At 42.3% G+C, this 144179-nt stretch overlaps 3 protein-coding genes and 1 long non-coding RNA gene across 11 annotated transcripts; 2 read left to right on the top strand and 2 right to left on the bottom strand.

Moving 5' to 3' along the window:
* Positions 1-13396: 13396 nt before the first annotated feature.
* SRP9 (signal recognition particle 9) lies at positions 13397-25894 on the top strand. Its single transcript, XM_048843342.2, has 3 exons — positions 13397-13556; positions 20080-20148; positions 24137-25894. The coding sequence occupies exons 1-3, from the start codon at positions 13485-13487 to the stop codon at positions 24254-24256; spliced, it is 261 nt and encodes an 86-aa protein (XP_048699299.2). The 5' UTR covers positions 13397-13484; the 3' UTR covers positions 24257-25894.
* Positions 25895-36213: 10319 nt separating this feature from the next.
* On the bottom strand, positions 36214-45603 carry LOC125633691 (uncharacterized). Its single transcript, XR_007355690.2, has 3 exons — positions 45348-45603; positions 39172-39645; positions 36214-37016 (listed from the first exon to the last, which is right to left on the bottom strand). It is a non-coding gene; the product is annotated as an uncharacterized LOC125633691 (long non-coding RNA).
* EPHX1 (epoxide hydrolase 1) lies at positions 45202-90870 on the top strand. Of its 3 annotated transcripts, XM_048843335.2 has the most exons (11): positions 45202-45343; positions 46735-46814; positions 49111-49185; positions 73071-73264; positions 76446-76626; positions 78662-78889; positions 80113-80242; positions 81061-81275; positions 85065-85173; positions 86517-86642; positions 90126-90870. In XM_048843335.2, exons 4-11 carry the CDS (start codon positions 73082-73084, stop codon positions 90349-90351), a joined length of 1398 nt encoding a protein of 465 aa, XP_048699292.1. In that variant the 5' UTR covers positions 45202-45343; positions 46735-46814; positions 49111-49185; positions 73071-73081; the 3' UTR covers positions 90352-90870. The 3 variants fall into 3 exon arrangements, with proteins under 3 accessions (XP_048699292.1, XP_048699291.1, XP_048699294.1); XM_048843334.2 differs by lacking the exon at positions 49111-49185; XM_048843337.2 differs by lacking the exons at positions 45202-45343; positions 46735-46814; positions 49111-49185; positions 80113-80242; positions 81061-81275.
* A 10295-nt stretch (positions 90871-101165) lies between these two features.
* TMEM63A (transmembrane protein 63A) lies at positions 101166-140063 on the bottom strand. Of its 6 annotated transcripts, none has more exons than XM_048843327.2 (24): positions 139945-140063; positions 135593-135871; positions 134577-134771; positions 129089-129168; positions 127665-127725; positions 126096-126133; positions 124535-124677; positions 122747-122798; positions 121263-121371; positions 120760-120830; positions 120190-120270; positions 118911-119034; positions 118413-118546; positions 116031-116168; positions 111995-112148; positions 110867-110973; positions 109334-109420; positions 108570-108632; positions 107468-107630; positions 106304-106409; positions 105016-105183; positions 103400-103515; positions 102938-102997; positions 101166-102254 (listed from the first exon to the last, which is right to left on the bottom strand). In XM_048843327.2, the coding sequence occupies exons 3-24, from the start codon at positions 134757-134759 to the stop codon at positions 102102-102104; spliced, it is 2391 nt and encodes a 796-aa protein (XP_048699284.2). In that variant the 5' UTR covers positions 134760-134771; positions 135593-135871; positions 139945-140063; the 3' UTR covers positions 101166-102101. The 6 variants fall into 6 exon arrangements, with proteins under 6 accessions (XP_048699284.2, XP_048699285.2, XP_074983154.1 ...); XM_048843328.2 differs by having other exon boundaries at positions 139941-140053; XM_075127053.1 differs by having other exon boundaries at positions 135593-135693; positions 139941-140053.
* Positions 140064-144179: the final 4116 nt, after the last annotated feature.

Here is a 144179-nt window from a genome sequence, read left to right as displayed (position 1 = left end):
AGGTTAGCATTGCCACTCTTGAGATAGGAGGTTGCTGTATCAATGCGGGAAAATTCTCCACCACATGTATAACCAGTGTGTATTCTCAACTTACTATAGTTATTTAAACAGCAAACTGCTACCACTTACTAATCACTTAATTCCCTCATGAGAGCAGGGCTCTTTGAGGGCCCACACAGAGCTCCCTGCACAATTATTCAGAGTAACTCCATCAAAGTCAATGGTGTCACAATATTGTGAAGCTAGCGAGAGCTCAGAATCAGACACTTCGACTCCCTTATACCAAACTACAAGTGTTTAACTGACACAGCACCTTCAAATTTGTCCCTCTGCATTTTCTCAGCTTAGAAGGCCAGACTGATGAGTATATGGTTAAATCTACAACTCCACATGTAGAAGAGGCTTAGTAGAAAATGTGCACCACACATGGGGAATTTCACAGCCTCCTGGAAGAGAAGCTACATAACGAGTCAGATACACAAGTTTATATTTTTGAAGCTTTCTTCAACTCTAAAGGAACAATAATAATAATAAAAAAATCAATACAGTGGCAGGCATCACCAGCAAACTACATAAACATTCTTGATCACCACCCATAAACCAGTGATTTGATTTAGTGGACCTGGAGGAGAGATAGTATGGTCCCTGCTGGCCTGCAGATATCTCCAGAGAAGTGCATACCATAGAGATTTCTGTCTGTGAAAAGCAAGACATCCAAGATTTGGAAGCCTCTGTGACCCTAAGAGCATCCTCATGCCAGAACGCAAAGGACTCCCTGCTATCTAGCAGCGAGTTTCAGCTGGTCTGACCAGCTCAGTGTAGCTCAACTCACTACTGTTATCTGTATCTAAAAAGATGTCATGTACATCACTGGAAAACTAATAACTCGCTGATCACTAATATTCTTGCATGATTTATGTACAGTCAACTCACAAAGGATTATGAAAATGTGCTGAAATTATAACTAAAATGTATTTAAACCAGGCATGTCTGGGACAATTGATAAAGAGTTTTTTTCCAGACAAAGGAAGAGGCCAGCATTGCAATCCAGGTTGCAATTCAATCTGCTATTCATATGTATTGGAGACTGTAGGAAGAGAGAATTTGCATTGTAAAAATCCCTAGTAGAGAAGACAGCATGGAGTCTACACAGACAGCATGACCTCCACATCCCGCAGGGAAAAGGAACTCTGTCCAGGGATACATTTCAGAAGAATTAATCTGAAAGGTTTACTGAGCTATAAAGAGAAGGGGGAAGAAACCTTAAGTTATCCTTCACCTGAGGTGACAAGGAATACCAGCACCTTGGATTCTATGGGGATCCTGACTAAAAGCTAGTCAGCCATTGCTCGAAAAGGAAGATTGCTGAGGAAACTACCTTGAACAAAGACTATTGCTTGTTACATCAGGTCTTAGCCATTAAAAAGTGTATTTTTGTTTGTACCCCGTTCTACCTGTCCCTTATACTTGAACTCACTTAAAAAGTAAAACAATTAAAAAGAGATTTTATCTGAACAAACCCACTGCTTTGATTGAAGTGAAGTGACTGAACTCCAGTCAAGGTAACAAGCTGCTGTTTCTGTCTCTTTAAAGGAGCAACCAAATTAATAACTTTCTGTGAGTGTTCCAGGAGAGAGCTGGACACGGCAGGGAGACCGTGTGGGGGCAATTTTGGACTGGGGGGTGGGTGCTGGTGTCACTAACAGTAAATGGGCAGTGGAAGCCATGGTGTGACCTGCATGCCTGTAGGCCTGGTGTTAGCGTCTAGGCTGTTAGCCACAGCAGCATAGCATTTAAGGTACCCAGATTTGCAGGACAGCTGGTGATAAAACACCTGTACTGATCTTTGTTTAATCTGGCCGTGACAGCCTCACAATCTTTCGCACCTCTGTAGGGAATTTATTTAGTTCAAAGCAACTGTGTGTACGTTTTTGCACAGCGAATGCTATGTTTGCCAATCTTACTTTCATGATCATTGTTTTAAAACAACAAAAGTAAACTGTACAGAAGGAAAGTTAACGTTACAACAACACAGACTTACCCTGTTTCTAAAGAAAAATGGAGAATATGGTAGGAGATGAACAACTGGTTTGTACAGGCAAATGATCAGCCTTGCTCCAACCTCTTTGTGCTGCTCAGGTGGCACAAGAAGTAGAGACTGGCTGCATCCCCATTGCTGGGAATTCCTCTGGATGGGGGAGTCCCTTGGAAGCATAAAGCCAGCACAGCTAGCTCCTACACTACTCTCCCAGGGGCAGGAAGTATATTGGGGCCAGGAGGAGGTATGGCCTGAGTGAACTGAGCTCTGGTTATGTTCAGCTGCTAGATGGTCAAGCAGGGACATGAGGAAACTCAGGGAGCCACAATCAGCTTCCTGATGGCCCCTCGTCTCTCCTGTGCCCACAGAGAATCTAGCTTGTAGATTTTTGTTTATAAATTCACATCCTTCATGTATATACTTTTGACATGACTTGATCTGATACAGTCAGGACACAATCCCACTCCTGTAAAGGTCACTGGGAGTTTTGCCATTAACTCTTGTGGGAGCAAGATTAGGCTCATAATCTGCTTTGTATTTACTAACAAACAGGTCAGCAATACTTGCTAATATAACAGGCAAATACTTCAATCACTTAGGATGAGATTATCTGGATGTGTATTTCAAATCTTGGCAGAGCTTATCCCCTTCCATATAAAGTTACAGTACAAATCCTTGCATGGAATTAATGCAGACTCCTACACACATTTCCCGCCCCGGCCTCCTTATTTTTGAAACTATTTTAAATCTTATAAAAGTTGCCAGATTGGTAGCTTTGAAAATATAATTCCTTTGCAACAACAAACTAAGCCTATCAAAGGCCCAGATCAACACAGTGACCTCTGTGTCAAGGTGCATAATGGAAATTCTGCAAGCTGGGTGTGGGGAAACAATTCAAGGCAAGGATCTTGGCTTTCAGACATGTCTCTACTGGGCCTCTTAATCAGCATGATGCCCTACAGCTACTCCCAGTCTGGGTAATACATGCTTTATATATGTAATATTTCAGGGTTTACAATATTGTAGTACTAGAACAACAAAGTTGAGTGTTTCATGCCATTCCAGGAATGGGGAGGGGGATAAAAACATTCATTCATCTCCTTTAAAACCTTCCTTTTAAATGTAAATCTAAACTCTACCTGCACCAGCATTCTATGAAATACAAATACCCCTTCAGTGTTCCAATCTGCTATAAGAAAATAGGGTGATAAATAATAGTCAACAGAATGTCAAGAACAAATAATGCCAAACCAACCTGATTTTCCTCTTTGACAGGGTATCTGGCCTAGTGGATTAGGAAGAAGCAGCAGACATGAAATATCCGGACTTTTGTAAGACTTTTGACAAAGTCTCACATGACAGTCTCATGAGCAAACTAGGGAAATATGTGCTAGATAAAATTATAAGGTATGTGAACAACTGTTTGAAAAATATTTTCATTAACAACTTGGATAATGAAGTAGAGTACACTTATAAAATTTTCAGATGACACTAAAGTGGGAGGGGTTATAAGAACTTTGGAGGACAGGATCAGAATTTAAAATGACCTTGATAAATTTGGGAATTGGTCTGAAATCAACAAGCTGAAATTCAATAGAGACAAGCACAAAGTATTACACTTGGAAGAAAAAATCATATGCACAAATACAAAATGGGGAATAACTAGGTGGGCAGCAATTCTGCAGATAAGGATTTAGGGGTTATTGTTGACTCATTGAATTTGTGACCCACAATGTGGTGCTGTTGTGAAAAGGGGAAATATTATGGGATGTATTAACAAAACAGGAATGTCATATACAGCAGTGGTTCTCAAAGCCGGTCCACCACTTGTTCAGGGAAAGCCCCTGGCGAGCAGGACCGGTTTGTTTACCTGCCACGTCCGCAGGTTCGGCTGATCGCGGCTCCCACTGGCCACGGTTCGCTGCTCCAGGCCAGTGGGGGCTGCGGGAAGGGCAGCCAGCATGTCCCTTGGCCCGCACTGCTTTCCGCAACAAGTGGCAGATCGGCTTTGAGAACCACTGATATATAGGACATGGGAGGTAATTGTCCCACTCTACTCAGCACTAGCGAGGCCTCAGCTGGAGTACTGTGTTCCATTCTGGGCACCACACTTTAAGAAAGATAAGGACAACCTGGATAAGAGGTTTAGAAAACTTGACCTATGAGAAAAGATTGAGAGAACTGGGCATGTTTAGTCCTGAGAAAAGAAGACTGAAGAAGGACCTGACAATAGTCTTCAAATATGTAAAAAGTTGCTTTAGAGAGGACAGTGATCAATTGTTCTCCATGACCACTAAGTGTAGGACGGGAAGTTTGCAGCTAGGGAGATTTAGGTTAGATATCATCATAAGGCAATCTTTTCCTCAGGCACCCTCTTGCAGCAGGCACTGATATGACCAGTGTGCCTGCCTCAATTTCCCATTTCTATAGCCCATGCAAAGGAACAGTCTCTCAGCGTCCAATACAAAAAATACATCTGGGAATAATTTATTCACATACACTGTGACACTGTATGGATTCTGGGGGACATTTAGGATATTATGAATACCAATATTGTGAAATTGCAGTGAGTTATGCCAGATATAACATTTTGCAGATACCTTACGTGACATAATTTGCCAGGTATGATAATCTCGTGAATGTGTTTATCACCTTTGTACTGTAAGTTATATGTATGGTACATCTGTAGTTCCACACTTATGCTGTGCATCTGGGTGACACCCCCAGACAGATTGGCATTAGCACTGCCTAGCCTTCTTGCAACCCCATCAAGGGACATCAGCTATACAACTGACCCACTGAGAGAAGGCAAGGGATACACCTTATGACTCAGCAAGGCATGCAGGGACATGCCTATTGACAGAACTCTAAGGCTTCCAGGCCATGTGCTGGGCAGCTTGTGTTTGGAACAAAGGAAATCAAGCTGCATGGTAAAAGGCTATAAATGGCAGCTCCATCATCTCCATTTTGTCTTCAGGCCTGCTTCTTACCTGTGGAGTAACCTTTCTACAAACAAAGCTCTGAACAGAGGACTGAATGACCCATTCAAGCTGTGGATGTGTTCCAGAGGGACTTTCAAGCCAGCAAGCTCACCAATACTGATATATTGGACTTTGAAATCTTTGTTTTTATGTGATTGTTTAGCATTTAACAACTTCTTGTTCTTACTTTTTCCTTTATAATAAACCTTTAGTATTAGACACTAAAGGATTGGCTGGCAGCATGGTATTTTGGGTAAAATGCAAACCTATACTGACCTGGTAACGTAGCTGACCCTTTGGGGTCAGACGAACATTTTGTATATGTGAGTAGAGTTTTTTAAATAACTTCTCATGGTACTGGACGTGTGTGCTGACTGAGAGCCAGATGTCTGGAATGGAATAAAGGGGGCTGTGTGATTTCTTTTTTGCTTCTTGATAACCAGCATGGGAGATCAGAAGCACAGTTTGTGACTGGTTGGGGAGTTTAAATTCAGTGTTATCCACCAGTCTTGGGAGTATCTGCTCTCCCTTTTGCAGCCTGCCCTGACCTTGGCATTTCCAGTGAGGGCTACCCCAGGCACCCTGGGTTACGTACACAAGTGCAGCAATTCCCTCAAAACTTTGTAGTAAAACTATTTTCCAATTTCCACGCTAAACAATCAGCAAGTTTTTCCTCATTCCCTCTCTCAGGAATATCACCAGCAAGTCACCCACCCAAGAGTCAATAGCAGTATTTTGTTCTCAGTTTCTTTAGCCCCCAGTCCAGGGCCACACTGCCTGAGTGAATAGGCTTCCCTCAGCCCTTCACTCATGCCTTCACCCTGAGGGCTCCCCCTCTGGCAGTATTCCACTCTTCCAGGCCTACCTGCCCAAGGGTCCTGCTGCTGCTCAGGGGATCCCATCCTCCCACAACCACCCTCTTGTCTCTAGGGTCAGCTTCCCCGACCACGCTGGATCTTCTCCATTTTGCTAGAGGCCACTGCCCAAGCCTTCTGCTCATCAGAGGTCGCCCAGCTATGGTCAGTTCTCACCAATAGCTTTCCTCCAAGCTCTTCATGAGCTCAATTACTGCCCTCCTTCTAATCAACCCCTGCAGCTCTTACCGGATGTTTTTCTCTCTCTTAGATCTCAGGCAACTAGACAACTAGACCTATTGAGAGAAGTTTAGGGACCCAGTCTATCATATTAATTGAGGCCTCACACCCTCACATTTCATTTTATTTACACAGACATTACAAACATTTTAGGGGCCCCCAGTACAATTGTCCCCCATTTCACCCCTCTCATTAGCCCTGCAGGCAGCTCTCACCAGGCCATTCCTGACTCTCCCTCAGGCTCTAGTCAACCAAGTCTCGGATTTGGTCAATTTCCTCCCTTGTGGGGGCTAGATGCCCTCTTTTAAGCCCAGCTGGGGTCAGCTGACAAGTCACAGGTGCACTAGCTTCTTTCCTTTTAAACAACCAATGCCACTCCGAGACAGATAGTTAAGCACTGGAACAGGTAGTGGAATCCCCACCATGGGAGGTTTTTAAAAACAGATTAGATAAACACCAGTCAGGAGTGGTCTAGGCATACTTGGTCCTGCTTCAGCACAGGGAGAAGGACAACATAACCTCTTGAGGTCCCTTCCAGCCCTACTTTTCTACAGCAGCATGCAAGGAGCCTGTAACAATTCTATTACACTATGTCCTTTATGTAAGAGATGGTCTATGCCAGAGGTCCCCAATCTGTGGGGCATGCCCCTCTACGAGGGCATGGAGAAATGTTCAGGGGGGCATGGCTGGGGCCTGGGCCAGCCCCCACAGGGGGTGGGGAGGGAGTGCCCCCCAGCTCCAACTGCCAGCCTCGGCCCCTTTACTCCTATCCGCGTCCCCCTTCTCCTGGAGCCATGGTCCCGCTCCTGGCCCCAGCTCTGGGTGTGTGTGTGTGGTGGGAGGGCATGGACCGGGGTAAGGAGGGGTGCACAAGGTAAAAAGTTTGGGGGACAGGGATCTATGCACTATGAATATGCCTACACTGGAACTGGAAAATGTGAATTCCAGCTCAAGGGGAAATACCTGCACCAGCGCTTATCGTGCTGTCACACTAAGAACAGCAGTGTAGCCGTAGTGGTGAGAGCAGCAGGAGCAGCTAGCATCCCTGAGTACTATCGCAGCTGAGACCACAGCTATGTACTGGGGCAGCTATTCTCTCTTGCCAGTCATGTCATGGCAGATACACCTCTATTTTTAGCATGCTAGCTTGATCAGAGCTAGTGCTGGTATGTCTCCTCAAGCTGGAATTTACTCCTTCCAGCTTCAGTGTACACATACCTTATAAAGTGAAACAACCCCTTGAGTGGACACAGTTATACCTGTATAAAGTAACTTATGCTACACCCACATAAGCATTTTTTTACTGGTATAACAGTGTCCACGCCTGGGGGGGCTGTGCCGCTTTACTACATCAGTTTCTAGTTTAATATAGCTCTAGTGGTACAAAGGTGTAGACCAGCCCTAAGTCACTACTGTCAAGTAAAAGCCTCTCTTCTATTTATGGAGTAATGTCAGAGATCAATGCATCTCCCGTTTACGCAAGCTGATGATCTGGCCTATCCTCTGTAAGCTCAGAAATTCCACTGAATGGTGATATGAAATCTACAAGTAGTTAATACTAACGATATTGGACTGCTTGCAAAGCGGCACAATTGCTGCTTCATGAGCTGGCAGCCAGATGCTGTTCTTTTCCCTGCAGACCAATTCTAGGACTGCTATAACACTTTCAGTCTCCATGGCCAGAGTAGTGACAATATAGATTCTGCTCCCGACCATATGTCTCCTGTATGACAGCACATTACTTTGAATAAATTATTACGCTGATGGGATTAAACTGAGCACTATCATCACTTAACAGAAAAGGACATATCTCCCTAACAGATAAACATTCAGAGTAGCATGAAAATTTTCAGAGCAGTGCCCAGAAAGTGAAAGAGCAACTTCTGTTAACGGCAGGCTGAAATGCATTTGTGGTAATACATCCCTTGATATTTTAACGGCTATTCAAATATGTGCCTACAAATCCTTGCAATTATATTATGCAAAATCACCTCATTAAATAACAATGGTCTAGTGGTTAGAGCAAAAGGCTGGCAATCAAATCTTCGGAATTCTATTCCTTGCTCTACAGTTAACTTATTGTGTGACCTTGGGAAAGCCACTTAACCGCGCTGTGTTTTATTTTCAGCATCTGTAAAATGGCTATAGCAATACTTAATTATCTTGTAAGACCATTATGATTATTGGTGTAAAGTCCTTAGAGATCCTCAGATGAAAGGTGCTACAGAAGTGAAAATCAGTCATTTATTTATTTAATAATATAATTAATAAATGTCTCTATTTAGTAATTGCTCAGACTAAGACTGTGATTCAAGGACACAGCCACAGAAAGGCGCAGCACATACCTGTGTTCCTTCAGGAGCAGTGCAATAAAGGAATTACGGCTTGGTTGTCCATGTTATAAACCACCACAGAGCTTGGGTTGCTTGTGATTGTGGGCCAGATTTTCAAAGGTATTTAGGTGCCTAAAAGTTCATAGATGTCTTTTGAGATTTTCAAAAGTGTCTAAGCAGGTTAGCCACCTAACATGCTTAGACACTTCAAAAATCCCAGTAGGTGCTCAGCTGCATCTTTAGGCACCTAAATACCTTGAAAATCTTGCCTTGCCAGACTGATATTTAGATCAGTTCAAGCCCATGGTGCATTACAGTATACACAAATGAACAGAAGGGATGGTCACTGGCTGCTATGACAGAGATCTCACCAAGCCCAATTTGCTCTCATTGAAATTAACAGGAGTTTTGCCATTAACTTCAATGGGAGCAGGACTGGACCTCCTATGAACAAAAGTTAAAATGTCAACTTTAAACATGAACTAGTTTCTAGGCTGTAATAATCATCTTATTCTAACTTCCTTAGTAGCGCCTCATTCTACTATAGGTGTCCCAAGTCACTGGGCCTGATTCTAGTCTCTCTGCTCTTTTATACCCAGATAACTTCAGGGACTTCACGTTACTCCTGATGTGAGATCAACCATGCTAGACCAAATTCTGCTCTAAGTTACAACATTATATGCACAAAATAGCGACTGTATTTACAACAGTGTCACTAAGAGCAGAGTTTGTCCTATTGTTTCTATTCACATCCATAATTTAACAACATAGCATACAATGAAGAGCCTGCTTGGCCTAGCAGCAGTCTTTTTGCAATGACAGAAAAGAGCATTAAGTTCTACCCCAAAGCTCTAGAAATTAAGCATGTGGACTCTATCCAGGAATGAAAAATATATTTGCACATGGAATCATGGTACCTGCTTCTTAGTCTAGACAAAAGCATAAAATATGAAAAACAGGAAAACAAATGCCTTATCCTGAGAGATGCTGAGTATCTGTAACTCCCATTAAAGTCAGTAGGGGCTGTGGGAGCTCAGCATCTCTGAGACTCAAACCCTAAAATGTGATGATATAAGGTTTTTTTCTACTCTTTTTTCAACATTTTACTTATGACAAGGAAGGTGGTAGACATAAAACAAAGAATGCACCATGTGGAATTCAGATACAGAAATATAACTATACAGAGCCGAACTTGCAGCGGCAATGCATGTAGAAGCTTGCTCTAAGAGACATTGTTAATCATGCACATGCAGGTTAGATGAAAGGAGAAGGCCTGAGGGAAAAGCACATGTGAGATCCACTCCGCTATACCAATGCTTATGTTATTTCTTCACAGTTTCTTATGGCACAAAATCCCAGGAAGGAAAGGCATTATCTGAGGTGGTATAGGAGACTATAGCTAGAATACATTAAATGAGACTGAGAAAAGAAAGCCGAGGCTGCATATTATATACAACTTCCTAACTGTGATGGAAGAGTCATAGTCAGCAGAATAAGTTCTCAAATGGAAAGTACACGAGAACACAATTCAAGAAAGGAGCCCAAAAAAGAAAAGGAAGAAGTTCAATACCTTTGTTTTATGTTTAAAAAGAGCTGCTTTTTTATTCCCAAGTACTCAAATATTATTGGCTCAACAGACATGAATGTTCAGTATACATAACTTTCACTAGACAGACAGCCTACTGAAAAATTTCTAGGATTCATATCTATCACTATACTCACTGGAGATTACTTGGGGAGTTTTGGACATATTCAAAAATATAATTTATAAATAAATAACTATCAAGCTCAAAGTTATGACTATGTTTCAAACACAGCAAGAAAATAGTCCGGCCTCCAAACAAGTTTAAAACAACACTGTGAAGTGGCAGATTACATACCTGGAACAGGTCATTCACTAAGGCTCAATTTTTTAAAAATAACCTCTGATTTTAGGTACCAAATAATTGAGCCTGATTTTCAGAGGAACTGAGCACTTAGAGGTTCCGTTGACTTCACCTCAGAAAATTAGACCTAAAGTGATGCACACCGGGCACCCAAAAATTGAGGTTCACAGAATCAAGGGCCACTTTTGAAACTTTTGGCCTAAATCTGGTGGGCAGTTAAACTGCAGAATGTTACATATTTTTGGCCTTATTTTCTACTGCCTTACACCTTGTGTAAAGATTACCACCTCTTTCAGTGGGCATAAAACACTACCAAATCAAAATGGTAGCATTTTTACACCCACTTTGCAGAGCTGTCAAGGACTATACAAGATGCAAGATAGTAGAGAATCAGACCATCTGGGCTGGACTGTCTAGTCTGCTGAGGCCACTCTTAGGCCCCAGCAATGTACCCACTGTATTCAATTAAGAGTTGAGGTGGTCAGGACCTCGGAGAGTCAGACCCAAGGTGTCTGAAGTTGAGTACCTGAAAAATGAGGCAAAAGTCTGGCCACCTTTAAAAAATTAGGCTGAAGATTCTGCTGTCACTCACTGCTGCATACTCCCTCTCTCCCCCCTTTCCACCAGGATTGTTGATACTATATATAATATTCACAGTAGCAATTTATTAACTTGTGGCAGCACAACTACTGAAGGCTCTTCCACAGTTGAGCTCCACAGTAACAACCAGCTACTCTGATTTAGAGGGGTAGCTGTGTTAGTCTGGATCTGTAAAAGCGGCAAAGAGTCCAACGGCACCTTATAGAGTAACAGACATATTGGAGCATAAGCTTTCGTGGGTGAATACCCACTTCATCAGATGCAAGTCTGTTAGTCTATAAAGTGCCACAGGACTCTTTGTAGCTTTTAATCTGGTTTACTGACTCAGAGAAATATATACCTCCTTAGTCTTCACTTCTTCCTCTCCTGCCAAGTCTCCCACTCTTTCCCTTGCAAGCCCCCTCCTCCCATTCCTTTTTTGGTCAGCAAAACCATAGCTAGCATTTCCTCCTTTTATTAGTAGAGTCTGGAGCTGCTCTGCTTAATTTTTGGCTTCTCATATTGTAGACCCGCATTGCTAGCTGCTTTTCTGGTTGTTTATATGGCCACGCCATTGAGGTTTGTTCATTTCAATATAAGTAATCTGAAACAACAGCTTCCATTGTGATTCAGATCTGGAAGTTTTGGGTTTTAAGTATATCTCCCTAAGGCAGATAATAGAACGCTGCTATTTTTGCTTGTTTGTTATAAAAGGGCAATTAGATGAGCTTTATAACATGGGCAGGACTAAGGGAGCAATCTGATTGGCCATGGACTCTACCTCTGCAATTATGGGTAACAATCACAGATCAGTAAGCCCAAGCAAAAATAAATTTTAAAACAATTAAACAGGGAAAAACATGCATGAGTGTTCCTGCTTTTCTTTTTTAAATTAAAATTAATCAGTGTTAAATTAATTTAGAAAAAAACAGGAGTCCCTAGGAGCACTATAATTCTATAACCTGTAGTCTCTTGCTGAAATCAGTAGCTTTAATTTCAGTTTAAGCCTGAGACACAGTGTCTGTTGTGGCTGATGTGTTTCCGAGCTAAACAGAGAAACCAGTGATTTTTTTTCTTTTCCTAAAGATGTTTCTATTCTGCACATAGCCAAGTTCCAGCTTAATGAGAGGTCTTCCAACTTGGGAAAACTTCAAATACTTTCAACTTTAAAAGAAATCCATTTCCCTTTCACAGGGTTTACATAACTTTTGTGATCATGTTTGCTAGTTACTACAAGTTTAAATCCAGATTTGGCTCTCTTGTGGCCCCATGTTCTCAATAGACCTTTCTCTCTCACAGCCCTTCATCCTCCCACTGGGGAGCTGGGAATGGGCGATTACCTGGATGATTACCTGTTCTGTTCATTCCCTCTGGTGCACCTGGCACTGTCCACTGTGGCCGAAGACAGGATACTGGGCTACATGGACCTTTGATCTGAGCCAGTATGGCTGTTCTTATGTTCACTCCCCACAAGCCCACGCTCCCTCACCCCCTCTGCATCGTTTCATTTCCATGCAGCCTTGCTCCTTCACTATCTTTCTGCAAGGCCTCTCTCCTTTGAGGCTATATCTTTTTTTAATATCATCCCCTCAGGGATTTCCTCCCTGTTTACCCCATGTTATCATTCACCCAGAGCAGAACCTAGCTTCTTTAAGGCCAGGGTTCAAATCTGAGCCAGAAACCTGAGGCAATGGGCTTTTAAGCTGATATAGAGTCCAAAGACATATGAACTTGCATAGCAGCCCAGTATTGCCAACACCAGTAAATGTTTCAAAATTATGATCCAAGCATCCCCCCAAAACAAAACAAAACTTGGTCTGTTTCTGAGCCCTCGGGCTGCAGTGGCTTCACATTTTCAAGATTTTTTTTCCGCAGGAAGGCGGACAGAAAAGACAGTTTGATGTGATCTAGGGCAGATTCTCACATAGTCTCCTGACCACTGGGGCAGCCACAGAGGCAGCCACGACTACAAAGTTCCCCAAGGGCAGGGACTTGAAGCCACTCGCCCTGGGCCTGAGCCCCACCCCGCAGCTGACCCCTGCTCAGCCACTCACCCAGGCTGGGGCCCGCAAGAATACAGCCGCCTGGAGGCCTGGCTGAGGGATACACACCTGAGCCCCGCAGCGGGATCCAGCCTGAGATTAGAACTAGCGACTCCGGGAGCCGCCTTCACGCCTCAGGGTTACAACCATCGGCAGCCTGGGCGGAGCAGTAGCCAATGAGTGCGCTCGCCTCCCGACAGGCGGCAAAGCGGGAGGGGCTCTTTGGGCGGAGGAGGCTGCCCGGGTAGTTCTATCCCGCCAGGCCTGCAAGTGGCGCTGTGACACGGCTGCCTGGAGCAGCTACTCTCCACAAGCCCGATAGACCCTCCCCGTGCCCGCACTTCTGCTGTCGGGGGAGGGGACCTCTCAATAATGTGCTTTGCGATTGGACAGTCTGTTTTGCCACCCATTAGAGAGGCGCGATACAGAGCATCGCTCCACCCCCCGCGCCATCTTGCTGCGTGTGCGCTAGGGAGGGAGTGCTGAGCTGTGAGAGCGAGTCCGAGCCGGCCGGGAGGATCTGTTCCCGCCATGCCGCACTACCAGACCTGGGAGGAGTTCAGCCGTGCCGCCGAGAAGCTCTACCTCGCCGACCCCATGAAGGTACGGGGGGCGGGCGGAGAGCGCCTAGGGGGCGGTACCCGTCCCCTTTAGACACCGGTCAGGGCGGGCGAGGCCCCTGCCTTGCGGGTCCTGGAGGAGCGAGTTCCCCTGGGAGTGGCCGGAGGCTGGGCTGACGGGGAGCCCAGCGATTCTGGAGACCCGTTCGGGTGACTGCGTGGGGCGCCTCCCCCAGCTAGCCGCCTGCTGCGTTCCCGAGCAGAGCACGGAGCCGGCTAGGGTGACCAGACAGCAAGCGTGAAAAATAGGAGCCTATATAAGAAAAAGCCTCAAATGTCGGGATTGTCCCGATTTTATAGGGACAGTCCCGACAATCTGGTCACCCTCGAGCCAGCCGATGCCCGGGGTCTCCCAACACAATTGCCTGCTGCTGGGAAGAGCCTGAGTCGCTGCAGGTGGCATGGCAGGAATAGCCCACCCCCAGGGTAGCCTGGCACCCGCGTAGTATCCATGAGACGTGAATCTGCCTGGGACGCCGATATGCCACGAAGCCGTCGGTGCAGTCTGCTCTTTGCGCTTCATACTGGTTCTTCTGGTCGGTCTTATTCCTCCAAACACACACGCTCTTAAAGGCCTAGATCTGGTGTGTCTGCCTTCCTCCCACTCTGAGGTGAGGTGGCATTGGTTCTTCCGATATTGGAGTCACCAGTCTTGCTTCTGTTGAGCGCACAGTGCTTCATAACAATGACTCACCCCTATCTCACTATCTGGAAGTTTTCTTTCAGAATCATCTTAATGCTCTTGTTTTAGTTTTACTCCATTACTACTTGTTCTATGACCTTAGACTTAACGCTGAGAAGGGAGAAATTATTTGTACTTTCAAATACTCTTGAATGGTTATCAGGAGCCACCTTACACCCTGATCCTTTAATGGGGCTGTTCATAGGCAGACCTTATTGACTTTAGTGGGATTCTGTGTCAGCCCAATGCGCTGCCTATATGGAGGATCAGGGTATTAATGATCACTGTCAAGCTGTATATGTTTAGCTCTTAGGATATATGTCACAATATTTAAGGACTAATATTAAGAGAACTTTATCTTAAAGCAAAATCTAATTTTGTAACAAACTGTAAAATGAAATGATAAAGTATTCTCTTAACTAAAACTTACTTTAATAACATTTTTACTTTAACAACACATTTAATCCATCTGATGGCAAAAGGGGCTATATAGCACGCTTGGGCCTCTTAAATGTCATAGCTGTAGTCATATTTGATGTTTTGGTAACTGGTCTGACAGCTGTATTTGAACATAGCATGTTGAGGATCAGTGCCATGCTATTTATGTGTTAAAGCTTTAAATACAGAATGTATGTATTGTTACTTTTGTTAGAAGCTTGTGTGAATTTCAATATGGCAGCTCCATATTTTGGCCCATTTATTCCTTCATAGTAATGCAGAGGATGCCATTATTGTGTGCAGCATAATTAGGTTATGTAACTTTTTCAGGAAAATTAAGTGACTTCAGGAAGGAGTACTAAACTCAACAGTTTCCTAGTCAGTGCCTGCTGTGTTAGAATAGTGTGGGTCTCCCACAGCTTAATTATTGGAATAATTCCTTCTGGTGATATATTGCTCACTCAACCTTGAGCAGTTGAGAATCCTTCTCTAATTCTTGAAAAGAGAAATTTTAATGTTGAGGTCCAATAACTCTGTATATCTGCTCTTTGTATTTGAAATCTGGCATTAGTACTTCAAAAAGGAAATTGTTACATTAAACTTCTTGCTATTGCCTTCTAGGAATAGGATATTTTTATTTTCTTGAGATAAGATTGATATTGTAAAGTTTTTTAATAGCAGCTGTTGCATAGGCAAGTCCTGTGCAATACTATAACCAGTTCAATAGCTTCATTTTCCACTGAAGTAATGTTCATTTTTAGGTTGGCTGCATTACAGCAAATCCAGTCTATAGTTGTCTGTCACTTGACAATGACACTGCAGCAGCCTCCAATGGAGTTTTGAATAGGTGATTTGTGGAGCAGAGTGGAATCTGTGTACTGTTACTACTGTTCATTTATAAGGGAAGTGTTTCTCCATTTGGGTTACATGGAAATCTTAGTGGGAATGTCCACCTACAGTGACACTATAACTGACACAATGCAGCATTAACCATTTTAATATGACTGAATGTCACTCTGACCAGAGTTTTTCTGGTGACTGTTATGTTTTATCTAGTATGCCCCAAGAAGAAGGGAGGCAAAGCGTGCAGTACTGTTTCTGCTATTGCCCTTTTACTTGTTAATTTAGAGCGTAGAAAAATTTACTTGAAACCTGTTAGCCAGAGTGAACAATATATATGCTGCCTTGCTCCTGTGGCTATGGCCTCCAAAGCCATATGCCCTGATGTGTATATTACAACTGGTTACATTTAAAAATGAAATATATATTTAAATGCCCTTTCTTGCTTTTGTCATATTTTGACATCATTCCAAGCTTTTTTCCTTGTTCCTTTTATGGGTTTTTTTTTGCTCTTCCTGATCTTTCCCTAGATTGTGTTCTCTCTTCCCCATAGTTTCTTCTTTCTTCTGACAAATCTTTCTATTTCCTTGCATTTAAGTTCACCACAGTACTCTTCCACTCATCCAAATAATACATTTGTCCCTATCCCTAAACACCTGGATTGTAATTTTGCTGGACACCAGTCTGGAGGACTAAAGGCTAGTTATACCCTGGTGACAATGGGGTTAGGGAGGAAAAGGGCTACTGTCCAGGAACAGTGCTCCAGTACTCTGCTTCCCTGCCCCGCCCGGTCAGGAGGAGTTCAGCAAATCTACTACACACCCCTCCTTGGCCTAACCTGTTTGGGTTGCTGGAAAGGAGCATTCTTCTGAGGCCTTTTCCTCTGCACTCCATCCCCTCCAGAGCTGTCTTTCGCTGTGAAAGTGGGTAAGGTCTGTCCTGCTCTACCCCTTCCTCAAGCTCTTTGCTTATGTAATGGAGGAATGATCTCTATCTTACACGATTCCTCAGTTTTTTAGCTCCCAGGGGCACATCAGCCCACTACTTTGCTTCTTGTCAAGTTTCTGCTTGACTGCTTCCTCAGTGTCTGCCTCTGCTCAGCTTTGCTGAGCTACAGCAGTATGAAATTGACCTGATACTTGTCAGTTAAACTGTTTCCCAAAGAGTTCTGAATAGCAACTGCAAAGGTGATCCCTCTTAGCTTTCCCAGAGCAGCAGAGTGAAACTGTGAGCAACATGATGGGTATTGGAACTATTTTCTGCAGATATAGGAAAATAGCATTGCATTGTCTTGCATTTAGTTATCATTTGGAAGGTTCTCTAAAACTATAAGAATTAGAAATAAATATATAATTTTTTTTTTAAATGAAAGGTTAGATTCTGTGGAAGTTGATGGCACTTGCCAGGAAAGCTTCCTATTTGCTATGGATGAGTGGATTTTTCAAGGTCTCTGCTAATATTCTTTGGGAAGGGGGTTCAATGGCAGGGAGGAAAGAAAGGAGTCTAAAAAAAAACCCCCCAAAAAAATCTTTAAGGTATCAGTTACCAATTAGCATAAAAGCATAATGCTTTTCAGTAAGCAGGCATTTAAGATTTGATTTGGCAAATGCTGAAAGTGGTTTGTGGGAAACATTTCAAAAGTTATTTGAGCATAAGCTTTCGTGAGCTACAGCTCACTTCATCTCTTCTTTCCCCTCCTCTCCTCCCCCGTGGGTATACTAAGGCCAGTATAGCTCCAGTTTATTAGATTCCTTCTCTTGAAAGGAAAAGGAGGATAGTAATTGCTAGGTTCCATTATATGCAACTGTCTTCTTGCACTAATATTGCATACTGGGTTAAATCTGTTTAAAGGATATCTTCATAAACAAGAAACTAGCTACCTTGGGTACTTGGATTATACCTATCTGTTTTTTAAGATTATTTCAATGTTGATAGTCGGGATTTACAAAATTTACTGAACACCTACCAGGCCAGAGGCTGAGGTGGAAGTTCATGGTGGAGGAAAACCAGTTAGGTCCTGGTAAAAATCTGTTTATACTAGTACTTGTGAAGGAGAGGGTGCTGGAGTTCTTCTGAGATGCCATTCCTGAACCTTGCTCAGGAGTCTTTCTGTCACTGACTAGTAAGTGTCTGTCTGATAAGTTTATTTAAAACTACCCTCCTACCCACCCAGCTGTCCTTTTGGCTTCTGTAAAGAAGCAGCTGTCTTCTCCCATATATCCTAGAACCACCTGACTTCTGCAAGGATATGGGGTTTTCACTGCTTTGCTGTGTGGGGGGTGTCCTCCTCTGGCTGTTCTAATAATCTCTGCTATTCTACCCTTCCATCTCATCTAAGTAATCACATGAGACACGTCCTGTAGAATCAGAGAGCCTCAAAAGTATTTAGAAATATGATCTTTCCTTTTCCCCTCTTGTTCCAGTGGAATGTAGCTGTCCTAGTCAAGGGAGAGGCAATCTCTTGAGTAACTAAGGCTAGTCCTGTGAGGAGGAACTAAGAAGACAAGGACCTTGATCTGCTTTTTTTATTTAATGGGGTACCATTGAAGAGAGTGAAGCACCAGGGCTGCGTGTTAATAATGACCAGATTGCTGTGTCCTGTACCATTTGGAACTTTTTCAAGGTGTATATGGCTTCATTTCTAGAAATAAGTTGAAATCAAATTTGGAGGTCCCAAATGCATGGATCACCATGGGCAGTCCTACATTCAGTAGGATGGAGTACAGTCTTCTGGCCAGATGTAGATGGAAGTGGACTTCTTTTGTCAAAATGGTTTTGGGGTATTGAATACATTGAGGAATCCAAAAGGATCCAAGCCTGCAGACAGGCTTAATCAGAGGGCAGATGCCTTCAATAGCTGGGGATATCATAGAAGGCAATTTCTTCAAAGTGCTTCCCTCTTTTCCAAGAAGCAGCCGGGTGAAATTGAGAATTCTTTCTGGTTTCATTGTTGTCCATAGGGTTCTGATTTTAGCAGATTTGAAACTGATAGCCTTATCAGTTTCTGGTTGGGAAAACTATTAACAGCAGAGGCATTGGAATAATCTGCCCACCGACTCATTAAACTCAAATAACTTCCTTGGTTGGTGTTTGGAAGGATTTCTTTACCACAGTGGCTAAAACCTTTTTTAATATTAAGGTTTAGATACTGCAGAAATTAATAGCATAATGTTGAGCTGACCCCTTCCACATTTACCACAGCGAGTAGCAAAAATGAATTTTTTCAATTCATTCCAATGTGAGAATCGCTATGAAAATTTGAGTGGAACATTTTAAGTTAAGCATAGTTTTCTTTAGTATACGTCCCCACTAACATGGCTGTGGGGGTGGGGAGACAAGGGATGTCTCAACAGTTTTAATTGGTCTCCTCTAAAATTATTTCGCCTTTATGAAGTCCTCCTTCTTCCCTGAAGATATGACTAAGTGTATTGCAGATGCCATGGATTATGTGGGTTGCAACAAGGACCATTTGATGTTAAAACTGGTGTAGAAAGTAGTTGACCATACGAGTCTCTTATTACACTACCTATCTAGTCGTCTTGACCTCAGACCACTTGGAGACTTCAAAGTGGGGGAGCCTGGCAGCTTTCCTTGTATGTTAGTGACAGTGTATGAGACAAATCCTGACTTAGAAGAAATGTTTACCCTTAAGCATGTGGTGATCATAGCATTTCTGGTCCCTTTTCTGAGCCAGTCCCGTAATCCCCATTCCACAAACCAAATGGGTAGCTAGATGATTCCCAGTTGTAATTAATCCTCCCCCATCCTACCTATATCTCTTGGGGGAATGTCTGCACAGCAAAAAAAAAAAAAAAAAAAAACCCTATGGCTAGCCTATGCCAGCCGTCTCAGGCTGCGGAGCTGTGTCCTTGCTGTGTAGGCTTCCGGGCTTGGGCTGGAGCCTGGGCTATGGGTCCTGCGGGATGGGAGGGTCCCATAACCCAGAAGCCTACACAGCAAGGAAACCGCCTGAGCCAGCTGGCACAGACTAGCCACAGATTTTTCTTTGCTGTGTAGACATATCCTTGGTATCAAACCTGTAACATTCCTTTCCCCCATGGCCTCTCTTATACCAGACCCAAAGCACTCCTTGACTCAGTGTTGGACACCTGGGGAGCGATGTTGTAAATAAAAAGATATTTTCCCCCAGTCGGACTTGGATCTAACCATGCTGATCTTCTACAGTAGAACCTCAGTTATGAACACCAAAGTTATGAAATAACCAGTCAACCACACAAATAAAAAGCAAGTACAGTACAGTGTTAAATGTAAACTACTTTAAAAAAAAGGCGCGGGGGGGGAGGAACCCCCCCTTTTTGTTGAAACAAAAACTTTCCTGAGCATTGAGGAATCAAACAGTAAACATTTTGGTAATGCATGGGTTCTAAGTGAAATGGATCACGAATTGACAAGTAGTTTTCTTGATCAAACCAAATTAAATGTAAAATAACACCTTTTAAATATTAAGTTGTTCTATGCTAGAAAATCTTTGTGTGATGTGAAAACCTTGTCTATCAGTAATTCCTAAAATGTTTTCTCATTTCAGGTGCGTGTGGTTCTTAAATACCGACACTGTGATGGGAATCTGTGTATCAAAGTAACAGATGATGTAGTTGTAAGTAAAGAATGTTGTGACCGTAAAGCTTGATTCTGCAAGCTTGTATTTTAAGACCGTCTATCATTTAATTTGAGTGTAAAAATTGCTATGAGAACTTCATATATAGATGGTTCTGTAAGCTAACTTTCTCAAACCACCAAGCTTCTTGTACTCGGAGTATGTGTTTGAGAGCCTCTGATGCTAGCTTGGTACCCTATTCTGCACCCACTGAGTCTGAGACAAAGTTCCTAATGATTTCAAGGAGAATAGGATTGGGTCCTTATTTCCCTTTAAGGGAACTTACTGGGTTTCTTTTGAGGGATATAACTGAAAATGCTGCTATTCTTATTTTGCTTGTATAAAAGTCTTGCAGTTAAAGGTAACTCCTTTCTTTAGTTTGTGTGGTAATGAGAAAAACAAAAAACCACTACCAGAGAGAGGGGAAATGAATAAGGCTAGGTCTAACTAGAAACGGTTTGCCGGTATAGCTATTCTCGCAAACCCTCCTAGTGTAGAGACCCCTTATACCACCATAAAAGGGCTTTTGGCAGTATAACTTACACTGCTTTGAGTAAAATAAGCTCTACTGGCAAAAGCACTTTTTTATGGTGTGTTAACTCCATCTGCAGTAGGGCTTTTGCCAGCACAGAAATGCCCCCCCCCCCAAAAAAAAACAAACAAACAAACAAACCCCATATCCCTTCCTAATGTTGTATTGGCAAACATTTCTGGTGTTGAACTGTCCTGAAAGTCTAAAACTTTTAAATATTTAATGTACACGTTTGTTTGTTGGCATAAAATGTAAATAAGGGAGACTTTCAGTGGAGCATGTTTTATAACGCAATCAAGAAACTTCACTGAAGTGAGGAAAAGACAAACTGCAAACAAACACAAAATTCTAGATATTGATCCTCTCACCCAACACCCCACAGAAGCTTGGAGAAATAACCTGGTATCTGGCTACTCCACTTTTCATAGGGGTCTCTATGAATGCAGTATTGCCAACTCTAATTATTTTATCATGACTCTTGTGATTTTTTTTTTTGGGGTGTTTTAAGTCATCTGAAAACATGATGAAAGGCTGCCAACTCACAAAATTTCCCTTTATACAAAGTGGCCCCATCTCCTGTTACTTTCAGTGGGACTGAAGCTAGCAAGATAGACAGGGAAATGGTAGCCCATATGCATGTGGAAAAGCTGCCCTTAATATAGTTGGCTGCCACTTCCCACTGTTTTCAGTTAAACTACAGCTATGCCTACAGGTAAAATGGCTGTCACTCTGGTTTAGGGGCTAGACAGGACACAGGGATTGAAGAGCAGCAGACACATTAAAAGGTGGATGGAAAGAATGCAGTAGGAGCTGGACTCGAGAGCTGCAGGGGATATTGCAGAGGTCTGGAGCAATGGGAGGCAGGGGAGAAGTTGGGGGTAGAAAGTGTTGTCCAGTCTCAAGCTGCTCTCTAAGGAGGGGTCAATAGTTCTTTCAAATTTAAGCCTACTTCTCTCTTACTCAAATGTCCTGTATAACCCCAGTAAATCAGACTGAATTCAAAAGTTGATGTTAGAGCCTGCATCTTTTATGACAATACCATATGATCAGCTATATGTTCAGTGGCATCTCTTGGGAGTATTTCTCACACATTCTTGTAACCTTTCCTCCCCTGAATTAGAATGCAGCAGGGCTTTTTTTTTTTAAATGGCTTTAGTATTTAGTGTCTCCTCTAGCTGACTTCTGTCCAAACACGCTGGACAGATGTTTAGGAAAGGGAGGAGTGTAGGAGCAAGAGGAAAGGGCAACACACAGAACAATAAAGAAGGGCGAACAGCACGTGTAATAGTTCATATTGCTAGTAGTTTGCCTTTTAAGATACTGTTTCTTCAGGGTTGAGGCAAACTAAATCCATCTAGTCTGTGCAGGCTCCTCCTAGAAGAGTTGATCAGTGTCACAGAGACCAGACTGTGGAGGAGAAATAGTCAGGCATCTGTGGATGGCTAATTACAGTACAAGGGATGGGCTCTGAAGGCTAGAGGGATGTTGAATTAGGGACATTCTTAATTGAAAAGACAGATTTGTTAGGAGAAATCCCACAAAGTAGGAAATTTGGGGTAAGTTGAATCCTGAGCTTAATGTAGTTTAAAACAGCCCCACTTTACTCTCATCTGCTTGTCACCAAATCAGTGGTCAACTTTACTGACAAAGGCAAGTTTTACTGCTACTCTGCAGAGGCAGTATAGCTGTGGAAAGACTGAAGTAGGTTCTGTACTGCATGCCTTAGTTTAAAGAAGTTTTAATGTGAATTTAATGCGAGTAAAGCTGCTGTATTGACAGCCCTGGAGACTGAAGCTTTCTATTTTTATTCCTTTGCTAAATCAATCTGGACAGCTGGGTTGTTGTTGTATTCATGCTATACAGACAGAGGGAACTAATCATTCTTGACAGAAATGTTGGCTATATTCCAAGTCACCTGCTGTTTCAACTGGTATCCCCAAATCCATGAGCTGCCTCTTAGGCAAACAAAAGTATTTGTGGCCTCTAGCTGCAGTAAATTTAAAATTCCAGTTTGCCAAGCATCAGTACGAGTGTCTAGTATGTAATTATGATCAGACAGTGGCATCTTATTTCTGTTTATAATGTGCAATGGGGAGGGAAAACCTCACATGAAGAGAACTTCTCCTTATCTTAATCAGCCAGGTGGTTCTCTGATTCTTCAAAGCTTCTCTATAGGGAAATACCTCTTGATCATAGAGACAATGCATTATCGCCAAAGACGAAAAAATCTTGAATTTTGTTCACTTCTAAGCAATGCTTAATCTGTCACTGCTAGTGACAAAATAAGTATATCCCTAAAAGTATGAAGATCTAAGCTGGGGAAATGCAAGGAAAGAATAATTTCTAGTTCAAAAAATCCGCTTTGGTGATTACAGAACACCGAAAGGAAAGAATCTGTTTCATGTGTTACCACAACAATTTCTTCCATCACAGGGCAGCTTTTGGCCTGCTGCTGAGATTGTGTGGTTTTTGTTGTTGTTGAGAACTCCTCTCATTATGAAAAGAGACCTTAGCCTTTGCAGAAAAGTTTAGGCAAAAGAGAATAAATATAAACCCCCTTTAGTGTTAAAATACACCATTTCTCTGAATCAAACTTCAATCTTTTCTATCCTGCTTAAGTTTTTCATTGAACAATTAGACTGTAGTTCACGGGTTTTTGTGCTAACCACCTGGCTGTGGTCCTTTGTAGAAGATACTTGAAAGCTCAGTAGTGCTTGTGTAATCATGAGACAAGTTAGACTGAGGGAAGCAAGCTCATTAAACTTGATCTGACCGCTAGAATATTCACACTTCAAATAGAATGTAAACATGTACAGCACATTGCTAAAGGGGAAAGACAAAACTATTAATATGAGTTTAGAGTGGATGTAAACTACAGCTGTTTAATATTATCCAGAAAGTTATGCATAGTGCTCTAAGGAATGTCAGTACTAAAAAGATGTTAAGTAGGCATATATTAATTTATTCCAGATTGTTTTCTCTTAGTGTTACACAGATTTTTATCTGTATACAACATTGAATATAATGCACTGTATTCAATGCTAGCCTTACGGCACCCAAGATTTTTGCAAGTTACAGTGAGGCTTTAGAACAGTGGAGTTCTAAGTGCAAACTGCATGCTTGATTTTTTTCAAAACAGAAAGCAGTCCCTAGCATTGAGTTTGCAGTGTTAATGCAGACACTTTATATGGGGGACCCAAGGAAGATTGATTTATTTTATATATTAAATAATTGAGTAATTTGTCATAGAGTTGGAAGTTAAGGGTAGCTCTATGTTGCCCCTTCACGTGTGGGACACAGTACAGATGGCATTGATCAGAGTCCTTGAAGTCTTTCACTTTGTAGTGTAATCTTTCTGGTGTCAGAAATATGTGAAATTAATATTGAAACTATAAATCATCACAGATATGAATAGCTTGAAATAAAACCTGATATTCACTAACTTTCTTTTGACAGTGTCTGCTATATAGAACAGACCAGGCTCAAGATGTAAAGAAGATTGAGAAATTCCACAGTCAGCTAATGCGACTCATGGTAGCTAAGGAATCCCGCAGTGCTGCCATGGAAACAGACTGAATTGCTGAAAATAAAATGAAAGCTCCAGTCATATTTCACGGGAAGAAAATATCACTTGGATTTGAGCAAACATTTGGGACAGGAGATGTTTTATGTAACGAAGTGGACTATGAAAAGTCTGAAGCATTTTTTTCCTCGTCCTAGACTCCACTTCAGATAACTAGGAAAATAAATGCTTTCAGTGGAAAGCCTCTATTTATTTTTGAAAATTAAGCAAGAAAAATATATCCTCCATGGAAAATATTCTTACTAGTCTTGCTTAACATACCTTTAACCTGTAAATATTTTCTTTTGTAAATCTACAATACTCTAATTTGAAAATGAAAGGAAACAAGTGTATCCCTCTGGAAAGTGAGAGCATGTCTTGATCTTATTTGCATTCATACACCTGTGCTCGTGTATTTTCACAAATGAGAAAATGTATATTAATCTGACCCGCTAATACGATAACTGTAAAACTGGATCTAATAACCTTTTACATCTAATGATATATTATAACAATTTAGAAATAGAACAGACATCTTCTAAATTAAAATTGCCAAAAATTTTGTGTAATATTGTGCAACTAGCAAGTTTTTACGTAAAAGGTTTCTAGCTTTTAATATTATGGCCATAAGGTGTATAACACTTCTAAAAGCCTGTGCATAATGGTTCCACAGAACACATTCTAGATTGCTGGTTCAAATACAAAGTTGTCATTATCAGATCCTCACCATCTGAAAACTGTTCAGTAGCCTATGTGAAGCTGGAAGGTCCCAATCCAGTTATCAAGCAAGTGTTCATATAAAAAGAATCAAGGTCATATTTAAAAGTAGTTGGCAGAGAGGTAGAGGTTTGACTCCCAGGGCAGAGTTGAGGCATGCTAGAGAGGACACTATGGAAGCTTCCACATGTGACCTGTTCTGTAGATAAATTACTTCAGTGTCCAAGTCTTAGTACTTGCCAATGTTACATTCACTTTAATTTAAAAAAAAAAAGTAGACTGTCGACTTGAATTCACAAGTGCTAACATGTTTACCAAACTTATACCTTAAACATCAAAGCAAAAGAATGTAGTCAGTCTTGACATGCATGTGGCTTAAGAAGCAATGTTTCTTATTGCTACCTTTGTTTAATGGTAGAAGATTCTGTTTACTCTTCTCTTGAACGCTTCCTGCTTGAAGACCAAAATGTTGGAGTTGGACACTTGCTTTGAATAGATACTGTATACTGTTGTGAACTGAACTCCATTTGGTTAAATGCCAAACTGACTTCCTGTATATAACCATTCTACTACTGTAACTGAGTTTTCTCCTACGCTAATATTTTGGTCAACTCCAAACCTTTAAAAGAAAAGAGCTTGCAAACTGAGTGTAAATGCTGTACTTAACTACTAGTTATTTGCTCTATTTTTTAATAGAAACAATTGAGTTCTCAAACTTAACTGGTAATGTTGCTACTTAGAAGGAATGGAATTCCCAGTTTTTTGCCAAAGGTTTCATAAATACCCACAAAGTTAGTTTATTCCATTAAATTATTCTTTCAGTAGAATGTTACATATTATTGGAAGATATTTTAGCATGTCGAACTGCCGTTTGCCATCTTGAGTTCTGGCCTGTAAGGTTTGACGTCAGCAAAATACATTCAAACCAAGACAAAGGCTCTAATGAAGTCTTATTGCTTGGATATTTTGTCATGTCAACAAGACTGAGTTTGTTTTTGTGTCCTCCCCCTGCCTTCCGTCCTGTTCCCCACAAAAGCACTGGTTTCTATTTCAACTTTACTTCCTCATCCTGTTTAATGAGTGTGATGTTGAGGATGGGTGTGCATGGAGGTCTTAGATTGTGTACATATTTCTGAAGTAAAGCAAGTGTAATACTCTTACAAAACTAAGGATAGTGGCATATAAAATGTAAAAGTCCTAAATCTGGACAAAAACTGACCTATACCTGCCACCATAATGCTGAGGATTTTTTTAATAGGTACTTCAAATGATCTTAAAGTTTACAAGTATTAGAACAACATAGTGTTTTTAGAGTAGTTTGTGTTAAACCTACTGCACCTTTCTTAAGCATTCTTGTGCACTAAAGCACAAGGCTATCCTTTCCTAGAGCAGCAGTTCTCAAACTGTGGGTCGGGACCCCAAAGTGGGTCATGACCCTGTTTTAATGGGGTCACCAGGGCTGGCATTAGCCTTCCTGGGGCTGAGGCATAAGCTTAAATCCAAGCCCCGCCGCCCAGGGCTGAAGCTCGAGGGCTTCAGGTTGTAGGCCCCCTGCCTGGTACTGAAGCCATTGAGGTTCAGCTTTGATACCACACCCTGCCCAGGGCAGTGGGGCTTTGGCTCCCCCCCTCTTCCCCCGGGTCAGCGAGGCTTGGGTGGGCTTAGGCTTTCGTCCCCCCTCCTGGGGTCATGTTGTAATTTTTGTTGTCAGAAGGGGGTCATGGTACAATGAAGTTTGAGAAGCCCTGTCCTATAGGGTTATTTGCATACAGGAAAAGCATACAGTACAGAACTAAGGACAGATTTAAATATGCTCTCTGCAAGCAAAATGGATACAGGGGACAAATGAAGTACGCTAATAGTTTTCTCCAGATGTTGTTCCTGGAAGGCGTTATGTAGACAGGCAACATGTCAGAAGGTGTATTCTCAATCTGCCTTTCAGTACTAAATTTAACAGTAGTGTTCTACTGTGGACATGATCATTAGGATGGAGTTTTACTGTAGCTTAAGATCCCACCGTTTCTTCTAAATATGATCTTCTTTAAAGTTAGACTAAATTAGAAATGCATTTAGTCCTTGGGAGAAAAGTCCAGAGCATAATAGTCAATTTGGCAAACTAGCCATGAAATGCCAGTAACACCGCAATCTGCTATCCCCCTGGTTCATTTGACTTGTGGAGACTTCCAGCAAGGGTACATACTACAGAGATGTTGGTAACAAGGCTTTTTACTGTTCATGGATTTCAATCAGTGAGTTGATCTGTGTCCTACTGCCAGTCACCTGTGTCATCCAACTTTTGTGGTCCATATTTTTCATTAAGCTGTGTTGGCCATATAGCATAGATCTTCATGGAGATTTTAATTGGACTCCGTGTGGGACTCAGTCTGTCCTTTGTTTTAGTGTTGTAATTCTCTTGATTGTTTTTTTTTTTCATTAGACTATCTTCTCTTGATCCTCAAAGGAAGAGGTGAAACCCTTACTCCCACTGGTTTGGGATGTGTTTATTCTTATGTGAAGCTATGTCCTTTCTACTTTCCTGTGGAAGTTCAAACTCTAGCTGGTGTGTGTATATCAATCAACAATTTTTATAAAAGTTAGACCCTTGAATGCAGGAAGGTACTTAACTGAGCTAGAAAAGTGGGAGTTTAGTCACAAATTTAATTTTATTCTTTTAAAGCTTCTAGTGGAAGAAGCCAAGTGCCTAAGTCACTTCTGCAAATGGAATTTAGCATTCTAGGGGCTTCAGGACCATTTTGAAAATGTTACTGCTGTTTTAAAAAAAAAAAAGTCTTAGTAATTTACTCCATATTATATAAAAGCATGCAGAATACTCAACACATTTTAGTTTTAGTTGACCAGGAAGGAGACAATCTCTTGGTTTCTGGGTGAGACACCTGGGAGCACTCTCAATTTTAAGTAGAGGATTTTCAAGATTCAGAGAGTCTGATCTTTATAGGAAGACTAAGTTGTCATAAGGTTCAGTTACTCCTACAATATGAAAAAATAAGACCACCATCCTTATCAAGCAAAGTGACAACTGAGGTGAAGGAGAGATTTGCTTCAGTAAGGTCTGTAACACAACTGTGTTGTCTCGTAGTATTCCTTCCCTCCAGTTTTCTGGTCAGTTCTATTTTGCTAAAGATTTTTACCTGTTTTGTTTTGTTTTTTTTTAAATGAGCCCATTGATTCTCATCTCAAGTCTTGTTTCTTTACAGAACTGCATTTTCTGTCTCAGCCCTTCTAAGTCTTTAAGAAGCAGTGGGTGACTTTAGAGGAAGAGAACTTAGCTAAGACCTCTGAACTCTTGTTTAGGTATTGTACTTTTGAAAATGCTTTATGTGAAGGAACCTTTTAAAAACTTTCTCTACCTTCATGGTGAAGCTATATCACTTTCCTCCTGATTAATCAAAGATGTGTCTTGTGCAGGAATGGTTAAGGTGTTTGTCATTCATGCTTTTTTGAGGCTGGTGGTGCCCGCAGGGACACTTCCTTGGCATTGTCCAACAATCTTAAATCCCACTTCAAAAAACTTTAGAAGTGCAATTGCTTATATACCAGTTTTTGCTCAAGCTATTGCTCAGGATGATCTAGCTGGAAAAAGCACAGAAGCATCTGTAAATGGTAAAAAGTCTCTTCACCCTCAAACAGGTTCATGCTTGTCAGTTCAAAGAAACAATGTTATGTGACTCATTCAAACAACCAAATTGTTTAAGAACTTCATAAAAAAAAAAAAAGCCTTAAAATATTCAAGTGTTAGCAGGTCTAATATACAGGTAGTGCTAGGACTAGATTCTTCTTTGAGTGGTGGTCCTTGTGTACTCCCACATGGATATGCATGTGCCTGAGCCCAGGATTTTATAAGTGGTGTCTGTTGGCCCCCATACCTTTCCTCATGCTCCAAAACGAGGGCATAAAGGGTGGCGTGGGCTAAGCCCTCTCCAGTTCCTTCTTACTGTGGCATAATCCAAGTCAGAATCTTTGTTGTCCTGAGATCCTTTCTACTGTATCATTGCTCTAAATATACTGGCTGGGAGCGGCAAACCGCAGCCACTGGGAGCTGCAGGGGGCCGTGCCTGCAGACGATCAACATAAACAAAATGTCTCGTGGTCCGCCAGCAGATTACCCTGATGGGCCATGTGCCAAAGGTTGCCGAACCCAGTGTATAATTTCATTTTTATAGTATATTCTAGCATAGTGTAGTTAGTTTCCTCCCTTTCCTGGAGAATTTTTCTGCTTCAGAAGTCTGGGATTATTCCTAGGGTCCTAGCATTCCAAAACTGTTTTCTGCAAGCAACAACCATCAACGCTGACTCTGCTGCTTGGGTGAGGTTCACATCTGCAGCAACTGCATTTCTTTTCTGCCCAGAACTTGAGGGTCAGTAACTAAAACTTAGAAAATATCTGATGGAGAAGGTAGCGAGACCCCAATCAAGTTTGGCTTGGGAACCTCCTCCCCTGACCTGTACATCAGTCTCAGGAAGCAGGCTGCTCCTCTCCAAGCATGACTTCAGGAAAGGAAGCTAAAACTGCCAAGACTAAGGAGAAGGCTTCACATTAGAGTAAGGGGCACTTTCATAGATACAAGGAAAAGTCATCTTTGTCAAAAACTGTCATGAAGAGAGAGGATCCCTCCCTGATTCTGGCAAAGTCGTGAGAGACTGTGCATGGGTGCTGTAGGATGATAAAAATTAGAGTTATCTTAAGTTTGGTTAAGAAAAAAAATTCACTTTACAGTTCATGGCCAGTAGAAAGATGGCTCCAATCAGCAAGTAAATGAAGGCCATGAGAATAGTAAGTAGTGTTACTTTAATGGGGGAAGGATATACGGTTCCTAAAATAAAAGCTACAGTAACATGATAAACACAAATTGTCTCAAAAGAAACAAACCCAAATCATCCCACTGTTCTGCTGGTAAGCAAGGCTGGGAAGGGGCAGGAAAAAAAGAGGCGGCCTTGGAAAAAGGAAAGAAGCTCAGATAAACTGCTTCAAACTAAGCTTTTGCTAAAGCTAGTTAGCTGAAGGGTATAAAGAGAGCCATGAATCCAAAGGTTTTGTCAGACCCTACCTGATCGTGCTGGACCATACCAGAATGAGATGGGCATCCCTAGGTCTGGCCTAGTTGTAAGTCTACGGATCACCTGCTTATAAATATTATTACTGTATTGGATGTAGTGACTGCTTATTTTTAGGATGTTATACATGTTTAGAGCAACTGCATAAAGTACCATTTGGCCTTCAATTTAATTTAATTAAGGAATTCATGGTTAAATTGGTGTTTTGGTAAGTTCCCATAACATTAACAATATTTGAAATTATTAATAATTCCAACAGACACTAAGGACTACGACCAAAGTAAATCTCTGCAGGAAATGGTGGTGAGCAAGGGTAGGGATCTGACAGTTCTGATAGCAAAGACTCAGGTTAAATAGCTTGCAGTGCTCTTATCCAGTTTTAGAGCCGATGTACCCATATCAGCACGGTCCCATGTGGCTCGACTTCCAGTGTGACTGGGGAAGCTCCAGTTCAGACAGTTTCTGCAGGTGGACCTTCCTCATACTCCAGCGTGGTCTGAGAGCTTTGATCTGACCTGGCCACATTCACCCCTCCTATCAGGATCTTCTTTATTCCAGGACATTGTTACACCAGGGGAAGAGACTATCCTGATGATTGAGTTGTTCTCCCTACCCACCTGTCAGTCTCAAGGCACAGCCATTGATTGGTACCATCAATTCTGCTGGTAGTCCAGGGTCTAGCCTCTTCTTCTGCTGAGTTGGATGCTCCGCAGGAGTTTCTGCAGCTCTGAGGAGAGATGGCCTGGACAGAAGCCATAGAAGATCAGGGTTCTGGCCTCTGCCCAGACACAGTTGGCCATGAGATAGGTGGTAACCTATGCCCTGGGGGGGTCCTCCACTGACAATACTGGAGACCATGGGAGCCCCACCCTAGACATCCAGGATCGATGCATGAGCCCCATTTGTTATCACCTAGCCATCTATAACTTGCTCCATGGGAGTATTTGGAGGAAGGTGAGCCAGTTCTAATGGTTCCAGGAAAAATGTCGTCATCTTCACTGGCTGAGACGGTTTCTTCATCTTCTCTGTCTCCACCAGATGATTTTAAACAATATCAATAGCTCATTCACAGGATAGTGGCAGAACTACAGAGTCAGTTTAAGGAAGTCCAGGAGCCTCAGCACAGAGTACTGGACATTCAGCAACCTTTGATCTCAGTCGAATGTCCCCCTCACCCCACTGAGGCCATTATGGACACAGAAAAGATGGTTTGGCACATTCTTGCTACTACTACCCCTAAGACTACTTAGGTGGACTACTACCCCTAAGGGTATGTCTACACTACAAAATTAGATCGAATGTATAGAAGTCGATTTTTTTAGAAATCGATTTTATGCAGTTGTGTGTGTCCCCCCAATTAAGACCATTAAGTCGGCAGAGTGCATCCACAGTACCAAGGCTAGCATTGACTTCCAGGGCATTGCACTGTGGGTAGGTTTCCCACAGTCTCTGCTGCCCATTGGAATTCTGGGTTGAGATTCCAATGCCTTATGGGGTAAAAATATTGTCGCGGGTGGTTCTGGGTACATGTCATCAGGCCCCGCTCTCCCCCGTGAAAGCAACGGCAGACAATCATTTCACGTCTCTTTTTCCTGGGTTACCCGTGTAGATGTCATACCATGGCAAGCATGAAGCCCGCTCAGCTCACTGTCACCATACGTGTCCTGGGTGCTGGCAGACACGGTACTGCATCGCTACACAGCAGCAGCTCATTGCGTTGTGGCAGCAGACAGTGCAGTACAACTGATAGCCGTTATCGTCTCCTGGGTGCTCTTGGCCAACTTTGGTGAGGTCGGTCGGGGGCGCCTGGGCAGACATAGGTGCTCCTGTCAGACCTCGGTGAGGTCTATCGGGCTGCCTGGACATAAATGGGAGTGATTCCAGGTCATTCTCTTCTTAAGTTTCGTCTCATGGAGATTCAGTCTGCCTGGAAACCATGATGGCTACAGTCGTACTACACCGTCTGCTGGCGAGCACCCAGGAGACTATGATGGCTAGCAGTCGTACTGCAGCATCCGCTGCCAGCTTACCCCTTGCTTCCCCCCTCCCTCCCTCCTTCCCTCTGTGAAAGCAACGGCCCACAATAGTTTTGCGCCTTTTTCCATACGGGCGCCATATTGCTGTCAGCATAGTCATCCACCTGCCGCTTCCGCTGCCACTCTGCTCTCCTGCAGATGCCATACCACGGCAAGCATGGAGCCTGCTTAGATCACAGTGGCAGTTATGAGCATTGTAAACATCACGCGCGTTATCCAGCAGTATATACAGAACCAGAACCCGCAAAAGCAGGCGAGGAGGTGATGGCAGTGCGGTGACGAGAGTGATGAGAACATGGACACAGACTTCTCTCAAAGTACGGGTCCCGACAATTTGGACATCATGGTGGTAACAGGGCAGGTTCATGCTGTTGAACATGGATTCTGGGCTCGGGAAACAAACACAAACTGGTGGGACCGCATAGTGTTGCAGGTCTGGGATGATTCTCAGTGGCTGCAAATCTTTCCCATGCATAAGGGCGCTTTCATGGAACTTTGTGACTTGCTTTCCCCTGCCTTGAAGTGCAAGAATACCAAGATGAGAGCAGCTCTCGCAGTTCACAAGCAAGTGGCGAGAGCCCTCTGGAAGACTGCAATGCCAGACAGCTACCGGTCAGTCGGGAATCAATTTGGAGTGGGCAAAGAATGTGGGGGCTGCTGTGATCTAAGTAGCCAACACAGTCGCTGAACTGCTTCTATCAAGGGTAGTGACTCTGGGAAATGTGCAGGTTATAGTGGATGGCTTTGCTGCAATAGGATTCCCTAACTGTGGTAGCGATAGATGGAATGCATATCCCTATCTTGGGACCGGACCACCAAGGCATCCAGTACATAAACCGCAAAGGGTACTTTTCAATGTTGCTGCAAGCATTGGTGGATCACAAGGGATGTTTCACCAACATCCTGGGATGGCCGGGAAAGGTACATGATGCTCGCATCTTCAGGAACTCTGGTATGTTTCAACAGCTGCAGCAAGGGACTTTCTTCCCAGACCAGAAAATAACCATTGAGGATGTTGAAATACCTATAGTTGGGGACCCAGCCTACCTCTTGCTCCCATGACTCATGAAGCCATATACAGGCAGCCTGGATAGTAGTCAGGAGCTGTTCAACTATAGGCTGAGCAAGTGCAGAATGGTGGTAAAGTGTGCATTTGGACGTTTGAAAGCACGCTGGCAGTTTACTGACTCGGTTAGACCTCAGCAAAAACAATATTCCCATTTTGACAGGTTTCAGAGTAGCAGCCGTGTTAGGCTGTATCTGCAAAAAGAAAAGGAGTACTTGTGGCACCTTAGAGACTAACAAATTTATTTGAGCGTAAGCTTTTGTGATTCCCAGCATTATTACTGCTTGCTGTGCGCTCCACAATATCTGTGAGAGTAAGGGGGAGATGTTTATGGCGGGGTGGGAGGTTGAGGCAAATTGCCTGGCCGCTGATTACATGCAGCCAGACACCAGAGTGGTTAGAAGAGTACAGGAGGGCGCGGTGCACATCAGAGAAGCTTTGAAAACCAGTTTTATGACTGGCCAGGCTAAGGTGTGAAAGTTCTGTTTGTTTCTCCTTGATGAAAACCCGCCCCCCTGGTTCACACTACTTCCCTGTAAGCCAACCGCCCTTCGATCACCGCTTGCAAAGGCAATAAAGTCATTGTTGTTTCAAAATCATGCATTCTTTATTAATTCTTCACACAAATAGGGGGATAACTGCCAAGGTAGCCCAGGAGGGAAGCGTGGGGTGGGGTGGGGTGGGGGAGGAGGGAAGGACAAGGCCACACTGCACTTCAAAACTTATTGAATACCAGCTTTCTGTTGCTTGGGCAGTCCTTGGCGTGGAGTGCTGGGGGGCCTGGAGGCACCCCCACCCCCTGCATTCTTGGGCGTCTGGGTGAGGAGGCTATGGAACTTGGGGAGGAGGGTGGTTAGTTACACAGGGGCTGTAGCGGCGGTCTGTGCTCCTGCCTTTTCTGCAGCTCAACTGTACACCAGAGCATATCAGTTTGATCCTCCCGTAGCCTCAGCATTGCCTCCTGCCTTCTGTCAGCAAGAGGACACCACCTATCATCTTCAACCTGCCACCTGTCCTCATATTCATATTGTGCTTTCCTGGACTCTGACATTGCTTACCTCCACACATTCTGCTGGGATCTTTCAATGTGGGAGGACTGCATGGGCTCAGAACACTTCTTTGTGAGTGTGTTTGGTTTTTTTCGCCTTTTAATTTTCACTAGCCTCTGGGATGGAGATCGGATGGAGAACTATTTTCATCTGTGGGAGGGGGGAAAAAAGGGAGAGTACTCGGCCTTTTGGCTAAGAACGGGGTAAAGCCTTCGAACTGACCTGCAAATGGGATGCCAGCAACCACTTCCTCGCTGGGGGGCGGCTTCACCTGTTTCGCCGACTGGCAGTTCATCCACCGAGCCCGGCTCAACTGCGTCCCACTCAACAGAGCCGTCCACCACAGGAACCGAGACAAGCGTTGCAGGAAGTGCGACTACTCCAACGAGACCCTGCCCCACGTCCTGTGCAGCTGCAAGCCCCACTCCAGAGCCTAGCAGCTGCGCCACAACGCCATCCAGAACCGTCTAATGAAAGCCATCACACCGCGTCTGGGGGAGGTCGCCGTGAACTGCGCCATCCCTGGTACTGACAGGCAGTTGCGACCTGACATGGTAGTCACCGACGAGGCCCAGAAAAAGATCATCCTCGTCGACGTCATGGTCTCCTTTGAGAACAAGACCCCGGCCTTCCGCGAATCCCGAGCTCATAAGCTGGAAAAACATGCCCCCCTGGCCGACACCCTGAGAGCGAAGGGCTTCAAGGTGCAGATGGATGCCCTGATGGTCGGAGCCCTGGGCGCTTGGGACCCCTGCGACGAGCGTGTGCTGTGGACCTGTGGGATTGGTCGACGCTACACACAGTTCATGTGGCACCTCATGGTCTCAGACACCTTCCGATGGTCCAGGGACATACATCGAACACATCACCGGCCACCGAGAGTACCAGGAGGTGTGAGCCAGTATGACCTCGTGCATCAACTATGGGAAAGGGACTGAGAGACTTTTTTCCATTGGACCATATGAACTGGAACCATAAACTCACTGAACATTAAATCCCACCAAATGAGGGTAGATCCATCCTCATCATCGTATCCGCTCATTATACTCCACACCTGAATATAGCCGTTATATGGACAACATACCCCCATATCTCAATGTCTGTACTTTGACCAGTTAAACTTTTTACCCCCAATCAGGGAGATTGCAGATTATGTATTCCTTACGCCACCCGTTCCTAAACCGAATTTCACACCCCTTGATAATCTGTACCTTTTTCCCTGATAACCAGAAACTTCTATGCTTGAACTCTGTACCATTTTCTTTTTACTTCAACATTATCTTAATAAAATTATTAAATTTGGTCTTTTGGCCTCGAGATGAAAACCTTGTCTGTCTGTCTCTTGGACTGTGAAGTAAAAATATTATCTAAATTAAAAAGTCCCATTTTAGAGAACAATGGGTAGACTCTTTCACGGTGAACCTTGCTGTTAACATTACATAGCACGTGTGCTTTCGGTACAAGGTCACATTTTGCCTCTTATGGTGAGGGTCTGTCGGTTTGGTGTAAGAGATAACACCCACGGCAGGGCCGGACAACATAATTCGGCTTTCAGGCAGCCATGGTAAGCCACAGTCTTTTGGCTTCTTTAACCTTCATAACATTTGGGAATGGTTTCAAACAGCAGCACCCTCGTTTCCCATACCAAGCAGCCGTTGGGTTGGCCATTTAAAATGGGTTAGCAATTTAAAAGAAGAGACTGCAGTTTTTGGGTTAATGTGCAGCACAAACCCAACTAAACCCCCCCACGCACCCAATTCTCTGGGATGATCACTTCACCCCTCCCTGCACTGCGTGGATAGCAGCAGGGAATATTTCTTTTCAGCCACAGCCACCTCTGAATGTCCCCTTAATAAAATTACCCTATTTCAACCAGGTGACCATGAGGAGTGACCATCCAGGAGAGATTTATGGAGATGTCCCTGGAGGATTTCCGCTCCATCCCCAGATATGTTAACAGACTTTTCCAGTAGCTGTACTGGCCACGAATGCATCCTAAGTCTTCAGGGCAAATTAATCATTAAACACGCTTGCTTTTAAACTATGTATTATATTCACAAAGGTACACTCACCAGAGGTCCCTTCTCCACCTGGCAGATCCGGGAGCCCGCTTTGGGTGGGTTCAGGGGGTACTGGCTCCAGGTCCAGGGTGAGAAACAGTTCCTGGCTCTCAGGGAAAACGGTTTCTCTGCTTGCTTGCTGTGCGCTATCTTCAACCACCTCCTCCTCTTCCTCATCCCCAAAATGCACTTCCCTGTTGCGTGATAGTCCATTGACGGAGTCAAAGCACAGGGGTGGGGTAGTGGTGGCTGCATTCCCTAGAATGGCATGCACCTCATCATAGAGGCAGCATGTCTGGGGCTTTGACCCCAAGCAGCCGTTTGCCTCTTTTTTTGGTAGGCTTGCCTCAGCTGCTTAAGTTTCACGCAGCACTGTTGCGGGTTCCTGTTCTAGCCTTTGTCCTTCATGCCCTTGGAGATTTTTTTAAATGTTTGGGCATTTTGTCTTTTGGAATGGAGTTCTGATGGCACGGATTTGTCTCCCCATACAACGATCAGATCCCGTACCTCCCATTCAGTCCATGCTGGAGCTCTTTTGCGATTCTGGGACTCCATGATGGTCATCTCTGCTGATGAGATCTGCACTCACCTGCATCCCCCTACCCCACAACCACTGGAAGGGGTAAGGGCTCATTACATCAGAGGGCAAGCAGCCCCTGCTATGTCTCTGAGAGACCTTCCCCTACTAGAGAGATGTAGGGGAGCTACTTGGAGCTCTTTCCATATCTTCACCAGACATTATGCTCTGGTCCAGGTTTCCACTGCACATACACCTGTTGGGACAGCAGTATAACAGTCAGCTATCACTTCTGCGTCCTTGCACCCACCTCCTGTTTTGATTGCTGTTTATTAATCTCCCACATGTGGAATACACAGGGGGACTATCACTTGAAAAAGAAATGGGAGGTTACTTCCCTGTAATTGGAGGTTCTTTGAGATGTGGGGTCCCTATCTGTATTCCACTACCCGCCGTCCATCCCCTCTGCTGCAGATTTAGACTTCAGTAAGAATAGGAACTGGAAAATCGTCGGCCCACACCAACCTTTATGCCCTTGCTTTGGAGCATGAGAAAAGTTATGGTGTATGTGCAGGCCAACAGACACTGCTTGCGAAAAAAATTCCAGACTCAATTGCATGGTGCGCATGCATACCCACATGTGGAATACAGATAGGGACCACACATCTCAAAGAATCTCCAGTTACACATAAATAACCTCCATTATTTCTTGTTGCTGGAGGCACCAGAGAAAATATCTGCCTCTTCCATGTCTCTCACTTGTACAATAAACTCTCTCTCCACCCTAATGTTGTTCTGCTTTTAGTGAATATCTGTTCTCTGCATTAGTGTGGTCTGGGGGGGGGGGGACGACGACTTGTTCTCCTAGTAAGGCTGCATTATTTTCCCAATAAGGAGAATACCATGAGTTTTTAAAAAGTGGAGTAGTTATTTAGCAGAGTAACCAACATCAAGAGTTCACCATCCCTTGTTTATTATATACACTTCATAGCTCTCATCCCTGTGGTATTTAATGTCTTGCATTGTAATGGCCTTGTTGCTGTTCGAATGTGCATTTAAATTAGATTATCTGAAGTTAGTCTGGTGGGAGTAAAGCCAAAAACAAAGTGTAGTCACTAAATGTTTCTAGGGTTTGTTACTATGATACAAGTACAGACCCCATTGTTGCAGACATAACCATAGTCTATGCCAGAAACAAGGATTATTTTAATTTTGTGCGCTAAAATTCATTTGTTGCTTGAGCAGCATGATGATAATATATTTGCTTTTTCCCACTGTAAAAGTGTCTTGGAACTATTAAAGAAAGGTCAACTGAAAAGGCACTGAGACATGCATCTAATAGAGATACCTGGTTTCTTATATCCATATTTTTTTGCCTCTAACAGAGATTGGATTTGTGCCCAGAAGTTGTGAATTTGGGATATAGCCATGATATTTGGGCACAAATTCCTCCCTTACTGCATTTTCTCTATTACAAACCTGAAACAGCTATGTTCATTTTTATTCTGTACTGTTGTATTTATAAAAGATAACTAGTATTTTCTATTGAAATTCAAGGCAGCCTTGAAGATGCTGTGCATTGTATGTACTACATCTGCCTGACACCTTTGATCTTGTGCTCATGTTTCCTTTTTTGAGCTGATGCTATGGTATTTTGTTCACTAGAATTTAAACAATAGTAGTAGTGACAAGTGTCTCCCTCGGGTGTGTTATCTTTTGAAGATCTAGGGCACAGTGAGTACATCTTGTGTCTAAGAGGAGCCTACAGTCAGAAGGGGACTTGTTTGTAAAGCACTGCCTACGCAAGGAGCAAGATTCCCCAGATCAGTGTGGGATGGATTTTTTTTCTTGAAGATTACTATATCGATACAAACACTGCACAGATAGTAGTTTGGCTAATATAGGCCGGGGGGCAGGGAGAGGGAAGAATTCCCTCCCCACACTGGTTAGGGAAAACATTACCTAACCCACTTCGTTTCTCTAATATCCTGGGACTGATATAGCTACAACAGCACAGCATGCACCAAGGTTTACCAATGGCATCTCTACAGCTATCATTACAACCTTGGATCACATAGAGCCAGGGTTTGTGGAAAGGAAACTCATTCTTCCTGACTTCAACAAGAGCAGTCTGAAAGTTCTTCAAGGAACTGAACATTGAAAACATATATATTCAAAATCGTCGCTGGAGACTTGTTAGAATCCTGCAATCTATTTTTGTCTGCCCTGAGGTCCCTCCTCTTTGATGCTTTTACATGTTACGTTTGCTGATTAATCTATAAATTGCTTCTCACTATGATTAGATATTGGCAGGTCTATAGCCATTTCTATCACAGACATCTGGTTTTAGTTTTAGTTTTGTTTTATAAACCACTCTCACAATTCCCACAAGATAAAAGCAACTCTCTAACCATGTTTATAATTCCATTTCGTCAGTGAATTTTTTTTCTTCTGCTCTGGTTCATCAGAATCCTATGTGCTTTCACAGACAGCTCTGTTAAAGTCTCTGCTGTGGCTATATCCTCTTTCTCTGGATCTATCTCGTGTTAACACCACTCCCTGCTTAAAGTCCCTTTTTCTGACATGTAGCATCTTTTCCAGGGAGGCTGGTGTGTTTTACTACATAATCCACACAGTTTTCCCTCCTTTGTTTCCTGTCCCCAAAGTCTTCCGTTGTAGTTGCTCATGTTTTCTGCTTTCTTTCGTTAGCTTTTATTCCACTGACATTTGCATGGTCATATTTCCTAGTGAACTGCATGCGCCTTCACTTTCGTGCACATTTCTTCTGTTCTGGAATTATCTGATGTTATCTGTCTGATGTTATCTGCCTCATCTCTCGTGACGTATGAGAATTTACTCTGTACTCATTGCTCTTGACTGTCTATCTGTAAATAGATATGTTAAAGTATTAATATAACAGCCCTAATAATAGCACAACATTGAGACACTGTAGGGCATAAAAAACCTGTAGTTTTTCTCAACCGTTTTATGTGGGCAACATGGGTGATGAGTTGTATAGTCTAGGGGAGGGTCTGCCTCCCCAAACAGCCAGGCATGACCTCACCCCCTGCTGTGACCACTTCCTGCATGTGGCTCCAGTCCTCCAGCTCCAGCCCCCGCAGTGCCCTGGGCAGTGGGGGCTGAAACATGCAAATTAGCTTTGCAGGGCCTCAGGCAATTGCCCTGCTTCCTACTCCCTAAGGCGAGCCCTGTTTGTAACCCCCCTAAACCTGTCCCATGGCCCCTAGGTTGAGAAACACTGCTTTATAAGTTCTTACATCACTTTACAAACAATGTACTAAACCTCACAACACCCCATTTTACAGATGGAGAAACTGAGCCACAGCAAGGTAAAGTGACTTATCCAAGGCCACACAATGACAGCATTTACTGCTGTGGTCCTGATTCCAAGATCCCTCAACTTGAGTTCATGCTTCCTGTTGATCACTCTGTTGCTGTAGGTCTGTTGGGTTAAGGAAGTGTCCTGAGACATGAGTTCAAGTCCCTGCTCTGCCACAAGCTTCCTGTGTCCTTATCAAGTCAGTCAGCAGTTCTTTGTGCCTTCGCCAGCTGTGACATGGAAATAGTAATACTTCCCTCCCTCAGGTTTCAGAGTAACAGCCATGTTAGTCTGTCTTTGCAAAAAGAAAAGGAGTACTTGTGGCACCTTAGAGACTAACCAATTTATTTGAGCATGAGCTTTCGTGAGCTACAGCTCACTTCATCGGATGCATACCGTGGAAACTGCAGTAGACATTATATACACACAGAGACCATGAAACAATACCCCCTCCCACCCCACTGTCCTGCTGGTAATAGCTTATCTAAAGTGATCATCAAGTTGGGCCATTTCCAGCACAAATCCAGGTTTTCTCACCCCCCACCCCACAAAAACTCACTCTCCTGCTGGTAATAGCCCATCCAAAGTGACCACTCTCTTCACAATGTGTATGATAATCAAGGTGGGCCATTTCCAGCACAAATCCAGGTTCTCTCATCCCCTCACCCCCCTCCAAAAACCACACACACAAACTCAATCTCCTGCTGGTAATAGCTTATCCAAAGTGACCACTCTCCCTACAATGTGCGTGATAATCAAGGTGGGTCATTTCCAGCATAAATCCAGGTTTTCTCACCCCCCCACCCCCATACACACACAAACTCACTCTCCTGCTGGTAATAGCTCATCCAAAGTGACCACTCTCCCTACAATGTGCATGGTAATCAAGGTGGGTCATTTCCAGCACAGATCCAGGCTTTCTCACCCCCCCCCCCCCGCGGGAACACACACACACACATAAACTCACTCTCCTGCTGGCAATAGCTCATCCAAACTGACCACTCTCCAAGTTTAAATCCAAGTTTAACCAGAACGTCTGGGGGGGGGGTAGGAAAAAGCAAGGGGAAATAGGCTACCTTGCATAATGACTTAGCCACTCCCAGTCTCTATTTAAGCCTAAATTAATAGTATCCAATTTGCAAATAAATTCCAATTCAGCAGTTTCTCGCTGGAGTCTGGATTTGAAGTTTTTTTGTTGTAAGATAGTGACCTTCATGTTGGTGATTGCGTGACCAGAGAGATTGAAGTGTTCTCCAACTGGTTTATGAATGTTATAATTCTTGACATCTGATTTGTGTCCATTTATTCTTTTACGTAGAGACTGTCCAGTTTGACCAATGTAAATGGCAGAGGGGCATTGCTGGCACATGATGGCATATATCACATTGGTGGATGTGCAGGTGAACGAGCCTCTGATAGTGTGGCTGATGTTATTAGGCCCTGTGATGGTGTCCCCTGAATAGATATGTGGGCACAGTTGGCAACGGGCTTTGTTGCAAGGATAGGTTCCTGGGCTACTGGTTCTGTTGTGTGGTATGTGGTTGTCGGTGAGTATTTGCTTCAGGTTGCGGGGCTGTCTGTAGGCAACGACTGGCCTGTCTCCCAAGATTTGTGAGAGTGTTGGGTCATCCTTCAGGATAGGTTGTAGATCCTTAATAATGCGTTGGAGGGGTTTTAGTTGGGGGCTGAAGGTGACGGCTAGTGGCGTTCTGTTATTTTCTTTGTTAGGCCTGTCCTGTAGTAGGTGACTTCTGGGAACTCTTCTGGCTCTATCAATCTGTTTCTTCACTTCCGCAGGTGGGTATTGTAGTTGTAAGAATGCTTGATAGAGATCTTGTAGGTGTTTGTCTCTGTCTGAGGGGTTGGAGCAAATGCGGTTGTATCGCAGAGCTTGGCTATAGATGATGGATCGTGTGGTGTGGTCAGGGTGAAAGCTGGAGGCATGTAGGTAGGAATAGCGGTCAGTAGGTTTCCGGTATAGGGTGGTGTTTATGTGACCATTGTTTATTAGCACTGTAGTGTCCAGGAAGTGGATCTCTTGTGTGGACTGGACCAGGCTGAGGTTGATGGTGGGATGGAAATTGTTGAAATCATGGTGGAATTCCTCAAGGGCTTCTTTTCCATGGGTCCAGATGATGAAGATGTCATCAATATAGCGCAAGTAGAGTAGGGGCTTTAGGGGACAAGAGCTGAGGAAGCGTTGTTCTAAATCAGCCATAAAAATGTTGGCATACTGTGGGGCCATGCGGGTACCCATAGCAGTGCCGCTGATCTGAAGGTATACATTGTTCCCAAATGTAAAATAGTTATGGGTAAGGACAAAGTCACAAAGTTCAGCCACCAGGTTTGCCGTGACATTATCGGGGATAGTGTTCTTGACGGCTTGTAGTCCATCTTTGTGTGGAATGTTGGTGTAGAGGGCTTCTACATCCATAGTGGCCAGCATGGTGTTTTCTGGAAGATCACCGATGGATTGTAGGTTCCTCAGGAAGTCAGTGGTGTCTCAAAGGTAGCTGGGAGTGCTGGTAGAGTAGGGCCTGAGGAGGGAGTCTTCATAGCCAGACAATCCTGCTGTCAGGGTGCCAATGCCTGAGATGATGGGGTGCCCAGGATTTCCAGGTTTATGGATCTTGGGTAGTAGATAGAATATCCCAGGTCGGGGTTCCAGGGGTGTGTCTGTGTGGATTTGATCTTGTGCTTTTTCAGGAAGTTTCTTGAGCAAATGCTGTAGTTGCTTTTGGTAACTCTCAGTGGGATCATAGGGTAATGTCTTGTAGAAAGTGGTGTTGGAGAGCTGCTGAGCAGCCTCTTGTTCATATTCCGACCTATTCATGATGACAACAGCACCTCCTTTGTCAGCCTTTTTGATTATGATGTCAGAGTTGTTTCTGAGGCTGTGGATGGCATTGTGTTCCGCACGGCTCAGGTTATGGGGTAAGTGATGCTGCTTTTCCACAATTTCAGCCCGTGCACGTCAGCGGAAGCACTCTATGTAGAAGTCCAGTCTGCTGTTTCGACCTTCATGAGGACTCCACCTAGAATCTTTCTTTTTGTAGTGTTGGTAGGGAGGCCTCTGTGGATTAGTATGTTGTTCAGAGTTGTTCCAATATTTTGGAAATATTCCTTGAGTCGGAGACGTCGAAAATAGGATTCTAGGTCACCACAGAACTGTACCATGTTGGAGGGGCAGAAGGAGAGGCCGCGAGATAGGACAGCTGCTTCTGCTGGGCTGAGAGTATAGTTGGATAGATTAACAATATTGCTGGGTGGGCTGAAGGAACCATTGCTGTGGCCCCTTGTAGCATGTAGTAGTTTAGAAAGTTTAGTGTCCTTTTTCTTTTGTAGAGAAGCAAAGTGTGCATGGTAAATTGCTTGTCTAGTTTTAGTAAAATCCAGCCACGAGGAAGTTTGTGTGGAAGGTTGGTTTTTTATGAGAGTATCAATTTTTGAGAGCTCATTCTTAATCTTTCCCTGTTTGCTATAGAGGATGTTGATCAGGTGATTCCGCAGTTTCTTTGAGACCCATGCACATTGTAGGGAGAGTGGTCACTTTGGATGAGCTATTACCAGCAGGAGAGTGAGTTTGTGTGTGTATAGTAGTGGGGGGGTGAGAAAACCTGGATTTATGCTGGAAATGGCCCACCTTGATTATCATGCACACTGTAGGGAGAGTGGTCACTTTGGATAAGCTATTACCAGCAGGAGATTGAGTTTGTGTGTGTGGTTTTTGGAGGGGGGTGAGAGAACCTGGATTTGTGCAGGAAATGGCCCACCTTGATTATCATACACATTGTGAAGAGAGTGGTCACTTTGGATGGGCTATTACCAGCAGGAGAGTGAGTTGGGGGGGGGGGGTGAGAAAACCTGGATTTGTGCTGGAAATGGCCCAACTTAATGATCGCTTTAGATAAGCTATTACCAGCAGGAGAGTGAGTTTGTGTGTGTATGGGGGTGGGGGGTGAGAAAACCTGGATTTGTGCTGGAAATGGCCCACCTTGATTATCATGCACATTGTAGGGAGAGTGGTCACTTTTGATAAGCTATTACCAGCAGGAGAGTGAGTTTGTGTGTGTGGTTTTTTGGAGGGGGGTGAGGGAGTGAGAGAACCTGGATTTGTGCTGGAAATGACCCACCTTGATTATCATACCCATTGTGAAGAGAGTGGTCACTTTGGATGGGCTATTACCAGCAGGAGAGTGAGTTTGTGTGTGTATGGGGGTGGGGGGTGAGAAAACCTGGATTTGTGCTGGAAATGGCCCAACTTGATGATCACTTTAGATAAGCTATTACCAGCAGGAGAGTGAGTTTGTGTGTGTATGGGGGTGGGGGGTGAGAAAACCTGGATTTGTGCTGGAAATGGCCCAACTTGATGATCACTTTAGATAAGCTATTACCAGCAGGACAGTGGGGTGGGAGGGGGTATTGTTTCATGGTCTCTGTGTGTATATAATGTCTACTGCAGTTTCCACGGTATGCATCCGATGAAGTGAGCTGTAGCTCACGAAAGCTCATGCTCAAATAAATTGGTTAGTCTCTAAGGTGCCACAAGTACTCCTTTTGTTTTTCCCCTCCCTCAGTGCTGGGAGGATGAATGCACTGCTGTGAAGAGCTTTAAGCTCTGCTGTTGAAAAGCCTTAGGTAAGAACCGGGGGCTATTGCAATGAGGGCTGGAGTCCCTGTTTTCGGGCCCAGGCCTGACCAGCAATCCCACTGGAGAAAACAAACTGCTCTTCCCTGGAGCCTTGCAGGGGCTTGTTTTGGACTTGGCGTTGTTGTTATTTACATTTCTAAGGGGTCTGTCCTTGCAGCATGTGGGGGCTCACTCCCCTCCACTCAACCCCCACCCCGGGCACTGGGAGCTTCTCCCCCACGCGCCGTGTCCTCCCTCCCATCACTCCGGGTCCGACTCCCGCGAGGCACGGCAGGCCCAGGAGGGGCGGGCTCTGCTCCCAGGGGCAGGTGCTGTGGCGGGCACGGACCCCAGGGGGGCCTCCACTCCCAGCCTGTCGGCGGGGGGCAGGGCCAGGCCGCTGAGGCGGGGAAGCCGGTTCCCTTCGCCCCCTAAGGGCGGCTGCTCTGGGTGCCCCGACTCCCCCCGCCTCCGGGGCACATGACCCGCCCTCTCCTCTCCTCTCCTCTCCCCAGCGAGCGGGTCACATGTCCCCGGCGGAGCGGCGCACAGCTCGCAGGCCCAGGCCCGCGCGACGGAGGCAGGAGCGGATCCGCCCCCGCCAGGCCCGCAGGTACCTGCAGCCTCTGGGGTCGCTTTAGCGGGAGGTCGATTCCCGCCGCGAGGCTCCTGCCCCTGCTGGCACGAGGACGGCGAGCCCTTAGCCCCGGCGCGCTGAGCGGGGGTGTCCTGCCTCGCCCCCGCGGGAGAGAGCTGCCGGCCCAGCGCTCCGACCCGGGGCGAGCTCGCCTCCCCGCGCCGCGAGGGGAGCGGGCCGGGGCTGGGACCTGCTGCTGCGCTCGGCTGGGAATCCGGGCACACGCGCGCTCTGACTTCAGCCTGCGGCGCGTCTCGAAGTGCCCTGTGGGTGGTTATTGCGGGGGGGGGGGGGGTTTAGGAGGTAAAAAATACTGTAATACCATTAAAATAAAAACATGACTCTTCAAAGCTGTTACCAGTAACTCTGTCTTACGGGGGTGTGAGTGTCAGTGTCCGTTTCGTGTTAAAACGGGCAAAGTCAAAAATGGCGAGTCAAAAATGAAACGGGATTTTCCCCCCCCCCCCAAAATTGTATTGATTTCTACATATTTTTTTTAAAAAAACATTTTGAATACGACTTTTAAAATGTAGAAATGTCCCATTTCGATGTTTTTGGAACAAAAACCAGTTTTGATGTTTTTGTTTTGAAATGACACTTTGTTTAGAAATTTACTTTATGTAAAAATTACAAAGGGTTGAAGCTGAAACAACATTTCAGATTTGTCAGAACGAAATGTTTAGACTGACATTAAAATGTTGGCCTTTTAATTATGTGAAATTTTTTTGAAACTTCGCCTTTTTGTCCTGATTCGTGATGGGTTTGAGTTTTTTTGAATTTTTTTGTGGGGTGGAAAATCTGTTTTCCAATGAGCTCTGAGCATAATGGTTATCAAGCTGCACTCTGCTCTTGCTACTTACAGTCATTAAAACAAATAGTTTTAAACATTTAGTTTACTTCTTCCCTATTTTGTCAGTTTGGACACTGAAAAAAGAGGGATCGCTCTCACTTTTGTTTATTCTATTTTCTAGTCAACAGCACTTCCATGTTTTTATGCATTTAGCACAACATTCAGTGTTTTGGTTGTGAATACCGCAGAGGAATGCGTTAAACTGTTTCCACTGAAGACTGATATCTAGAGAAAGATCTGATGATGATGTTTATGTTAGTCTCAAGTTTTGTAAACATTTTCTTTTTTCTTTTCTTTTTTTTTTAAGAGTGACATCTTGTAATCGTACTCCCATTCATGGGTATTAAAGACCAATTTTAGCTCTCAGATATATGCATGTGTGAGCAGCTTCATTGGAAACTTCCAGGGTTTAAGATTTGGTACTTCACTACCACTAGCCACCCTCCTCACAATGGAAAAACAAATGGTTTTCCAGATTTTCTTTTACTTTCTCTTCTGTTCTGTTTTTTGTTTTGAGGGTGACAAAGAAAAAGATCCAAGCTGAATCCAGTTTCTTCTAGCCCTTGATGAGAATTACTTGAGCACACTGAGAGAGCAGTAAGTAGCAAAGTACAGTATTTTAATTGAGATTAATCCTATTTCTTTTGTGTATTATGTGTAGATTAAGTTACAAAAGGGCCTTGCTTAGTATTACTGGAGGTTTGCCACTTGAATATGAGCCTCCCAAAAAGCTTGGTTAACTTTTTTCTTCACTATTTACTAGCCCTTTAGTAAGTGAGAGTGGAGTCTTAAGATTCTGTTGCTGTCTCTGTGCAGAAAAGGGCTCTGGATCCAAACAGGAGAACAGAGAAATCAGAGCTTGGTAATGACTTTAGCAGAATGGTTACCCTGAATTAGTTTTATTAGCGGTCCACAGTCCCAAGTCATCCAACACTAGGAATAGGAATCTAAAATATTTTAAAACATTTTTGTTATGTGTGATTTAATCCTCTTTAGCCTAGGATGAAGAACCTCCCAGAAAAGTTCACCCTAGGTATGAAGGAAAAGCATTGTTTTCAGCCTTGATTTGAATTATAAATTAATTATATAGAGAGGGAAGGACCAGATGTGGTGGTTTGTTGTTCCACCTCCAGCCCCCACTACAGTGCTAAACTTTTGCTACTACACTAGTCCCACTATCTCCATTCCTCCCCCCCGCCCCCGCCCCGCAAAAGAGTCAAAATAGAGGGTGTGCAGTTTAAGTCAAGCTAGGCGGCCTTAAGATCTGCTTGCCATTTGGGGGGAGGGGTGCACTTTTTTTCAATTGCCAGTGAAGATGATGATAATGTAAATGGTTGAGGTAGAGATTGTTTGAGGCTATGTCTAAGCTACATAGTTAAGTCGACATAAATTACACCAATGATCATAACCTGCTATAATGACATTGCTTGTGCATGTTGACACAACACTCATTGTGTTGGCAGAGCTCATCCACAGTTTGTGCTCTAGCACTGACAGAGAGAGCAGTGCATTGTTGGTAGCTATCCCACTGTGCAACTTGCCACCTTCTGCAGCTAGGAGTTGTGAGAATGGGGAGTGGATTGCAGTGCATCATGGGTGTGGGCTCAACATCCCATAGCGCAGTTTTTTCTGTCCCATCATTCCATGGATTTCCGACTATGTTTTGCGCTGTTTATTAACAGCCCCTGTAAACTGTGTGCCCTCCATCTCTGCCTGAAAGCATGGATCCTCCTGCACTGCTCTCTAGTTTTGTGATCAATGTTATGAACACACCGTGGCGGATCATACAGTATTTAATGAGCTTCGAATTTGAACAGGAATCCATGGTGCCTTTCCTGCTGTGTGCCATGGAAAGAAACAATTCCAGATTAAATTTGGCATTCATGGAGTAATTGCAGATGGTGGACCATCGCTTTTGGGCTCACGAAACAAGCACAGGGTAGTGGGATCACATTGTTAGCAGATTTGGGATGATGAGCAGTGGCTGCAGAACTTTTGGAAATGCATAGCCACCTTCCTGGAACTGTGTGCTGAGCTCTCCCCGCCCTGCCCTGTTGCGCAAGGACACCAGAATGAGAGCTGCCCTCTCAGTGGAGAAGTGCATGGCAGTAGGTGTGTGGAAGTTAGTAATTCCAGACTGCTTCTGGTCAGTTGCGAATCAGTTTGAAGTTGGAAAGTCCAGTGTGGGGGTTGTGTTCACACAAGTGTTCAAGGCCATTAATTGCATCCTTCTATGAAGGACTGTGAAATGTACGTGAAATAGTGGGTGGCTTTGTGGCAATGAGATTCCTTAACTGCAGCAAGGTGATAGATGATAACCATATCCCAATTTTGGACCTGGACCATCTTGCGATAGAGAACATAAGTAGAAAGAGGTACTTCTCTATGGTATTGCAGGTGCTTGTGGATCACCAAAGTCATTTCACTGATATCAATGTGGGGTGGTCAGGGATAGTGCATGGTGCATGCATCTTCAGGAACACTGGCCTATACAGAAAGCTGCAAGCAGGAATTTTCTTTCCAGACCAGAAGATTCCAATGGGGGATTATCATAAATATAAAGGGAAGGGTAAACACTTTTAAAATCCCTCCTGGCCAGAGGAAAAACCCTTTCATCTGTAAAGGGTTAAGAAGCTAGGATAACCTCGCTGGCACCTGACCAAAATGACCAATGAGGAGACAAGATACTTTCAAAGTTGAAGGGCGGGGAAAACAAAGGTTCTCTCTATCTGTGTGATGCTTTTGCCGGGAACAGAAAAGGAATGGAGTCTTAGAACTTAGTAAGTAATCTAGTTAGATATGCGTTAGATTCTGTTTTGTTTAAATGACTGAGAAAATAAGCTGTGCTGAATGGAATGTATATTCCTGTTTTTGTGTCTTTTTGTAACTTAAGGTTTTGCCTAGAGGGATTCTCTGTGTTTTGCATCTGCTTACCCTGTAAGGTATTTACCATCCTGATTTTACAGAGGTGATTCTTTTATTTTTTCTTCAATTAAAATTCTTCTTTTAAGAACCTGATTGCTTTTTCATTGTTCTTAAGATCCAAGGGTTTGGGTCTGTGTTCGCCTATGTAAATTGGTGAGGATTTTTATCAAGCCTTCCCCAGGAAAGGGGGTGTAGGGCTTGGGAGGATTTTGGGGGGAAAGACGTTTCCAAGCGGGCTCTTTCCCTGTTATATATTTGTTAGACGCTTGGTGGTGGCAGCAATAAAGTCCAAGGGCAGTAAGGTAAAATAGTTTGTACCTTGGGGAAGTTTAACCTAAACTGGTAAAAATAAGCTTAGGGGGTTTTTCATGCAGGTTCCCACATCTGTATCCTAGAGTTCAGAGTGGGGAAGGAACCTTGACAGGGATGTTGACATGCCTAAAGTGATCTTGGAAGACCCAGCATATCCCTTACTGCCATAGCTGATGAAGCCTTACATGGGAGACCTGGACAGCAGCAAGGAGCGCTTCAACAATAGGCTGAGCAGGTGCAGAATGACCATTGAATGTGTGTTTGGCAGATTAAAAGCTCGCTGGCGCTGCCTTTATGGCAGGAGGATCGCAATGAGAAAAATATTCCCATGGTTGTAGCAGCCTGGTGTGCACTGCATAATATTTGTGAGGCTACGGGTGAAAAGTTTCCCCAGGGGTGGAGTGAGGAGGCGGATTGCTTGGTGGCTGATTTTGAGCAGCCAGAAAGAAGGGCTATTAGAGGGCACAAGGGGGGCTATGAGGCACCATTCTGATAATGAGCACCAGTAACGTGTTTTCCTATAAAGCATTTTGCAGTGCTTTGTTAACTTGCCACCTTGAATTAAAATTTTGATGATTGCTTCCTGAACGTGATTTGTTGTCTGCAAATGTGCAAATTGCCACTGTGTATGAATTCCAGCAGCAACCACCATGTGTAGGAGATAAAGATTTATTTTCTTTCAGAGAGTACATTTTTATTAATTAGCAATAACCAATACACAAAAAAACGCTTTCTTGATAGGGACATAACAGTAAGAGGAGCACTCTCTTGTTGGAGGCTCTCATAGCTGTGTCTAAGGGTATGGCTACACTTGCAGATGTAGAGCGCGTTGAGTTAAACCAGTCTTCACAGAGCGCAGTAGAGAAAGCGCTGCAACCTGTCCACACTGACAGCTTCAAGCACACTGGTGTGGCCACATTTGCAGCACTTGCAGTGGCATTGGGAGCTATGCATTATGGGCAGCAATCCCAGCATGCAATTGACTGCAACGTGCTTTTCAAATGGGGTGGGGTGGAGTGACAGGGAGTGTGTTGTGTATATGTGGGGGGAGAGAGAGTGGGTTTTTGGGGGGGCTGAAAGCATGTCAGCGTGCTGTCTTGTAAGTTCAGACAGCAGCAGACCTCTCCCTCCTCCCCGTCTTTCTCTCACACACACAGCATTCCACAGTAATGGCTTGCTTTGTCTCAGAGCCGGCTGTCAGAAACAGAGCTTTCAGAGGGCATATCTGCATTCCTAAGCGAGTTCAAAACAATGAAAAGAGTGGCCATTTGACTTAAGGGGATTATGGGACGTTTCCAGAGGCTGATCAGAGTGCAGTAAGGCAACACCTCGTTCACACTGATGTCCGGGCGTTTCAGCCACTACGCAACAAGCGTTAATCTTCTCGATGAGGTGGAGTACCCGGAGCGCTCTAGCCATGGAGTCAGAGCATTCTATGTGCCTTGCCAGTGTGGACGGGGAGTGAGCTAGGGTCCCCGGGGCTGCTTTAATGCGCTCTAACTCGCAAGTGTAGCCAAGCCCTAAGTCCAGCTATCAGTGGGGAACCTGTCCAAAGAAGTGGAGTGAATGGGGAATACGACAATCTGGGAAGATGCAAGGAATGTGTGGGTGGAGTTTGGGGAGGACATAGCTAGCAGTTCTGTATGGGCTGCAGGAGGGAGTGAGCTCACATATATTCTGCCTGCAGGACGATTAGGGGCTTCAGTATCTCTGTTTGCTCTCCATCACTTTTATCATCCACTCCTGGTCCTCTAAAATTCTCTCCTCACCCTGCTTCCTCTCTTGGCTATCTGTTTTTAATTTTTCATTGATTGTGTCTCTCCATGCCCTGTGTTCTTGTTCTGCAGCGTCAAAGGATTGGAGCACCTCTCAAAACATTTGCTCCCCCATAAGGTCATTTCCTTATCTGGCAGAGGCACTCCACCAGTGTCTAGGGGGTTCTTCTCAAGGCCACATCTGCAGAAACAAAAGAAACAATAAACAGAGGCATGATAGTGAACTCACAGCATTGAATCATAATAGTAAAATACCTCTTTCTCACTGTCCCTTGGCAAGCACATAGCTCAGCGAATGCCTTAAACATGGTGAGTTTGGCTTGGGCGTGAGGGAAGTGGAGTGTAAGAGGGCGTTCAAAATGAGGCAAAGGATCAAGGTGGTTTTTTAAGGGGATCACTGCAAGTGACTAGGGACAATATTGTGACTGCCACCATTTTCCATAGACGGGGGTCATTGAAGCCGATATCTGAATACTTGCTTACCCTCAGAAGTGAAAGATGCATTTCCTGCATACATGCGACTTCAGACTGGGTCCCTCTGCTGCTCTCCTATGTGCTGCTTTGGTCCTTGCACCAGTGATTGCTGATTGACATGGGAAAGTTTCCTACAGCGGGGGAAGGAACAAAGCAGCTCTGCCAAGAAACCTTCCACAGAGGATTGTTGAGTATCTCCATGAAAGTTTCCTAGAGATCTCTCTGGAGGATTCCTGTGAAATCTCGGTGTGCATTAACACACTTTTCCACAGGGCCCCACTGTTTAGTTTCATAGGGAAAGTGAAGCAGAGGCAAACACAGCTAATCTTGTACATTTCTATCTCTTAACCCACTTCTAGCATATAACAAAGCAAAGGACAGCTCTACCTCGTATAACCAAGCAGTATCAACTCAAAATGAGCACTAACCAGAGCTCCCCTCCCCTGCATCATGCACGCCACAGGTGGAGAGCTGTGACTGGCTTGAATGCTCCGGGGTTGAGAAGAGGTCCTGGCTCGTCGTGGTACTGGACTACCCTGTCACCTGTCCCATCTTGTTCACTACTTCATCCTTGGGGTTCAGTCCACTGGCCCCTGTCTCCAGGCCTCCCCGCTTGAAATATCCATGGGGCTCGTGGAGGTGGGGTCACCGCCGAGGATGGCATCCAGCTCCTTATAGAAATGTCAGGTCTTTTGGTTTGACTCCCTTGCCTCTTGGTATGCCTGCCTCAGCTCCTTGATCTTCACACCGCATTGATGTGTGTCCCATTGATAGCCCTTATCCAACATGCCACGAGAAATCCGACCATAGATATCGAAATTCCTATGCCTGGAGTGGAGCTGGAACTGCACAGCCTCTTCTCCCCACAGAGCCAGCAGATCCAACAACTCCGATGTACTCCACACAGGAAATTGTTTAGTGCATGGAGCCACCATGGTCAGCTGGAAAGATGCCATGTGAGCAGTCCATGCCAAGCAAACCAGAAGTGCAATTTCAAAAATTTTTGGTCCTTTAAAGGGAGAGGGCAGAGGCCTGTGAACCTGGGTGCAGGGCAGGGAAGTTCAAATGGCTGACCAAAGCAGTCAGGATGGGCATTGTGGGACACCTCGTGGAGGCCATTTATGGTGACATAACCAAGCACAGTGTGTACATTGACACTGCATCAATCTAACTTTGCTGCAAAAAGCTCTATGCCTCTTGTCAAAGTGGTTTTTATTTTGTTTGCGTAGCAGGAGAGTTAAATCAGTGGGAGGAGCATTGTTGTGTGTATACCTCCACTGTTTTATTGACGAAAGCAGACTTTTGTCGACAAAACTGTGTAGTGTAGATGAGGCCTTAGTGTGGTCTCAGGTAGCAGGAACAGGAAGTTTCCCCTAAGCAGATGGAATGGGAACTACAGTTCCCAGGCAGTCTTTCTAAGTATGATCTCACTTGCCTAATTGCATGTTCCACCCAAGCTATGTGTATTCCTGATAGCATTTTATTATTGCTTGTTTGTTTTATTTGTAACAGTTATTTGGCATCCACTAAAGTTTTGTCCACATTTTTTGGTTCAGACAGAATAAAAAAGCTAGAATCCTTTGCAGGGTGCTTCACAACACATAGTCTCTGAAGTGGGGGATGGCAGAGTGGTTGTTTTTTTAAATAGACTCTAAATGGGGATATGATGTTGAACTTTTTGTCTCATGGGCCACTTGCCAATGCTGAAATCTGTGATGGGTACCCATTCAAACAAAATATCCCTTGCTGAGCAAGCATATCGGGGTGAGGGAAGAAAATCTTTTAAGGTCTAATGACCATATTTTATCGCATAACTGAACAAACTGAAAAGGATAAGACAGAGTCCTCAAGTCTGGCTAAGTTTATTGGAACTCAGCTTTCATTTTGACCCTGCTGCTGTTGGCATCCAATTAAAACATAATCCTAATCAGGGATGTTGTTTTGTTTAGTGGTTGTGAAATAGGCCATTCTTTCCTCCCATACTTTCATGCAGTTGAGCCTATGAAACGAGATCACTCTTCATGGGATACTTTCTGGAATTATACTCTGTTTGGCTACAAAGGCAGTGTTAATGTATGCAGCCATATTTTGATTTGCATACCTCCCTTCCCTAACAAACATTATTCAGGCCCAAAATAGGAATAATTTGTGTGTGAGGCGGTTGTGTAGGTATTTATGCTGGGTCAGGAAGTATTCATCTACAGACATGTAAACCAAGCCCTTTAAACTATAAGCCTCTTTTCAATAACACCACTCCCTTCCTTGGAGTGGATTTTCGGGTGTAGGGTAGAACTGGTAAAGGCAGCTTCTGTCCCATGCTGCTCCTGAACATTCAAAAAGCAAATCACTGTATTTTTTTCTTAGTGTGTAATAGTTTGTCTAAATTAAGTTGTTGTGGGTTAACTTGAACTATTTTGTGATAAAGTGCTTTGCGTCCACACGCACACAATTTTTTGTTGCAAATCATTTGATGTTTTAAGCCATATTAATACACTCCCTTTGGAAGTGTGTATACTGAGGTGTAGGATGAGTTTACCCAGAACAAAGTAGGTGTGGCTGTGTTCCCATCCTGAAACAACTGTTTTATATTTGGCAGTCCTGTTAGTATCCCATGCTGCTTTGCTGGCTACCTGGGTCAGCTTATCTATTTACCTGTGTGCCCTCTACTGTTCTGGAATCATCTTGACGTGACTGTCACCTCCCTGTTTAAACGGTGGCATGCAGCCATGTGTGGCTGTTCATGGTTCCAGCTCATGGAAATGATTATTTAGCAGCCATGCCTCTTGCTTCTGTTTGGTCTGGGCTGAGGTCCTGGACTTCATTGTCCAAGGTTCTGGACTTCGTTGTCCTCTGGGAGAGGTGCGAATCCCAGCCTATCTAAGAGCAGTCTCCATAATGCACATGTCTGCAAGTGTCTATCAGAACAAACAAAGGAGAGGGGGCACTTCGAGAACCTGATCTGATGCTGCCACAAGGGAAAGGAGCTCTAGCTGTGATTTAATAATGTCAGGGTCAATAATAAGGGGCCTGGTTGAACTCGTATGGTTTGGCAGCTATTGTGATGAACTGGATCATATTGCTTTGCACTGGACTTTTAACTTTGCATCATGTTATGTTTGTTCAATAAAGTTTTTTTCTTTTGCTATTCACAATGTTTAACCTGATGTATTTTTTTTATTAATCATTAATTGAAAATATCATGACATTCTTTGTTTGAAAATTTCATAAGAGCCTTATGTGATTCAATAAAATCCCCACCTGCAGTGTACTAAACTCCATCTACCAGTAGATATAAGTGTTAAGACACGTGTACTCATCATGATAAAAGCCTTACTCAAAGGTATATACATTGTTCACAAGTTTGTCTTGGCCTCAGAGTAGGAACATAATGCATCCCTGGCTCTGAGTCCCTGACCAGTTGCAGCATTTGGTAGATGCTGCCTTTCTGGTGTTCAGAAACTTCAGGAATTCTGCTCATGACCTCCTTCTATTCCTCAGCAAAGCTATCTCCTTTGATCTCGCGTAGGTTGTGCAAAACACAGCAAGCATCTATCAATATCTGATGATGCAGATATTGCTCATCAGCTTTCAGCTTGGACATTAGGTACCTCCATCTACCCGTCAGTCTTCCAAATGTATGTTGCACTATCATTCTGCAGCCACTTGGGATTTAGTTAAACAGGTCCTTTATCCAATCCAAGTATCCAGTAAGAGGCTTCGTAATCCAGGGAGACAGAGGGTAATCATAGGAGGAATGCCAGTACCATCAGGGTCCAGAGTGGTTCACAGAAACAAAAGTTCATTGCAGAAAACAAGCCAGAGTTTCTAAAGATCCCAGCATCATGAACCTTTGCAGACCACCCCACATTCATATTGGTGAACCTCCCATAATGTTCAGCCAGCCCTGCAGCACCATGAAGAAATATGCCTTTCTGTTGATGAACCCTGAGGCTTGATGTTGGGGGCAAAGGAGAGGCACAGGGATACCATCAATGGCTCCAATATAATTCAGGGGCTCAAATAGTAAATCCGTGAATAACATCCTGTGTATTGCCTAGCTTTATGACCAGAGGGAACAGCACCTTCTTGATAACCGCACACACCTCCATTACAACAACCCTGAGAGGTGATCTAACAATACCAAAATGAGCCGCTACTGACTGGTAGCAATCGTGTTGATGAGCTTCCAGATAGGTGTGTTCTGCAGATTTCTAGGAAGGTGGCCTTTGACATCCTGAAGTTCTGCTTCCAATGCTGGACGTCCCAGGTCTGCATTCCAATCATGTTCCATCAGTCAGTGCTAGTACTGGAAATAAGGTGCAAAATTTTAACTGTGAGAGTAATTAACCATTGGAACAAATTACCAAGGGTCATGGTAGATTCTCCATCACTAACAATTTTTAAATCAAGATTGGATGTTTTTCTAAAAGCTGTAGGAATTGTTTTGGGGAAGTTCTATGGCCTGTGCTATACAGGAGGTCAGACTACATGGTCACATTGGTCCCTTCTGGCCTTGGAAACTATTAATCTAGTTGGCTGAGCTCAAAAGTGGTGGCTAACTCGCTGAAGCCACTGCAGGAAAAGATTAAGCACTAGTATCTTCTTGATTCCATCTTCCTCAGGGGCCTGTATCTACTTGTCTTTGAAATCATTGCACAATATGAAGCATATTTGCAGTATCTTGTTTGAATTAATCACTGTGATGATCACAATGCTCAGCAATGTTTCCTCCATGCTACCTGACAGTGCTTTAAAAATAGCGCTGGCTCGTTACAAGATGGATGATGGAATGAAATGTGAGGAATCGTGGGAATTATTTATTTTGATCCCAAGTCCCAGAATTCAAGTGCCTTTTGGTAATTATCTCACAGTCATAGAACCATAGAAATGTGGGTCTGGAATGGACCTCAAGAGGTCATCTACTCCATCCCTGCATACTGAGACAAGACCAAGTACACCTAGATAATAGATCATATCTGATGGGTGTTTGTCTAACCTGTTCTTAAAAATCTCCAAGGATGGGGATTCTATAACCTCCCTTTGGAATTTATTCCAGTATTTAACTGTGTGCCGCAAAAACAGTCCCAGAATGCGTAGAGTTTAGTGGGGAAGCAGTGTACCAGGGGCTGTCTGCCCAGAATGCTGACTCCTTGTTTTGAAACAGTGCAACACTGTGTGCATGCAGCGATCCCAAAGGGTGCTTAGTTGGGGATTACAATGTGGTGTTGACCGACTGCTTGTGCAGCCATTGTTCTGGATCACTTAATGCAGATACGCAAAACCTGCAACAGCTTTCAAGTGCAGACAAGCTTAGTACAGAACTCTGACGCTTTAAAAGGTAAATGTAATGGAGACTTGGATCCAGTTGGAACAGATTCACCCTTGCTAAATGTACGATCCAGTCTTGATGTAGCTGGTGAACAGATATCTGTTGTTTTAAAAACAGCATGGGAGGCCCACAATACTGCCTTTTTATAATATTTGTATATATTTCATGTTTTTGGGAATATTATATTAGGAAGAAGAGATGAAATAATCAGAACTATAGTGAGACAGAAATGATACTGAAACGTTTTTCTTTATAGACCATATGGATTCATATTTCAAGTTATAAAGGTAAGTATTTTGCTACATTGGTCAGGATTAGTGCAGTATATTCCAATTTAGATTTTTTTAATTTTTAATTTAGAAATTAGTTGGCTAGCAGGAATCATGCACACAAAGCTTGTTGTGGGGATACTACCCTGGTACAGAATCATAGAAATGTAGGGCTGAAAGGGGCCTCAAAAAGTCATCAAGCCAGCTTCTCTGTGCTGAAGCAGGACCATGTAAACCTAGACCAGCATGTCCTCCTTTGGAAGCCTATTCCAGTGCTTAACTACTCTTATAATTAGGAAGTTTTTCCTAATATCTATCCTAAATCTCCCTTGCTGCAGATGAAGCTCATTACTTTTTGTCCGATCTTCAGTGGACATGTTGAGCAACTGATCGCCAATCCTCTTTATAACAGCCCTTAACATACTGGAAGACTGTTATCAGGTCCCCCCTCACTCTTCTTTTCTCAAGACTAAACAGGCCTAATTTTTTTAACCTATCCTCATAGGTCAGGTTTTCTAAACCTTTTATCATTTTTGTTGCTCTCCTGTGGACTCTCCAATTTTTCCACATCTTTCCTGAATTGTGGTGCCCAAAATTGGACATAGTGCTCCAACTGGGGCCTCACTAGTGCTGAGTAGAGCGGGACAGTTACCTCCTGCGTCTTACATACAACACTCCTGTTAATACACCTCAGAATCATATGAGCCTTTTTTGCAACTGTATCACATTGACAACGCATATTCTGTTTGTGGTCCACTATAATCCCCAGATCCTTTTAAGCAAAAAGACCACATAGGCAGTTTTTCCCCATTTTGTAACTCTGTTTGATTTTTCCTTCCTAAGTGAAGTACTTTGCACTTGTCTTATATGAATTTTATCTTGTTGAATTCAGACCAATTCGCCAATTTGTCAAGGTCATTTTGAATTTTAAACCTGTTCTCCAAAGTGCTTGCAACCTCTCCCTTGGTGTCGTCTGCAGATTTTATAAACGTACTCTCTACTCCATTATCCAAGTCACTAATGTAACTATTGAATAGTACCAGATCCAGGACTGACCCCTACGGGATCCCACTAGATACGCCCTCCCAATTTCAGAGCAAACCATTGAGGCAAACCATTGAGGCATAACGTTTTCTCTGCTTCAGACCAGTGTAATGGAACACTTTTTTTTTTTCCCCCAGAGTCCTGAGGGGCCAAGATAATGCTGCAATTTCAACTTACATAAAAATCATTATCACAGTACATGATCTGATACAAAGGTCTTGGAAGGTAATAGTAGAAAGCAAATGGTATAAGGGAACAAAAAAAAGCTTATTTTTACACAGTCTGAAAGCTTTGTAAGGGCATTTTTGTTTAACCTATGAAATTGCATTTGGTTTGTAATTAAAACCATTTGCTTTAGTACTACATTTAGGTAGCAATTCTGCTATATTTACATTTTGTACAGTGAATGTATGAGTAAACCAGACCTTTCTATTTTAATCTCATTGATTGTTTTACAGTCATCTTCATGTGAGATAATTTGGAGATCTTAAATATATCATAAATGCCTTGCCTGGTTTATTACTATACTAGAATACCTTTGTCTGACAGTTAAATTGCGTCTTTAGATATAAATACTTGGGGATTGAACCTGGTCTCGCAAGGCTGTGCTATCAGAATCATGCCCTTATTTTCTCCTTACTTGGCTACAGTAACAATACTCTTCATTTTCAAAGCATTCTCTGAACATTGACTAACCCTCACAAAACCTGTCAAAGAAGACCAGTGTTGTATATTATTTACCGATGGGGAAACTGAGGAAGAGAGGCTAAATGAGGAGATTTTCAAAGGCACAAAGAGCAATTAGGCACCTAACATATCAAAAATCAATGGAAGTTAGATGCCTAACTGCCATTTGTGCCTTTGACAATCAGTCTGTGAGTAAATAGCCCCTAGGACACAGATGAAATCTAAGTCTGAGCAGGTATTACTAAAGTTTTCTAAAGTTTCTGGCTGTAGCGTTGGGCTCATACATCTTGACTAGATGTTTTACCCAAGTAAATTTCATCAGTGTAAATTTGTGTACCTCAACTTGTTTAAACCGTGGGTTTTTTAAATCAATTTGTTCTGAATTCATTAGTTTCTTCTAGCTTGGGGAGGATATGGTGCTGCAGTCAAAATCCCCTACAGATATCATATAGTCAGGGAAGTGTAGGTAGAAAAGTTAAGTCCTCCTAAATAGCCAAAATCCAACATAACCTTTACCTATATTAGATGCAAAAAATGTTTTTTGCCATAATTAGAATTTAGAATGCATGCATATGATATCATCCAAGAATTTCCTCTAATTATAATCCTTTCTTAAAAGTATATGCTGTAGTATAATCTTTTCATTGTTATTATACATGTATAAAGAAATTACTTTTCGCAAAGCCCATAGACATGTAATTATCCTTTTAAGTAGCTTTGTAGCCACAAAAACTTAGTGTGAGAAGGACTGTGAAGCAAGTTATAACTCCACAGTAAAACACAAACAGTCATTACATCATAGTTAATTGCAGTTGGTAAGTATACATACTTTAAGAAAGGTTGGTCTAATTAACTTCTAAAAACCAGAGTTCTCAGGAAATTTTGCCTTAGGGTAATGGTATTGTTCAGTAAGGTGCAGTTTTTGGCTCAAAAGGTAATACAATGAAATGTGGGGTAGAGGAAACTTAATGTTTCGTTGTAGGCAAAATTAATGGATTATCTCATACACATACTTCATTAGGGATTTCTTATGTTACAGATGGACATTAGAATTCCATTGTCAGGCAGACAGAAAGTAAAACCTTATCCTTACAGTTGAGGCTAAGTAGCTTGTGTCCCCGAGAGCTTGTGAGAAAGCTTTTCTCTAACAACACACAGAGAAATCCAGAACAAGGACAATCTCCTTTAACTTGCATACTCAGAACACAGCAAATAGAGTTCCAATTACTGTCAGTGCCCCCAGAGAAAAGTCACTTGGAAAATAGAGTCCCATGCCACTTTCTGAAGAGCTTTTGTCTGCTCATGATTAATACTGAAGATACTTCCCTTTCTGAATACTTGTACTGAATAATTCCTGAATTCTTTTTCTCTGAATAAATTAATTAAAAGCACCATGATGTATGTGAATGGGATGTTTGCATAAATAATAGTGTGATTTATTTGTTCTATCTCTTATAACTACAAGTAATTTTTCCTTAATTTTGTTCTAGTCTGCAGCAGACTTGATTTTTTTTTTCATTTGAACTTGGTGTGAAGAAACTTAAATGAGACTTCTCATTTTTCTTTATGCAGCAAGGCTGCCATTGCATCTGTGTTCTGAACACATCCCACGAAACTGATGTGAGACAGAGCTTGCTCTCAAACGGTTCATTACTATAAGGACGTGCCAAAATAAACTCTAATTGAGAACACTGTTTCCTCTCTACTTCTTCTCATCTCTTAGTGGTAATTACTCTGATGTTGTTGTGGATACTGATATGACATTTATAAATGCAGCTTTTAAATCTAGCATAACGTAAGCGCTTCAGTTGTTGCTAACCAAAAAGATGAAATAGCAAGGAGATATGTGCCTGTTACATATTTACTTTGGCACATCCTTCTGGTGCTGCAGTGTCTAACAGAAAGTGACGATTACCATCTGTTCCCTCCGATGTTATCATCAAAGATTCCCTTCTTCACTGAGAATCAGCTCTTCATAGGGAGATTCTATCCCTTTCTTCATGGCACAATTCTTTTTTTTTCAACAAACATTCCTGCTTTTTACTCCCAGCTTTACACTGTTATTCTCTCTGTCCCTTTCTGCTTGGAACTATCCCATTACTTTAAATCCCCCAGGCACATCCTCATCTTCACCCTCCTGCAAATGTTTCCTTAAAGTAAACCAATGTCTTCCAGTAATCCTTTCCTTATTCTCACCAATAATTTCTCCACACCTTTCCTTTGCTGAACTGTTGTCCTATGTCTTGTCTTCTCCCTGCTAATCTTAGATTATAACTCCACATGGCATGAAAAGTTATTAATTCTGCAAAACACCCTGTACATTGCTACATATTCTGCTATATAAATGATTACTAATGGATGAGCAGGTTTTACTGACTTAGTTTGCTAATGGCGGTGGGCTAAGAAGAGGTTTATAGATTCAGTGAATGAGAAATACGTTCTCACTCTCTGATCTGCTTGGAATCATCATAAAGAATTAGCAAATGAATATCACACTGTATACAGAGGACGCATACATGCACGCAATCACAACTAATACCAATTTGCATAGAATCTATTGGGAAGCTTTGGAATTGATACTACCAACACAGGGGAGAAAGAATAAGATCCTGGAAGAATATGACCCGTATTAGACACAGGACTCTGGGTTTGGGAGACCTGGATTCTATTTTCAGCTTTTCCCTCAGATTTTCTGTTAATGTTTTGGGATCGCTTATTGACTTGAGTCTGAATTTTACTTTAATATCATGCAATAGTGTTGGGCTCTATGCCTCAGTTTTCCTACTTGTAGCAGGCAGATATTAATGTACTTCAGAGTGATGTTGAGGCAAACTTCGTTAGTCTTTGTAAAGTGCTTTGAGATTCTGATGGAAGGAGCTATGGCAGTGTGGATTATTAATATTTCTTTTCATATATTAAAACCTAACAGTTAAAGTAAGGATCAAGATGTGGTGGTCCTTTCTGGCCTTAAACTCTGACTTTAAAACAGTTCTTTGGGGAGTTTATTTTTGGTTTATGGGGTTTTCTAGGTGAATCTTGGTTGGGTTTTGTTGCTGATTTTTACATGCATATTGCATTCTTTTTTGTTTACTTGTAACTTTTGTTTTTAGTTATTACTGTTTAGGTGTCCAAAAGTGTCAGCCCTCGGCACTCACAGGCTACATCTTAGCAAAATTATTTCACATTGATTTTTGTGTACTGAATTGTATTGACTGAACTGTACTATTTTGTAAGGATCAGGGAATGTGTACGTTTAGCAATTAAAGGACCCAATCCTGCAAGCCTTCTGCATGGAACTCCCTGGAGCATCAGTGGAGGTCACATATGGGGGATTTGCAGTACTGAACCCAAGCTGACATAATTGTGTAAAGTTATATTCCTGAGTTGAGACCATATAATACATCTTGTTTACTTATATGGCTGGAATGTTGAAATTAGAGTTAAAGGTAGCTGTTTCAGAGTAACAGCCGTGTTAGTCTGTATTCCCAAAAAGAAAAGGAGTACTTGTGGCACCTTAGAGACTAACCAATTTATTTGAGCGTAAGCTTTCGTGAGCTACAGCTGTAGCTCACGAAAGCTCATGCTCAAATAAATTGGTTAGTCTCTAAGGTGCCACAAGTACTCCTTTTCTTTTTGCAAAGGTAGCTGTGTTAATTAAAAGCACCCATAACTGGATTACACTGAAGAGTATACGACAGCAATTTGTTATAAAGTTGTATAAAAGTAGCATGTGAAAGACAAGAAATTAATAATTGAATACTGGATGATCTACTGGAAAATGTTATACAATAGTGAATTTTCCTGGGAAATAGAGTAGGGGTAAAACTGTTGGAGATGACTCGTGAAACCCCTATTCCTGATTAAAAACCCTGGTGTGTGTATGTGCATGCACTCCTGTGTATATGTGGAGCCAGATTCTGTCCTTCGTGGAGTCTGTGGGGATTGCGAAAGTAATGTAACTGAGAGGAAACTTTTGTCTGTATTGTTTGCTAAATAAAGGGGGTGTCAATAGTATTTTGTGCCAGACTATTTTACTAGAGTAATTCCATAGAGGCGCTTTTCTATGTGGGTGTGAGAAACTGTATGCGTTTGCTCTTTTTGGGGTTACAGTCAGAAGTTTATTAGTGGGATAATGGAAATTAAAATCCTACTCGATCCAGCTCGTGTTGTTGGGTATAAAACTGATTACTGTAGAGTCATGACAAATTCCAAATAAATTTTCCACCCTGGTGGATTGTGCCAAAAACTGTTTGACTGAACTCTGGCACTGCAGAAATACTCCAGTAGCTGCTGTGTGTATGTTGTCCCAAATAGAAATGTTTGAAAATAGAGAAATGTATACATATTTCAAAGACAAGGCTTGATCTTGATCCCTGGATCACTGTTATACATGTGCAGAGATGATAGGTCAGATTTTGCCCTCTGACTCCATGTAGCCCCACAGACTTTTATTGGATTCAGTGGGGTTGCAGAGGTATAATCAAGGGCACAACCACAAGTACAGTGTTTTAAGCACAGATGCACAATGCCAACCAATGTTTGGATACAAATGTTTGAATTTGTAACTCTGCATTTGGAACACATCAATAATAACTTTTAAAATCACATGTGCTGTTGTTTTTTGGTTTTGGTTTTTACTTAAGACTGAAAAATACACCTGTAATTTTGTTGCTTTTATAATTAGAAGGTTGTCAGATAATAGTAATGTATTAAACTCAACCCTGCTCACTGATTTGTGGTTTGTTTTTTTCCCCCCACTTTTTCTCCTGGGTGGTCCTCTGAATTCCTGAGACCCAGGTATTGGAAAACCATTCCCAGAGAGTAGTTATCAGTGGTTCAGAGTCATGCTGGAAGAGCATAACAAGTGGGGTCCCATAGGGATCAGTCCTGGGTCTGGTTCTATTCAGTATCTTCATCAGTGATTTAGATAATGGCATACAGAGTACACTTATAAAGTATCAGGGGGTAGCCATGTTAGTCTGTAGCCACAAAAACAACGAGGAGTCTGGTGGCACCTTAAAGACTAACAGATTTATTTGGGCATAAGCTTTCGTGAGTAAAAAACCCACTTCTTCAGATGAATGGAGACTTATAAAGTTTATAAGCTTATAAAGTTTATAGACGATCCCAAGCTGGGATGGGTTGCAAGTGCTTTGGAGGATAGGTTCAAAATTCAAAATGATCTGGACAAACTGGAGAAATGGTCTGAAGTAAATAGGATGAAATTCAATAAGGACAACTGTAAAGTACTCCATTTAGGAAGGGACAATCAGTTGCACACATACAAAATGGGAAATGACTGCCTAGGAAGGAGTACTGCGGAAAGGGATCTGCGGGTCATAGTGGACCACAAGGTAACTATAGGTCAACAGTGTAACTCTGTTGCAAAAAAAGCAAACATCTTTCTGGGATGTATTAGCAGGAGTGTTGTAAGCAAGACACGAGAAGGATTTCTTCTGCTCTACTCCGCGCTGATTAGGCCTCAACTGGAGTATTGTGTCCAGTTCTGGGCACCACATTTCAGAAAGGATGTGGACAAATTGGAGAGAGTCCAGCGAAGAGCAACAAAAATGATTAAAGGTCTAAAAAACATGACCTGTGAGGAAGATTGAAAAAATTGGGTTTGTTTAGTTTGGAAAAGAGAAGACTGATAGAGGACATGATAATAGTTTTCAAGTATGTAAAAGGTTGTTACAAGGAGGAGAAAGGAAAAATTGTTTTTCTTAACCTCTGAGGATAGGACAAGAAGCAATGGGCTTAAATTGCAGCAAGGGAGGTTTAGGTTGGACATTAGGAAAAACTTCCTAACTGTCAGGGTGGTTAAGCACTGGAATAAATTGCCTAGAGAGGTTGTGGAATCTCCGTCATTGGGGATTGTTAAGAACAGGTGTCAAGGCTGATTTCCCCACTTTGGCACTTCGAGTGCAGAAGGTGGGGGCCTGCAAGGATTCTAAAAATTAATACTTGCCACTCCAGGCTTGTATTAAACTCCCAAAGTTACAGCTTTTCTCTGACCTTGGATTGGTAGATGCTGCCACCACCCAAGTGCAGAACCCCTTTGAGAGACCAGGAAGGCTCACTTGGGAATTCCTGTGGGGTACCCTCAAGTCCTTTCACCCCCGCTCCCTTCTGGAGAATAGCTGAGAAAAGAGGAAAAAAATAAATCAGCTGTTGCCACCAGCTAATTAAACAACATGTGCACAAACCTCTTAAGACACAAAAATCCAATTATGTTCTTAAATATGGTAAATTTTATTAATTAATAAAAATATACATCAGGGAACTTAGGCAAAAAAGCACTACAAGGATTAAGCATCAAGAATAGCTTTCTTTAAAGGTTACAAGTAAAACAAAAAGCACCTGGGATTAGCACAGAGGAATCCACCAGCCACAACGAAATAAAAGGAATAAACCTAATCGCATCTTCCTAGACATTTCCTGATCTACTTACATATCTGGGATTTTTAAATGAGTAGTTTCTAGGTATGATACTGATGATTTTTTCATACCTAGCCCAAGCTCTTACAGCATAGGTCTGTCCTGTCCGCTTCTCCCTGAAAAACAACCACAGACAGACAAAATGGGAGTCTTGTTTCAATTTTAAAAAGTTCTAGCCTTCCCACTGGCTCTCTTGGCCAGGTGCCCACTCACTTCCTTTTACCTATGAGACTTTTTAACCCTTTAAAGGTAGAGCAATTAGAGAACAGCTACTAAGAGGGATTTTATAGCTACTGGCTGGCTGTGTGTCTATAAAAGGGAGCTACTCCCCCCCTCCCCTCCTTTCATTTATCACAACAGGTTAGACAAATACCTGTCAGGAATGCACTTATTGCTCTTAGTCCTGCAATAAGTATAGGGGACTGGTCTAGATGACCTCTCGAAGTCCCAGTTCTATGATTCCCCTACTTTTCTGCTGCTTGTTCCTTCAAGGATCTACATTGTGACAAAACTAGTTCCAGTCAAATAGGGGCCCCTTCTGGAGCAAAAAAATAGCACTTCTGAATCAGGCAGCAGATTACAATTTAGCATCAGAAGAGCACACTGGAAAATAAGATACCTGCCCTGCTCCTGACTTGTTATAGCTGCAGAACATTGTCAAGCACTCCCAGCGATTTAGTTGAGCAAGTTCAAGCTGATGTATCCCTTTACGTTTTTAAACCCTGTAATAAGATTTTTGTCCCATTAGATATATTGGCAAAGAGCGATCTGTCTGGAGAGGTACTACTGTAAGGGCTTGTTGTAAATACCGGGACTGAATGAAAGTGTGTTATTAATAAAACATAAGGAGTGTTTATATAACAGCATGAAAATACATTGAAACTTAAATAACTTCCAAATTGAATTATTTTTCCAGCACAGCAGTTACAGACCAATCAATGCAACTTGCATTTAACAGAGTCATGATGCTATGTGTGCTTGCAGTAACCTCACAGTCTGCTGGTAAATAAAAACTAGTGACAACAAAACATATTAAATCAGTGTCGTCATCAATCTCAGATATCTGATTGAAAGTAGCGAGCTCTGTCTTAAGGCTAGTCTTAGCTCCATCCATATAGTAGTTTACATTCTTGGGCGAATGTGATGAACAGCACCTCTCAGAACCATATGTGTTGCATATTATATGTGCTGCAATATCTGGGCGAAGTAGGGTGAAGTAATCCTTTATATTTTTAGATTGGCGTTCTGTTGGGGGGGGGGAGAGCTTTAGCTCTGAGACTCACTAACATGAATTTTAAAGTCCTGCTGGTCACTTACCCATCCTGTTGTAAATTTTCTGCAAAGGCAGGTTGTTGCTAAGAATAGCAGTGTTACCTTTAGGAACCTCCATTTCAGTCCAGGCTTGACCAAGTCTATGGCAGTTTGAGGTGCAGCAGGGTACATTTCACTATGCTCTCAGAACTCTGCACCTTGGTGGGACAGGATCCCAGCAGTAAGCATTGGAAGTACAATGCATCATTCTGTCTTTCTTTCTCCAACTTAATCTAACTCTAAGAATTATTTTAACAATCTGAGATTCATCAGATAAAGAAAAATGACTTATTTCAAGGGTGCATATGGAGAAGACCATTTTGTTTTGTAATGTACCCAGGAAAGTTCAGCTCAGATGCAACATCTGGCTGTCAGCTTAGTTTCTAGCCCGCTTGATTGAAGCACAAAGAATTGAAATGATTTCTCCTTGGCTAACACAGTGAGACAATGGTTCAGTTAATATTATAAACCAAGACTTCCTTTGCTTCCTGATCTCTGCAAGGGCCACTAGAAACCATTTGGTTGTCTTAATCATGAATGCTTAATATTAATGCTTCCCACCATGCCCACTGAATGAAGAAAGAATTGGATAAGGATGGGTAGAGCAGAATGTGTCTAATTCATTGTTCGGATATGACTTGTAGGAACACTACCAAAACAAAAGCACCAAAAAAAAAAAAAAAAAAAGTTGTGGAACTAATATGATGTTTGTAACCATCACATTATTCTCTCTACTTGTGTGGTTGATCCCTTTCCTCTGTCCTTTGTCTGTTTAAATGTTCATTTCTTTAGGGAAAGGACTGTCACTTATTCTATGTATGTACAGTAAGCTAGGACAGTAGAGCCCTGTTCTTGACTGGCCCTTGTGAAAATGGATCCTAACAATGTAGTGCTTTAACTTTCCTTGATCTATATGCATGCTGAATTTGTTTTATTGAAAGTTTTACAAAGCCTAGTGTTGTTAAAAGAAACCCCTGGTATGAATATTAAAAAATAGAGGGTTTTTTTAATTGTGACTTAAACATTCCTGTGCAGCGTCTGCAGATATTTCAGTATTGGATTAGTGCACTAGATTCAAAATGTGAAACTGACCATAAACAAAAATGAATGTGAACAAGAGTTCATTCAATGAAATTAAAGGTAACAAACTTAAAACCGTTAAAAGGAAATACTCCGCCCTCCCCCCCACAAAGCACAGTAAAACTTTGGAACTAATTGCCACTAGGCATCATTGAAGCCAACAGCTTAACAGGGTTTAAAAAAGGATGAGACACTTGTATGGATAATGAGAACATCCACAGTTACATTTATATTTATTGTAAGAGACAAACTCTTCCAGGCTTAAGGCACTAACTGATGGGAGTTAGGAGGAAAGTCCCCCTGTGGGTAAGGGGGTGCTTATGGTGCTTGCTGCTGTTGGAGACAGGATATCAGAGTAGACGTAATCTGATGTCATATGGCAATTCCTATGTTCCCATGACACTGTTCAGTCTATTTTTACTGTACAAATGGAGTGAAATGGAAACCAAAGTGAGAATATGGTGAAAACTAACTAGATTTTAATATTCACTTTTAATCATTTAAAGTGTTGTAAGGAAATGGTTTTTTTTAAATGGGATTTTTAAGCAGACAATATCCATTTTCAAATGGATGAGTTTTTATAAAAATTTAAAAAAACAAAAAAAAAGTACTGTCTTTGTTACTTTATTTAGCTATTAAGAATATGTCTTAAAATGTGTTTTTGAAAGGAGCAAAACAAAAACATAATTTTTTGCTAGACTGCTCAGAAGATGGTACCATCTAGGATATTTATTTAAACAATATCCATGAAGGGTCATTCATTCTGGGGAATAGTTAATTTCCAGACTGTAAATACATTACTGGAGGATGAATGGAAAGATCTCTTTCTAAGATCTGGCATTGAGCCACTACAAAAAATAAATAATGTTAGCTCGCTTTGAAGTTGTAATGTCAAAGGCAACATGCCAACAATGCCACATGAAGAGATCTTCAAGATTAAAAACACTAACAGTTTATTGTTTACATCTCTGAAAAATACAAGAACATTAATGTAGCATCAGAAAAGTTAAAGAAGAAATAAGTGCAATGAATCCTTCCCTTACCAAGAGAGAGCTAAAACAAGTGTAAAGGGGTTTTAACTTTTATCTCTGGGGAAAGCACTGTCTAGCTGTTAGAGGAAAAGATTCTGGCCCAGATTCTCAGCCTTGCCGAAGATGGTTTGCACTGCTCCAGTAGCACAAAGCAGTTTTAAAGAACTGGCCTGAGTAGCAAACTGGGGAATCTGCAAGGGCTGTAAAGCTGGTTTAGTTGGCTCTATACCATCTCCTTCTGGCTCCTACCACCCAGCACAGGGAGCATGAGGTGGCAGGGGGCATATGCTGTGCTCTAGCAATCTGTCACTAACATAATGGTTTTATTGGAGGCCATTACAAGCCAGTGCAGGTTAGAACAGCTCTGTGTCACTTTGCCCGATCTCAATCAAGCAAAGTTCAGGATTGGGGCCTCTTTGTTCTTATATACCACAGTGATTGGGAGTTTTATATGTACTTCCAAGAGGACTGAGAGGTGAACACTGAATATAGAGAGCAACTTAAGGTCTGTGTCTTGAAATGCAAACCCCTCCTTTTGGTTGGTCTTTGCTACCGTAGAGATTACTTCTCCCTTTATAACCAGTACCTCCCATGACAGCTACATTTAACTGACACCATTACCCTTTTGACCAATAGGGGAAGACCTGTGTAGTGAACAGAACTTTCACAGGTTTCAGAGTAACAGCCGTGTTAGTCTGTATTCGCAAAAAGAAAAGGAGTACTTGTGGCACCTTAGAGACTAACCAATTTATTTGAGCATGAGCTTTCGTGAGCTACAGCTCACTTCAATGTGCTTTATGGAACTAACTACCAGATAAGACCAGAATAACCTCTTACCTCAGTGTGTTTGGAATGAAGTGCAAAACAAATGTCTTTGAATTGGCTTTTTGGTAGCAAGTTCTTCATGTACTCTTGCAGAGACACAGAATACACCCACACAATTTTAAAAAGTCTGACTATTTAAGGTTTTTTGCCCTACAGGTGGAGATTGGAGAGGAGAAGAGAGTTTATTTTGTTTTAAACTTTTGTGAGGCATTTGGTTACTATTGTGATGGGGCCATATAGATTCCTAGACAGTCCAGAATAGAACCCATATCTGAGTTGTGGTGTGACCTGGGGTAAGTCACTTCATTTCTCTGTGTCTCAGTTTCACCATCTATTATATAGTGATGATATTTACAAGCCTCTGCCAAATTCTTTACTATTTTTAAATGGCCCTTCAGTTCTGACATGCAGCACCACTGCTATCCTAGAATAGAATAGAGTTGGAAGGGACCTCAGGAGGTCATCTAGTCTAACCCCCTGCTCAAAGCAGGACCAGTCCCCAATTTTTGCCCCAGATCCTTAAATGGCCCCCTCAAGGATTGAACTCACAACCCTAGGTTTAGCAGGCCAATGCTCAAACCACTGAGCTATCCCTCCCTACTAAAATGAATGCTCTTGAAGAAAGGCTACTAAAATGTTTTATATTGGATGATTTTTATGGGGACTAACTTCCTGTCTGAAACGCTGAAACTGCCATGTAATCCAGGGTTTGTGTGCAAACCTGGGGAGAATCTGGGTTAGGACTCTGAATATTGTGGCTAAGAGAAATTAGCACTTCCTCAAAGGATACAGAGGTATTTATAGGTTTCAGAGTAACAGCTGTGTTAGTCTGTATTCGCAAAAAGAAAAGGAGTACTTGTGGCACCTTAGAGACTAACCAATTTATTTGAGCATAAGCTTTCATGAGCTACAGCTCACTTCATCAGATGAAGTGAACTGTAGATCACGAAAGTTTATGCTCAAATAAAGAGGTATTTATGGAATTTTGGCTGAAACTGGTCAGCTGATTCAATCCTTAACTTGCCTTTAATTTCCATTTTCTAGTCTGAGAGGGTTTCTGAGGAATTTAAGGTCAATTTGAAAAGTTGCAACATTTGCATGGGAACCTCATGCATCCTTAAAACTTGTGAATGTATGCACACAAGTGTCTGATTTTTCTCCAAATGCTGTTTTTATGGGTGCTAATTATGCCAGCACAATCTATATGCCAGTCTTTGCAAAGTTGACCCCAGAGGTTTCAACAACATCTCCTGCCTTACAAGAATTTTAAAGGACATTGATCAATTTTAGCCCTCAGGTAACTGGGTGAACTCCCTTAAGTTAGATGCTACAGTTCTTGTTTAGCTTCAGGGATGAATCTGGCCCAGCATTTTCAGTGAATATTTTATTTATCCCCTAGAGCAATTTCAAAGCATCAAATCACTGTATGCAACAACAGCAACAACTACCACAAAAACCCTTCCAGCGCTGGAGAGAGTATGGAATAGTATGTGTCATAAACAATGTCTGCCATACAGAACAGTTTTGAAATAATTAATATTTCAAGAATAATTCCACAAGCATGATGGGTCTTTCAAATGTGACATACTTTAAAAACAAAAAAACAAAACCCCAAACCGCCGCACACACATTTCTTGTATTTAAAAGGCTGCTCAGAAATATTAATATTAAAGAGAAACTGGTTTGGGTTTTTTTTTGTTTTTTTTTTACTTGAGGCACAAAACAGTTTAAAGATGTTCCAAATGGAATTGTTTAATATTTTAAGTATTCTATATCTAGTGCTCTTAAAAAAGTACAACCAGCCTGAAGCCAGAATTATGGAATTAAGAAAGGGTGAAACCAGAGCGGCTTTGGTTTGACAAAATTTCATCACTTGGGGAGGTGTTTTGGATCCTGGAGTCTATGTACTTTTTTTCTTTTGGAGGGTCTACAAGAAAGCAAAGGGGGGGACGCCTTCTGAACACTTCAACCTCAGTCTACATTTTACATTGTTGAAGTCTGGGAGGTAGTATAGTAAATGTAGAATATCTTTTCTCCAAGCAGCTTTCAAGGATGCAAGATTGTCTGCTTCAGTGTTCTTCACTAGTTTAGTGTGCTAAAATGAGGTATGGGTCTGTGCAAGGATCTGAAGCCTTGATGTATGTATTCTGTGAATTTTCAGGGTTAAGCTGAGAGGTTCAAGTGACTAATAATATTTTTGTACAGGTCGTTAGTGACCAAAAGTTACAGCAATCTGATAATATAGCCACCGTATCTACCGTGTTATAATATGATTGTGCCACAGCATAGATGGGCTTCTAGCTACTTACATTAATTTTGAAAGTGGGACTGTCATAAATATAAAGGGAAGGGTAAACCCCTTTGAAATCCCTCCTGGCCAGGGGAAAGCTCCTCTCACCTGTAAAGGGTTAAGAAGCTAAAGGTAACCTCTCTGGCACCTGACCAAAATGACCAATGAGGAGACAAGATACTTTCAAAAGCTGGGAGGAGGGAGAGAAACAAAGGGTCTGTGTCTGTTTGTATGCTGGTCTTTGCCAGGGACAGAACAGGAATGGAGTCTTAGAACTTTTAGTAAGTAATCTAGCTAGGTATGTGTTAGATTATGATTTCTTTAAATGGCTGAGAAAAGAATTGTGCTGAATAGAATAACTATTTCTGTCTGTGCATCTTTTTTGTAACTTAAGGTTTTGCCTAGAGGGGTTCTCTATGTTTTTGAATCTAATTACCCTGTAAGATATCTACCATCCTGATTTTACAGGGGGGATTTCTTTATTTCTATTTACTTCTATTTTTTATTAAAAGTCTTCTTGTAAAAACTGAATGCTTTTTCATTGTTCTCAGATCCAAGGGTTTGGGTCTGTGGTCACCTATGCAAATTGGTGAGGCTTTTTATCCAACATTTCCCAGGAAAGGGGGGGTGCAAGTGTTGGGAGGATTGTTCATTGTTCTTAAGATCCAAGGGTCTGGGTCTGTAGTCACCTAGGCAAATTGGTGAGGCTTTTTACCAAACCTTGTCCAGGAAGTGGGGTGCAAGGTTTTGGGAAGTATTTTGGGGGGAAAGACGCGTCCAAACAGCTCTTCCCCAGTAACCAGTATTAGTTTGGTGGTGGTAGCGGCCATTCCAAGGATAACGGGTGTAATATTTTGTACCTTGGGGAAGTTTTGACCTAAGCTGGTAAAGATAAGCTTAGGAGGTTTTTCATGCAGGTCCCCACATCTGTACCCTAGAGTTCAGAGTGGGGGAGGAACCTTGACAGGGACTTAGGCTCCTAAATTATGTAAGCTCTTTTGAAAATTGTATGTGACATGCCTCAATCAGTTAACAACAGGGTTGTGCAAATTTTCTCTTGCAGTTGCAGTCATTATGTTCCTTGAAATATTCCTGACACTGGCCTTGGGGACCATCGTCTATCTGTTCCTTTCCAGAAAGAAGGAGGAGACGCTACCCATTGAAGAGGAATGGTGGGGCAAAGGGCAGAAACCTGACTCAGAAGAAGATACAACTGTTCGTCCATTTAAGGTGGAAACCACAGAAGCAGAGCTGAATGTAAGGAAACATTTCTTCTGGGGAGAGGAGAGTATGAAATGGCAGAATAAATGCATGTTTTGTTTTGGAGTGATTTTAAATTAAACCAGTAACTAACTTTATAGAAGTGAAATAGAGCTATTGAAATTGAGGCCTGATGCACAAATCTTAATAGCAAGGGACTTTCCCTTGCTCTCAAAAAAGTAGTAGTGATAAGTAGACTTCTGTATCCCAATGTTTTGTTTTGTTCCCAGCTGGCTGCTAACATGTTAGTGTATGAACCTACTTTGTGGAGTCTGATCATTCTAGAAAATATAGCACAGAAAAGTGGAATTTGGTTTTAGTGATCATTAACTCTGTGCTGCTGTACTTGCCCCTCCCTCAGAGTGATTATTCAGGCTTTAGATCAGTGGTTTTCAAACTGCGGGTCGCGACCCAGCACTGGGTTGCGGCATGTCAGGCACTGGGTTGCAGCAGCTTGGTCAGCACCGCCGACCGGGACGTTAGAAGTCCCGCTGGTGGTGCTGCCCGCTAAGGCAGGCTAGTCCCTACATGTTCTGACACCGCACTGCGCCCCGGGAGCGGCCAGCAGCAGGTCTGGCTCCTAGGCAGGGGGGCCACGGGGTTCTGTGGGCTGCCCCTGCCCAAGCACCGGCTCCGCACTCCCATTGTCTGGGTGGGGGGGTGCCTGCAGGCGACAGCCGCGCGGAGCTGCTTGTGCGCCTGCACCTAGGAGCTAGATCTGCTGCTGGCTGCTTCTGGGGTGCAACGCAGTCTGCGGTGACAGGACAGGCAGGAAGTCTGCCTTAGCACCCCCCCTGTGCCGCTGACCTGTAGCCGCCCAAGGTAAGCTTACGCCCCAATCCCCTGCCCCAGCCCTGAGTCCCCCCCCGAAACCCAGAGCCCCTTCCTGCACCCCAAACCACTCATCCCCAACCCCATCCCAGAGCCTGCACCCCCAGCCCAGAGCCCTGACACCCTCCCGCACCCCAACCCCCTGCCCCAGCCCAGAGCCCCCTCCTACACACTGATCCCTCATTCCTGGCCCCAGCCACCGCCCTCACCCCAACCCTCTGCCCCAGTCCTGAGCCCCCCCACATCCCAAACCCCTCATCCCCAGCTCCATTACGTCGTGGGCATCAACAATTTTCTTCAACTGGGTCGCCAGAAAAAAAGTTTGAAAACCACTGATCTAGATAATAAAAGACAGATTGGGCAAATGTCTTTAATTTACTCATTTCAGAAGCAGATAAGAATTTCTCACCTTTTTGAGTGCCACTTGGCTGCAAGTAAAGAACAGCAACAGCACAGCTCTTGAAAATGTTAGTTAAAGCCTTTTATAGGATGACTGACCCGCCTTGGCATTAAAACACTGATACCATGGTAATGAGTACAGTGAAAATATGCAGGTGGTGGAATCTTGCAAGTGATAGAGATTTTGCTTTTACATGTACATGTTTGTACATATTTGGGAAACTTGCAGATTTATAGAGCTGCTTGGTGTGATTATTCAAATGTTATACAAAAAATGGGGTTGTCCCTATTGTTCCTTATAACAGGTTTCCATTTCTTTTATTTGTCGTGGCTTCTATAACTCTTACCTTCTTCCACTTCTGGGTTTAAATAGAAGGTGGCCTCTTAAATGTTCTCTTCCGTTGTATGGTATAATTGTGGATAGCTGCTTACTTGAGGGTTGCCTCTAAATTAAATACAGTTTTGTCTTATGTAAAAGCTATTGTAAAATAACAACCCAGCAGCAATAAATGATATTGGTTGGGCATAAATAAGGCCTTGTCTAGACTAGGATTTAAAGTTGTGATGTTAGCACGTTAGCTAACACATTTTATATAAATCTAGGTTAGACAAGTCACTTTACCTTCAACACCTGTTAAAGCCTGGAGAACACCTCCTGAGGTCCCTTCCAACCCTGATATTCTATTCTATGAGTTAAAACCTAGAGAAAGCCTGGACTCATATTTGGCCAGTTTAGTACATGCTAAAGTATACACTGCCTTGTCTACCCTAGACTTTTAAAAAACATTTTAGCTAACATCACAACTTCAAATCCTTGTCTACGCAAAGCCTAACCTTTCTGTGAATGTGTGCATATAATTCCTGTTAGCTGAAATAGGAGTTATCCATGTACATTGACATCAGAAAATACTTCCCAACCCCCCCATAATTGCAAGTATGAGAAGTCTCTTGCTACATACAGGCTGCTTGTCTCTACTGAGTGATTATTAGCTGACTGTACCATATCTGCAGCATTCCACATGAGCCCTGAATCCACATTAGGAGGGTCACTTTTGTAGACTCGACAAATCCACCAAAATAAATTTTCAGGGAAAATATCCAGCTCACTGACTCAAGGGAGCAAAGGAAAGGGATTTGTTGGAGTTCCATGTGTAGTGGGATTGCAGGACTGAGCTCCAACGGCAGGATTTTCCAAAGTACCTAAGTAACATGGAGCACAAGTACCATAGGAAGGAAATGGAATTTGTATTCCTAAATCACTTTAGGTTTTGAAAATCCCACCCTAAAGCACCTTATTCAGTACCCAAATACATGGAAAAGGGAAGGAATCAGTGTGACAGAATGGGAGCGAGCACTGTAAAGAAGACTCTTTGATCTCCTGCCCATTAGGTGCTCGAAAAAGACTCTTCTCTTCCCCTGTGGTCTGACTGAACAAGGACAGCCAAGACAGTGTGACAGGTATGCTACAGTCAGGAGAGAAAGGGCAGGGCTTTAACAAGGGGAGAGGGCATTGACGGGGGCTCTATAAGTACATCAGCAAAGCAGTAAATTACACAAGTATCACAGGTTTCAGAGTAGCTGCCGTGTTAGTCTGTATTCGCAAAAAGAAAAGAAGTACTTGTGGCACCTTAGAGACTAACAAATTTATTTGAACATAAGCTTTCGTGAGCTACAGCTCACTTCGTCTGAATGCATCCGATGAAGTGAGCTGTAGCTCACGAAAGCTTAGGCTCAGATAAATTTGTTAGTCTCTAAGGTGCCACAAGTACTCCTTTTCTTTTTACAAGTATCACAGGAGGTTTTATTTTCACTTCAGTTACTATTTTGCATGACAATAAATTAGGAAATGTGCCAAGTAAAACACATAAGAGGATCTATAGTATCTTTATCTTATCATCCTTCCTCTTCTCTTTTCCCTTCAACCTATTTCTCTTCTTGTTTACTTTAGGATTTATTTAGAAGACTTGATCAGGCTCGATTCACTGAGCCCCTGGAGAACAGTTTCTTCCAATATGGATTTAACTCCGTTTATCTCCGGAAAGTCGTCTCCTACTGGAGAAATCAGTTCAACTGGAAGAAGCAAGTGGAAGTTCTCAACAAATTCCCGCAATTCAAAACGAAAATTGAGGGTGCGTGGCTTTGCCCTGAAAAGAGCATGTGATAAAATTTAAAGATCATATCTAGCCTGTTGGAATCATTCCAGTGCCATTTAAAACTGGCCAGTTATAACGCCTATTTCTGAGAGGTTTAAAATGAAAATTCTAGCAGATACTGATGCATAGTGGTGCTGATTGTTGCTGTTGTTAACATAACTTTGCTGAGGGGAGGTTCTAATGCCATGAAATAAAGATACTTGAGCAGTCCCGTTAAGATCGGAATGCTGCACGTGAGTAAGGTTTGCAGGATCAGGCTTTGCACTTCAGTGCACGACTGCTATAAACTACTTAATACCAGTAGTTTGGTGCATCCATTACCATTAGAAGGAGTGACACCAAGAAACCCAAATCTTGGTGCTAAGGTTAAACCCCAAGAGTGGCTGCATCTGCAGTGAGAAATATAGGGGTGTCTCCCACCATGGTGGTAGCATTGGTACTAGCTGTGGTGGGAGCAATAGTGTTGACTGACTGCTCAGAGGTTTGCCACTGTGTCATGTAACCTTACTTCTGAGTAGGTCTCGGTGCCACAGTGGTAAAAATGCTAGTGGCCAGGCTATACAACTCGCCCTCCATAGCTAGTATCAGTGAAACTGCACCACTGCTACAGCAATGTGAGAAATTTCCCTGAAAGTCTCAGTTTAAACAAGGCCAAAGAGTGCCAAATGGAGTCCTCTGATGCATGCACAGATTTTCTATTGAGGTCAGTGGGAGCCAAGTACAAGAGTCTTAAGGCAGAATTTGACCTTAAGACTTTAAAATACCAATTTGTTCTCAAGCCTGCAAAATATCAAAATCATCCTTTGTATCATCCACAGATTCCTTACCTTTGTTCCCTGTCCTATTTTATCTTATGTACCTGTCCAGCCACCATCAGTACCCATAGGTTCTATATCTCGGTAACCCTCCCTAGGACTAAGGTCTAGATGTAGCTCCCTATGGTGGATCCCATCAGATTTTCTGCGGTGCAAATTCAGGTGATCACTGCCCCATAACAACTGCTCGGGCTCCCTCCCCTGCACTCTCTGTCAGCCCAGGAACACAGAACCATGTTACCCTTTGTAGCAATTTAATGTGCTTCTGGCACTTGGTGACTGAGCTAGCTTATTCTGTTTATTTATTTAAATACATCAAAGGGACCTCTTGAAAGTGACTGGGGAGATTTTGAGATTTACCAGTCATTGCCTAATGGAAGCTTTGAAATGCTTGGGAGCAGAGTAATGCTTTATATGTTTGTGTGCTTTTTGGGTACAAGGTGTAGATTCAGGTCAAAGCAGACAATTGTCCCATATTAAGAAATCTATGAAAGCAAAATTCAAGCTTAAGATGATGCCTTTTTTTATTTGAACCTATAAATACATGTTGTTAGAAATGGAGCAACTGACCCTAAGAGACATTCTGGGTTTGTCACACTGAGACAGTGCTGTTTAGTGGTTAGAACTTGGCTCCTTTATTTAAGTACTGACGGTGTACTTTTATCTTGTGTAGCATCCAGCAAAGAGATGCTGCCTTAAAAAAGACTTACAGTGTAAAAGGTAGACTTGAAGAAGACCAGGACAGGATATCCTGGGCAATGCACTGGAAGGAATAATTTTCATATTAATAATTGTTATTAAGATGGGCAGGAGAGCATGATAAAAAACAAGTTCAAATGTGCATAAATTCAGACTCCTGGGTTCCATTCCTGCCACTGACTCATTGTCTGACTTTTGATGAATTACTTAACTTCTGTGCTTCATTTTGCTAATCTGTTGGAAATAATATTTGCCTTCCTCAGTTGGCTGTTGAGACTTAACTGGCATTTGTAAAGCACTTTGAGATCCTTAGATAAAAGGATCCATAGCTGTGCAGAATGTTGTTTATAATAATTCTGGTTTTTGCAGTCACCAGAAATACTTTATGAACAGATTTATTCATAACCCTCAGTTCTCTATGATTGGCCTCAGAAGCCTTTGTGTGTATGTGTGTGTGTGTTTGCATATTTTATTTATTTATTCATTTATTTTTACAGGCCTTGATGTCCATTTTGTTCATGTAAAGCCTCCCAGCTTGCCTGAGGGCCGCTCTGCAAAGCCATTATTAATGGTTCATGGTTGGCCTGGCTCAATCTATGAGTTTTACAAAATTATCCCTCTCTTGACGGACCCTGCTAGCCATGGCCTGAGTGATGAACATATTTTTGAGGTCATTTGCCCATCAATCCCTGGCTATGGCTTCTCGGAAGCATCACACAAAAAAGGTATATTGTGAGTGGAGTAGAAACTGTATCAATACAGCAGTTAGCATCCTTGTGGTAAAGTAATCCTTAGTGGCTCATGCATTTTCTTTAATAATTTGATGCTCTATGCAGAGTAGGAGATAATATGTTAATAATCAAGTTAAATAATTTATTGTACAGATATAAGGCACTTTTATGTGATGTGGCGAAATCAGTGTGATTTTAAAATGACTTAATTTTAGGGCCAATGTATAGATATTTATTTAAAACAGAAAGGGGTTTATAAAAGTTAATATGAAGAGAAACCTCATAAAGTAAATGAAAAACACAAACAATACCTCCCCCCACAAATGGTGGGTTTTTTTTAGTTGTAACTGTTCCATCTAGTATCTTTAGTCAAGCTGAGTTCAGAACAAAAAGTAAGCAAACAGCATAAATGGTGAAAAATAAACCTAAGGCAGTTAAAGAATAATGCAACTAAGAAATTATTTTTAAATATGAAATTTTGTTAACGTCACTTCAAACAAATGTGGAAACAAGATACTATTTTTAACGTGCTTTCATATCCTAAAGATCAGAATAACACTTGGATGAGGAAAGCAGAGTTAAATGACTGCATGTTAGGTCAGGGCCATGAAGCCTCTGAGGAGGGGAATAAGGACAGAAAGGCCAGTCCTTATCAGTTCTATCTGTTGAAGCAGCTTGTCTGCTGTGCTCTGTAACATGGGGTGCTGTTATTTATCAAATAGAGTGCACAGTATTAATTCATCTAGTGGTCTTGGGGAGGAGGCAAGAGGAAAGAGAAGTTTGTTTGGTCTTCCAAAGCTGGGCAGCTTCTCCAATAATGTTTGTGTGGTTTATTTTCGCACCAAGTTTATGGACTGACACAGAGTGTGTGTATTCTGGAAATGACCCAAGGCATGGCAGTGGACCATTGTATCACTGTTGAGGCTTGAAGTTTCCAGCTCTGGCTAACCTGAAGTTTTCTCCTTGTGGGAATACGCTGCAGTGGCAGTGCTCAAGAATACCCACGAGGGGCTAGTTTAGAGCAGCGTTATAGTCTCCAGGGAGACCACTAACCCTGTGGTAGAGCATGTGCATGAGTGTGGAGCGCTGGTGGCGGGGTGGGAGCTCGGCTGTTCGCCTCCTAGGGCTTTGACAGCACCACTAAAAAATACTGTCTGTACAGTGTGGTAGTTGGTAACTGTTAGTCAATAAAACTTGGTGCCTTTTGCTCTTCACAGGCTTTAATTCTGTGAGTGCCGCTTGCATATTTTATAAATTGATGTGCAGGCTTGGATTCCATGAATTCTATGCTCAAGGTGGTGACTGGGGCTGGCTGATCTGTACCAACCTGGCCCAGATAGCTCCCAAGTGAGTATTCTTTAAATCATAAATTTAATGCTCATGCCTGTGAGGGTCTCCTGACTTGCCTTTACCTGGGAAGCGTGTAATTTTCCCCTCTGGATTGCTCTGCACACAGTCCTGACCTGGATCACCATTTCCGCTCAGGTCCTGGGCTTCTCTCAAATAGAGATGGCCCGTTGTGTGGTGCTTTTGGCATGGCCACAAGTCAGGTCTAGCAAGGGACCCAGTATGAGCATTTGAACCCTTTTCTCTGGAACTGAGTCTAGTGGACTGTGCAATAAACATTGTCCTACTAAACTGTGAAACTGATCAAGCTGTGTACTCATCCTGCAGCTTGAACCTGAAATGCTGGGATTGGGGGTGCCAGTGGTTTGAGCTACAACAGAACCCTTTAGTTGGAACTAGATAAAATGCATCTAGTGCAGGGGTTCGCAACCTATGGCACACGTGCCAAAAGCAGCACGCGAGCTGATTTTCAGTGGCTCTCACACTGCCCGGGTCCTGGCCACTGGTCCGGGGGGGCTCTGCATTTTAATTTAATTTTAAATGAAGCTTCTTAAACATTTTAAAAACCTTATTTGCTTTACATACAACAGTAGTTTAGTTATATATTATAGACTTATAGAAAGAGACCTTCTAAAAACGTTAAAATGTATTACTGGCACGCGAAACCTTAAATTAGAGTGAATAAATGAAGACTCGGCACACCACTTCTGAAAGGTTGTCAACCCCTGTTCTAGTGCATTAAATTTATGGATTAAAAATACTTGTAATTTAGTTTCCAAATACTATTTTTGTTAATTTTTATTTTTTATTGTGTTTAGCCACGTGAAAGGCCTTCACTTAAATATGGTTTCAGTTACGAGCATGAGATTTACACAGCTGCTGTCCATTCTGTTGGGACGTTATTTCCCAGGACTCTTTGGTTTCCAGGATGAAGATGTCAGACGGATGTTTCCTTTCCTGAAAAAGGGACTCTATAGGATCTTGGTGGAGGCTGGCTATGCTCACATACAGGCTACAAAGCCTGACACTGTTGGTAAAAAGACTTATTACTGTAAAACTCCACAGAAGAGCCCTGCAGCAGGACTGGGATCCCATGGGTCCTGTAGGACTCGCTGCCATAATAGTGGGAGTGGGTAAAATATACTTCATTGCAGGTGGGATTGGGTGGACAAAAAAAACAGATTGCAGTAATTTGCAGGAAAACACTTTAAAACTTTTAATACTTAAATTTAAGCGAGGGGTAGAAAGAGATTTGATGTCTATTATAACAGGAGTTAAAGTATTTTTTTACATGGTTTAAGCGAGGTTTGTTTTATTCTTTTAGTGGTAAAAATTGTATATGAATTCTATTTATATATATAGTAGCTTAACCAACCGTGTTTTGTTTTGTTTTTTAAGTAGCGTGGGGGATCTGTCTCATGGGATTTGCGGGATCTAAGGTTTTTGCGGGTGGGAGCAGGATAAAAATACAAGAAACAATACGGGAGCGGGTGGGAGTGGGTGGTGCAGGGCGGGACAGGACAGGACTGGGATTAAAAGAATAATCCCACGCCGGGCTCTGTTCCACAGCACTGTGCACTCATCCTGTGATCACAGGGAAAACTACACTTGGAGCTATTCCATTTTTTTCTTAAATACAGAGTACATTTCAGAAAATGTGCAGAAAATCAGTGTTTGCAGGGGGAAAAAAATACTGGAGGTTTGTGTTTTCAAAAGGTATGCACCTATTCTGTGCATGCAGATAGCAGGGTTGTGCATGCATATCAAGTATTTAGGTGCACATGTGGCCAGCTGTGCAGCTAACTGGCCCTTTGAATGCACAAATAAGTAACTTGCAAGTAAAAACTGGGCATGCAGTTGTGTGCCTGACCCTCTGTAAATGGCGTTGGCATGTTTTTTAGTTTATATAACTAATGTATTTATACATATCCATTAAAACTTGTCCACTTCTATTATGATGTTATGGGGTTGCAAAGTCCATTCCTACCACCACATTCCCGATAAGGAGTGTAGTCGCTCAACAGAGAATGCATCAGATATTAAACTGATGCTACATTTGATACTGAAAATGGCCACATTTATTATTATACCAATGGGTTGTTCCTCATAGACTATCTAATTCATTCAGATCGCTAGGCCACTCTGGTAACTGTCCAGGTGAGACTTTAAAGTGGGAGACTTAAGAGCTGCAGTGCTCACCCACAGTGGTACACGTCTGAACTGGAGAGATTGAGACACCTACCCAGAATACCCCCTCCCCTGCCAGCCAAGTAGTTAGAGCATTCTCCTTGGAGATGAGGAACCCAAGTCCTTGTTCCACATCAGGCAGATGAATCCAGGTCTCCCACATCCTGAATGAATGCTCTAACTACTGGGATAAATGTGATATGAGGGGCAGGGGGCAGCGTCTCCTCCTCCTCTTGTATCTTTTGTGTGGATTAAAAATGTGCTCAAATCACATCTACAGGATCAGGCCCCAAAGGCAAGGTAAGTGGGGAATGCTTAGTTTGTGAACCCTGCTTGGGTTTAGGCATGAGTTAGGTGCTGAGCTGCTGGGCACTTTCAAGACTTAGGCAGCTGAGCACATGCTGAAATTTAGGCTCTTCGGTGACCTTAGTGGTGGAATATTAGGAGCCTACAGGGTTGGGCAGGAGCAGAACAGGAATTTTGTGGATGTCAGTGGACTAAATATTGGACTTAGGTTCCTGAAGTGGCAGTTAGATGCTTAAGTCTCCCTTGTGAATCCCACTCCAAGTGCTTCCATTTAAAAGCACCTTTTGTAACTGAATGGGACAACTGACTCTAGAAGGTGGAATAAGACACTTAGTTTCCGTAGCTGTATTCAGTTAAATTACATGAGATTGAGTGAAATATTGCTGCACTAAAAGAATTGTGCTGTAATGCTTTTTTATAAAATGTAGCCACAGAAATTATATTGAAGAATAATAGCTGTTTTTTAAGAATGCTGCAGTATATAATCAAAATGGTTACCTCAGACTAAAAGTCCACAGTGCCTGGAAAAAGTTCTGGCTTACTTTCAGAGATTTTTTTTTTTTTTTAGAAAGTTACTAGTCACTAATTAAATTATTTTGTCCAATTAACTTTTTAATTTAAATTTAATTAATTTTTTTTAAAAAATTACAGAAAAAACAAACAACGATCTATGCATAAACTTCTCATAATACATAGACTTCTCATAACACATTAACCATTTGCAACTATACCTTAGTTATACTTAAGTCACTAATTAAATTATGGTTAAGGATAGCTGATGGACTGACAGGTGACTGCAGTTGGCAGCTCTGCTTCTCCTGCTGCGGAGTTTGCTGGCTGAGAGTCTTGATCCTACAAATCATCTATGATTTGTCAGAATGGAACTTTCAGGCTGTGAATCATTGGTAATTTGGTGACTCAGGAGTTGCAGAGCTGGAGCCAGGGGCATTACTGGAATTGTGGTGGTAGGGGAATATTGAGGGGAGAGAAGGGCATGGCAGAGGCTAGATTACCCGCTGAGCACCTGTGGAGTTGTGGTAGGGAACATTCCCAGGGGGAAGGATAATGTGTGTGCTGGATGGGGCTTGGTCAAGTGGGGGAAACCAGTGCTCAGTGGGATGTCCGATGAAAAGGGTATGCTACTGGGAGGGCATGACGGACAGGGCAGGGATTCTCAGCCAGTGAACTATGGAGCTTTGCTAGCTGAGTAAGCTGTCATCTGACTGTCCGTTGACAGTGCACCATTTGTGCCATTGTATTTTATCCACATTGGCACTTAATTGAGTTTATGCCTACAAATTCTTGGGGAAATGTGCACTGATTGTTGGTTCACTGCAGTTGACTGAAGCATTTTGGGATGTGCATGAAAGTTGCATTTCAAGTGAGCATCAGAGAACAATGGTCCTTTACTCCTGCAGATGTCTCTAGTGGAGACAATGCCTCAGTTTTTCCCATTTGGAAAACGGAGACACTGATCTACTCCGCCCACTTCACAAGGATCACCGCATGCCTATGCAGTGAAATTGGAAAGTATGATATTCAGGCTAAAAACGATTATGACAACATTTGGTAGCTTGCTTTTTAAGCCTCAGCCACTAGATGGTTAAAACTTTGCTAGCATTATCCATGTTTAAGTAAAAGCTGTTGCTAACATAATTTTATCCAGGAACCTTAAATGCACCCCGTAAGCATGGATGGGGTTTTAAAGATGCTCGTTCCTCATTTCAGTATCATCCTTTAGAAGCCAGAATTGGACATATGTGCAGCTGCAAAATGTCAGGATCCCAAAATCACTGAAAACTAGGAGAAACCCTTATGGCACCCAATGTTAACAGATTCTGACTTGGGAGCAAAAACCTAGAAGTAGGTGTAAGTTCACTGTCGAAGCTGAGTGCAGAAAATAAAGAGCAAAAATGGTGAAAAGCAAACTCTATAAAGCAATGGGTATTTGTAATATAGGACAAGATGGAATTCCCTAAAAAGAGTTTGTTCTGTTTGATACAATGTGCTAAATCCTGCTTGTCTTCTCTTCATACAAGTAGCCCTTAAGGCAAGCAGAATTTGTCCCAGTAATACTCTTAGTATTTGACAGTAGCTTCCACTTAATAACAGAGGCAAATCTTACGTGGCACATAAAGCTTAATCTTATTGGTTTGCAGAAAAAGCCATTAGAAATATGACTCTTACATTTAATTTTAAATACATACAGTATCCGAGTAATGCTGAGTCTATTACCATGTTTAATGATTAGACAATAATAGATTCTGACTTGTTCTCTTTATGATAGCTTAAACTTAGACTTATTTTTAATTTTTCTCCTCCTTTTCAGGCTGTGGCCTGAATGACTCTCCGGTTGGGCTGGCTGCATACATCTTGGAGAAGTTTTCTACGTGGACTGATCCTGAATTCCGGAAACTAGACGATGGCGGTCTAGAAAGGTGGGAACAACCTCTTCCTCTGACTCGCCATCGGCCTCTTGCCCTATTCTAGAGGAGGTCACACAGCCCAGACTTATGTTTAGATCACATTAGTCTCTCAAAGCTCTGTTGGAGTAATTTGGTTTACCTGCCATCCTGCAAGGAAACTGTGTGGCCACAATAGAACAAAATTACACTTGTGTTGGCAATCATAGAAAAGAGGCCAAAAGTGAATGGGCCTTGAAGACTGATCTGCACCCTCACACCTATCTGTGATCCCTCCAGGCCATGGTAGAGGTACACTGGCAGTGTATGGAAGAAACTTGCCCTGCCACTGCCCATGTGGTGTCTGTTTTATGGATAAGCAGAGGACTTTTCGTTTCTACGGTTGTCATTCTGGCACCTCTCACTAGAACTAATATCATATTTAAAAAACAGCAGAGAAAATGTCAGGGAAGGTGGAGGGAGGAGGAATCTGGTTTATACCAAACACCAAAGATTTTTTGCTCACAAAATACCATTTCTGATTCAATCTAATGCAAATCTTTATCTCTTCACAGATTTATTTACTTTAAGATAACCATTGTCATAAAAATGTATACTTACAGTTTGCTACTAATGGGTCAGTCTTGGCTTGGGGTAGAAATCTGTGTGTGAGATTCTAAAGAAGCCCTAAAACTTGCTGAGCTACCTGGCTGAAGCTGAGCCAGACTGCACATTAGAAAAAGGCCAGTGAAAATTATTTGAATATAATGTCTCCCCATGACAGGTTTACTGTGGGGTATGAAACCTATATTCATAGCAAAGATTGGCCAAGTTTCTGTAGTTTTTTTAACTTAGTCTTTTATTGAAAACGTATGATAGTGTTTAGGGTTTATGAAAATAAATGACACAAGCTGCCCAACATGCTCTTCTGGTCTCCCCCTTCACTGAAGGGACGATATAGATGGTGCTAGTTCGTGGCCTCTTTTGACAGTGTTATTGGAGCTGGGATATTTTTTGGAGTCTGTCTCTCTTGTAAGGATGTTGAAGTGTTAGGCTTTACATGTCTATATGAGTGCTAAATACTCAGGCTAGCAGGAAGGGGGAGTGCTAAAATGTTTGGGCTTGCAGGAATGGGCAATGCTAAAATAGTTGGGGTAGCTCTGAAATACTTGAGCTAGTAGGAATGGAGGGTTGGGGTGAGGAATTGTGTCAAGTCCTTTCTGAATTAGGGTGCTAGTACTATTTTTCGTTAGCCATTTTTGCTTTAATTTTTATAATTTAACCAAAGTAAACAGCCATAAAGATTTGAAATGATTATTCTACCATAAACTAAACTACATTCAACTCTCCTGAGGCCATTTCTATGCTGACCTTTTCAGGAAGTACTCTCTGGATGACCTTCTCACTAACGTCATGCTCTATTGGGTGCCAGGCTGCATGGTTTCTGCAATGCGTTTCTATAAGGAGAATTTCGGGAAGGGGATTGGTACGCAGAAACATGAGAAGTAAGAGGCTTTCTTTACATGCTCCTCCTTGAATTTGCACATACATGTGTGCTAGTGACACGGTGTGGGTTAGTGAATATTGTGGGGGAGAAGCTGCATCACAGTATGTATTTTGTGCATTGATTGGACAAGTCTACTTCTTGACTTTTGCTGTATTTTCCAAATGTGTTGCAGTATGTTGCTCAGCAATAAGAGACTTCACTACAGCAACTCTACTGTTAAACTTCTGGTGAGAATTACCATGTTTACACCTTAGTGAAGTGAGAGAGAGAGTGTGCAAACAATTTGAGACCCTAGTTCAGCTAATGAATTAAACTGTATTTGCCATCTTGACTGAATCTTGTAGTCAGCGTTCACTTACATAGCTTACACCCTTGGTCATCTGGTTTTGTTATCCTGCTTATCTTGATTTGGGGTGAAGTTTTCAAAAGGGCTTAAATCCCACTTTCAAAATTGACTTAAGCATATAGAAGCCTTTGACTCATTGAAAGTCAATGGTACTTAGGCGCTAAAGGGGAAGAGTTTCAAAGACCCGAATGGGAGTTAGGCATCTCATTCCCATTGATTTTCAATGGAGGTTAGATGCCTAACTGACCTTTGTACCTTTGGCTACATATTCAGTAGAAATGGTGCAGCTGTGCCGTGGTGATGCTTCAATGTAGATGCTCACTACAGTGATAGGAGGGGGATTCTCATTGCAGTAGTTAATCCACCTCCCTGATAGGCAGTAGCTAGGTCAAGGGGAGAATTATTGTGTTGGCCTAGCGCTGTCTACACCAGGTGTTAGGTTGGTTTAACTATATTGCTCAGGGATGTGGAGTTTTCACACCCCTGAGCAACATTGCTGGATCGACCTAACTTTTTACTGTAGACCTGGTCTTAGAAAAAAAGCCTCTTTAAGTCACTGTTGAAAATGGGACTTAGGTTCCTAAGTCACTTAGGGCCAGATTTGCAAAGATATTTGGGCACCTAAAGATGCAAATAGGTCAATAGTGTGATTTACAAAAATACCTGAGCCCTATCGAAATCAGTGGGAATTAGATGTCTATAGGGCTTAGGAACGTCTGAAAATCCCAGTAGGTGCCCGTTTGCATCTTTAGCACCTTAAATACGTTGAAAATCTGGCCCTTACGTCCTTGTGAGAATTGTACCCTTGGTTTACAACAAATGCAATAAAATCCTAGAAACTGGACCCGTGAGGTCATAACCATTTGCTTCCACTCCACCTGCCTCTGCAGAATTGTTCCTTACAGTATATTCTTGTGTACTTTGTGCAGTCCAGTTTTAAATGGCATAGATGGGAGAATTTCACCCACGGAAGACTATTCCACAGGCTGAGCGACCTCAGTGCTATGAAATATTTCCTGATATCCAGCCTAAATTTACCTTTGTTCAATTTCATCCCATCATCCCTACCGAAAGCCCCTTGGAGCATTCTAAACGATTCCTTTCTATCACTGCTGTTTACACCCTTCAGATACATAGACTCTTAATACATTTCCCACCCTTCAGTTGTCTTGGCAAGTTCCCCATATTTAGTTCTAATCTTCCTTCCCGCATAAATAACCCATCCAGTTCCCTCATAGTTTTTGTTGCAGTCCTTTGAATTCCTGTCAAACACATGATCCTTGGTATAGTTTGATCAGACTTCCATTCAGTGGTTACTTCCCCCCTTCCCCTTCCTCTGGAAGGAACCTCCGAGGAACCTCATCTAATCATATAATCCAACCTCTTGTAATGAGGTGGGACCAAGTAAACTTATACCATCCGTGACAGGTATTTGTCCAACCTGTTCTTAAAAACCTCATGATAGGGATTCCACAACCTTCCTTGAAAACCCATTCCGGAGCTTAACTAACCTTATAGTTAGAAAGTGTTTCCTAATATTTAACCTAAATTGCCCATTACTTCTTGTCCTACCTTCAAATGGAAATGGAGAACAATTGATTACCTTCCTCTTCATAACAGCTCTTAACATATTTGAAGACTGGTATTTGCTCCTCCCTCAGTCTTCTCTTCTTAAGACTAAACATGCCCAGTTGTTTGAAAGTTTCCTTATAGGCCAGGTTTTTCTAAACCTTTTATTTGCTCTCCTCAGGACTCTCTCCCATTTATCCACATCTGTCCTAAAGTGTGGCGCCCAGAATAGGACACAGTACAATTACCTTCCGCATCTTACATACGACAGTCTTGGTAATACACCCCAGAACATTAGCCCTTTTTGCAGCTGCATCATGTTGATTCATATTCAGTTTGTGATCCACTATAATCCCAGATCCTCTCCACTAGTACTGCCACTTAGCTATTTATTCCCCATTTTGTAGTTGTACGTTTGATTTTTCCTTCCCAAGTGTAGTACTTTGCACTTGTCCTAGCTTGGTGTCATCCATAGATTTTATAAGTATACTCTACACTCGATTACCCAAGTTATTAATGAAAACATTGTGTAGTACTAGACCCAGGGCAAACCCCTGCAGTACCCCACTAGATATGCTCTCCCCAGTTTGACAGTAAACCATTGATAACTACTCTTTGCATGTGGTCTTTCACCCAGTTGTGCGCCCACCTTACAGTAATATCAGCTAGATTATGTTTCCCTAGTTTGCTTATGAGAATGTCACGTGGGACTGCGTTGAAAGCCTTACTAAAATAAGATACATCATGTTGATAGCTCCCCCACCTTTCCACTTGGCCAGTAACACTGTCAAAGCAGGAGGTGAGGTTGGTTTGTCATGATTTGTTCTTGACAAATCCTGGCTATTCCTTATAACACTATTATCCTCTGATGCTTACCACTTGATTGTTTAATAATTGTACCAATATCATTCCAGGTATTGAAGTAGGGCTGGTTGGTCTGTAATTCCTTGTGTGCTCTTTGTTCCCCATTTTAAAGACAGGTTCTGTGTGTGCCTTTCTCCAGTTCTCTGGGACCTCACCTGTCATCCAGGAGTTCTTGTAGATAATTGCTAACAGTTCAGTGATTGCTTTAGCTAGTTTCTGAAGTATCCTGCGAGCTATTTCATCAGGTCCTGCTGACTTGAATACGTCCATCTTCTCTAAATATTCTTTAACCTGCTCTTTCCCTGTTTTGGTTTGCATTCCTTCCCCCTTGTTCTTAACATTAATTGTGTTGAGTATCTGTGCCCCTTCTGAGGGTACTTCACAAACTGTACGAAGTCAGGTCCTATATTTACATAAAATTTGAAGCCACGTCCTTTTAAAGTCTTTTCAGGAATTGGAGGTGATGGTGTCTAGTGGTTAGAGCCAGGGATTGGGAGTCAGTTGGATTATATTCTTAGCTCTATCACTACCCTGTCGTCACTTAACTTTTGTCTTAGTTTCTCCATCTGTAGAAGGGGAATATAATTCCTATTTCAGCAGGGTTCTGAGTCTTGCTAACCTGTTTATAAAGCACTTTGATTCGCTATTGAAAAGTGTTCTAGAAGGACAAAGTTGTTTTCTCTTCTCTCTATCCCCTTTCAGGCTCCCTGTGCAAGTGCCTACAGGTATTGCTTCCTTCCCCAATGAAGTCCTGCACACACCTCGGTCCTGGGCGCAGCAGAAGTACATCAATATCATCTCCTTCAATTTCATGCCACGAGGTGGCCACTTCGCAGCCTTTGAAGAACCGGAACTTCTTGCCGCAGATATTCAGCAATTTGTGGGGAGAGTGGAAAAGGAGGAACTCTGGCGGGAGAAGGGAAAATAACTCCCCTGTGTGAGGTGCCTTTAACTTCAGGCACTTGTGACCTCAGTATGGCCTGTGTTATGATATGGAAGCTTGCCTTGAACAAGATAGAATACAAAATAAAATAGAGCAGCTGTTTATTCAGATGTAGTATTCTTAGGGTGTATTAGTTACTCTTCACCAGCAGGCTGAACTGAAACAGTATAAGAATGTAAGATGAAAATGTGTCTTTTCACCTGCAGAACTCTGAATGTCGGCATTGACACCTGTTAATTCTCTTTGCTTTGGAGATGCAGTGGGGAGTAGATCTTGTTTGATTTAGATGTCTTTGGAGGCGTAAATTTCCTTAGTTACTACAACCATGTGGCATCTTGAGATTTTCAGCTGATGATAATCTATATTCAGGGGTTATGGCGTCACTTCTCTGCTAATAGTATGCATTAGATTTCTGTACTGAAAGGTGGGAAATGTAGCATTTTAATGCATAACTAACTGAACTACTGCAGCAGTTAATCATTCAATAAAGAAAAGCCTATTAAACTTCTGTGGTGAATTTTTAAGCTCTGTTCTGAGCAAAAGGAAAAACCTGACCTGGAAGGTTTTTGCTTACTTCCTCCCTTGCTAATATCCCAGTACGTTTCATGCTGTGGCATCTGCTTGTAATGAGATTTCTGCTAGGCATGATGGGATGACTTAACCAGTAACAGGAGGATTTGGGAGTCTGGGATGGAAGGGAAATTTTAAAAAAAGTTCAGCTCAAACTTCTCCAAATGCTGACTGTCCCCCAGCTCAGTAGGGACATGAGCAACAAAATCTGCACGTGCTTTACCTCTGTTTTCATTAGTAAAATATTCTGTTGTGTTCTCACTCTATTCTCTATTGCTTGCAGGCACAGGCTGTAAATGAAGAATCATCCTCTTGTTCCTAGAAAGAATTTGCTACAGGGAGGGGCCTTTTTTGAGTTATTCCAGGTACACTGTGGTGAAAGTGCTTTCCCATGGGGATGAAAGAGTGTTTGCAGGCCCAGATACGTTCCTTTTTTGGTTAAGTCCTTGGCTTCTGGACACTCATATTTGTCTTCCTTCCCTCATACCCCCACGTGTGGTCTTACATTTCAGGGCAATAGGTCACCCTGTCACATCTTTACTGCTTATGCAGACATCTGCTACAATATCAGGAAACATTGCTGTATACTAATATAAATGAATATTTCCCCAGGGACTGATCAGTCACAGCACAGACAAAATAAGTGGAAGTGAAGTTTGCTATATGATGCCTGCCAGATCAGTTTTCTAATGTGAGTAAGTCGAAAGCTCAGAAGCAGTTTCATTTTCTTTCTGGTGTAGCTCTACTTTTAGGGGCCAGGTCTGAACAAAAGGAGGTAGAGGAAAGTAAATGAATCTGTTCCAACTTCTTAGGTTACAGCAGCCCTCCCAGGCCCTGTCTTTAACAAGACAGTTGTTTTTTTCTTTTAAATGTTCCTGCTGATGGTTCAGCATTTGTTGCACTGAGTAATTTTGAGACACCGATGATAAAGCCCACCAGCCACTGAGAGAAAATGAGTGAGCACCACATTCTGTACAACAAAGGAAACAGAATTTTATATCAGTTTTGTCAATTTTCCATGTTAAAATTTTTTCTTTTACAGAGAGACACTGTAAAGGCTACAAGAAAATGGAATTGACTGACCAGATCTGGACATAAAATTTAGGTTTTTCAAAGATCAGTAGAAATATCTGTCATTAATTTTTTATTTTTAATTAAGTTTGACTCAAATGTTCCCATTGTCTCTTATTCAAGTTTCTAAAATACAGAAATCCAATTGCAGCAGGAGCCAATACTTTTTTCTTCATCGAGGAAGAGTGAAATGCAAATCTTACCAACATATATGGTGAAAACAACATTTTTTTAAAGTTACATTTTTAGTCAATCACACCTGCTAATAACACAGTTAAAGTAGTATGTCTAAAACTTTAACCTGTGTCCTGTCACTATCATGATCACATGCATACTCAGTTTATTTAAAAAACGGAACAACGCACCCTGCTGTCCACTTCTTGCTTTATTTATAACACCACCTAATATAGAAAACTTGAAGCAACCCCAGTGTCTGAATTGCAAGTTATGACATTATCCAAATGTGGTGATGGAGAAGATCTGTTTGCATCGCCTCTTTTATGGACAAAACTCTGGTGTGACCTTAACAGCTGGTTTTGATATCTGGCTATCACAGCTTTGAGCAAATTATACCCGAGTGTTGGATGGAGGACTCATTATCGGAAGCGTATGGTAATTGGTCATATTCTTCTAAAGGGTTCAAAAGAAGAGCCAGTCAACATTTTTTTGAATTTTCATGTTCTCCATTAGTTGATGATTGTGATGCAGCGATGATGAATAATGCTAATAAGAATGACGAATAGCTCCTTTCACAAAGAATGGGATTTGTTCCTAAGCCAGCTGGGCATCTTGGCATTCATCAGAGTAGCAGCTGATTTGTTGTAGATTCTGTTCTTTGTGAAACTTTTCACCCAGCAAAAGAGCTTGTCTCAGCATCTGGCTGAATAATTTCTATCCTAAGCTGTTCCAAAAGGGATCCTCAAAGCAGTAGCCATGGCTTTCACAAACACAAACTGCTTCTCTGATCCAGGAGCAGAGCTCTTTAGCCGCTGAAAAGTTTCATTAACATAATTCCTTTCCTCCACCTCATTTTCTGTAAAACAAAGTCTTACAGTGGTGTTTGGTGAAGATACTATGCTGGTCAGCCAGTTCTGATGTAAAGACAACCTTGGACTTTGAAAAAGTAGTTTTTACTTATAGAAGGTTCAATATACAAAATGCATTCAGTGAAGATAAATCTTTGCTTGGAAGAGTTTGGATAGGAAAGGCTCTGGTGGGTACAGTCAAAGGAGACAAGGCATAAATCCATATTGATTTCAGGCCAGTTGATGTAAACACGGAAAATGATGTCCTTCATTTCACTTGCTATGACATGATTCTTATAACTGAAGTCTAAAACTCCTCCCTTACAGTAAATTTTCCACTCACAGTGAATATGTAATGCCAGGAGCATTGATAAGGTTTATGCTGATGCTTATAGGAGAATTAGACCCATTCAGGCTTTGTTGGTTGTTTTCCAGCTAGTTATATTTATACACAGACAAGGGCTGAATGATCCATTTTTACCCACAGGCGAGTTGTGCCCAGCATGAGTTGTGCCTCCCATGAGTTGTGCCTAGGGGGAGGGATAGCTCAGTGGTTTGAGCATTGGCCTGCTAAACCCAGGGTTGTGAGTTCAATCCTTGAGGGGGCCATTTAGGGATCTGGGGCAAAAACTGGGGACTGGTCCTGTTTTGAGCAGGGGGTTGGACTAGATGACCTCCTGAGGTCCCTTCCAGCCCTGATATTCTATGATTCTATGAGCTCCTCTTTCTTAAATTCCCGTCAGGAAGGGGACACCAGTTCCAGCAGCAGAGTGCACTGTAGAGCTTACCAGGCTCCAACTGTGCTTAGGCCCTTCCACGAACAGGGACCATATTCATGCAAAGCACCCCATCTTAAGGGAGCAAATGAAAACTACATTTCAGGTAACCCTGCCTTTCTTCCCAAAGCTGACTGCATGAAGCATAGTCCTATAAAGAAAATTCTCTCTCTCTCTCTCTCGTAAGTTCTAATTAGAGCTTTGAAGACAGCAAATCACAATGTATTATTCCTGGCTAGTTCAATACGTCAACAGTTCCACCTCAAAATAAAAGAATCCACTTCTACAGTTGCTGTTTCAAACTGCCATAGGTGATGGTCACAGAAGGGCCTCATTATTTCCATTTTACAGAGTGGCAAACTGAGGTGTAAATGGAGGCAGTGACTCTCCCAGCAGGTGAATGGAAGGTATAGAAAAAGAACACTGCCATGCTTATCCAAAGTGATAACTGATCATGGCCCAACTTGTAACACCTTAACGAGGTGTGACTTGCAGATGGTACTGAGCACCCACCTGGTTACAATCAGGCCCCTTTAAAGTGTCACATTGTATGTCAAAAAGTGAGGCACCCCAAAGCACTGGTCACTTTGGAAAATCTTGGCCTTGGGCACCTGCTTCCCTATCCCAGACATGAGCCCCTGCACTATGCGCCATCCTTTAGTTCAGTTTCTTTAAAACATTTTTTTAAGCTCATCACTTACTACCACATCTGTTAAGCTGAAAAATATGCCAGCTAGTCTGTATTTTCATGCTTAGTTGTCAGGGATGGAATATTAACAGGGAACTGTTCATAGGGCCATTGGGCTCACCCCTGAGCCCACCTCCTTCTGTCATTGCCTCCAACAACAAGGACATTGTACAAACTCCACTCTGGGAAGAGCACTGCTTGTTTGTGTGCACTCTCAGAGGTCAGGTAAGCAGAGGCTGAATGAAGAACAAGCAAGACAGGAGATGCCACTTAGATAAATGATAGAAACAGGGAGCAGCTTTGCTGTCAGCATTTCTCCAGTGAAATCTGAAGGTGTGCTGCTGCTAAGATTTGCCTTTCCTCGCATGGTAGCTCTGGTTCAGTCCAACTTAGTGCGGGCGAGGGTTGACCCTGCTTCGGATTGTACTAATTCCCCTCCAGCTGAGCCCAGTCACATTTCCGTCCTAGTCTAGGGCAGACTCTGCAACAGCAGCTGTAGACTGTGCTCCGACAGCATGTATTAACCTTTCATCTACCAGGGGTCTGAGTGACACTTCTATGAGCGTCTCTCGGCTGAGCAGATGGGAACCTGTTTTAGAAACAGACTGACGTGGCTGGGGTTTTTTCCTCTAAAAATATATTTGTGCCTATTGTGCTCTAGCTTTGCTCTTGCCTGGACGTAGGGGCTGAAAGGAAATCTGTCCCTGCACTCTCTCACACTGTAACAGTAATGCTTTGATATTAACCTAGTTAGCGTACGCTGGCAGAAGGTTGAACAAAGGTATGGAAAGGTACTTACCCCATTTTTCAGATGGGGAAACTTAGATAAAGAAAAATTAAGCAACTTGCCCAACACTTCTCACTAACTTCCTGGAACTCAGATATAATGCTGGCCCCTGCTCTAACCCCGAGACAGCACTGTTGTCTCCACTTTTTTTTTTTTTTTTTTTTAAATTGGGAAGTGGAAGGTATTTGCTTAATGACTCCTATTTGTCCCCGACACACAGCTCATTTTACTTCTCAGAATTTTTGAATGTTTCTCTAAAGAAGCAGATTTTGATTGTATGCTGTTTGGGGGTTGAGCCACCTGAAGCAACTGGGACACTACACAGAAGCAAAAGAATCAGAGAAACCTGACTAAAGCTTAAACTACCTCCAACAGAAAACTCCCTTGGAGCTGCCACAGGCAGATTGAGACACACCAGATCTTAACCCCAATGCCTTATGCCTTCATAGAAAAGATTTTGCTCTAAGACACGTACAGAAACCTGGTTTTACAGTCAGAAGGCTGAAATAGTACCTATACATTTGAGAATCTCGCAAGTATTATGCAGTTAAATCTGTAAGATACACAGAGTAGAGGATGGTGTGGTAGGAAGGTTCTATTGGCGCTTATTTAGGGTGATCAGTACAACTCAGTTATGGCTTCACCATGAATGAGGCAGCCATCCTAAACTCTCAGTGATCAAACCTTGATATCCTAGCACACCCTCATGCACAGGGCTGTGATTTTGTCACAGAGGTCTTGGTAATCGTGAACTTGAATAAAGTCCATGAAATCTTGGAAAGGACTGTAAAAACACATTTGATGCAGTCCCCAAACTGAGTGGCATCGCAGCCTGTGCAGGAGATTGCAGTGCTACTCAGGGTTAGCCCATCAGCTCCTCATGGAGATGGAAGGCCAGACAGGTGTGCACCAGCTTGCAACGCCCAGAGTGGGGAGTCTGCCTCAGCCTTGGGGGAAGGAACTGCTGCTGTGGGGTGAGTTTGCTCTCCACCCCAGCCGCGCCGCTATACTCTTGTGTATGTTGATGAAGCAAACACATTTGGTGATCTTTCTCTGACTTAGCATTTTTCCTCCCTTGTAGAATAGATCAGAAAGGGATTCCTTTTCCAGCAGCTGTGGCAGGGGAGCTTGTCTGTGACAGTGAGGCAGGAGATCTAGGTTCTTGTCACAGCTTTGCCACTGACTCGGGTTCAGATCAAATTTCACAAAAAGTTTAACTAAAGTGCACACCTCTGACAGGCAGGCCTGAGCACCTGAAAAATCCAACTGAAGTTAAATGGGACCTACAGCTATTCAACACCTTTGAAAAAAATCAATAGCTGGATTTTCAGAGGCATAAGCACTAACAGCTCCCACTGAAGCCTAACTTTAGCCATCCAGAACAGTCAATCGTTGCTTCCTCAGTTCATTCTCAGGGCTCTTCTCTGAACCATTTTTCGAGATCCTTTTTTAAGTGTTAACACGGCATTCCAGTCTGGTCTGACCAATCCCCGAGAGAGTCCCATATTTTCTCCCCCAGCAACTCTTTTTAGGTTCGGGTAAGCTGCTGTACATGTGTATGGGGGAGAATATAGTGCTCTAGATAGTCATTTAGAAACCATGTTGACTCAGTAACCCCACTCACAAGCCTCAGGGAAAAGTGACTGCAGCTAAAGTGAGAGTGGCCACGATTAAGTTGCTGTTCTCAGTACAGCTTTCAAACGTAGATACACAATGTGTAAAAAAGAAGGAAATTCTAAACCTAATTGCCAGAGTTGAGGCAAAATTGCATTGCTGCTTTTGCCATTTCCAAACAGGACTTATAGCACTCGATCCAAAATGGACATTGCAAATATATTTTTAGCTTCCTTAAGTCAGTGAAATCCATATTTAATACTACAAAAGAGCAACATACTATCCTCTAGTCATAAAACCTGGTCTCCAGGAGGGAATTTCAGTGCATTCAGGTCTGTGAAGATCAATTTTATGCTGTACCAGAGCTTCTTCAGGAAAGAAGGGAATAAGCAACCACAGAAGAAAACTAATCCTACCCACCCCCAGGAGAGGGAACAGCTTATGGTGTCAGCCAGGAATCGAGATTCATTGAACGGGGGATTGCAAGCTCCAAATTGGAAGAGATTAGTAATGGAGACACACTGGATGTGGAAGGGTAGTTTCACATACTGGGCCAGCTAATTCACAGAGCCCCATTCTCTATGTTCTGTCAGAAGGATTAGAAGTTAAGGCCTTGTGTAGACAAAAAACACAGCTGGCCTTGATTCATGCCCTTCCCAAAGGGCAACTACTTATAGACTGTACTAACAAAGACCAATTTGAGGTCATCCAGAAATTCTGTTCTTGAGAGAACAAAACTGGGGTGTCATACTTGCTGCAACTGAGATCTGAGAGCTCTGCACACAGACCTGACCAGTTTGATGTCAGATGTTAGCAAGTGCCAGGAGATATAATCAGCAAGCCAGAGACTTGACCCCATGGGTCAATTTTCAGTGCATCTGCCTTTATTGGTTTGTTCATTGTTATGACCTGGGGAACAGCTGCCCTCAGGGTACAAAATACCCAAGTTTTGTTAGCTTTAAACTATCTGAAGCAGACACTTGCAGCTGTTAGGTGCAGAGTACGAGCACAGCTGCCTGTTAAGTCACTTTGGGATCTAGCAGAAATATTTGTGTGGCCATCAGGGCACAATAGGAAAATGGACATTGTGTTTGTTAATAGAGAGGGTTATAGATCGTTAAAAGAAAAATATTCTCCCTAGCAGAGGGAATCCATCCAGTAGAGATAAAAACCTGTTTGTTTCCAAGTATTGTTCCATCCAAGAGTAGGCACTGCATAGACCGTACGTCATAGCCTTTGGTGTGATCAGGTTAGTGATGACAGGTAGGTAGGAGAAAAATCTTTCACGAAGATCCTACTATCCTACCCACCACACTTCAACTAGTGGCTGAGAAAACTTCCCTCTCCACTTCTCCAAGGCTGACTCCATCTTTTCGTAATACATTAGGCTGTCAGTGCTTGTACTTCACTTTTTTCTTTTCTAAACTGAATTCAGTCCTTGCAAACTGCATGAAGATGAACAGAAATGCACCCAGGTACAGAGACACCGAAACAGGCTCCATACTTCCACTCTGGATAATGTGTTTTTTTGCTATGTGTACAGTATGTAGTATCTCTCGCTTTTAGTCACACTTGAATGTCAGGCCTCCCTAAAATTCAAGTTCCATAGAAACACCAAGTTCCAGGACACAGCTGCTGTTCCGAAAGCAAGTAATGACTTAGGAAGAAGGTGAGGCAGTTGTTCTTTCTGAGGTATACTAGGCAGGTTTGCAGGCCTTGAATCTTAGGAAATACGGCTTCTGATAGTTAGGATCAGCAACTCCAGCTGGGTCATTTACTTACGTTGCTTGCCAAAGGATTTATAAGAGGTTCAGTAAAGAACGCACAATGCCTTTGAATATGAATTTCACATATGGTACAGTCCAATATCCACATTTGCTGAAGTTTCCATTCCTTACTGTGAAATGCTTTTTCTCTAAGGCTCAGCAAGGAATGTGGGGAGTTCCTATTACTGATCTAATTTTATTCTCTTGGAAACTTTCACCAGCACAAAAGAATGAACTAACAATCAGTGCAGTTTCTGAATTTCTTCCAGCTCTGAAATAGACCCAAAGGACAACATAGCAAACTTAGGTCAGAGCAGCCTTTATTCTGTGCTGCTAGGCAGAGGTCTTGTAATTTACTAGTGGATGCTTCCATCCCCCAGCCAAACTGAGAAAGTGAGTGCACTAGGTCATGCTACAGTTCAGTTATAATACTGTGGATACAAAAATGGAAAGGGACTGGATGCCTCAGGGAACTGGTAATGGATACAGAGCCTCTCACAGGTACAGTTTGTGAGTTCAACATTATCATAGGTTGATGGTGACCAAGAGTGGTTGCTACATGGTGGTTTGTTGGCCTAGGTAAAATAAGCTTCTGCATCAGACCCCTTGCTAGCACTCAGCAGAGGCCATATAATGACTACTCAGTGAGTTGGAAATTCCTCCCCGCTTCAGCTCGTTTTTGATCTAGAATCTAGAGCAGGGCTGCGTGTGGAAACTGGCACTATTATTGCCACTGTCCATGATGAATCTGTCCTGAGGATGAGAAGCTTCATTGTCAAGGACTGTCAGCCTTCTGCCTTTCACGAGCGCAGAGAGGACAGACACCAAAGGAAATTAAATACTAAGCTCACTCTTGTCCTAGATATCAGACCCAGGACCTCAGTCAGTAGATCAGTGGCAACAAATGTGATAGAACTGAGTTCTATTGTGGAAGACAACGATTCCTGACTGGTGTCCAGCCACAGCTAACAGGACAAGTGTGGGAGTCAAACCCTTCAGCATCATGATTACCAGTGAAGGTGCCTAACAAAAGGGGTGAGAACTGCTTACATAGATGCAAGTGAAGAGGATGTTAAAGTTTAACTTGAACTGGACAATTGAAAAGTGGGATGGCAGAATTACCAGGCTTCCTTCTGGTATTGCCTCTAATATGGCCATGAATAGCAGGATTCTCAAAACTAGGGCCCTACCAAATTCATGGCCATGAAAAACACGTCATGGGGCACAAAATCTGGTCTTCTGTGTGCTTTTACCTTATACTATACAGATTTCACAGGGGAGACCAGCGTTTCTCAAACTGGGGGTCCTGACCCAAAAGGGATTTGTGGGGTGAGAGTGTCAAGATTTTTTTTTAAGGGGGTCATGGTATCGCCACCCTTCCTTCTGCACTGCCTTCAGTGTGGGGCAGCTGGAGAGTGGCGGCTGTTAGCTGGGCGCCCAGCTCTGAAGGCAGCGCAGAAGGAAAGATGCAATACCATACCATGCAACCCTTATTTCTGAGCTGCTGCTCTCCAGCGTTTTAGCTCTGAAGGCAGCTCTGCCACCAGCAGCAGTGCAGACATAAGGGAGGAGTACCGTAACCCCCCTAACAATAACCTTGCGACACACCCCCCCACCTTCTTTTTGGGTCAGGACCCCTACAATTACAACACCGTGAAATTTCAGATTTAAATAGCTGAAATCATGAAATTTACAATTTTTTAAATCCTATGACCGTGAACTTGACCAAAATGGACTGTGAATTTGGTAAGGCTCTACTCATAACCACATGTAATACCTGTACAAGTCAGAATGTGGAGTAGAAGCTGTAGCTCAGAATATCCTTTTTTACTTGGTTTCAGTCCAAACCTTCCAGTAGTGGTTTGCATCCAATGCATATTTCACTTCTGGCAATTCTATCAGAGTTTTAAAAAGGAAAGGGACAACATATAAGTGACTTAAGGCAGAAGAGTCTGGCACAAATGCAGCCCTTTTTAATAGGAGGGATCCCCTCACTTACTTCTGTAGAATCAGGTGTTTTTATGTATCCTCTGACTTGCAGGATAGGACTCCTCTCCAAAACTCTGCCAATTTGTTCCTTCCATCATCTCCTCTGACATTCTCAGCACTAGTCCAGCGAGAGAGCAGGAAAACAGATCTTTGGGAACATAGGGCTAATCCTACAAGACACTGAACACCTTTATTTGTGGTACCACTCAAGACATGTTAGTCAGTCATTTTTCAGACAGTCAAGAAGCAGTAGTCCTGCCCTGAGGAGTTCACAGTTTAAGGAGAGACAAGTAGAAAACTCAGAACAAGAACAAAAGGATTTTCTATACAAATCAACAAGATTCACTGCAGGAATGTCAAGGGTACTCACTTTCTGGCAGCCACTTAGCATGTTGCAGGATTGGGTCCCAGAGGCCCATTCACTTATTAGTATCTTAATATTGGTAGGTCTCTGAGGTGGCACATGAGTGTTTAATATGCAAAGAATGATAGTCAACAAAGACAGCTCTAGAATTTCGCTGAACTCAGTGTTTTATTGTTATGTGATTATTGCTTAGTTATGCTTTGACACAATGTAGCTTTAGGATAAATTGGCTCCTACTACATACTTAAAAACGGTGTAACATCTTACAGTTCATACAATTGGCACTTACCAGAAATTGGCAGAAATTTGTCACGGTAACCAGAGAGATTAAAAAAAGAAAAAGATAAAATGTTTACATCCTTTATTGTTGGCAGGTGAATATTTCTTGTGCAAGGAACAGAAAGTAACTAATGCATCCCCTGCAAAAATATATAAAAGTTATAGCAGATCAATCCCTTATTCACAAAAGTCCTCTGGATTTGGAACATTCACAATCAAAGTGCACAATAAAGCCCTCGTCTCTTTCATCAAAGTAACGTTGTGTGGACTGGGTATTTTGGGGTGGGGGAGAGGAGACACCACAAGCCTTCTTCCTGGCTCTCACCTGTAGGGGTAGTATTTGCTTTCAAATTTTCATCAAAACTGAGTTTCTGGATTTATCAATCCCAGTGATTAATAAATCCTTGGCGCTGATTAAAATTCAAGGGGAGTCATTTCAAATAAATTGACACCTACGGTTGTGGGGCTGCTTTGCTTCAGTGACCTTTTATCTCTGTGAAGAGTGAAATCTCTCCATAAGGCAAGTGATTCAACAGTAAACCCAAAGTAGTAGTCCCTGAGGATTGCCTCCCTCATATCATTCAGCAGGCTTGTTTCACAATGTGTGTAGATGGCCTGTAAAACAATCGGTCCCAAGGTGGCTGCCTTTTAATCTCCCAAGTAGAGCTGCAGATCATGCGCTGAATTATTTCTGTTCCTCTTCTGCAGACAGGGTAAATAAATCAGAATGCTTGAGGGATCAGTTCTGTTAACGCTGGACCAAGTGCACCACCTTGTGTTAGTCCTGGAGATCTGCAGAAATACTTCTATGCCTCTTCAATTACTGCAGGTGCCCCAAAGTAGGCTATGCTGTCTTCTGCCAGTGCATCAGTACCCATGGTGCCATATGACTGCTGCTCCTTCTGAGCCAGTGCTGTCCTTTCCGTAGGATGACTAAGCAAGACCCGTGGGAGATACACCTGAAATTGCAAACATTTGGAGTTTTATTATTTAGTCTCTAGTATACTTTTAAAATATTGGGATAATTTATTATTTAAAATCTTTCCCCCCCAAATTCCTCTTTTTTACTTATGTTCCCCCGACTCTGTCCCCTTCATCTTAAAATTGCCCTTTGTCCCTCAAAATAAATTCCCTAGTGCAAAACTTAAGTGTGCCTCGGCATATCACATGGGCTCTCGCCCACTGGGGTATCTGTATTCACCCAAACAGTATTTCAAAACCCAGTGTGCAAATAAAGTCTTGTGGTCATGTTTCGGTGACGTGGCAGTGAAACTCTACTGCGCACATCACGCCTCTCAGTCTCCAAGCAGCGTGACTGCACAGTCAGCAGTCAAATGCAACTAATCTTCTAGTGTTTGGTGTGAGACCCAGCTAATCGGGACACAACACAGTAGCTATTGGAAGTAAAGGGTATTTAAAATCGCTCTCTCTTACTCTTATCAGGCTTCAGTCAGAAGGTATTTTTAGAGCAACCCTTTCAAATAGGTAAGCGCAGTGTTCTGATCATCTGACCCTCAAGTCAGCTAATACCTACCCTGACACCATTCAGACTAGTAATCTCCTACAACAAGCCCTCTTCTGGGCAGGGTCAGGAGTTTGTTTTCCTTGAAAGGGTAAAAAATACTTTTTGCTAAGGGCTTACAGCAGATCTTGGAGCTGCTTCTGCATCAGCGTCACTTCCTCTTCCACTTGGCAATTCTATCTATATAAAGACAGTAAGGAGAAAGTATTAACCTGGTAAATCAATCAGTTACATGGAACTGATCATAAACATCAGGTTATTAGTGAACAGATTTAGCACAATGTCCCATTATATATTACACTGAAACCTCAGCTGCTGCCTGTGCTCCTCCAAAGCTTCCCACTTCGTACCTGCCTCCCATACTGCTCTTCATGCTTCCAACGCTCCCCTCCCTCCCTCCGCTTGTGTGCAAAACAACCTGCCTCTCTACTTAGCAGCATGTTTTCATCATCTTATAGGACTGAACCCCTTGTGGCCAGATCCTGCTCCTACTGAAGTGCTTCCCTGGGACTAGTTTGTGAAGTGCCAAGCACAGTGCAAATGCTAGTGGTTATTTCCCCAATACATTCAATAGGAGTTTACCTTGTAATCCAGTGGGCTCAGGTACTTGAAGCAGACAAAACAACTATAAGCGAAACAAACGACAATTGTGATGCTGACAACTAGGAATGTAAAGAGGGTTGTGGGAGCTTTAAAACCTTAAAAAACAAACAGAATACAAAATGGAATGTCATAAGTGGTTCAAGTAGGTAAAAGCAACAAAAACAAAATCACACTGATCACAAAATAGCTTATCTGAGAAGAACGCTCACTCTCTGGAGAATGGAACAAAATAGAAGAAAAACTCTACAGAGGAAAAAAAAATAGCTAACAAAGCACCATGTGGGACACACTGATTTCATGACCTACTCATTACATACAGCACAATAGAAGGATCTTTTCCTGACCCTTATATAGAGGAGCTCTCTAAATCCATGTCTTAACCTGTAAGACCTTCCCCGCTTTTCTCTCTCCCATCCTCAGAAGCCCCATATTTCAGGCATCATCCTTAGGGTACTAGACAGCTGCTTTCAGTGCCAGTCAATACCATCTGAGCATTCACAGCAACCGTTGTGGAGTGATACAAACCACTCTCCTGAGCCACATGAGCTGCTGTCACTGCACTCTCAGATACTGCTGCACTAGAGACCAAAACTCCAAGACTAAGAATGTGAGCAACCTGGAGCAGGGACCATCCTTCTAAGAAAGTGCTTAGCTCACAGTGGGTGCAATCCTAAGTCAACAAACAGGATCAAACTCAGGTACCCTGCACGGCAGGGCAGATCATCACACCAACAGATAATTTGATCAATCAGCATTTAGCTTCCTAGTTGCAAAACAAGACAATCATATATTTTTAACTATTAGCCAGTGCATATTGTGGGCATTTGCCTTCCTCTGAAACATCAGGAATAGGCCTTTGCTAGGAGCAGGATACTGGCCCTTTAACAGATACACTACTTTAACAGTAATTACAGTGTCGTAAGTGGTTATGTCAAGGGAATGGAATCTCACAATATTTTCTATCCCCAACCCAAAGGGAGAAGTTGGGGGAAGAAAAAAGATGCTGAATCTTCTCCACAGCACCAAAAGCTTCAAGTGCATCATGAGTAACAAAACCCCCAAACAACCTCCAATAATGTTCTAGGTGCCCAAAACTCAAGCCACCAACTTCCCCCAGCAACTCTCTTAATAAAACAAGTTTGTGGCACAATGAACATTTATAATTTGAGGCCAATGTGAGTGGGGACCAGTGAGAGAATGTGTCAACTAACAGCTTAAAAGTTAAATGTAATAGAATCGTAGGACTGGAAGGGACCTTGAAAGGTCATTAGTCCTGTCCCCTGCACTCAGGACTAAGTATTATCTAGACCATTCTTAACAGGTGTTTGTCTACTTTGCCCTCCCCTATTACCTCCTGTTAGAGGATCTCAAACTACTGTGAAGATGGTAAGCCTTGCAATATCCCCATGAAGCAGGTACGGATTATTATCCCTGTCTTAAAAATGCACAGCTAGAGGCTCAGAGAGGTTAAGAAACTTCCCACATGACTTTAGACAAGTTAGTGACAGAGCTGGGAGCAGAATCCTGGTCCCTCTGCTTTAACTACAAGATCATAGAGCCATATTTCAAGCTTGTCACTGAGAGATAACCCTTACCTAGTCGCAAAAATGAAAAAAAATAGAGCCAAAACAGACAGAGGATCGGAGCTGCAAGGGCCTGATTCACAGCTGCAAAGTGGATCTTCTTCTCCAGTTTAGCAGGGAGAAATGCATAGTAAAGATTGTGGCGATCAACCATATGCTTCAGCAGTATATATATTAAACCTGAAGAAGAGGATAGAGCCAGAGACAGGTTACTGAAAACTGTGATAAAAAAAAAAAAAATCACAAATTGGCAGGAAGACCCAGACATATGTGATACCCAAAACTCCTTTTAATTTTTTTAAATGACTATTTCAAGTCAACTGTGTCCCTATACAAGTCAAGACGTTCCAAGTTCCAGTGGCAACTAAGAATTGCAACACTGTATGCAGTAGTCCCCTCGAATCTCTGCAATATGGAGCACAGAGAATTGAGAGACAAAACTGTCTTAAATCTATTTTTGTGGGTTTAGGCCAGATCTTACGTTTCCCACTGCCATTTAATAGATCTGAAGTTTATTTCACAAATTTTCCCCTGAGAAAATAGCTTTACTTTTATGTTAATTTGTGACCTAGAGTAATGACATGTTTGTGCAGCTGTATATTTGTTCTGTTCCTATCAGCATTCTGCTGGTGTGGGCTTCAGAATTCCATCTAGCCTTTTTTCTCTTTTATTATTCATCTAGGACATAAAAACATTCATAGATGCAAGGGCCAGAAGGTGCAACTTTGTGATCTGGTTGGAACTGTGTTTATTTTTATGTTGTATTTTATCTGTTTTGATGGAACTCTGGGGTGAGATTTTCGTAAGTGCCTAAGGGATTTAGCAGCACAAATCCCATTGAAAGTTTGACTACTTTCCTGAACCGCTTTGGCTGAAAGTCACACAGACATCCTCTCCGAGAGCCTGGGAGCACAGTGGCAAGCAGGAATGAAAGCTAAGCTAATACGGTTGCAAAGCATGGTGCTCAACCTTTTCAATTGAAAATTCCATCCTTAATTGTTAAAGCTGTACAGAAGTCAGAGGTAATGTATTAACTCAAGCTGTAGAAATATAATTACCATCATATATCATAGTGCTTTTCAGCTTCCAAACACTGTACAGACATTAATTCACCCTAACACCACATTGTGAGGTTGCGTTTTGCCCTATTTTTCACATGGCAGAGATGTGTGTTTTGGTCCAAAGACACAGAAAGTCACTATCAAAGCTGAGATAAGAACTCAGGAATTTCTGTCTCCTGGTCACTTGCTCAGCCCAAACCTCTCCCTTCCCTGGGCACACAACTCATTGGCAAACTTACCAAATGGGACAATAATGGGGCATGTAATGCTATAGGCCATGATGACGGTGAATACACACAACATCCAGGCATACATTGCTCCAAACTCATACTCAAATGCTTGATGCTAAGGAAAAAACAAACATAAATGTTAGCTTTCCAAGGATTAAACTAGAGTCACAAAGGGAACAATTAAGTTTGCCTCTTCCTTATTCTCTCCTCACAACAGAGGGACGAGTTTGTTTTTTTCTGAGACACCCAGACAAACTAGTAACAGATTCACAAGTGGTATATAAAATTAATTACATGCTTTCAGCATTGTTGTATGCAGTGTTGTAGTCATGTTGGACCCAGGATACAAGAGAAAGAAGTTGAAAGCTTACACAGGACACGCTTGCAGCAAACTGATATTTCTGTCAAGAGAATTCCTCAAGGAGCCTGCCTTCAGTCTCCTCCTTAAATTCAGCTACAGGGAAAAGCTATGTCCAACCACGGGGCAAAAAATCATTGAGCCTGTGCTGCCAGAACTTTGATCTCTATAGCGATGACCGTTTAACCTCTGTGGTGCTGTGTGTTGGCTTTCAGAGCAGGCAGAGCTCGAGAGGTTCAGAGGTTGCAGTTTGGCTTGGTAAATATCCCCAGTGTTTGAGTGGTTAGCTGAACCTCTCAGGCTGGAACCCTAGTACAGAGAGCCTCTCTCACACCCTCAGAGCACAGCAGAGATTAACAGAAGTGAAAGCTAACGAGCTAACCTTTTTCAAACCTCCAAAGAGATCAATTTCATATGAAGTTTTGAGAAAATAGGGAAGAAAGTGGTGGTTAAGGGTGAGTTTAAACTAAGCCTGTTTGCCAACTCCCTAATTAAAGTTCTCATGTTGAGGTGGTGTGGAGACTGAGGACCTGATTTTCAGGCCCCAAGTAAGGACGAATGGGCCCTGAATGGCTTGTTTTAATCCGGGATGGGCTCAAGCTGTACAGTCTCCTAAATATCCACACTGTGCTGCTCAGAGAGGGGACATGTACCTGTTAGTCTGAGCAAAAGAAAGGCCACAAGGAATGACCATAGATGATAATTAGCAGCTGTGAAGGAAGAGGGCACATACTGTTCCTGGGTAAGGACTTGTTGTTTCTTATAGGCTTCTTAGGATTTTATTGCCCCTATGCTATTGAGAGGAGCTCTTATACCTGTTTAATGTTTTTCCTTTCAGCAGGGGACTTGGCCATTATCATGCGTATGGTGTAGAGGATGAGGCCAGGCAAGCGCAGTAGCTCCATCCCATTGCCAATGAAAGCTGAGGCAATCACATAGTTCACAAAGAAGGCTCCCTGGTCAGGCAAGAAGACACATCTACAAGGAAACAGAGTCAGTGACTAGAAGGCAGAGGGTTTGCAATGGGGACAGGTTACATTTGGAAATAGCTCTTCAGAACAAACACTGCAAAGCTTTACAAAAGATGGTTGCAAAATCTGTGATGCAGTGGTTTAATTACAAGTGCCTACTGCTGAATTCTCTACATGCTGTAGTAAGGGCATATTTTGTAGGATGCCATCAAACATGAATCCATAAGAATATAAACAGCATCTGAAATTACACTAAGTTGAAAAGACAATACAGTAGAATCTCGTAGGTGGCTTATATTGGATGAGGGAGTCATTTGATACCTCAAGTTATTGTTGGCGGCAAGAGGTTAGACTAGTGGTTTCTTTCAGCAGAGAAGCCTTAAATATTTGTTTTGCAAACGTGCCTACGAGCCCTAGTCATTGACCAGGATCCCATTGTGCTAGGCGCTATACAAAAATGGAACCAAAAAAACAGCCGCTGCCCAACATCTGCAAATGTTGATCTTCGATACCACTATGCCAAACAACAACATGAAGATTTCTTCTCTTCTAAATCAATTTCTGTAACAACAAGATCTTAGTGCGGTTCTAGGGAAGATGCCTGTTCCAATGATATGGCACAACCTTCAACGTATTGTCTCACTGTGCTCTCTCCCTGTCCCCATCTGTTTGTTGCATCCATCTTCTGTCTTATACTTCGATTGTAAGCTTCTCGGGGTGGGGACTCTCTCTTTGTTATGTGTTTCTCCACAGTGCCCAGTACAAAGGGGCTCTGATCCATGACTCCTCTTCCTAATTATCTAGAAGGAGCTTGCATCCCACCATTCATTCTGAATCCCCACATTATACTATAGAGCATCCATAATGACGCCCATTCATTATGCACTAAAAAAGGTTAGTTGTCAAAAAGACTACACTGAAATATCAGAGGGTAGCTAATACTTACTCCAACCTGACTGTAGAATCAGCCGACTCTCTGTCAAACAGCCAACGGAAGAAAAAATCAAGACTGGAAGAAAGATAGTTAATATCATTCACTCTCCATAGTTCAGCACAGTGGTAACAAAACCAACCAACCAAGCTCTTCTGAAATGGAGAGAGTTTTAACTATATAAACTGCAGTTTACTCTAACCTATCGTAATGACTGAACATTATTCGGTCAAAGGTGAGAACGGAGACTTGGAATCCAATAAAATTGAAGTGTTTCATTTAATGTTCTTGTTTCTAAGTTTTATCTTCAGCAGACACTGTGTCGGAGGCAGACATCCACAGTGCCCAGGGAGACAGCCAGATGGGTGTTACAGGAGCAAAGAAGGTGGGGAACGAAAAGGATAATTTTGTGGCTAAAGCACAAGAGTGGGAGTCAGGAGGTCTGGGTTCTTAGCTCTGCCACTGACTTTCTATGTGACCCTCAGTGCCTTAACCATTTAATCTCTCAATGCCTTATATTTCTTATCTACGGAAAGCAGCTGGAAATACTTTCCAACCTCACAGGGGATTTGTGAGGCCTAATTCCTTATGTGCTTGTCAGTGCTTTGAGATCCTCATATGAAAGGCAATTTAGGGTATTATGGCTACAAAACACAGATTAAAAAAACAACAACAAAAAACAATTATACATCTCTAGGGGGGGCTGTTTAAAAAAACAGAGCAGACCAACTCCAATTATAAAATATTCAAACTTTAAGATACAAGAACAAGGTCAATACCTGGTCAGACCAAGGGAAGGCAAAATCAACACCATGAAGATCAAAAAAATGTACACTTTATGCATCATTATTCTGTTTTCTCCAGACCTACCAAAGAGGAAAAGATTATTGAATAAGAGACTGTTATTGCTAAACACAAGCTTTCATCCTCTTCCAACTCCACTAGTTCTTCTGTCATAAGCGGAGGAATCTATAATGTTTTCTGAACACAAACTAGTTTAGTTATTTTTGAATTTCCCTCCAACTCTTAGTTCAGCTAAGTGAAGTCTCCAAGTATTTTCCCCTTCTCACCTCCAATAAATATATCTTTACATGGACTATAACACTATTCCTTAAGGACCTTGGTTGTAAAATGTCACCTGCTGTGAGAAGTCTGAGTGCCCTTCACTGAGAGGAGAGTGTCCAAGGGCCACCAATGTATCTATAAACCTGACCCAAGCAGGCCCATGTCTCTCTTGATGGAGACATGGAAGTTGTTTCTGATCATTAATCCAGATCATAGCTGGATTAGTGATACCACAGACCTCCACCACAGGTATGTAGACTTGAGACACCTGTCATCTGGATATTCAAGGCTAGTCTCCAAACACATGTGATGCTCACAGCCTCTTGGTTGCTCATATTCAATCTTGTGTTTCAGACAGCATTGTGCCAGTTTCACTAGGGCACTGTGCCAAAACACCACAGATTTAGATGGGCTGCTTGACCAAAACAGTTAGTGTCATCTCTTCTGAGACAACATGGTTTTTATCTAACAAACATCAGTTACAAATGTTACGGGCAAAGGCAGAACAGGAGATTGTTAACTTTGCTCCTATCCATGACAAGCCTCAGATGCAAGTACATCAAGAAATCTGGTGGGCCCAGGTCCATTAGAGCTCCATCTACCAAAAGCAAGAACCCTGCATTTCCCTTAGTACCACTGCAGCCCAGTATGCGTAATCTTAGTGTTCTACGTCAATGTCCCCAAGAACGCTCATTTAAGACAAATGTACGTGACACTCAGTAAGGATGATTTTTCACATACAGATCTAGGGGAAGGTAGTACATTTGTAATTCAGACTAGTCTGTGACAGGTCACCAGTGTCTGTACTCAGAGGTCCAAACAAGCTGTATAGAGAGTTTGCTTCTGAATGACAGAGATTCTGCCAGTCAAGCACTGAGTTTCTCTGTTAAATAGAGGCCTTGCCAAAAAAAAGAAAAGGGGGAGGCCCCCCACAGGGGACAAAAAAAAACCAAACCAAAACAAACAAACAAGACAAGGCTGGGTGCTATTCATTGGATCTACTACAAAACAGGGAAAATTCCTTGACTGTTTATCAAGAAGACCTATTAGACTGTGGAATAATCTGCCAATGGCTAAAGCTCTCGACAGAGGATAAACTTCCCTGTACTGGGCAAGGAATGGACTAGACGGGGCTTAATAGGTCTTTTCCAGCTATAATTTTTATGAAGTTTACCCATTTTCTCCAGTTTTCCCAGCAACTCACTTTATGGGACAAGGTTAAAAAGAAAGGAAAATCGATTGCTTACTTTGTCCAGTGGGATTCCAATAACGTTGAGTAGTACACAATTGTCGGTAGCAGAGATGAAAAGGACCACAGGAGGAGCGTTGGGAAGAACTGACTAACAATAGGATTCTTTATAAAAAAAAAAAATTAAAAAAAAGTAAAGACAGGTGCAAATATTCTAATACTATTGTGGCTGAAGAACAGATGCTGCAGAAATTAGTTTTTATAGGTAAGCAACCCATTTATATTAGAGCTGGACTTAGGAAACTATGTTCTGATACAGATTAGGGTTCAGTTAGCATTCAGAGTTTGGGTACAAGGCAAAACCAGAGCCAGTGTTTGAGGTTAGATTCCAAGATACTGAAATCTCACAGTTCATGTGAAATTTCAGCTGGAACTGAACTGGAACCAGATGTAGATACCTTCCTGGTTTTGGATCCAACTTGAACCAAAACGTAAGACTGAAGTTTTATTTTAGAGTTTCAGATTGGAGTTGTCATCCCCCCACACATATAATTCTAAACTTTAAAAGGAGTTTGGATTGGAGGTTCTGTTTTTTGGTCCAAGTTACTATATTTTAAGTTATATAGTTCATGTAAAATAAAAATGTATCTTAAACAATTAAAATTTATGATCACAGAAAGTTTCAAGTGAACAGATTTCAGGCTAATCCTTATCAAGAAACATCAACAACAACAAAAACAAATTATGAGGACATAGTTTTTTAAAATCTGCATCAGTTTCAGCCCTTGCTGGGGATTTGAACTGGATGAGATTGACTAACACATAGACATGGATGCTTCTCAATTGGTGTAAATTGGTGCAACTCCACTGGCTTCAGCTTACACCAGCTGATAATGTTGTCCATACGGTCTTAGTGTAAAGACACATCATCCTTGCCAGCTCACTTCCTTGTTCACTAACACATTTTGATATTGGTAAAAAGAAAAGGAGGACTTGTGGCACCTTAGAGACTAACCAATTTATTTGAGCGAAAGCTTTCGTGAGAGCTTACGCTCAAATAAATTGGTTAGTCTCTAAGGTGCCACAAGTACTCCTTTTCTTTTTGCGAATACAGACCAACACGGCTGCGACTCTGAAACCTTTGATATTGGTGTAATACTAAACTCAAAAAACAAGTGATACTCACATTAAGGTAATGAATAGGTTTGGTGACATTGAACTTGTCCATGGTGGAGATGATTATGGAAGGAGTAGTCAGAAAAAACAGCACAATAAAAAGGAGCAAATTAATGCAAAACCATCTAAACCACCACCTTAGCCCATGCACTGAAAAATTGTTCCTGTCAAGCAAAAGGACAGAAAAGAAAACAATCAGTAAGTCTTTTGCTGGTGCACAGATATTCAAACTGTCAAGTGACAGGTGATTTTTTTAAAAAAATTGGGCTTTTCATAGAACTAGAAATCATAATACAAAAACACAGAAATTCACTAACCAAGCCCAAATTGCCACCAGTTATTAATTAGTAAATGAAAAATTAGCATAATTGCATGGGCTGGACTGCTGGAGAGTCACTTTTTATCCTTGTGTAATCAATAAAATGAAGCCAAATTAAAAACCTTTTCCAGTTTGGGCTTTCTTTGGGGTGTTTTAATAGATGGAATTTTCTCCAGGTTTTATAAAACCAAATTGATATCACTAAAGGATCAGTTGTTCCTTACAACAATTTGCAACAGAACATCTAGCTGAAGACAATAGAGGTATTCATGTTTGAAGTATTGCGGAGTTTTTAGGAATTCTAAACAGCAGGGCCAGTGGGATCACTGGTCAAGTACCAATAGCGATGTCTAAGTGTCTTTAAGATGCTCAGCTGCTATGGTGATGGGGGCCATATAAGCAACTAAGTACATAACTGGTAATGTCTTAAATATCCTAAGTTTTTTTATTTTATAGCATGAACACCAACTAAAAGTAAAATCCATTCTTGCCCTATGGTCTCTCCAAATGTCATTTCTTTCCTTGCCATAACATATAGCTTTTGTAGTTTGACTTATGTTCGTATTTTAAACAACAGAAAAGTAAACATGGCATCAGCTAAGAAAAGCCTAAAGTGTTAAAGAAACATAATTGGTAATGTGGTGGAGGAATGGAGGTGGGAAGGAAAAATGGTAGCCCTTTTCCTTGAATGATGAAGTGAAGTGCACTTTCACCAAAATAAAACAGAATTAGAAAGCCTTTCAGCACTTGAGAATCACTTAGCCCACCACTAAAATGCAGCCACCTCTGGGATGAAATGGTATTGCTGTTTGCCAGAACACAGCTACAATACACAGGGAGTTTAACACAGGAAGTGACAAACGCCAGGAGGAATTTGAGTAGGCAGAATAATTCTGGAATCTGATCTAGAAATTGTGGATCTGTAATGACTATAAAAGTTGAGAGCTTAGTTTTATGCATTACCTAACACGGCACATGCAACACCATGTCTGAAGTCAGTCACAGTAGCATTGTCTAGTGGTTAGAGGTGGTGGAATCTCCTTCCTTAGAAAGTTTTAAGGTCAGGCTTGACAAAGCCCTGGCTGGGATGATTTAATTGGGGATTGGTCCTGCTTTGAGCAGGGGTTGGACTAGATGATCTCCTGAGGTCCCTTCCAACCCTGATATTCTATGGTTCTAGAACAGAGGTCTGGGAGACTGAACACCTGAGTTCTAGTCTCAGCTCCAACAATGACTCACTGTACAGACATGAGTAAGTACTTAACCTCTGTGCCTCATCCTGTCCTTCTAGGAAAATACCTCCCTACCTCACAATGGTGTTAGGAGTATTCTTTCTGAAATGCTAGGTGTAGGGCCCTACCAAATTCATGGTCCATTTTGGTCAATATCACAGTTAAAGGATTTTTAAAATTGTAAGTTTCATGATTTCAGTTGTTTAAATCTGAAATTTCACAGTGTTGTAACTGTAGGAATCCTGACCCAAAAGGAGTTGTGGGGGTGGTGGGGAAGGGGTCATGGTACTGCTACCCTTACTTCTGAGCTGCTGCTGCTGGTGGCAGTGATGCTGGGCAGCTGGAGAGCGGTGGCTGCTTGTCGGGAGCCCAGCTCTGAAGGCAGAGCCACTGCCAGCAGCAGCAGCACAGAAATAAGGATGGCCTGGTATGGTACTGCCACCCTTCGTTCTGTGCTGCTCCCTGTAGAGCTGGGCCCTCAGTCAACAGCTACCACTCTCCGGCCACCCAGCTCTGATGGCAGCAGCGCAGGAGTAAGGGTATTGCCATCCTTACTTCTGTGCTGCTGCTTGTGGGGTGCTGCCTTCAGAGCTGGGCACCAGGCCAACAACTGCTGCTCTCCAGCTACCCGGCTCTGAAGTCAGCACAGAATTAAGAGTGGCAATACTGTGACCCCCCCTAAAATAACCTTGCAACCCCCATGCAACTCCCTTTAGGGTCAGGACCCCCAATTTGAGAAATGCTGGTTTCCCCCCGTGAAATCTGGTCTTTTGTGTGCTTTTACCCTGTATTATACAGATTTCACAGGGGAGAGACCAGATTTCATGGTTCGTCATGCATTTTTCATGGCCGTGAATTTGGTAGGGCCCTAGCTATTGAGTACTTCCCCACCAACATCACCACTGCTGACTCAGAGGGAAGAATGTCACCTACTTAACTAGCAGTGTAACTATCTGCAGTACTGAGGCATTCCTTGGGGGTCTCCAATCCAAGTACTGACTAAACCTGACCCTGCTCACTGTAGCTTACCAGAATTGTGTAATTCACAGGTCAAGGTACCATGGTTTCAAAAATGAAAGGTACAAACCACACCGTTAAATTATAAGAAGCTAGAATCTGTATTTTATCCTGATGGTAGAATTGCAGTTATGGAGAAAATAAACCTCTGGAGTACCAAAAGTCAGATGGAACAACACTGCATTTTTAAATGGATGCTCCAATATTAAAGAGGATTCTAACATTAAAAAGAATCACAAGTTAAAAGGGAGCAGACTTTAATATATATGTATTTAATAAGGATATTTTGCAATAAATCATGGTTCAACACTTCTACAGTATTATGAATAAATATGTTATCGAAAACTCCCTGTGATTTTTTGGTGGACAGTGAGGAAGTCACAAAAAATCAGTGTCTCATAATTAAAGTTAAGATTTTGTCACGGATATTTTTAGTTAAAGCCACAGACAATAAAGAAAAATTCAGGGAAGCCCTTGACCTGTCCGTGGCTTTTACTAAACATATCCTTGACAAAATGGGGAGCTCAACTGTGGGGTCCCCACATCGCCTGCAGAGGCTGGGCAGGGGTTCTCCTGCTGCCTGCAGCGGCCGAGAGCTTCAGGGGGACCCGCGCTGCCACTCCTGAGCTGCGGCCAGGAGCTGGGGGGTACCCCCCTGCTGCCCATGAGCTGGGGCTGAATTCACAGAGGTCACTGGAAGTCACGGATTCCATGACCTCCGTGAAAAAATCTGTAACCTGCATTATGAGTAAGGCTACATCACATGCAAGCCACTTGCACGGTAACTGGCAAGATTTCACTGATCTTTGGTGTACCGCTCTAGCTTTTGAATATGACAGGAAGGGAAGAAAAAGCAATTCAACACTGTTTGAATATTTTCGACTCCCTCCTCCCCACAAGTGGCACATAATGCCTGGGAAATTTACTGATAGCAATAAGATTCTAAAAGAATGTTTCAGTATACAGTGGGTTCAGCTATTGCTAAAATCTGGCAGCTAATACTAGAAGTCAGATACTTTTATAATACTTAGCACTAATACAGGGCTTTTTCATCCACACATCTCACAAAAACAGGTATGTATTATCCCCATTTTCCATATGAAAAAGCTGAGGCACAGGTGTTAAGGGGACGATTTTCAGAGGTGCTGAGTGACCATAGCTCCCATTGATTTCCAATTGTCCCTGAAGTCAATAGAAGATATAAGTACGCACAACCTTTGAAAAATATCAGGTCATAAGTGACTTGCCAAGGTCAACTAAGCATTTCAGTGTTAGAGCTGGCAACAGGACCCAGATATCCCGACTCCCAGTGTTGTGTTCAATCAACGAAACCACAAGTGTTCAGTGTGACAATGGTTCAAATTCTCAATATCTGGGTAAAAAATAATTTTCTTCGGGGGAGAAAAATAACCCAACCCCTCCAATTCCATATTTATATTCTGGATTATAAATTGATGTAAAGTGATCAAGAATTTTACCAACAAATATTCTCTGGATAGGTGGCATATGTAACATTCCAGTTTAAAGTGCAGAGTTCTTTGCTGTAGGCTGATGGTTGAGGTTCCCCTTTACATTTAAAACTCTGGCATTTGCAGGCATTGAAGTCTTTCAGAATACTGCAATAAAGAAAAAACAGTGTAGTTTTACAGCTAGAAATGTCACATGTTTAAGCAGGGAGATTGCCACTAAAGCGAAAGGCTTTTATCACACCCTCTTGAGACAGTATTTTGGACTTCACCATCACGTCACACATACATATAATAGTCATAATTTAAACCAAAAGAAAAGGAGTACTTGTGGCACCTTAGAGACTAACAAATTTATTAGAGCATAAGCTTTCGTGGGCTACAGCCCACTTCATCGGATGCATAGAATGGAACATCTAGTTTGGCAACTTCCAACGTGTGTGTGTGTGTGTGTGTGTGGGTATTTTCTTACTATATGTTCCATTCTATGCATCCGACGAAGTGGGCTGTAGCCCACGAAAGCTTATGCTTTAATAAATTTGTTAGTCTCTAAGGTGCCACAAGTACTCCTGTTCTTTTTGCGGATACAGACTAACATAGCTGCTACTCTGAAACATATACAAATATCAGCCAGGGAAAGAGGAATTTTTCCCTTACGGCAATAATAGTATTGCCATAAAACTTCCACACCCTGCAGCAAAAGATATTTAATTAGTGACTGCTCTTGTTCTCGTTTTAACAATGCAAGCACCATCTGAAGTAAAATTTAGTATCCTCAGTATGTGATGCCCAAGCATCATGATGATGAAGCTTCCACATGAATCAAAGCACCTTAATCCTGGCTTGCAACACCTTTGCTATTCCACTACTGTTTTCTCTGGAGCAGTGACTGCCATTGGTACTCAACTGCCTGGTCATTTGATGTGGAACTCTTATTCACATATAATATAACCCAGGTTCCAGAAGAAAAAGTCCATTGCATCGACCCAAAACTAAATGAAACCACCAAACAGACTGCAACATCTTTTTCAGTTCCTCTTGGTAGCGCTAATCAGAAATTCAAGTACAAGCTCCCTGACACCTCAAACTCCCACAAGAAACCCCACATCCTACACCTCTTCAAACCCACATTCAAGACCGGCTATACAGCATGACCTGAAAGTCAAGAGATTATGGATATTTTGACAAAAAGGGGGCATGAATGTCAAAGCTGAGGGGCCCACAGAGAATGCTTTGTGGTCCTATAGGAACCACATTTTTATAAAATAAAGACCTTGATCTCCTTCCTTAATCCTCTTCGAGAGCCTGTTAATAAGAGACAGGTAGACAGCTAATAGCCCACTAAGAACAATGGGACTAAATTAATTTTCCCTACCAATGACCCAATTCAGCAATGCTGAGCATGATCACTCCCACTGAACTCAATGGGAGTTGAGGGTGCTTAGCAACTTCCAGGATCAGGTCAATAAATATCTATAACTATAGTAAACGTCAAGCATATATTGAGTTAGAAAATGTAAGTTGCAGAGCTGAACTATGAGGGTTGAGCAGTGTGCTGCAAACAGAAGGGATTTTGAAAGAACATGAAGTTGTGTCAAGTAACCCTCTCTCCTTTCATCACAGTTAGCAGTAACATCGTTACTTAACAGTATCATATTCAGACTTTTGCCTAACACCGGCCCTTGTACGTTTCTGTATCTTTAGGGCTCTCTGAATTGAGTTTATTCATCATCCCAGTAATCTGGATATTAATAACTAAAAAGAAAGCAAAGTTCCTATGTATGTAAATTTATACAAATATATACTTTAGCACCCTGCATTGGTGCAAAGTTCACTGAAGTCCTATTTATCTACAGAACAGATGTAAGACAGCCAGCACAAAAATCTCCATGCTACCCTGTCAATGTTCCACACCCCTAGTGTGCAGGGTGTACCTACAAAAGACAGGATAGTTTGGTGTCTATGGCCAATTCAATTGCTGACTTCTCCTTTGTTGAAGCTACTAACAAGGGTGCTAGTTTGCACTACTGTGATGGTGGTTTGGTGATTGGGTCATCTGCTTACTAGAAAATGAACGGAGATCAGTAACTTATTTGTCATAAACCACCTATTTGGGTCCAAGATTCACTTAGATTGGAATTCAGACTAGATGAAAGGCTCTTTATCCCATGAAGTCCCAGACCCATCCAGTTCCTTGCTAGGCTGATTTCTAATTCAAAGTCTGGGGACTATGTGCATCTCTGGGAAAGCATACAAGTTAGCAAAATAAACCAAATTGAGAAAGTGGATGAAGAAAGAGAAACTGACTTAGGTGTACAAGTTACACAAGTAAGGGCTTGCTCAATCATAACTATGGTGTTCACAAAACAAAAAGATATACTACACAAAACTTACTATGTTGCCATGGATTTCTCCTGGAACGTTACGAAAGCCATTCCCAGTGGGCTATCATGAACAGTTTGTTCCTCTTTCAAGTACTCCTCCAGCAGCTTATTTGTCACTTGGGTATAGTAATCTATAGCATCTACCTGTTGGAAAATTGATTCCTGTTGCATATCTATACCAAATGGCTCATACATTCATCAAACACAAGCTCCACAAACTGCAGTCCCTCCTCCCATTCCATGGATTACAAATCACATTGTGGTGTGGAATAAAAACAGGAAGTTTTTCTTGCACTATAGTGAGGTACCAGCAAGACCACACTTCAAATGTTCTTGGCAATTCTAGTTGCCACTTGCCAGGACGGATGTTGCAGAAATTGAAACTTGCAACAAAGAGGATGATAAATTCTTTGCACAAATCAGGAAGTTTCCTGTAAGCTTTGCCATGTTTTTGTTGCAGTTTTACATTGTTCTGGCTAATAATTCAGTGATAGAAACTATCCCTTACCCTTTCACATCCTCTGATTTCACAACAGCAGAACTGACCAAATGGCTTTGGGTTGATTCGGACCTGCCTGCCATTCTTCTCATGCAGGTGCGTAAAATACATCAGACTTTTTTCTGCCTTTTTTCTGGATAAAAAAAAATACATACATAAGATTTTGCAATGGAACAGTAGATTCACAATAACAAACCTAAGGAGAGTATAATCCTGGGAGAAACAAAGTTAGCCCAAGGATTGATAAAGAAACGTCGTATGAATAGACGAGACAAGGAATAAACCTACACTCCCTTCTTCCTTCTCCCACCCCCCAAAAATAAATAAAATCTCCACATAAAACATTCTGGCTGCTGCTTTTAAGTCGTTGGTACAAATAACAGGGTTCTCTTCAGTTCTTTATTTTCACTAAAATAAGAGCATCTTCAGTAATACTAGTGCTTATTTCCAGAATTATTTCAGAATTACAGTTAATTTAGAATGCCAGACCAGATCTAATCTAGAACTGCCTGCACTGCACTCAGGACATTCACTATAGATTACCCTGGGTTCACTGTATTTAACAAATTCCTTCTTAAAATACTAAGTACCAAGGAATAGAATTTTGTGGTGCAGGGCAAGAGTCAAAGTCTCGCCTTGAACTATGTGCCAGATTTTGGAAAGATACTTCAAGGATGATGTTTTTTTTGTTTTTCCCCCTTTTGCTTTATTTAAAAAAAAAACAAAAAAAACAGTATGACTTCTGTTCTAGTTTTCTCACCCAGCTACAAGTTTCAATAGATTCAGCACTGCTTATCCATTGAAAGTGCTGGATCCATTGAGTTTTCAGTATACACAAGTTTAAAGAAAGTTACATTCTTCCAGACCAGGGCTACCTCAGCGAACCTTTCCACAAAACCAAGGTGTCTGGAGGACAATCTGGCTTTTGTTACTGAGTATAACTCCTTCTGCGTGTGCCTAGCCTCACTGTGCTGGGAACCAGAGTCCCAAAGTTAATAATTCAAAACTAAGGTTTTGTATCTTGACAATCACTATACTGCCATGTCAAATCACCAAGTCAGCGCAACTAATTCATGTGAGGCATGTAGCAAGCACCTACTGGAGATGCAAAACCAGAAGCAAAACCCCCAGTTCTGAATGCCCCTGAGCAGTCTTTAAATTTAGATCTGAATTCACCTGGTCAGGTTCATCTCTGGCATCTACAAGCTTTCTGCTATATTTTCAATAAAGCTTAGCATTGTTTCTATAGAACTATAATAAACATAGCTAGAATATAAACACAGGTAACCTTTCATTGTGCAAACTGGTAAGCCTAGCTACATCATAACACAGCTGGACCTCTAGCACTTTACAGGTCGGATACGCAGCACTGAAAAGGAAGAGAGACATGTTAGAAGAGAGTGGACTCTATGGAGAATGTCTCATAAGGTTATCACTGATTTCTAATTAACGTCAGAATCAATCATTTAGCTCCCAACACAAACTCCTGACAAACAGATATGGGAGAACTGGAAACAGTTGCTGTAATTTAATTTACAGTGATTATGATTAACAGGACACAAACTGCTCTGCTTTCAAGCAAAGGCCAGGTGAGAGCATGAAAAAAATTAGTGTGACTATGCAGCCACTTCCTTGGCATTAAAATTAAAAACAACTAACTTTTCTTTTCCGTTTGAAAAACTGATAATTTGCGTTCTATCCTCTGAATCTGAAAAAAGCAGATTAATAAAATTTTTCCAGAGATGGAAATTCAGGTTTTAAGTAGCTTAAAAACAAGGAGAGGTCTAGTCTGGATAGTTAAAACTGCCATGACATTGCTTTAAATCCCTTTCCCTACACACACTAGTTCTTGCCTTACATGAAGTGGTTTTCTATAGCCTCCTTCTCTGCATTTTTGGGAAGGCCAGTTATAAACAGTGTGCGCCTGACCTGTAGAAGAAAAAAAATCTCAGTTTCTCACAACAACCAGAAGGAAGAGAGCCCAAAGGAACATGGGCTGGGGGCGGAACCTATGACACAGCACATCAAAATATCTTTACTAAATAAACAAACAGAATGGAAAACAGAAGACCAACTTCTGACTTCAGTCGGTGCTACATCCACTTACAACAGCACTGAACTTGGCCCTATATTGGCAACAGGCCAAAACAAAATCTCAGGTGTGTTTTTATTCCTCTTGTGATTTACTCTACCTGGTCTTTCTGGCTGTGATTAGAACCTATTATATTAGAGCATTTACCTTTTATGGATTCATTCACATCTATTGACATTTTGGCAGAGTGGGAAAGTATTTTTGTATTTGATTTTTCAGCATTTTCCCCTTCAAACGTGCTGCATATTTCTCTGAGTAAATGAACTTACTGTGTTTTCCTCTTTATACTTGATGTACATGGTGTGATGTCTCATGAAGACAAGAGTCAAAATCAGGTAAATAACAGCAAAAACAGTGTGCAACCAAAGAAGATTGTTGCTGTGGAACATAACATTTAAGAATATTAGAAGTGAATGGAATTTAGAGCCACATTTGCATGGGTAACTATTAAAATGCTATTAAGAATACAACAGTTCATCAGGCATTAGGGTAGGAAAACTGGTCTCTGATTGGCTGATAGCTGGTTTTGCCTATGCAAGTATCTGATCTAACCATGTGACTTACCAGCCCATTATTTAGAAACAGCAGCTCTCCAAAGAATGCAACTATTCTAGGAGCTCCACATTTTTTGGGTAGCCTTTGAGCATATGCCTTCTTGTCCAGCTGTGTATAGGCACACTTTAACATACATCTGATTTATAGACAACTTTTCTGTAGATATTACAATTCACTGCATTAAGTAACTAGCTGAATTCTCCATGACCCCAATTCTTACCCAAATCTAAAACAGGATTTTGGTTGACCAGAAGAATTGAGAGAAACAGAATGACTTATGGTCTGTATTAGGTTAATAACTGACCATTTGAGGAAAGATGAGTGAAATGGAATGAAATAAAAAAATAATACACATAATAATATACATATCTAACGTAACAGCATATGCAACCTTAACTCTGCTGAACTCCCTTACCGTCTGTGTTTGTCAGCCTCTCTTTCAAAACTTACATAACAAAATGTGTATTGTCAACAATCTGCTTATCTGTAATAGGATCAGTAATTAAAATATGGTTTCAAAGCCTCTATTTGAAGACGGATAAGACAGACAGATTTCTATACTTTAAACTTTTTTAAATACCCATTTATAAGTATTATGTTGCTTAAAAAATGTAACAAGTTGTCAATTACCCTAGCTGGACATTTTAGGAATGGGATTTTTTTTTTAAGATGAGATCAATACATAATAGAATTATGTATGTGTTTAGTCATCCAACTATTTTTTATGGCATTTCTGCAAATGCATGACTGATTTTAATAGTCTTCTCAAGAGAGACAGGCACATAAGTTTGGGGTAAGAAAGAATTTTAATTAATTAAACCATACATTCTATTAAAACTGTGAGATCAAAACAATACTGACAAGTATGGTCTCTTCTGGCGTGGAAATTTCTGCCAGCAACACTGCTACATCAACATCTATTATTCAAGGGAAGTATATGGTCTAGTAGAAGCAGATTTTAGAAACCAGGACTCCAGGTTTCTCTTTCCCGCACCTTAACTGTCTTGCTATGTAGCCTCAAGTGAGTCGCATAACTTCTGTTTCAGTTTACACACCCATAAAATAGCAATAAATAATAATATCACCATGCATGTTGTAAAATGTAATTAATATTTTTAGGACCAAGGAAAGCCTCAGAAAGGCATAATATTTCTAGCAAATATAAAATACAATCTAATACTTTCCAACGTTTACTTACCCAGTTTGTAAATTTGCTATAGTTGTTCTCCCAAAACTATAAGGATCTTTATCTAAAAAAAGGACAACACATGGTATATTTATCTGGTGCAGCATTCATATGAAAAGTGTAAGGAAATAAAATATAAAACTTCAAAAAGAAATGTATTTATGTTTATTGTTAATGTTCATCACATTTAATGTTAATAAATAGACATAAATAAATAAAAAGACAGATACTTAATGCTGGCCTAACCATGGTTTTATTTTAAAATGGAGTAAAAGAAGAAGAAGAGATATTGCATTCAGCCTGCAAAGGGAAACAGCAGCTAATTTTTTAACATTTGGACGTTGGATATCTACAGGTTTGCAAAAAAAAAAATCTGTTGGGGACTAGTCCAATTTCCCACCTTTACTGATGTTTTACCTCAAATATTTGTTCAAATTACAGAAACTTATTATTTCTACAACTGTACTGACAGCATCACTAATCGTGATAACAAGGAAGTAGACAATCCAAAGAAACTCTGGTTTGTCAGGGAAAAGAAAGAAAAAAAGAGTAATAGCATTTCTGGAATACAAAAAATACAACCCCATGACTAAGGCTCCGTGTTTGTCACAGAAATCATGGATTCTGTGACATTCCGTGACCTCCATGGACTTCTGCAGCAGCCTGGTGTGGCTGGCCCAGGAGCTGCCTGAGCAGCTCAGACAGCCCCTGGGCCAGTTGCAATGGCTGCTGCTGGGACAGTCTCGGGCCCCTCAACCCTCCAGCAGCAGGAGTTTGGGTGTGGGGAAGGCTCAGGGCTGGGGACTGGGGTACAGGGCAGGGGAGAGCTCCCTAGAAGGACAAACAGGAACTCCCCTTCCCCTAGCTCCATGTGCTGCCTCCACCCACAGGCACCACCCCCACAGCTTCCATTGGCCGCAGTTCCCAATCAATGGGAGCTGAAGAACCGGGATTTGGGGCGGAGTGGAGACATGTGGAGGTAGGAGCTGGGTATGGAGCCTGCCTCAGCCCCATCAACCTACACCCACGGTATCGCCCACCCAGGCCGTAACTTCGTACCCACCCCCCCAAGCACCCACGGCTCCCCCAGGTCTCCCCCCCTCCAAGTTTTAGTCAGGGGTATATAGTAAAAGTCATAGACAAAAATTCACAGCCCGTGAATTTTTGTTCACTGCCTGTGACCTGTCCATGACTTTTACTAAAAATACCTGTGACTAAAACGTAGCCTTACCCATGACCTTCCACCACAGGTTGGATAAAACACTTAATCACATCACAAGGTTAGCTACTCTCTAAACCACCAGAGCAAAAAGCACCATGAACATACAAAAGTGACAAATTTTTGTCCACCTAGTATGCTACACATTGTGGCTACTCAGAACTTAATGCAGCAGCATGACCAGAACTTGATCCTCCTATTCCAAAAAGGACAGGCCCCCCTGCCACTTGAGCTAAAAGAGAATCTCTGTCAGCAGTAGAGGGCCTGACACAGTTGAGCAGTTCCAACTCCACCCAATGGAGGGCAGTAGTGTGCATGCACACACACAAACACACCCATATTACAATATGTTTGTTGAGTCATACAAACATAGAATTGCTACACAAGAACAGGGAAATAAACCATGTTGTCTGTCATCCTATTTCTGACAGTGGCCTTTGCCAGATGCATCTAGCTGCATAGTATTACACTGCAGACTGGGGGACTACGTTTATCCAGTTTATCACAATAGGAGGTATCCTGAAAGCTCTGACAGTAACACAGAATACACCCGTCTTCAGGAGATAAAAAGATTTTCTTACCAAGTAAGTCACCTGAAAGATTGACAGGCAATATGATACAAACAGACAAAATGCTGACAGCAACCAGCAGGCAAATGATGTGGCGCTGAAAGGCGAGGTAGTGCATGGCATCATCACCACACTTCTCACGAATCTCTTCGTCGCTACACCATGGACAAAAAGGCAGCAGGTCAGTCCGGATGCTTTACCAGTTGGATTGTGCTTATAAATACTGACTTCTAAATATGCCCTATAACCTCTACCTTCTACTAAACTCTGAGAACTGAAAGACCAATATGGGGTGGTTTATTGTAAATGTGAGAAACAAGGTAGGTGAGGTAATATCTTATAGCACATACCTTCCACCAATAAAAGTTGGTCCAATACAAGATATTACCTCACCTACCTTGTCTGTCTCATATCATGGGACCAACACAGCTACAACAATACTGCAAAGAAATAAAAGAAATGTAACATTTTAGTATTAAAAGGATCTTTATGCTGATATTAATAATCACTAATGACAGGTTATTCTGAAATCCAAATAGGCATTTACAGCAACATTCACATGTATATCTTCAACTGAATACACAGCAAAAGACACAGAGAACTAGAAAAATGCTTTGTGCCACCAAAGGGGAAGAAGGGATTTTATTTTGATTGCCTTCTACTGACCCATCTGGGGTATGGAATACACAAAGAATGAAACTAGGTCAGCAAAATTCTGTTCCTTTGGGCTGGCAATATTTTTGCAAGTAAAATTCTCATTATCAGCCTGGAAAAAGATGGATAAACATATTTTGCACCTACGTTGCTTTTCCATGCCAGTTTTGCAAGACTGAATTCAACTTAGACCTTAATATCTGGGACGGGGCTCCTACAGCAGAAGTATACTCTGCCCCAGGGAAGACTGAGGAGGAAGGTGACTACAGGTTAGTCTTAGACCCACTCCCAACCAATTAAGGAAAGGCACGGAAGAGCTTTGCAAGGAACCACATTTACTGTCAGGAGGACAAAAATCAGTCCAACATGGGTTCTTGGGAGGGGGAGAATAAATGAGAAAAATGGAGGACAACATGGAAAAGGAGCCCCAGAGAATTCCCTATTACCCACCCTCAACAATTTCCTTAAGAAGATCTGTTTACTCAAATAGGACCCCCCCCAAAAAAATTATGATTTCCTAGGCAGATAGGTATGAAGAACCAATATCAAATCTTTAATATTCAAGTACTGAGAAACTGTTCCGGGGATAGACCCATTCCCTCTTTACTGAAGCACCAATTCTGTAAGGAGAACCTCGTGGGCAGACCTCTGTGCCTGCTTAGAGCCCCACTGGCTTTACTGGGGGTCTGCTTACATGGTTCTCTTTGAAGAATGGGAGCTTACAATCCTAGACCTACCTCATGCTCCCAGACTTCAATGGGAGCCAGTTTGGGCTCATATACTGTCAGTTCTATCCCTACGCATTATGCCTTGATACAGTCTATCACTTTCCATCTTTGAAACTGTCTCCCTATTTTAAAATTATGTACACATCAGAAAAAGTAAACCATGGCTTACTGTTTCTGCTTCATGTACTTACTGCATTCGAAAGGCAGATGTCATCCAGGAACAAAACCCCTAGAAAAAAAGAGAAAGTATGTTAGCTTCTAAACGTTGATTGCTTCCAAGAGACAATAGTGTCTGTAATCTTTACAATTAATAGGAGTGTTTAATATAAACTAATCTCTTACTAGATTAAAAAAAAAAAGCTGCTAAATTGGTCTTGATAATTTCAGGGCATCATATGCCATTTATAGTCTATAAACACAGAGAACATATGCTGTAAACTCATCCCAAAAATCAGTTTACAATTAGCAAAACATTAGAAAGTCCAAGGGATGAATATTCAAATAAGTAAACAAGTGCAAAATCTTAGATATGATTTTAAGACAAATATATAGGTGTTAGTCCCAATCCTGTTCCCATTAAATTCAATTCAGGATCAAGTCCCATAAGTAGAACTGGATTTAACTAGTAGTTTCAGAACAAAACAAAAAAAAACGTAAAGACCTTTCAAAGGTCCCTTATAATTTTAAATAAAATCCACATGGAAGAGTCCTATATAATTTAATAGGGATGAAGCCAGTCTTTTGAAGACCTCAATCTTAACCATCTATGAAGAAGGTAAAAGAAAATTACATCTTATTCATATAAGATTTTGAACCATCCTTTAGAATTTTATAGAAGAGATAGAATTCTCTATTAAATTTCATATTAGGGTTCAAAAAGCTACAGAAAAGAACTTCTTTTCTAATAAGTTCCCTAGGCCTTTTCCATAATAGAATACTCCCAAGCTAGAGAAATATGTCTTTATTTAACAATTTAAAAGAAAGTTCCTCCAGAGCGGAAGAAAGATTTAAAATAAAACATATTAAAGAGCAATCTTCAGTTAATAGCAAGATGCTCAGACAGTGATTTAGTTTCAGGGATTTTTTTTTTTTTAATTAAGTAGATGCATCTTAAAACATTAAAACAGTAACATTGCTTGGACAGCACCCAAACATAGGAGGACTGAGGCACTTTGAATCATAGCTGTTTAAAGAGTCCCTCAAAATCAACGGCCATAAATGAGGCCAAACTAAAATTTGGCCTAAGAGTTGTTTTCTTTCTCTGTCCAGCTTGGCCACCAACTATATATGGCCTTATTACATGATTTTCCCATATGTGCCCCAATTTCCCATTCTGTAAAACGTGGATAACACCACCAGGTACGTTGAGAGGATTAGTAGGCAACATTTGCCAAGTGCTTTGAACATAAAAAATACGGTGCAAGTGTAAATTAGTATTTTATTTCTTCAAAATATTAAGACTATTATTCCTCTCTCAAAAATAAAAAAAATATTTTTAAGTGACCACAGGATGTTGGTTTATAACAGTGTTTATAGAGGGCTGGAAACAAGATGCCATAAAGCATAAAGGTTCCAGTATAAGCACACCTTTCATAATGTGTTACTGCGTCCTAAATTGGAGTTGTAGAGATTGCCCCTTAGCAGAGTCTAGTTATCTATGCTAGGTGCAAGACTGAATTATGGCAGATTCCATTGTACCTGCACATTTTTACATACATACATACACCAAAATGCTTCATGTGTCTAATTCAAATACTGACACTGTCATATTCAGGATCATGTACCGACGAGGAAAGAGACAATGGGCGGTATCTTGATTCACTAAAACACAAAGAAACATTTAAGTGACTATGGAAATGCTGCAGTTACTCACTAGCTCTTAAACCAGCTTTTACAATTCTCAAGTCATTATGTGAGGCAACTTGAACAGAAAGTTATCTTTTTTCCAATACTGTAGTATATAGAATTATACTTAATTACAAAAGCTTGTCCTTTTATTCAGTGTTCAAAAAGGAGGAAGCATGAGCTTTGTAAATAAAAGAGCATGTAACTGAACAAAAAAAAAAAGGATGGAATACTTCATGGGACACTAACGTTAATACAATTTAAAAAAAACAGGTAATCTGGAACCTGGTAGGACCAATTCTGCAGGCTTCATCCCTGCACAAACTCAGGCTTCAGCTTTACCGGAGTTCCTCCTGCATTCTTCTCCTCAGCTCAGACCTGTACTGCAACATTACAAAAGCTGATCTTCTCTCCCCATTTCCTCTCCTTTACCCCACAACAGTTTCAGCCTCTTAGCTCAGATTCCCCCTATAGCATTACAATAATTCCTCTGGTTCACCTCTCTCCCAGGGCTCTACCACCCAGCTCACTTAGCCATTAGAGAGTCTGGTGTCTTCAATAAAATAGGAAGTTACTGTTTTCAGTTTGTTCTTGAAAAACAAAATTATTTCATAACTAAAACACACAAAATGCACATGCCCTTCCTACAGATTCATTTGGGGGTATGTTATATTATGCTACCACTGCTTTCAAGGACAAACGCAACAGTGCTCAAGTTTAACCCCACTTTCCAAGAATAGTTAGATCACTAGTTTCTAAGTGTCCTAAAATGACATCAAGAAATTTAAAATCATAAGATCAATCCAGCTTCCATTAAAATCAATGCCAAAGCTCTCACTGACTTCAAAGAATGCAGAATCAGGTCCTTTGAGCCAGGACAAGTTCTGTCAAGAGCTGCATCCTTTATGTCAGCATGGGAAGATCTTGGGTTTGAACCCAGCTAAAAGTAATAGCTCACATTCTTATTAGTGCTTCTGCTACAGAAATACAGTGTAAGTGTGCAGATGACATGTTAACAGACTTGAGCAGCCTATTGCTTTTTCTTCTTCCTGCCACTTCCTTCACCCATGAGAAGTGAGAAAGATTCTTAATGACAACTGTAAACACACAGCTTTATTTACTGACAGTGTCCTACAGTGAGAGACTGTTGGAAGGAGAGGTGTGTTTCACACAGTGAAGTAAGGAGAGAATTTTAAACAGAAAAGTAAGTAAAGAAAAATACATGATTACAGTAACACCTTATTTACGCAAAGTTCAGTTACCTAAAATCCCATTTATCTTACTTAATTCTCTATCCAACAGGTTTCAACAAAGAGGACTTGGCTGTGCATCATTTTACCTTTCAGTTTCCGATATCAAGGCAAGGCGACCATAGTCCCAGAATCTCTTCCTTATAATGGAAAACGCTAATATTAAAATCTAGAAAATAGAAATAAAAATCCTTGATTTCAATTTCAAAACTGAAAATACCTTTCTTAGAAACAGACTTTACTGTATCAGATTAAGCCAGTGGTCCATCAAAGCTGGTATCCCATGTCTGCGACGTACTGGGTAAGAGATCCAGTGGCCACAGTGCCACAAACCAATTTGTTTGGGACTACAGAGTCAGCAGGCCTAGAACTCCAGTCCTCTTGCTCTCTTAACACAGGCCTGAAGTTTTAGCTAAAGAAAAATCTCTTAACTAGACTTGTATTAATGTTTATGTCAGACTAGGAACAGTTCTGATACAATCCAGTGGCAGGCAGTATCATACATGCACATTAATCAGTATGTTACAACTAAATGTTTCAGAAGAAGCTAAAACTTTCATAATGGACCACTACTATTATTTAACAGTGCCCAAATGTATGATGAACACTTCATACTGGCAAGTTTTATAGTGATGCAGATAGTTGTGGTGGGAGGAAGTCCATCTGCAGGTAAAGCCTGAAATCTGCTTACATCCCCCTCAGTGTAGATAATTACAATCATTATTATGGTTCATAAAAGCCATCACCAAGGCCCTTTTTAAATCCTGCCCTTAAATTAACTCCTTTGTAGCAAGACAAACAATTAGGACCATGCAAGTTAGAAAACAAGCCATATTTCATAGATTTACAGAGAACTTTTGAACGAAAAATTGAGAGGCAATCAGATAGGAGATGGAGTCCTTATTAAAAGAAGTCTGCAAACATCTCTTTGTCACACACAGAGGAACACAGGAGTTGTCAGACGAATTCAGGCCATTGGACCTTCAAGTCTGGCATCCAGAGGCAAATAAGTGATAGCTGGATAAAAGCAAAAATGCTCCATAATGTGCCTGGCTCACAGTGCAATGCTGTTCATGGAGGGAGAAGATACCTCCCTGTCTTCTATGGAAAGCAGCCCAAAAGCAAACACTCAACATTTTAAAAGTCAAGTGTCAGTATGAAGTACAACTGTACCCAAAAAATGGCCAGCACAGAATTCTACAGTGTGGCTCACAGTCACCTTCCCTTTTAATAAGGACAAGTCCAGGATTAAGTACTTCACATTCAAACTGGCACCCAGGCACAGCATTGCACATTGGACTGTGTCTCCATATTGAAAATGAAGATGGCCACTAGTTGTTCCATTGTGTTTTATTTTATTTTAAACAAGTTAGGGGTGTCCTCTGGGTTCCTAAACAATTGCCAGCATGGCCTTCAGATGAGCAAATTTTGGACTACTCTTCAGTACAGTTTCCTAAACTCAGTAATTGGATGATTCCTTGACTCTCACTTTACCACTAGGAACCTCAATAACCAAGTCTGTTTGCCGGTTTTAAATTTCTTTTCTTAGTGGCTTAAAACTGCTTATTTAAGATATTTTAGCCAAATTCATCCCTGGTGTACATCCTTAGCCTTCGCTGGAGATTCATCAGAGATGCATTTGATCCTCTGTGTTCAACACACTGGCTGTTAACTTTCACTGGAAAACTTGTTCCCAAACAAACCTCCAGAAATAATAGAGTTAAAATCCCTTACAATTCTGCTTATTTCTTATCAGAGGCTCTTAAATGAAACTCAGCATGCAGTCAACAAAAGTTATGCTCCTACTTTGGAGGAGATGAAAGGACAACAGTGTTTTAGGTCAATCCTAGGGAGCTCTTCATTGATGTTCTAATCTACTTTGCCACTTTCCAAAGCAGATCTGGAGCTCTCCTTCTTGGTTGGGGACAGGCTAGTGTTGTGTCTTTTCAAGCAGCAATGATCTTAGCTTGGGGGTGGGGGGGTTGGAGTATGCAAGTCAAGCATTAAGAACTGTAGCCTCTGCCCCTCATTATCCTTGACCAGATTATCCCAACAGGAACATGGTGAGGATAAAGGAGGTAGCAGCTTTTGGTCAGTGGACAGGGATGCTAGAGTGTGGAACTTGCACCCACAAGTTTCTACCTCAGCCCATCCTCTTCTACTTCCAATAGTCTTCATCTGGGAAACATTTATAAATATTAGACATGCCATTACAAGTGACAAATGAAAGGAGTTACAGCCGGTGTGGAGTGATATAAATCACTTTATTATTTTTAATCCACTTATTTAAATCAGGGTGAGGTTTTTTAAGACTAAATTTGGAAATTTTTGCCATTGCAATTTTAGATTAAAATACAGAATAAATTGAATTGTAACACTGGTTGGTTTGTTTTAAAACTGCTACTGCTGGTAGGGTATCATATTTGAGTTCTACAAAACTTCTATAAACAAAAAACAAAATACTGAAAGTTAAGGCCCAGACTCTGCAAATATTTAAGCGGGAACATAATTTTACTCATATGAATTAGTCTCACTGATTTCCAGTGGAATTATTCGTGTGCTTAAGGTTAAGCATGTACATAAGTGTTTGTGGCATAAGGAGCTAACATTTTATTTTTATTAAAAACTTTTTGTGGCATAACATCAAGCACTTCAAAATTCCTTCAGCGTTAACACTAAAAAGTTATTTAGACTTCTAATCCATTCAAAATGTTATTGTGAAAAATACATCAAAATTTTCAAAAATATTTTGGCACCTATGGGTGGCATTTTCAAAAGCAACCAAGTGACTTAGGAGCACAAGTCCCAACGACTTCACACTGCAAACCCTAATGGAGAAGTGCAGCCTGGTCAAAGCATTTAAGCTTTCTTGACTAGAGGAATCTCAATAGATTGGAAGATGGTGCTGGTTAGCAAATAGCCTACAGCAGTGGTCTCCAACCTTTTTATGCCCAAGATCACTATTTTAATTTAAGGGTAACCCAGGATCTCTACACCACCCCTTCCCTGAGGCCCCACCCCACTCACTCCATCATCCCGCCCCCTGTTGCTCGCTCTCCCCCACCCTCACTCACTTTCACCAGGCTGGGGTAGGGGGCTGGGGAGGGGGTGCGGGCTCAGGCAGAGGGTTGGAGGGCAAGCTCTAGGAGGGAGTTTGGGTGCAGGAGAGGGTACCTGGCTGCGGCAAAGTGTTGGGGTATAGAAGGGGGTACATGGTGCTGACTCAGAGGGGGGTCAGGGCTGGGGCAGAATGTGGGTGCAGGAGGGTTTGTGGGGTGCTGCTCAAAGAGGGGGCTCAGGGCTGGGGCAAGGGGTTGGGGTGCTGGCTCTGGGAGGGGCCTGGGGTACGGCCTCCCACCGGGCAGCACTTACCTTGGGTGGTTCCCGGTCGGCAATGCAGCATGGCTAAAGCAGGCTCCCTGCCTGCCCCAGCCCCACGCCGCTCCCAGAAGGGAGCAACATGGCCCTGCAGCCCGGGGGGGAAGGGGGACAGACGGACGTGGCTTCACACAGCCACAGCTCCCCATTTCCAGCCAATGGGAGCTGCGGGGGCAGTGCTTGCAGGCAGGAGCAGCACGCGGAGGGAGACTCCTGCCCCTGCCCCTCCCCTTCCCCCGGCCCCAGGGCCGCACTGGCCGCTTCTGCGAGTGGCTTGGGGCCAGGGCAGGCAGGAAGCCTGCCTTTGCAGCAGCCATGCTACACCCCCAGAGATCATGATCAGCTGGGAGATCCTCTACGATCGACCAGTCAATCGTGATCAACCAGTTGATGACCACTGGCCTACAAGGTATTGCAATCAACTGTGTTTCAATTATGTGCTGTTCTCATAGTAAGGATGCCAATGAGCCCTGGGTGTCACTTTTTCAGCATAGATGAGCATTTTAAGTATATTTCTTAACAGAAAAAGAAAATTAGGTAAAATCTGAAATTCTACTAACAATTAGGAAACTAGTTAAACAGGTACAAAATATCCACTTTAGCAATCTGGCTAGTGAATCTTGCCCATATGCTCAGGGTTTAGCTGATCGCCATATTTGGGGTCGGGAATGAATTTTCCTCCAGGGCAGATTGGAAGAGGCCCTGGAGGTTTTTCACCTTCCTCTGGATCACTTGCTGGAGGATTCTCTGCTCCTTGAAGTCTTTAAACCACGATTTGAGGACTTCAATAGCTCAGACATAGGTGAGAAGTTTTTTGCAGGAGTGGTGGGTGAAATTCTGTGGCCTGCGTTGTGCAGGAGGTCAGACTAGATGAGCATAATGGTCCCTTCTGACCTAAATATCTATGAATCTATGAATTTAAAAGCTATAAAATAGGAAGAAAGTAAAAAACTAGCTATCAGTAAATAAATTATGATTTAAATTAAAAAAACTGATTTTTTTTTTAAAAAGAAAAACCCCAGACATGATTTTTAAATCATCTCTGGTCCCAGCATTGGAGACAGTGGCCTTCATTCATCAGGGGCACAGCAGTGACAAACCTCACAATGAGAACACCCATTAATTTTTTTCTAAGTTCCTAATCCATAATGCACAGAATATAGTTGTTATTAATTCCTCTGAATGAATCTGAGTTGTTCAGGCTCAAGATCATTGAACAAAACTAAAGACATGTACAGAAAACAAATTAACAACTTAGTCCCTGTAAAATAGGAAGAGGTGCTTCCTGAGTTCTGGCTATGGCAGAGGCCATTCAGTCAGTCTAATGTCATAGTCATATGAGATTAAAGGAGCTATTGGGCCAACTTTTTAGTAGGTAGAGGTCTATTTGCATGTACAAAGCTGTGAACATCTGCACACCTACACTTGAGTGCAAACTGAATAGTTCTGTGCAGTAAATCATATGTAGATGTTCAAGGAAATTTCTTCCCAATTGTATTTTAGGCCTCTCTTTGAAATTCTAGCCCCACGCCTTGTCATCTTGTTCCTCCTTCTTCTAGTCCAGATTGTTCTGTACTTTATTTTCTCCGCTGCTTTGTACACTCTAATTTGAAGGGTCTAAAGTGATAGAATTTCCACCTTCTGGTTCCTTTAGGAGATTATTTCACCACCTAATAGGAAGTTTTTCCTTAATTCAGTAACCGTATTCAGCATTAGCTTTTTTTTCTTGAGAAATCTTCAAACGCCAGCTGACCCTCATATCACATAAGAATGACCAATAGGGAGGAAGGATGCTCTTGTGGCTAAGGCACAGAACCAGTAGCCTACAGTGTTATTCCTGGTACTACCATTGACTCAGTGCATAACCATAGCAAGTCCCTTAGCCCCTCTGTGCCTACTGATCAGAATCCCATCACATGGCTATTGTGAAGCTTAATTCATTAATATTTGTGAAGTGCTTTGGAGTTCCCTGATGAAAGGTGGTTCAGAAGAGCAAAAAGCAGGACAAATGAAACTTAGGAGGTTGCTAGAGAGACAGGACTGCAAGCTGGCCTCATAAAATATTTCTGTTCTAAAGATTCTGGGAAACAAATTCCTCTTTACTAAATTCCCATCAGACAGCGAGAGTATTCTAGACAACACTGAGCTTCTGGACAGGCCAGAAGTATTACAGCTGCAGGAATTAAAAAGAAAGCTTACCAAAAAGCAAGTAACATCAAGCAGCAGGACAGTAGGGATTCCACCAAAAGTTATTCCTTGGAGCACAGTACTGCCCTGTGCAGTGCTATAGCAGTAAGTTTTATCCGGCGAGACAGAACTATTTCTACTCCGGAAGTAGACTAGATGGGAATGTCCAACATCCAGAAACAGGAAAGGAAACATCTCGTGTCTCCCCTGAAAAAGGAAGTGAGCAGTCACATTAACAGCCTGCCTAATGGGTCAGGAGACCCATATTAGTGAAATGTATAAACAGAACAAGCATCCAAATCAGGAACATCCCAGTGCAGAAAGATTCAAAAGGAAGTGTCCTCATACAGAATGAATATTTTACCATCATCCCCAACACCACTGAGAAAAGATTTCGCAATAACTCCACTGAGCAGCATCGGTTACCAAAATATTCTTTGGTGCAGGATTTCTATCCATGTACTCTAAACATCTAACAAAACATAGGCCTCTTAGAGACCAGGCATCAAAGCTCAAATGCTTAAAATACAAGTGCAATCTAAGGAAGGTTGCATGAGTCCAATGTGTAAATTTTGCTATTCTCCCATCTAGAATATTAAAACTACTAAGTATTTGAGCTCTGATTCCTGGAATGACATAGGAAGTTAGCTATTCCAATGATCAGTGATGGTTTGAAGGACTTTGTCTTCTATTGAGGACTCATGGACATATGAGATTGTGAATTTTAGACTTATCAAATGTAAATGCCTTGGAACTTAATAAAACTGACTATGAATTCCACAACAATATACAAAACAAACCTACAACAGGCATCAGTCTTTTTAAAGAAGTTAGAGATTGCTGGCTGACAGGGTAAAGTATTAGATATTCAATATCTAATAAGAAAGAACTGTGCATGTTTCCTAGTTCTCTATTTTCGTTCAATTATGAATTAAAATGCTCAGTTAACTTAGCAACATATGGAAAATGGCAAAATTATTTCAGTCATACAAAGGTGTCTTTACAAGCGGAAGAAATTGCTCACTTACTTCTGGGTTTGCTGTTTTTAAAGTTTATTTTCAAATCTTCTAAACCTGATTCCCAGTAGCTCTCAATTACTTGGAATAAAAGATCATCATATGGAAGGTGTCTGTAAATGACAAATTCATAGGGAGAATACACCCTAGAGAGCTCAATTTCTTGGGAGCAAAGATTGCAAGTCTCTGAACCCGTACTGAGGACGGTAACATCCAGTACATCCAATTGCAAGCATATACTTCTCACAAAAGTATTTCCCAGATTTGACAAAGAAAACACTGCTCTGCATGCTGAAAGAAACAAACAGAAATTATTCCTTTCCCCCCCTACTTCATTTTCTTTGTTTAGTGCTGGTGAAAGGTCCTGGCTTAACAACCCTGGAGAAGACTTCAGTCTTCTCTATAGAGCAAATACAGCATGAGCAGAGGCAATGCAAGCTTCCTCTTCTCTCTTAGCTATATACTCCACCCTGGCCTGAAGGGAACATTCTTTGGGATGTTACCCGTTATTCTGATTTTTCTTTTTAAATGTGCATCTGTGTCCACTAGGTCCTTGATGGGGACATCCAAATTCATTGCATACAGTCCCTTTAACAACATTCATCTTGTAATGATTTTTAGGTCATTACAAACTGGTATGAATTTATACTGGTGGCCAAAAGGTTAAAGTCTCTATAGCACAATATCAATACTCAGAGCCTCCCAGTACCACCTTATTATAACTTTAAACATTAGTACTATCGCCTGACCCATGAGCGACAGATGGTCTGCAAGATACTGTCATGCAGACAGTAAAATGTACAGCATTTCAGAACAAGTGACTTTTAGGCCCTAGTTCTAGTAATTCTCTATTGGAGTTTGTAGGCCCTCAGTCCATCACAGTGCAGTGGTGTCTTCAACAGGGAGAGACGTGATTACCTCTGTTCCGAATCGTCAAATACATAAATGTGGTCTTGAGTAGCTTTAAGAATTCAAGTCAGAGTGTAACACTGTCATGGCACAGGAGACAGGCTGGATTGATTTAAGAGATCAAAGTGATTTACATCACTAATTTTAATCATGAAATAAATCAGCAAGCCAGAAACCTTGATTTAAATAATCAGTTTTAACACTGTTTTGCATTTGTACTTTTTAGTTATTTTTCTAAAGTAAGGCTGATTTTAATTGGTTGGCAACCATTAAATCTAGTTGATTTGCAACTAAATATAGCCCTTACACCACATTACATACCACTTTTTTTTTTTTTTTTTTTTTTTTTTACTAACCAGGAAGATACACTATATCTATATACATTTCTTTAAGCTTATAGCTTAACGCATTTATTCAGATTTTTACTTTTTACATTATTTTACATTTTAAATGACATTAAAAAATTGTAAGGTAGCCATCTAGCTGCTCTCATCACAGGAAACATGAGTTTTCTGCCATGAGATTGTCCATGCTCCTACAAATTGAGATTTGATGCTTGACAGAAGGAAGTTAGAGCATTTTTTAAATTTATTTTGGGAATGAGTGCTACGGCAACTGTGAAGAGTACCTGTCTAAATTAAAATAAGATAGTAGGTCTCATCACAGATCGCAACCACACTGGAAAACTTGCCTGTTTGGAAACAGTAGCTAGAAGGAAGACCAATGGAGATGACAAATATAATGGCACCTCCCACAGGGATTCCACTGGGGGTACTGCTGCAAAGATCAGAATGAGGTTTGTGACCTTGTATGGGGAATGTGATTGCTGGTGGAGGTTTAGGCACCATCTCTTATTTTCACTGGGAATCTCTGCTAGGTCTGCTGATCTGTCAGACCCTGAGTCCACTGGGTTCTAGAGAGAGGGGGCTGGCAGCAGCTCTGAAGTACTTCTCTGGAGAGCTGCAGTTTCTGCACCTTTTGCTAGCTTCTCCAGTCTTGCCTGCCCCCGGGCAAGGCAATCCCATCGGGAATGGGCTACTGAGATGGTGCCTGCACCTTGCCCAGCAAAATCAGTCTCTCCTTTCCTACCCCAGGAAGTGGGGGCTGAGACAACCCCACACAACCTGCACTGTGAGGGGAAAACTGCTCTCTGCCCATGGAGCTGGGCGAGCTCCGAAGGGGTGGAGAGCAGGAGACACAGACCTCTCCTTTTACCTCTGGCTTTCTCGGCCTAGCTCTCTGCCCGGAGCCTGTCGGGGCACCAGCCACTCCAATGCCTCAGCAGGGAAAGCAAAGTCGAGGGGACAATCTCCCCAAAAGGCAAACACAGCCCCGGTTGTGGCTGGGGATTTGATGGACAGTTCCGGATATGAATGGCTCGCCAGCAATTAGAAATAGAAGGCTGGAGTCTTCCTCTGAAAACCTGGGGCAGGGCAGGCTGGAGAGGCCTCCTGCCAAGCTCTGTGGAGATAGAAAACTGGAGGGAACTGCAGGGGGCGGGGCATTCCCCTGCAGCTGGTGACTGACAGGGCTGGCTCTGCCCCAAGCTGCAAGTAGGCCTAAGCACCTCAGCCCCAGTGAATCGTGGTAAACTTGTCTGTCCTTTCTGGGCACTGGGGAACTAGCGGGGAGCTAGCCTGGGTCCACACTACAGAGTGGTCATGTTAGCAGCTGACCAATTGCACTAACTTGAACATTCGCCTATGCCCTCTGCTAGGCCAGTCAACTTTAGTCAAAAGCACCACTATATTCAAGGTAAGGGTTTGTGTGTGGCTGGGCCTCGAGCTGGGGTCACTGCAACTCCTATCAATTTTGTAACCAAGACAAGCCCACTGAGACTATCTCCTGCAGAGGGCAGTAGGGAGCCAGATCTGTAGCCAATCAGTCAAGTCCAATGATGTAGTGTTTTTACCAGGAGAGCCCAAGTTTTCTGCCACGATGAGTGGCTGCATAAGCAACTAAAAGTATGTATATTTGCATACATTTTTCTGTGTGTCTAAAAACCAAACACATTGCTAATATTTCCTTATGCTTTTACCTGCCCTAGAGAGACAAAGTGGGTGAGGTAATATCTTTTATTGGACCAACTTCTGTTGGTGAGATAGATAAGCTTTCAAGCCACACAGAGTTGACCTGAAGAAGAGCTTTGTGTGGTTTGAAAGTTTGTCTCTCTCACCAAGAGAAGTTGGCCCAATAAAAGATATTACCTCACTCACCTGGTGTCTCTAACATCCTGAGACTAATACAGCTACCTTTACCTGCCTTGCCAGATGACCCGGAGCTGGTTGTTGGTGGAGTTCAGCAGCAATGGAAAAACACAAAACTCCCCAATGCATGCCCAGAAGCAGCAGAGAAAAAACAGCAAATCTGGTATCTGCCCAGCTAGAAGTATTTGTAGTTTCCAGGGGCTTTATTTCCTATATAGGGAATAGGACTATACCCAGAGACTGACTTCTACAAAAATGGCTCATTGTACATACACTACTTGAGATCCACAGAATTTCACAAAAAAAGCTTGTTAAAATGGTGTGAACACACACACAGAGAGTATACAAAAAGAAAAGGAGTACTTGTAGCACCTTAGAGACTAACCAATTTATTTGAGCATGAGCTTTCGTGAGTAGCTCACAAAAGCTCATGCTCAAATAAATTGGTTAGTCTCTAAGGTGCTACAAGTACTCCTTTTCTGTTTGCGAATACAGACTAACACGGCTGTTACTCTGAAACCAGAGAGTATACACTGATAATACTAAAGAGCTTCTCCAAAGTGCTGTATGTTGACCAGTTAATCTACACAACACTCCTGGAAGGTAGGGACATATTACTGTCCCCATTTTACAGATGGGAAAACAGAGGCTGCAGAGAGGAGAAAGGTCTTGCTCAAGATCACAAAGCAGGTCAATGGCAGAGCCAGATTAGTGCTCAGGGATTCCTAGCCCCTAACCCCATATTCTGTCCACAGGCCCCTTTGCTCCTGATCCGCACAATACAGTGGAGAGAGGGCCACCGTCCTCCACCAGCTCCCCGTGGGCCGGAGAGAGGGTCCAAGCAAGGCATGGAGGTGGGCTGGGCTCTCAGCACACGCAATGGGTGGCTGGTAACAACCAGGAACGGGGCCTGGGGAGCGGCTGGGCCTGGGTCTCAAGCAGGAACTTCCTGCAGGAAAACTCTTCTTCTGGCTTCGATCAGCCGCCGCCACCACGCGCCAGCCTGCACGGACACCGCACCGCACCGCAGTCAGGCCCGCAAGTGGTTCGGGGCCTGGAGGGCGCGGGGTTGTAGGTAGGCGCTCAGGTCTCCCTCCCGTAAGCTGGGGCGCCTCGTAAGGCCGGAAGCCGGCCGGCCGGCCCGCCCGGGACTGGACCGTCCCCAACTGGAGCTGGGCTCCTGCTGGCAGCTCCCACCACGGGACGTGGCAGCCCCGGGAGCTTCCCAGCCGCCTCCCCATTACCTACAGCGGCGCCTGGCTGCCCGCCCGCTGTCTCCGGCCGCTCTGGCGAGTTTCTCCTGCCCCGGGCAGGGGCGGCGTCCGGGGCCCAAAAGTAACAAAGTCAAAGCAACAAGTACCGGGAGCCGCGCATGCGCCCCCGCCCACAGCAGCGGCGCCGAGCCCGGCCATTGCCCGCCCCTGTGGCCGTGCCGGGTGCCTGCCTGCCCCGCTTGGAGCCCCTCCTGCCCCGACCCCCTCTCCGCGCTGTGCTCATCTGAGCGCTCCCCACGGACCGCTTCTTAGTGCCCTCCCTAGACCTCGCTGTCCGCTCGGAGCCCCTCTGCCCTTCCCGTCCCCACGGGCCACTTGGTGCTCGCTCCCCCCGTGCCCCACAGTCTGCCCTGGGCCCCCCGGCGCCTGCCTTGCTGCTGTGCTGCCCGCTCATGCCCTGTCTGTGTCCCTCTGTGGCCCCCGCCACTCCTTCTGTGTCTTCCCTTGTGATGAGGGACCCTCTCTGTCTCCCCCTCATGCATTTCTTGTTACTTGTGGTTTTCACAAAGCTGAAATGGTAGCATTGTCGAGAATATTGCAGAAGAGGCAAAAGTATTCAATAAATATTTCTGTTTCATATTAGGGAGAAAAACAGGATGTCCAGTTTTACCATGGTGATTAAGCACTTTCCACTCCAACAGTAACTCAAGATGATTTTCGACAGCAGCGGCTATTAAAGTTGGACATACTTAAATCAGGAGATCCTGGTAACTTGCACCATGAGTTTTAGAAGAGCTGACTGAAATGCTGGCTGGACCAATACTGTTCATTTTCAATAACTCTTGGAACACTGGGGAAGTTTGAGAACACTAAAAGAAAACTAATGTTATGTCAGTATTTTAAAAAGGTAAATGGGATGACCTGGGTAATTTATAGGCCTGTCAGCCTGACATTAGTCCTAGACAAAATAATGGAGTGGCTAATATGGGACTAGATTAATAAAGAATTAAAGCCAGTCAACATGGGTTTGTAGAAAATACATCTTCCCAAACTAGGTATCATTTTTTTACAAGATCAGAATTTTGGTTGATAAAAATCATAAAAGTAATAATGTTTATATAATACTCTTAGACGTCTGTAAGGCATTTGACTTGGTTGGTACAGTATGATGTTTTGATGAAGAAACTTGAATGATACAGAATAATTGGCAAACATTAAAAACTGGCTAAGGGACAGGTCTCAAAATGTAATTGTAAATGGGAAATCATCATCAACGGTGTCTGTTTCTAGTAGGGTCCAACAGGGATTGGTTCTTGGCTGTACGCTGAAAAAAATATAAAATCATCACTGATAAAGTTTGCAGATGACATAAAGATTGGGGTTGTGTGTAAGTAAACTGGAAGGTCAGTGATAAAGAATAATCTGGTTTGCTTCGTAAAATGGACATGAGCAAATAACATGCATTTTAATAGCACCAAATGTGAAATCATACACGACGTAGGAGCAAAGAATGTAGGCCTCACTTAGTAGATAAGGGATTCTAAGCTGGAAGCAGTGAATCTGAAAAAGATTTGGGGGTCATAGTGGATAATCAGCTGAACATGAGCTCCCAATGCCACACGCTGGCCAAAAGGACTAATACTATCCTTGGGTACATAAACAGGGGACTCTCCCTCTGTATTTGGCACTGGTGCGACTGCAACTGGAATATTGTGTCCAGTGCTGGTGTCCCCAGTTCAAGAAGGATGTTGATACAATTGAGCAGGTTCAGAGAAGAGCCACAAAAATGATTATGGGATTAGAAAACATGCCTTAGATGAAAGACGCAAGGAGCACAATCTATTTAGCTTAATAAACAGAAGGTTAAGGGATGACTTGATCATATTTTGTAAGTACCTACATGAGGAACAAACATTTGATAATGGGCTCTTTCGTCTAACAGACAAATATATATAGTAATACAATCCAATATCCGGAAGTTGAAGCAAGGTAAATTCACACTGGAAATAAAGTGTAAATTTTTAACAGTTAGAGTAATTAACCATTTGAACAATTTACCAAGTGTTGTGGTTCATCCATCACTGGCAATTTTTAAATCAATAGTGGATGTTTTTCTAAAAGGTATGGTGAAGTTCAAACAGGAATTATTTTGGAGAAGTTTTATGGCCTGTGTTACACAGGAGGTCAGACTAAATGATCACAATGATCCTTTCTGGCCTTGGAATGTATTAGTCTATGAGACAGTTGCAGTCTCCCTCCAAATTTCTTAAGATTTCCCCACCAGGATTATCACATCTGCAGACACAGCCCTTAGGAACCAGATTCATAAGGCATTTGCTTCCTGAGAGCTTACTTCAAAGCCACCTCTCTCTGTCACTGAGCGTGCTCAGGATTCTGATGCCACAGGCAAACCTGCTGTGGCCGAGAGCTGCAGCTCTCACGGTAAAGCACAACCTGGGGCTTACTCCAATTACCCCATTTTGGCATCTCCAAACAGTCATGGGACCACAGAAAACCAGCCAAGCTGGAAGCAGGAGTGCTTGCAAGTCAGTAGGGGGCACTCTTCCCTCTGAGGCTGAGGCTGTGTTCAGTGAATGTCCTGCTGGTGTCAAGGGATGCGGTGCTGCTAGAAGGGCTGTGTTTTCCAGACTGAGGCAGAAAATCAAAGTTCGGATAACTGGCAGTTCTTACAGACCCCGCATGGTGCTTGTTATTAGGATTCCATGACACATGGGCTGGCCACTTTCTAATTCAGGAAGTTACATTTTGCTTATGGGTGTCAGCTCAAGATTTGCCTCTGATGTTTATCATTGTGCCCCTGCTTAGCTGTACTTCTCATTGAAGAAGGGCACTTTAACAAATGCCCCTCAGTCTTTTGCTGTGGCTGCTGGGTCATTTGATGAAGCATGAGTGGCCTCTCTGAAGTCCTGCTCCTGCGTTGAAGCTCCCTAGTGAACACAGTTGCAGCTTTTCCCACATGGATTTATCATGTGGAAGATGTCTATACTAGTTAAAATAACAGCTCAGAATGGTACATACATAGTAATCTATATTGGGAGGGGGTTGATGAATTTAATTCTTTTCTGTGTATTTTTGTGTGGAAGGGGAACATGTTCCTAATTGTCTGGGGGCAGTCCACAATTAAACACGTTGTCCCATGGTGTGAAAGCACTGTTTTCTGAATCCAGCACCCTGGCTCTGACCAGACTAGAGCACATGGGTGTCGTTAGGAGCCTGATAGTGGGGATAGCTCTCCTGGTCAGAGCTCTGGGCCCCACTTTACCAACATACTTCAAGAATAGAGAATGCTGATCAAAGGTGCAGCAGGAGCAGCCCTCAGTTGTTAGAGCACAATGGGACACTGTCAGTCTAGCTTGGGAGGAGACAAACTAAGGGTTAACCAGGAGGAGGATAAACCAAAATGGAAAGGAAGAGAGATATGGAGACAAAACTGGGAAGCACAGGGGAGTGAATGTGAAACAGAGGCTGGATCTCCTGAACCACCACTGCAGTGTACGTAGGGATTAATTCTGCTCCCAGCTACTTAGTGGTTAAAATAGATTGAAACAAGATGGGGAGCTCTCTTTGCTCTAGCCAAGGAGGAGGAGCTGTGGAGGACCTCTTCTCAAGTCAGGGAGAAGAGGGAGGGCTACACTCCACTTTTAACAGAGGAAGGAAGGCTGTTCCCCCACATCTAACTCTTATGGTAATTGCTGGATACACATATGTGTTTGCCACATGCCTTCCACATAAGTTTAATCACTGTACGTGAGCTAAAATAAAGTTAAGTAAATAAAGGTGCAGTTATGTAATCATTACACTGTACACTGATATCTGTAGATTTAAGATATATTTAAAGGGACACACACATGGATTTTAGGCACTACATTTAATGTGTGTTGAAAGAGGTCTAGCAATTCAAGCAGAAAATGGAGTCAGGAGACTTGGGTTCTATCTTGGTTCTTTACTGACTGCATAATCTGCATATGTAATCTGCATAAATCCCTTAATTAGAGATGGTCCCAAGCCAAAGCTTGGATCCAGACACCCCTTAATTTTGGGGCAGCGTGGATCCAAACTGTCCATTATCTCTTTAATGGGGACATCACTCCCCACAACTTATATGTTCTTGTTTTTCCATCAGTTACATTGGGGTGATCATGATTAATTGAGAGGAAAGTCCTATATAATAGTACCTTTGGGATATGTTGCTATTATTTATCCTTCACTACATCTTCCCTTTTCATAATGGTGCACATTAGCACTGCT

This window comes from Caretta caretta, chromosome 3 (genome assembly GCF_965140235.1).
Source record: "Caretta caretta isolate rCarCar2 chromosome 3, rCarCar1.hap1, whole genome shotgun sequence".
In the NCBI taxonomy this organism is placed as follows: domain Eukaryota; kingdom Metazoa; phylum Chordata; order Testudines; family Cheloniidae; genus Caretta; species Caretta caretta.
Note: the sequence above shows the minus strand (reverse complement) of the source record. Positions and strands in the feature narration are given on the sequence as shown.

Bases quoted from the DNA above. Each gene is read 5' to 3' on its own strand.
- EPHX1 (XM_048843334.2), top strand. From the start codon at position 73,082: ATGTTCCTTGAAATATTCCTGACACTGGCCTTGGGGACCATCGTCTAT. The intron at 73,265-76,445 runs GTAAGGAAACAT...TGTTTACTTTAG, and splicing joins CCACAGAAGCAGAGCTGAAT to GATTTATTTAGAAGACTTGA. The intron at 81,276-85,064 runs GTAAAAAGACTT...CCTCCTTTTCAG, and splicing joins TACAAAGCCTGACACTGTTG to GCTGTGGCCTGAATGACTCT.
- TMEM63A (XM_048843327.2), bottom strand. From the start codon at position 134,759: ATGTTTCCTTTCCTGTTTCTGGATGTTGGACATTCCCATCTAGTCTAC. The intron at 126,134-127,664 runs GTCAGTATTTGA...CTTTTTTTCTAG, and splicing joins ATGATCCTGAATATGACAGT to GGGTTTTGTTCCTGGATGAC. The intron at 120,831-121,262 runs GTAAGTTCATTT...TTTCTTCTACAG, and splicing joins AGTATAAAGAGGAAAACACA to GTCAGGCGCACACTGTTTAT.
- SRP9 (XM_048843342.2), top strand. From the start codon at position 13,485: ATGCCGCACTACCAGACCTGGGAGGAGTTCAGCCGTGCCGCCGAGAAG. The intron at 13,557-20,079 runs GTACGGGGGGCG...TTCTCATTTCAG, and splicing joins ACCTCGCCGACCCCATGAAG to GTGCGTGTGGTTCTTAAATA. The intron at 20,149-24,136 runs GTAAGTAAAGAA...TTCTTTTGACAG, and splicing joins AAGTAACAGATGATGTAGTT to TGTCTGCTATATAGAACAGA.